This window comes from Rhinichthys klamathensis, unplaced genomic scaffold, assembly GCF_029890125.1.
Source record: "Rhinichthys klamathensis goyatoka isolate OS25496 unplaced genomic scaffold, OSU_Roscu_1.1 h1tg000369l_1, whole genome shotgun sequence".
NCBI classification, from domain to species: Eukaryota; Metazoa; Chordata; class Actinopteri; order Cypriniformes; family Leuciscidae; genus Rhinichthys; species Rhinichthys klamathensis.
In genome coordinates this window covers 2984200-3113583 of record NW_026606877.1, presented here as the reverse complement: position 1 = coordinate 3113583, position 129384 = coordinate 2984200, and the positions used below count along the sequence as shown (strand labels likewise).

Sequence of the window (129384 nt, the reverse complement as noted above, 5' to 3'; positions counted from 1 at the left end):
AACACTCATTATACCTTTCAGTTTGAGCACACATAAGGGTCCATTTACAGACAATAATGTCTCTTTCAAAAGAACTAGGGAAAGCACCACACACACAAGGTCTTAATCTGGTAAATGATTATTTTGCTGTCCACAGCTATACATTTCACTAATTCTTGTTTTGTAGTCTAAACCACCGCCTTTGTGAATGTCAGTTGATATAAAAAAATTGTTGGTATACACTATTGTTTAAATGTTTTGGTCTGGTAAGATTTTTGTTTTTGAAAAGAAAGTCTCTTATGCTCACAAGGCTTTGATTAAAATACAGTAATAAAGTGATATTGTGAATTATTATTATTATTATTATTAATAATATAGTTTTTAGTTCTGATTTGGTACTTTGGTAACTTGGCCAAATAACGTTAACCTAAACAAATGTGCGCTATTATTAGGTGCATGTCCAAGTGATTGTGTGGAGTGTAGAAGGCAGCTAAAGTATATTGTGCTTACAGGGGGTCTACTTTTGTGTAAGCTCACAATAATAAGAACATGTTGTGCCTTTGCAAAATTAAACAAACAGGAGGATGCACTTTCTGCCATCTCAGTTTCTGTGAACATGAGCGTGCCAAAAAAAGTGTATACTTGTCAGTGTATACTTGCCTCACAGATATAATAAATATATCTATAGAAAGCTTGAAATGTCAAGCGATTGTCAACCAATTGAAGTGGAAAACAAATATTCTCAGATTATGTCCGAAACGTGCACATCAACTACTGCACAGATGACGAGTCGGCATTGTCGACTTAATCTCTGCTGCCGAATACACAGAAAACATTATCAATAAGTTATTCAAATGTTCACGCAGTCTCCTTGCAGATTTTCATAATCATTACTTTTGCCGGTGCGCTATGGCAAGCTTTATGCGTGCTCTTGAGCGCTGATTAGGCAATGTATTTTGTATATAGGCAATTAAAGGCTCATTATTTTGATTTATATGGCTTATTAATATACACACGTCAACTAATTGTTTAAATAAACGTCTAAAAATATTTAGTTGATGGCAGCCCTAATTGTAAATGTTTAAAAATTGTAAATGTAAAAAAAAACTAGACTAGTCGTGCTTAAAGGAGAACTCCAGCACAAAATGAACCTTTGGTCTAATTACACATTGTTACCTAGTCAACCGTTCTCTGAGATTTGTTTTCATGATTATCGAATGTAAAGAGTTTTATCTCTAAAAACTGTTTAGCCTATAACGCTAGTATATAGGGCATAGAGTCATGGCAAATAAAAATCGCTAGTTCAAAATAGCCCCACACTAACACTGTAGCGTAATGAGGGTCCCTACCTGCAAACCGAAGCATTGAGAACTTTGTCAGAGTCCAGACAGTTTAATAAGAAGATACTTTATAAAGACAGTCCACTTCGCGTATACAGGCAGGAGCCATCTTTGAAAAACATTCTCGACCAGTAGAACTACGAACGCCGATCCAAGTGAGCTGAACTGTGTCTTGGAATCTCATATGGTCCGTTGTTTCCGGAAGAAAGCACTGAGCGCATAAGAGAAACACTGAACGCAACACAGAAAATAAATAAATAAAAATTATTTTAAAAAGAGAGACTTAGATCGGCACTTGGATCGGCGTTCGTAGTTTGACTTGTCGAGACTGTTTTTCAAAGATGTCTCCTGCCTGTATACGCGAAGTGGACTGTCTTTATAAAGTATCTTCTTATTGTCTGGACTCTTAAACTGTCTGGACTCTGACAAAGTTCTCAATGCTTCGGTTTGCAGGTAGGGACCCTCATTATGCTACCGTGCTAGTGTGGGGCTATTTTGAGCCTTGTTAGTGGTATTAAATAGCGATTTTTATTTGCCATGACTCTATGCCCTATATAGCGTTATACTAGCGTTATAGGCTAAACAGTTTTTAGAGATAAAACTCTTTACCATTCGATTATCATGAAAACAAATCTCCAGAGAACGGTTTGACTAGGTAACAATGTGTAATTAGACCAAAGGTTCATTTTGCGCCGGAGTTCTCCTTTAATATTTTTGTGGAAACTGAAAACTTTTTTCAGGTTTCTTTGAATACAAAGTTTAAAAGAACAGCTTTTTTTTTTTTTAAATAGATATCTTTTGTAAAATAATAAATGTCTTTACTGTCGAATTAATACGACCTTGCTGAATAAAAGTAAAACATCTTAGTTACTGTTGATTGACTAAGCAAGCCCATACAGTATTCTTGCACCCCTTCTTACCATTGTTCAGCCTATTCCTGCCTCAGTTGTTATACAGGAAGCTATTAAAATATTTACTGCCAGATTGTGTCTAGTGCATTCGTTCTAGTCATGAGAGGTTTTACAGAGCACGCTTTAGTGTTCTGACAGTCCGACAGATCCCATGGGGAGAATGGGACGGGTAGAAAAGTGTGTGTGTGTGTGTTGGATGGCAGTTACAGAGTGTAAATGTGGGGGTTTCCTCAAACTGGCTTCGTCTAGCAGTGGCTAACTCAGATGGGATCCTCACAGTTTCTCTTCCTCGACTGTGTGGTGAGACAAATCACTTCACTGTGACAACACCATTATCTACATCTCTCCCACACTTGCTGCCAGTAAACAACCGAAATCTGTTAACCTATTTCAGACAGCAAATATCTATGAATTGGGTATCTCTTTTGTTTTCTTATTTTTTTAACCTAAGACTTTTCATAAACTGCATTTGATGTGTCAGAATCGTTAAGGTTTCTACTTGATTTCTTTTCCCACCAAGCTCCTTCATCTGGTCTTTCATTTTCAGATAACATTATACAGCTTATCAATTAGCCATGGGAATACTCCGCATGTCATTCGACCTTAAAGAGCATCTCTCGGTTCCTGCTGATAAGCTCTCTGCATATTGGTTCGCTCAATATCAGCATGAATGGCTGAAGGAAGCCATTTAATGGCCATCTTTGGCCACATGACATCACCTCAGAAGTCCCTCTGGACCATATCTACAACTGGAGACAAAAGACTACTAGAGTAGTGACTGGCTAGTGGAGATTCTATCTGACTCGGAGACTCAAACAGCTGGTCCAGTCAGCGCTCAACAGATGGCTGTGCATAAACAGTGGATGAGGGTTAGAAAATTAATTCAGAGGGAATGCATCAGGCCACTAACAAGATCCTTTGACACATTAATGTTAATTTGTTACTGCGTCTCTTTCAATCTGAAAGCTGATTTGGTAGCAGAGGTTAAGCCAATTGTTGCTTTCCTTCACCTGCGTCTGTTGTTGGCATCTATTAGGGTGAGTTTTACAAAGCGTATCGGAGAACCTCCCTGAAACATATTGTTGCCTCTTTTACGGTTGCTCTCTCGATTGAAATCATAGCGGATGAATGATTTCCCAAACTTCCACAGGGGATGCTCTTGGTCTTTGTTGTGCTGATTTCGGGCAGGGGAACACAGCTGTGGAGGCTTCAGGATCATAGGGACTCGTAGCGAGGGAGCAGAGGGAAAATTGATTTTTAACGCATTTCAGACAAAACCTGGTGGAATGCTTGTACTAAAGCCAACGGTTCTGAAGCGGTTAAATGAAATGTGTTTCTTATACCAATCCCTTCTGCTGGTAATTGTTTTTTTTAGAGGGTTAATGTCCAATGTATGCCAAGCAGTAAGGTTTGCCCATTCCATGCATTTCCCAGCCAAATCCAGCCCCTCTCTTCCCAGCCCCCTGGAATGGGCCCTTTCTCATTAGCACCATTATAGCCCAGCCAGCTCAAGTGGTTAAGCCAAACAAAACCCTTTAGCCTTTAAACGCAGCTCTAATTAAGGCTGGCAAGGTGTGTTTAGCGTTGGAATTCTTCCTGCTTTGTAACTGCTGTCTAAAACATTCCTGTCTGTCAACAAGGAACGCTCTTTGGGTTTCCAATTTTTTTTTTTTGTCTTGAAAACGTAAATCTTAATTTGGAATTAGCATGTAGGAACAAAGCATTCTGTGAATTAATAAATTGAATTCATTTTTTTATTTTGTCTAGCAGTAACTATATTTAATATACATGATATTAGATTGTAAGATTGTAAAGATATAAAAAATAGTGGTCTGGTTGTATTTTGAAGTGTTTCTCTTTAACTATTAAAAAAAAAAACTATTTAAATGTTGTATGGATTTATATGGAAAATATATTGTATTAAATGTGTATGCCCATATAATTCAATTTATTATTTATTTATTTTCTGTAAATACATTTTATAAATGTTTTAATTTTATGTAGCATCAACTGTTTATATATTGTAATATACACTTAAAGACAAGTTAATATATAAATATATGTGCGTGTGTGTAATACAGATTGTTACATATAAATTGTTACATATAATTATTACATATAAATATAATAAATCACATGAGAGGTTAGAAACTAAATATTTAAATATTAAATATAAAAACTTTAAATATTAAAATATATATATATATATATATATATACTAAAGAGAATACAATGTTTAACTTGTCTAATTGATCCATATTATTCATATGAAAGCTGAGGATTCATATTTGATTCCCATAAATGGTCCTCTGAGGTAATCTTGTGTCAGTTTGATTACAAAACTAAAAATGTTTATCTTTTCCTTCTTCACAAGGTTGACTAGAATTTTTTTGAAGGTCAAAGCTTAGACACAATTATCTAACACAAAGAACCAAACAATTTAATCTTAATTCTGCGCTATAATTTGATATGTATTTTGATGAATAAAGTGTGGTAGTGCAGCTTTCTGTGACCGTAACTCCGTAACTCTGGGAGTTGGCCTCCAGCTCTCTCAAGGCTCTTTATCATGAGAAGAACGGCCGCTGGGCCTCTCAGTCTTCCTGGCTCCACTGGAGAGCTAAACAAATAACTGGCTCCAGCCTGTCCTTGGTCAAATGCACACTTGGACTGAGGTGAGGAGATAGGTTTGGAAGTAAAAAAAAAAAAAAGACACATTGTTTTATTTAGTTCCAAAAGTGGTAGAATAAGAGTAGAAAAAGACATCCCTCTGTCAGACAAAAGAGGGTAATGATAGTGAAAGAGGGCTGATAGGGACTACCCACTATCCTCACACACCCTGTGGAGTGGAAGGGCTGGGTCTTTGTTAAATGAAGCAGTGAGTTTTGCTCTCCAGCATTACGTGGAGTGAACGGTTTCCCTTCGGGTGCTTTCATGCATGTTTTACATGACTCAATATTGTATTTTTTTTTCCCCTCTGATGGGAGCAGTGAGACAAATAAACTGTTGGGTTATTTTGGTATGTATGAATTTCTTTCCTTTTTTTTCTTAAATTGCTTATTTAATGGAGTTTGGTGATTTCATGGATAATGGATGAAGTTTCTTGTATTTGTGCTTGGGGGGGATTTTTAGGATATGTATTTGCTTTTGCACACATTTACTGCAAATGTATGTTTGAAAAATGCTATAGCCTGTAGATGGCAGTGTTGTCAGAAAATTGCATTTGGACTTGCATTGTAACCCCAATTTAGTCTGTGTAGAGAAGTTTATACATCCACAGCAAGCAGACAAAAGTGTAAGTGTTTCACTGCTGTACATTTCTGCTATTAAAGAGAAGAGAAGTTGAATAGAAAGTTATGTGTTGGATCCTCCTGGAACTATGAGGTTAAATTAGTCATAACAGACACTTTTGCTGGGTTTACAGTTATCATCTGTGATTTATGGGTTCATATTCTTATCTCAGTCACTCTGAAAATCAGCCTGTCACTAACGTCAGACTGGATTCATTTTGGGGAAAGAATAATATTGGAAAGACAAAACAAGAAACTGTCAGACTATCTCTGTTAGCTGGATCTGAAATTTTTAAACTCTTTAAATGCAAAGAGTTTTGCATTTAAACCCCCCCCCCCCCCCCGCTTTTGTTCAGTGTGTTTGTGTGTGTGCCCCTACCTAACCATTATTTTGATCAAATATATTGTAAAAAAAAATATTATTTTACTTAATTTGGTCAGCCCTTTACCTTTGACAGAACTTTGCTGTCCTTGTAAAAATCTTCTGTTTATATTAGCGCATGCAACCCTTTCTGTTATCAGTAAATAGTTTTAGATTATAAAGGAAAGCTCTCAGCTCTTCTTCAAAAGCAGCTCTTTGAAAACTCTCATTACTGCAAGTCAGTGTCTCGCTCTAGCAGATCTCTTGACATTAGACTCTTCAGTAGCACAGATGTTTTCGGATTATTCATGAAAATGAATATGCATGACTATTATCTCAACAATTTCAATGTAAGAATGAGTCTTGCTATATATATGTGTGTATATATATATATATATATATATATATACACTCACCGGCCACTTTATTAGGTACCCCATGCTAGTAACGGGTTGGACCCCCTTTTGCCTTCAGAACTGCCTCAATTCTTCGTGGCATAGATTCAACAAGGTGCTGGAAGCATTCCTCAGGGAGTTTGGTCCATATTGACATGATGGCATCACACAGTTGCCGCAGATTTGTCGGCTGCACATCCATGATGCGAATCTCCCGTTCCACCACATCCCAAAGATGCTCTATTGGGTTGAGATCTGGTGACTGTGGAGGCCATTTTAGTACAGTGAACTCATTGTCATGTTCAAGAAACCAATTTGAAATGATTAGAGCTTTGTGACATGGTGGAAGTAGCCATCAGAGGATGGGTACATGGTGGCCATAAAGGGATGGACATGGTCAGAAACAATGCTCAGGTAGGCCGTGGCATTTAAACGATGCCCAATTGGCACTAAGGGGCCTAAAGTGTGCCAGGAAAACATCCCCCACACCATTACACCACCACCACCAGCCTGCACAGTGGTAACAAGGCATGATGGTTCCATGTTCTCATTCTGTTTACGCCAAATTCTGACTCTAACATCTGAATGTCTCAACAGAAATCGAGACTCATCAGACCAGGCAACATTTTTCCAGTCTTCAACTGTTCAATTTTGGTGAGCTCTTGCAAATTGTAGCCTCTTTTTCCTATTTGTAGTGGAGATGAGTGGTACCCGGTGGAGTCTTCTGCTGTTGTAGCCCATCCGCCTCAAGGTTGTGCGTGTTGTGGCTTCACAAATGCTTTGCTGCATACCTCGGTTGTAACGAGTGGTTATTTCAGTCACTGTTGCCCTTCTATCAGCTCGAACCAGTCTGGCCATTCTCCTCTGACCTCTGGCATCAACAAGGCATTTCCGCCCACAGAACTGCCGCTCACTGGATGTTTTTTCTTTTTCGGACCATTCTCTGTAAACCCTAGAGATGGTTGTGCGTGAAAATCCCAGTAGATTAGCAGTTTCTGAAATACTCAGACCAGCCCTTCTGGCACCAACAATCATGCCACGTTCAAAGTCACTCAAATCACCTTTCTTCCCCATACTGATGCTCGGTTTGAACTGCAGGAGATTGTCTTGACCATGTCTACATGCCTAAATGCACTGAGTTGCCGCCATGTGATTGGCTGCTTAGAAATTAAGTGTTAACGAGCAGTTGGACAGGTGTACCTAATAAAGTGGCCGGTGAGTGTATATATATATAATATATATATACTGTTCAAAAGTATGAAGTAATTTTTTTTTTAAATCGAATTGGCCAAAAGTGACAGCAAAGACATTTATAATGTCCAAAAGTCTCTTATTTCAAATAAATGTTGTTCTTTTAAACTTTCCATTCAAATGTTTTCAAGATTAATAATCATAAGAAATGTTTCTTGAACACCAAATCAGCATATTAGAATGATTTCTAAAGGATCACGTGACACTGAAGACTGGATTAATGGCTACCAAAAATTCAGCTTTCCCATCCCATCAGAAATAAATTAAAAATTGCAATTTTGCAATAAATGCAATTACAGTTATTTGCGTAATTATCAACTTTATGTGGTTATCATATCACGTCAAAACGTGCAAATTATACTTTGTTCTCAAATTGTTAATGTTCACCATCAGCATTGCGTGACTACATTTAATGCCATTCAGATATTATCCTTGTTTTCGCATGGGCCGGTTGCAGTCTCTTTTTTTCTGTAGCCGCTCCGAAGTCCGAACGAAGTCTTTTGCATTTTACAGCGGGTGAATCTGTTGTCACTGGTGATTGTCGTTTGAACCTTTCTGGATCCGCCATCAAATTAATAAGTTTAATTATATCAAGTTCTGTGAGAAAAGGCTATAAATCTCCACCTCCAACATCCTCACACGCAATATAGCCTACTAGCTGAGACTCCTTTATGTGTACAGACTCAAAGACATGCTTGAATTTCATGCATCCCCCCCCCAACCCCAACCCCCGGACTGAATCTTTAAATAAAAATTATGCTGTATATTTAATGAAATAGATGCAGCCTTGGTGAGCATAAGAGACTTCTTTCAAAACATGAAAAAATCTTACAGACCACAAACTTTTGAATAGTAGTTTATCTATAATCTTTCATTAAGGCATTCCACAACAATCTATTAACCCCAATTTCTCTGTCAGCATGACGTACGAAGGTCAAAAACCTCTTTAACCTTTGACAACACTAGATAAGCTGGTTTGGAATGGCACAAATGGACTTTTCATATGGTCTTACAATGGAATCAGACTAATTTGTTCTAAAAAGTGTTCATACAAAATATACTTTAAGCTTTAAAGTTGTTTATTGATTCCAAAAGTGTCAATGTATTTGCTTATTCCACATATTCCATATATATTGCACATACAGTTTTTATGTTTCAGGGAGTATGAAAACAAGAAGAGGCTATAGCTTTGAGTGATGTTACTGATAAGCAAACACTTTGTCTTCACTTACTAGTGAATCTACAGCTGTATCACAGGACGCTGTTTAAGGCGAACAGACCGACAAGAGGGTGATAATGATAAAAATAGGGTATACAGCCCATGCGAACGGGTCTGTGGTTATGATCAAGTCCCTTTCTCTTCAGGTTTCTTTATATTTAGCTGACCTAGATCAGGTTTGGGACCGTTCAGTCTGATCTTCAGTTTAGAACTGGCTGTCTAGAGCATCGGCTGCTCGCAGGAGTTTGCACTCACTGTTTGAGGTTGGACTTTGACTTTTCCAGCAAGTTGATGTCGAGTTCTTGGAATATCCTGGATACTTTTGATTCAGATGAACCGGGTAATGGAAATGTGGCTGGATTATTGTAATTATTTATTTAATAAACCAATATGGCACTCTTTAATTCAGTGCAGCCAGGGTTTCAGTGTTTGTCTAATTTGCATGTAAAGATGATTTCTTTAGGTTTCACATTGCTTAGGCTGAAAAACCAGACAGAATAAAAGTGATATGCAGTTTCAGAGCCCCCCATCCCCCCCCCCCCCCCCCGTGCCTGTCAAGATAATTATAAGCTTTGAAGCTGGATTTGGAAGAAGGGGGATCAGCATGGTTGTAAGTAATGGTTGGGGGCATTTGAGCCCGGGTCAGACCTTTGGCCCCCCTGCCAGAAGCTAACACGAATGCACAGGTGTGTTCAGCCTCTCTCTTTTCTGAAGTTCTTTAGTTCTGGCTTATTCAAAGCTCAACGCTATAATGAAATTCAGCTGCCTGCTTTCATGGTCAAGTTGCTGCTGGAAAACCCCCCTTTTCCCCCCAACTCTTGTCTTCATAATGACTGTGGCTGATGGGAAGGGGAAATGGTGTTTATGAGTGTACATTAGGCTGTTTTTTTTCCCCCCACTCTCTTAAACACTGGTGTGAAAGATAAAAAAGGGAGTTTGTACATGTGAGTGTGTTTCTGGCAAGTAGTTTTGAAAGGGAAGTAGCATTATGAAGTTTAACTTGTCTTTTGCCCGCTTGTTTGGTCATAAAATGTATCGTTTCACTTGAGCATGTGATCTTGCCCTCTCGATTTTCTGACTTCAGGTCGTCACATTATTAATGCCAGGAGACCCTTGCTGAAAATTATCAATGGACACACCTGCAGCTCCACCTCAAACTACAACAGCAATATCCGAAACGACTGTGCTCCTCTTCCCCTGAGGATGTAAAGATCATGTTACTTTAACCCATTATCTGAATTTTTGGGATAACCGCATGAGGCTCCATAGGTGGTCTCGGGTTTAGAGCGGTTGGTTTGAAAAGCTTTTTGGATGGCTTTAAAGGAAATTAAAAATCTCATATCGCCCCATATCACTTGCGTTTTGTGGAAAAAATAAAAAGGACCCCCAGCGTTTCATACTCCAAAATGGACAAAGCATGCAAGTAGCCTATGACTGCTGTGCTGTATTTCAAGACTTTTGAAGTCATATGATAGATTTGTATGAGAAACTGATACTTTTCCCCATATTTAGAGCTGCACAAATAATCGTTAAAAGATTGTGATCTGGATTCAAACACCCACGCGATCTTAATTCTAAATGTCAACGATTCGGCTGTGTCTATTAAATCTTTGACAAGTATAGCCTATGATCACAGCGGAACATTCAGATCTGCGTTGCCGCTGATCCAGAGAGAGCAGTTGTCATGTTTAGATATGAAACCGCTTCACAAACAGTATTTTCAACCACGCAGTTTCATTATTTCTCTTACAATAATTCAGATTAATTCTGGGATGAAATGTTTTAGTTTGGATATAAACACTGTCTAGTGATCAAAATGGAGTAAATCACCTTTTGAAACTCGATGCTTCAAAATAAAGATTGTATCAATTACGTTGTTATGCCAGTAAGTGGCAACAAGTGACTGTTAAAAATGTATTTGTCATTAAATAATTCAGTCATGGACAAACGCTAATTCATCCAGTAATGAAACAAGTGAAGTCTTTATGAGTGAGTCATTGAATCATTCATTCATCGTGCAGCTCTACTATCACACAATTTGCATTTATTTATTTTATTTCTTTTTAAAGAAGTCTATTTTTCTCACCAAAGATGCATTTATTCGATCAAAATACAGTAAAAACATACAATATTATAAATATCATTTGCAATTTAAAATATCTTTTTCAGTCTCCATTCCTGCAGTTTTGTGTCACATGATTCTTCAGTAAGCATGCTAATATTCCGATTTGGTGCTCAATAAATATTTCTTAATGAAAACTGTTGTGGTGCGTAATATTTTGTACATTTTATTAAAAAAAAATTATACTTTTTTAAAAAAAATTATCAGGATTGAGGGAAATGTTCAATGAATAACTTGAATTGTGGCCAGTTTACCATTCTAAATGAATGTATGCCTTAACTACACTTCCAATTCTGTGGAAGGTGTGGTGAAAAGAGCATTTTAATTAATGAGAAGCGACAAGGAAAGTAGGTGTGTTTGCATTTTTCTAAAGCAATACACCTTACCACTCCCATTTTAGATCTGTCTCTAGCAGTGGAGCGTGTGTGTGTGTTTGAATTCAGAGCCTTGTACGGACCTGCACTCCATGTTTAAATGCTGCTTCTGGCTATAGTGTTGTGTCAGATGACTGCTTCGTCATGCTACCCTGCCCTCACCTCTGGAGATGTGCTATACCTCCCACTAGCATGCCACATTCTCTTGTGTAATTCCTGTATTTCCTGTGTCACTTTCCCTATCATCTCTTCATGAAACTCTTAAGAAACTTTATAGCACAAAATACAGACTGCAACAAGACTGTGTAGTATGGAAGCTTGTTTCTCCCACAGAATAAAACATTTTACAAGATAATTGCGACGTTTTATCTCACAAGTGCGAGTTAATATTTTAACTTTATATCTCGCAATTCTGAGAAATAAAGTCAGAATTGCGAGATATCAACCTTCAATTGTGTTATACAGTCAGAATTACGATATATAAACTCGAAATTCTGACTTTTCTCGCAATTGCGAGTATATATCGCAATTCTGACTTTATTTCTCAGAATTGCGAGATATAAAGTTAAAATATTAACTCGCAATCGTGCGATAAAAAGTCGCAATTATCTTGTAAAATGTTTTATTCTGTGGCGGAATCAAGCTTCCATTCTACAGTCTTGTTGCAGAATTGCGAGATGTAAACTCGCAATTGTGAGAGAAAAAAGCTTTTAGCTTAGCTTTTTTATTCTGTTGGTGGAAACAAGCTTCCATAGAGTAGCCCCCTTCCTAGGGACAAATTTATAAAAGGAATTTAAAGGTGGCCATTATATTGTGGTTAATTTTTTCCCTCATCAGTATCTACCTTTTAGAAAGGCTTTAAGTGATTACAGATGTCTTACTTTATCAATGATGTGTTTTTTATTTTGAGCTTGTATTTTCTTTATCTTTTACAGAGTTAATGGCAAGATTCCACTGACATACCTGGAACAAGTTTATGAGAACATCTTTCCTTGCCATTAACAGTAGACTGTTATAATTTCAATGGCATCGGATTCAGACAGGCCATATCACATGTCCAGATGTGTTGTCTGTGCATTTCTCCTCGTTTTTCACAAAGATTCACTCATATGCTAATATTCAAGTACAGACTTTGCTAACAGGGTGTTGAGAACAGGGAGTGACACTGAATGAGTACAAAATGATGAAACACGCCTTTCCGTTTCTTTTCGCTATCAGTAAGAAGGATCTACCTGCAGTTACACGTCAATCTGTAATGGGCTGACCCTGTTGGCTAAAACAGCAACCTTGTTGATGCCATTGTGCCAATAGAGGACTTAACATTGTAAGAGTTTGTTTGATGGGACATATTTTCCTTTACACAGAGGGTCTCTTGTTAGTGGTCTGGTCACTGATCTGTTCAAAACGGACGGATACATCCTTTCCTCTTATAGGACCTGTGACATCTGAGAAAGTTAGCTAATCTTAGCTGTAATATACACTCCACGTTGCATAGATGCTTTGGCTTATAGGTGACTGCAAGGCCGTAGTAACTTCATTCCCTGTGACTAGATGTTGAAGAAGTTTAAGAATGACTGAAAAAGGTAGGTGTGCTTTTTAGTCTGTCACATCTGCATGCATGCACCTTCGTAGCATGGACAGGAATAGATCTAATGTGTGTATATACACATTTTGGACTGAATCTGAACTGATCCTTGAAGTGTATTTGTCTGTAGAGTAAGTGATCCAAACTAATCTGTATGAATTTTTTTAAATAATCAAACGTTCTGCGTTTAAATATATATTTTAATGTTAGCCATTCATTCATTTTAATGGCAGCATTTTAGCATGTTTTGACAGTCTCAGAGTTGACTTTCAGCCACATATGCATATTTTCATACAATTAACTTGGTACATTTTTGCGTCTTTGTTGAGACAGTTGTTTAGCTTTAAGAAAGATAATCACTCAGTCTACACAGTGTTGAATATGTCTCATTGTTTACAGACTGAAGTGATTTATTGATTAACTCTTTTGCTGTGTTAATGGGGAAAAGGAAAAGCTGTCCTTTGTCTTCTATTCATATAAAAAAGAAATATCGATGCACTTTTTGTCGTGGTGACTGTTGAAAAAGACATTGCACAACATTTCTAAGTGGATTCCTCAGTTTGGCTGTGAGCTTTGGCTGTGCTGTATGTTTCTGAGACATGTTGTTGTTGTAATATGTGTGTTTGTGTTTTTTTGTGCGAGATGGAGGAAATTCCTTAACACGTCCTGTGTTTCGTAATACTCAGGACTGGTCCAATCATTGTTTTTACTAGCTTCCCAAGTCGGTGTTCTTCAGAGAACATGGCAGACCTCCCACTGGTTCCTCTTCCTGCCGTTCTTCCACCAGGGGTTTATGAGACCCACCACTGTATCTGCTGCACACATGCATATTTGCTGCTCTGCTTAAACAATCCCGATCTGCTGCTGTCATACTGAATGCTGAATCCAGCAATACGGAATCTTAGTTTTTGATATTTCTGATGCTCCAATATGTAAATATAAACAGCTTCTCCTTTACACAAAAACAAGTTTTTGTTCTGGCACCAGAACAGTTTGAGACTGGTTGAATAGTGAGCTGGTTGCCCAACATTTCTGATTGGTCGAGTTGCTCCGTCTTTGCATTCTGCATTCTAAATTAGCACTGGAACTGGAATGAACTAGTTTCATTTCAAATCTCTTACAAGGTGAAGAAGTACGCGACTGTGTTATGCTGTCAGTCTGTTTCTATACGATAGCTTTGATGACAAAATTTGAACTTTCTCAAAATGATGACATTTTTAGGTGATGTATAAAAAAATTTACTCTCAGAAAAAAAATGGTACAAAAGCTGTCAGAGGTCTCTTTCAAGGGTACCAATATGTACAAAATAGGTATTAATAAATACACTTTAGGTAATATGTGCCTTTTGAGTACTAATATGGACCCTTTAGGAATAAATAAGGTACAAAATGTCTACGAAATGGGCACCTTTCTATATGCCCAACATTTTGAAGGTTAGAGTTCTATTTGTTGTTAAATATTAAATGACCTCAATAAAAGCTCATGTTTTGGTTAAACTGCCCACAAGGTCTTGCAGACAAGCACACAATTGCAACACTGAGGTGCGTCACTTAGGCCTCACCTATATCAGATCTGAGTCCATGATTTGTTTTGTGAACACCACATTGACTTTGGATTGTTTATAGTATATGTAAAGGGTTTGAAATTAACTTTTTCAATCTCTCTCTCTCACACACACACACACACACACACACTTACAAATGGCTTCACAAATGCTTTGCTGCATACCTCGGTTGTAACAAGTGGTTATTTCAGTCAAAGTTGCTCTTCTATCAGCTTGAATCAGTCGGCCCATTCTCCTCTGACCTCTAGCATCAACAGGGCATTTTCGCCCACAGGACTGCCGCATACTGGATGTTTTCCCGTTTTCACACCATTATTTGTAAACCCTAGAAATGGTTGTGCGTGAAAATCCCAGTTACTGAGCAGATTGTGAAATACTAAGATGCCGTCTGGCACCAACAACCATGCCACGCTCAAAATTGCTTAAATCACCTTTATTTCCCATTCTGACATTCAGTTTGGAGTTCAGGAGATTGTCTTGACCAGGACCACACCCCTAAATACATTGAAGCAACTGCCATGTGATTGGTTGATTAGATAATTGCATTAATGAGAAATTGAACAGTGTTCCTAATAATCCTTTAGGTGAGTGTATATCAAGTTTTGGATTTCATACATTAATTTCTTATTAAAACAAAATCCTGTCATCCAGCCATCTCCAGCTTCCTCTTTCTTCCTCGTCCTTTTCACCAAAAATGTGATAGATGGACAGACAGTACAAAGAACATCAAAAAAATGTAGGATGTTGGAAAATAACAATGTATTTTCTGTTAACCAAACATTTTTTAATCTCCGCTAGCGTGATGTCGTTATTTGTTGCGTAGTAACGTGTGTGTGTGTGCATTCAGGTAAGTCAGATATGCACAGATTCTGCACAATACACTGTATTTATATCATGATGACTCAAGAGTTGAGTATTTGCGCTAAATCTGCACATATTTGGCTTACACAGACTTCCCCAGCAAAGTCAGTAAACATAATAAGTAGCCTAACACGCCAAATTGGCTAGTGATTTGACTGCGTTACCCGCCACAGTTGATTTTTACCCGCATTTGGCGGGTTGGCGGGTGTTAATTTCAAACCCTGTATATGTATATGTGTATTTGTATCATGCTGTGAATTATGCTGTGCTATTGTGTCTGACATTTTGTTGTTTTGTCCAGTTTGCAGATTGCATGGCAAGCTGATTTGATGCATGGCATTTGCATGAGTGCATTCAGGCTCTCTGTGGGATTTCAAACGAGTGTCTGCAGCCATGGCCCAAACCATGCACGTTAACGGCAATGCCTCAGGTAACACCCCTCCCTTTTAATTAGCATGATTGTCTGTTCTGTTCGCTAATGAATCATCAGTGTTTATGCCTACAATTATTCTCAGTTAAAACTAAAGTGTGTAATTTCTGCACCAGTAGAGTCACCAAATGGAATTGCAAAAATAATACTTGCTGTCAAACAGGTTTCCCCAAACACTCCCCCTTAACTCACGCTATTGGTTGAGCCAGTGGTTCTTTGTAGGGCTGGTTGTTTGCGATAGAAAAGGAGAAAGTATTTTAATATCTAAAAATGTAGACACTTCAGCTTTAACTTTGCCAAGTGAAGACCCAGGTGAGCATTTGAACAGATATATGAACATGACTGAACATATGCTTGTGAGTTTTGAGACATATTTTGTCTGATTTTTGTGCTCTGTTTGAAGATTCATGCCCGCTATGTTTGCACAGTCCTGCGTTTCTTAAACAGGACAGGAGTGTGATTTTTCACAGCATTCTGTGAAATATTGCGTGTCAGCTTTGCCAGGCTCCGAACACTCAACCACAACATCAACGCATTCCTCTGCACATTCCTTCTGACAATAAAGTGAAAGAGACACAACTTGAGTAATAAGAAGAACTATTTTGTCAGTCCCTTTATATTGAGTGATGCAATGGAAATAAATTGATTTAACGGGTTTTGCTCCTTTTTGCCATGTAGCCAGCGTGTTTTGACAAAAGGTCATTTTAATGGTACTTTAAATGTCAAGTAGGAATGTTTTTGTTGTAGATTAGGGAAATCAGCTTAACTAAACTAACACAGTCAATAGATAGCTTCTTTCTTTATGATATTGTATCTCCTTTTGGAATTTTGGTTGGCTGTGTCAGTAAACCCTCACCTTTGATATTTATACAATGAAATTCAGGTCAGTAATAGCCTAAAGGAGATTTTGTGTTGTCTTGGACTCTTTCCATATGGCTCCTCCACAGCAAACTAAGGCCAGAGCACTTGGTGTTAAACAAGGCTGCCAAGCTGTGCCATTATAAAGTCTAGAGTTCTAGCTGATTAGCATGTCAAGATTGAAGGGCTAATGGACATGCTAAACTGTTGGACACTAGTATTACGGGTACTTGAATACTGCTGAGTTACAATGGTCTTCTTTATTTAAGTGATCTGGTACCTCATTAACCTTTAAACATATTTTCAGTTTATTTGTGTATTATGTGTCTGCAAAGTCAAGGTTTCATCCTGATTTAGAGTAGAAACTTCCAAAGCAGATTGATGTATTGAACATTTAGAAGCGTTTTTATAGCCTGGGATCGGACGTGACTGCTTAAATATTTTGTATCAGCGCATAATTTGAGTACATGAATTCGACATTAGGTACAATGTCGAAAACATGAGCTCAAATGGAAGTTTTGTGGCTTTTAGTCAATGTCTGTTAGCTTTGTGGCCATCTGTGTTGGAAGTTGACGAAATTATCAGATATTTACATTTAAAATTACATTCTTTTTTTGCGCAGCAAAGGAAATTGTACTCCTCGAGCCATTTCATGTGGTATTAAAGGTTGTATATCAGCTGAATCACAGCACGTCTGAAAACTTAGTCCAGTTACACTCATCATTACATAATATACTGCATAAGATAACAGCCCTTGTATTTGTAGTAATTTGAAGCCTATTGTCTGCAACAATCCCCTGCATGTAATTTACAGCCATTCCTTCAGATGTTCTTGGTTCATTGACTGCTAATATTGGTTGGATTAGCAATAGTCTGGGATGTTCTGCAGGTTTAGTTAATATAAATGATTTAATACTGGATCTGTTCATCGTTTCTCTTGGTTGCTCTGTTCTTTTATGGCAGGAGTATTCTTAGAGAAGTTTCTGTATCTGTTCCAGCATTGTTTCTTGTTACTTGTTTAATGGCTCTGTGTGTTTGTTAGTGTAGTCTTGAAGATGACGTGGATTTCTGGGATAATTAAACTGGAAGGCTGACGTGGTTTCCATGGGCCGGGTCAGGAAATACCAGGCCAGAGTGAGAAAAAGGGCCTCTGTTTTCTCTTCTCTGTGTGTGTGTGTGTGTGTGTGTGTGTGTGTGTTTGAGAAGACTCTGATATGCTCAGACCAGTAATGCTAGCCTGCTACATTCAAACTCCTGTCCCAGTAAGTGACAAAACAGTATTATATTCAGTGCTCTAGGCATTTAAAGGTAGACTTGAATGAATGGCCATTAAGTGTTAAGAATAAAGTGTTGTAACTTGGATTACTGATGTCAATTGTGTTTTGGTGCTTTGGTTTAAAAAGAAATGTTCAGGAAGGTTGCATTTGTATTTGTTCAGGTTTCAAGTTGCTCTTTTGTAGTTTGTTAATGTAGTTAACTAATAATTTTTGAAAGGGACTCCATTGGATGGTCTTGAACAAGAGGTTTTTGTGGAAAACATGTTGTCCACCAGGCAATATATCACACCCCCTGTCCTATACTATAGCATCCGTACAGTAGGTAATGCTGTAACTTGCATTGTTATTGCACTGGACAGTTTGAAACAAACTGGTTTTGGAAAGATCTGGAGGCCATTGATGTGGGTTTTTAGTTTTTGCAATGCATAAATCTGAAATGCCTGTATAAATGTCCCAGATGCGTGTTTCAAAGCTGACCGGGTTAATGACATACATGTGCATATTTTTGTGTCCAAGTGCATTATTTCCTTTTAAAATAATTTGATAAATTCATGACATGTATCACTTTATTCTATAAAACCTATTTAGTTTGAATTCATTTTCAGTACTTTCAAATAATAAATTGTTCAAATAATAAATCATCTTAAATCCCCAAAATGTCAGGTGGAGCAACCGCCCATTCAAATGAACAGACTAAGAAAACAATTTAAAAGGATGTTTTGATAATAAGAAATTCAAAATAAAATGTTATGGCATAATTTTAAGTTTGAAACCTCATATATCAATTTTATAAATATCAGAAGACTAAAAACAGAAAACTTTTGCCTGGGAATATTCTCAAATGTCAGGATGGCATAACCGCAAACATGGCTCTTTTATTATGAATTGATCAGGGCCGGCTCTAACCCTTTGGTTGCCCTAGGCGAAATTGAGTTTTGCACTCCTAACCCGGCCCAAAAAGCACGTCGGCCCCGCGGGAATCTCCCGGTAGTCCCGATGGCCAGAACATTTGACACCTTAATGGCTGAGATGAGAACACTTACCTCTATACTGGGCTTTCTTTTTATCTTATTGCTTTCTCCGTTTTCGTCCCTGTGCACCAGAGGGTTTTTAGACCGCTTCATTTTCGATCAGCGCGCGCAGCAGCCGAGCACTTGCCTAACGTAACCATAGAACGTAACGTAACGCAACTAACCCCCGCCCCTTTAGGAAATGATCGACGATAATCATCCATTCAATCTAAAAATCAGGTTGACAAGTAAATAAATGTATGGCTGAGGGGCGCCTTTTAGGATGATCATGTTTAATAAACATGTTTTTGTTTCGCTTGTCATTCTAATTCTGTGATTAAGGGGAAGTAGGCCAAGGGCGACACTAGAGGGCGCCCACGCCCCCAACACATTTGTCGCCCTAGGCAACCGCCTAGTTCGCCTATAGCAATCGCCGGCCCTGGAATTGATAAGGTAATAACAGTATGAAATCATGACATCATGAAAATGCAGCATTCAGAGGACCCCAATTGATCCTTGTGGCAGAGAGAAAATGTTTGTAGATGTCTCTCAAATACTGATCAAACTTTCAAGTATGTGTAGGTTGGTACACTTTCCATGTCAGGTGGTACAACCAATATAAAAGTTGGAAAATACTATTTTATCTCAAAATTCTTTATTGTATTTAAAAATTCTATGTATGAACTTGCTAGCATAGCCAATAGCTAAAACAGGCATCCAAGTAAAAGCCAATGTAAAATTAGTGACTGAAAATATATGAAAAATATATGAATTTTTTTTTTTTAAAAATATTTAAGCTAAATAATCAATTTAAGCTAAGATTATTCTAAAATGTAGTTTTAAGTTAAAGATGTTTCAATTATTTTCATAATATTTAAGTAAATGTAGATGCCATTATCGTATCAAGTAAAGGAAAATTGGTCACACTTTATATTAAGTGTCTTTAACTACTATTTACTCACATAAAAATGGTCTGGTATGATGTAGCCTACTTGTCTTGCAAAGCACTTGTACTGCTATTTGAGATGGGATACGTTTAAAGTTAGGACACGTTTGGTGGTATGGGTAGGTTTAAGGGTGGGTTAAGGTATTAAGGGGTAAGCGAAGGGTCAACAATCACAACAAAAGTGATAAAATCACAATCAATTACAATGTATCTGAATGTGATGTCATGTGATTTTATTTTGTTTTTGATCAATTTACTTCAATAGAGTGTTGACTAAAACACTATTCTGTATTCAGCATAGTCCCTGTCATTATTAATGTTATCTGGTGGCTAAACTGATATTCATCAGATGGTGGAACCATGTAAATACTTAATAACAAAGCCAGCAAACAATAGGTCAAAAAATGGCTGAAATCTATATTATGAATAGTTATTGTATTGATTGCATTTTCTGGTATTGCATGATTATTTTTCTGTCTTTAAAAGTAAAATCGGATGCTAAAGATACTAGAGACCTGGCCACTAGAATTCAACAATTATAAATCAATATAGATAAAATGCACAACCACAAAATAATAATGTGTTAGGCACTGCAGACTCTATAAGGGTTACTTTAAGATTTCACTTATACATAAAATTAGGAATATATATATATATATATATATATATACACAAACACACACACACATATTTACAAATATTTGGTCGTACCACCTGACAAAAGAAAAGTCCAAAAATTAATTTAAACACTTTGAAACGTTTCATCCTTTCGGTATGTCTACCACCTGTATTTTCCTGTTGCACATATACAGTACTGTGAAAGATAACTTGGGTGCATTCCTGACATCCTGATCTCTCAAATTTCCATATAGGTTTTGTGGTTAGCAAAACAAGCTGATTGATGAAGTTAGTTTGTTTTTCATGCCACATCATAGATGTGGGCATCTGAGGTTAGACTTTCAAATAGGCATCTACATTGCTAACATTCAGCAGATCTCTTACCCAAGGTGATTGTGAATTCTGTGATAGATCCACCGAGATTTCATTGTGTTATATGAGAACTGAAAACATTGTCCTCGGGGGTTTGTAATTGGTAATGAATACTCTCAGGAGTGTTGTACTAGAATAGACCTTAAGTGTAATAGGCAGAACATAAAAGAGGCCAAAAACAAATCAGAACTTCCGATTTTAGATAAGAGTCTAGTCAAAATGTTTCTACTTTTGCTAGGCGGCACGGTTTCTGGTGACAACGTAATGCTGATCGCTCAAATATTTAGCAGCTGTTTGATATGTCATTGTCTTTGGACATTTAGTCAGACAGCATTTGTTAGACACAGACAGTAGATAAGCCATGCCCTTTTAAACTCAAAGATTGTGAGGCACACTTGTACTAATTCTTCTCTGTCCATCTCTTTTTTGTTGTTGTTGTGAAAGCAGTGCACAGATCAAGCAGGAATGGAATAGCAGAAATAGCAGGGCTGTCTGTGGACATCTATTTTAAGTTGTTTGTATGACACTGTTACATTTGGTCAAAAGTGGATGTCTTGTGAGAATTTAGAGAACTATCTTGTCCATCTGCAATTCCAAGTGAACACACAAAACAATGACATATTTGAGAAATATTCCCATGGGATTCTGCAAACCATTTCCTCTCTACCTTTTTAAACGGTTGAGACAGATTGGACTAATCAATCCTAATGTGGATTTAACACCTTTTTTCCCCTTTATTTTGACAAAATCCATTCCTTTTACAAACCCCATTTACATGGGGCTGTTTCTGCTCATTTTGTCCAGAAATAACTTTGCTACAACAGACATGCCAAATGATCACATGTCACGTTTGTTTGTCCACCTGTCAGAAACTGTCACTGCCATATCCTTGCTTTTTGGTTTTAGCCAATCACATTTAAGGGTGTGTTTACACTTGTAGTTTGTTTTGCTTGCTTTGTTTGGTCTTGAACAAAAAAAACCAAAACATTTAGTCCTGGTCCCCTTCACGTTCACATTGGCATTTTAACACCGAACCTAAAGGCATAGGGATACTGTATGTTCACAATCCGATTGGTTGGCTTTTATTACGTATATTTCGAGACAGAACTTATTGGACATCCAAACCAATGCTGTGTGCTTGGCTAAATGCCCTCGTTGTATGTTCGTAACCTAAATATGATTGTATTTTGACCAGCTGAGAACTCGTGAAGAGCTTATAAAATGTGTAAAGGAGTCAAAACAGCGGCAGGAATCCCTCCGTCTCACACACAAACGAAGATCTGCTGCAAAGAGACACTGTTCTGGTGCTTGAACGAACTGTGGTGGGCAACATTGTGACTATGACGAGAAAAAAACAGGTATGCTTGAGCATTCTGTCCTTTTTAGGGCCGCATCTTCTGACATCATGTCCCGTTTTTGGTTTGTTTACATGTCTTTGGTCCTTGTTGCGTTCATATTTCATTCGAACCGCACCAGATTTCGTTTGGAAGCGGACCAAGATCCATCTTTTCAGCGATCTCGGTCCATTTGTTTAGTGTGCACCAAGGTTCGGATGACAGCGTTCACACTTATTCAAATGAACCGCACTAACAGAGCAAACGCACCAGGGCTCGTTTTAATCGAACCATGGATGCCAAGTGTGAACACATCCCCCCAAAAAACTTGCATCACCCGGCAATTTTATTAAATCAATTTTATAAGGACTATAAATTGTAACCCTAGCCAGCACTAGATACAGGAGAGGACTAACATTTAGTTTTGAATTTTACACAGATGGAGTGTGAATGTCTTTGTTTCAATCAAAAATTATTTATTCTGTAAATACTGTCTCAGTTTGTTCTTTAAAAAAAAAAAAAAAAAACTTTCTGCCAGCTGGTTGCTGAACTTTAAACCAGTCTTGCTTACACTGTTAAAAGTTCTTTTCAACATAGAGTAAGTTTGCTTCAGTACGTTGCCCGTAGCATAAACTATTTTGATCTGAACATCCTCTAGGCTGTTTTTGTCTGATGGTGGGTAGTGTAATTCTAGACTGCTAAAATAGAGTGTGGGTGGATTATTCTTGGAGCCGTTTCTCACACTGCTTTCATGCGTTTCCCTTGCTTCTCGCTTGTCCATTTAGTGTCACAGGTTTTCAACCCCCCTCCCGGTGAGGTCAGCGCTCAGCTGCCTAAGTGTCTGTTCCTCGTACCAGACGAGCCTGTCTCTCTCTCCATGACATTGCTGTTGTGCTCTTGCTATAGTCAGCAAAGCTAGCTGGTGTGCTTAACAAGCTAGCTATTGTTGCTGTGCAAGTACAGTAAAAGAGGTTTTGTCAGTGCTGTTGAAGGATTGTTGCTTGACTAAATAAAGAATAAAGCTTTTTATTTTGGTTGGAGTATTTAAAAATGTCTCTTTTGGTCTACTAACTTTTGTAAACCTTTATTGTCATTGAAAAAGTCACTATATCTTGGTGTTTTTATCTGTAATCCTAAACATAGTTCACATTAAGGAGCAGCAAAAGCTTAACTGAACTTTGTATTATGTGTCTGGTGAGTTTATGCTCCTTAATATGACAAAGACATCCCTGGAAAGAGTGTTTAAAAATGGACCACTGTTTTAAGGGGTTACAAAGTGTTTAAAGAACACTTTCAGAGAGGCAAGACAGAAGAAACAGTGTGAGTACTGCATGATTGGTAGAGGCAACTAGCCTATCACAGGCGGCGCAGAGCTGGGCTAAGTTTACACCAATAGTGGAATTTTTCCCCTTATGGAGTGAAGGTTGAGAAAGTGCTCAGTGAGTGAGGGGAGGCAGCCTGCAGCTTGTTCTAGTTATAAAACTATGACGGCTTGTAAGGGAACAGGCGCTGCTGCATGAGGACTGCTGTTTGACTTGGGGTAAGTGACGCTTGTACAATGAGGGATTAGGTTGCCTTAACCTCCCCAAAACCTCTTTCAGTTAAACCTATATAGGCAGTGTTTGAATGAGTGTTACATGGTCAAGTAAACTTTCATGCATGTTACATGTGTCCTTAAAACGTACCAAGAAAATGTTCAGTGGTTTGTTGTTTGTACTTAATGCACTGTGTCTGGCTCTCTAAATCATCTGAAAGTGTCTTGGCTTTCAGATAGTTAATCTGTCTAACTGACGACAGGAATTCTCTGTCCGATGTGGAATTTGGACCGTGATATAAGCTCTGTTGATGGATATTCCTTGGCTTCTTGCTGAAAAGAAACTATTAACATTTTTACCTCTCTGTCAAGGTATTTCTAGTCTGCAATGTAGTGAGTGAGTGAAATGTTTAAAATATTGTCAATTGCATCAGACCAAATTGATCTTTGGGTAGAAAGAAATATTTGCTCTCCTTGTTTTCCCTTAACCCCACCCCCACTTGCCCCCACCTTGCAAATGCTCAGCAAACACATGGAGTTTGTTTTGCCATGAAATTCTGTGTAATAACTCTTTACATTTAGTGTTGGAAACCAATAGATGGAAATTTCAACTTGTTTTTTAGTTAATGGTTTGACTGTTCTTTGTCTATTGTATAAGTGTAAAGTGCTGTTGAAATGACTGACTCGCACTGTTATGATTACAGGGCATGACAGTAGTGATCACACCGTTATCACACCTTTGTGCCTGCAACCTTAAGAGTTGGTTTCAAACTTTATAAATATACTTAATGTACCAAGGACTCAGACTGAAGAACCATTCTGTCAAAATGTATTTCTGTTTTTAGAGTTGTTGGCTGTTTAAATCCTTTTGGGGAACGAGGTTGTTGTTGTTCTTAAGCTTAAAAAAGTAGCAATTCAAAATTAAGTAATTTTAAGGACCGATCATACGTTTTTTTTATAAATTGTACAATGAGTAGATAACTAATTTCACTCTGTGTTTGTTTTTTCTTTTTTGCAGAAAAAGATGATGACGAGAAGGACCCTTACTGCTTGGAAACACCATATGGTTATCAGCTAGACCTGGACTTCCTTAAGTATGTTGATGACATTGAGCGGGGCAACACCATCAAGAAGCTAAACATCCAGAGGAAGCCAAAAGTGGTCAGGTCCGTGCCGCCTCCTCGGAGCAGTTGCAGTGGCCAGACTGAGTGGACTTCAACAGACTCCTTGTCCTCTTCCAACAGCGATGAGAGCAAACAGTCATCTGTCTACTTCACGCCTCAGAACCAGGTAGCCCCCCCTGGCCATACTGCCCAAGTTCATGAAGCTCCCCAAGCCTTTGTGAACGTCCCTGAGACCAAGCATTTGCTGCCACCACCTTCTCCCCGCCTTCTTCGCCATAACCCCCAGGTGGAGAAAACACTGATGGAGACTCGAAGGCGACTGGAGCAAGAGCGGCTCCTTATGCAGCCACCAGTCAGCGAGCCGCCTCGCAGGCGACTGGCCAGTTTTGGCGGAATGGGCTCTTCCAGTTCCCTGTCCTCTTACAGTGGCTCCTATGGGGCAAGCCAGATTTCACCTAGCTTGCATTCTTTCCAACATAATGGACATCTGGGCAATGGCGAGTACAACCCCTACTTCACATCCTCTATGGGTAGTTCGATCCGCCACAGTCCCCTCAGCTCAGGCATGACCACACCAGTGACCAATGTTAGCCCTCTGCACCTCCAGCACATTCGAGAACAGATGGTAGTGGCTTTAAAGAGATTAAAAGAACTGGAAGAGCAGGTAAAGACCATCCCAATTCTTCAAGTCAAGATATCAGTCTTGCAAGAAGAGAAAAGGCAACTAGTGTCCAAGATGAATAACTCCAAGGTAGCGGGGCAGGGTCCTTGTGGAGGTTTTAGGAAGCGCTCCTATAGTGTTGGCAGTGCTGATCAGTATGAGCCCCTGACCCAGCTCAGGACAGGCTCTGAACTTCACATTGAGGAGATGGAGAACACTGAGCAGAGCACCCAAAGGCTACAAGAGTTTAGGCAATTGACAGCTGAGGTGGAGGCTCTGGAGAGGAACATACAGGACAATGGTGAGGAAATAAAGCACAGCTTACACCAAACAGAGCAAAAAACAAACCAAAACATCCAGCGGTGGAGTCGTGAGAGCAAGTCCATTGGTGTCGGAGCCGATGAGAACATGAACGACGTGGTTGTTTACCGAAAGTCTCCTGGGAAATGCAGAGATGTGGCTGTTGGAACGGAGCAGGAGGTGAGGAGCACAGGTGTTGGTGTGACTGAAGCCATGCTAGGAATGAGCAGTGAGGTAGAAGCTGAAATCGAGATGCAACACCAGACCATCGAAGCTCTCAAAGAGAAGATCTATAGACTGGAGGTCCAACTTAAGGAGACCACCCACGAAATGGAGATGGGAAAGCTAAAGCTTCAGCTTCAAGTGGCTGGATCGAGAAAAAAAACAGACAAGGGTATGATGGCTAGGCCAGAGATGTACAGCACTTCAGTGGAGGCCAGAGTGTCCACAGAGAGCCAAGGTGTGGGCAACCATTTTGAGTTTAATGACGCAAGCACAAATCATGTCCAAAAAATGAATTCAGTAGGCATTACTTGCAGACCAGATGCAAGGCATGTTTTGGTGGGTCCAGAGTTGCCAATGGAGCGATGGGTTGTACAAGAACGTGCTGAGGTTCATGATCAGTGTGTCGGCAGACAGGTTGTGATGTGCAACCGGAGTGTGGGAGTGGACTTAAGTGTATGTGAAATGGGGATCAACACTGAGTTAACGGCCGAAGATTTAGGACTTTGCAAAAGAGAGGCTGAACAAGCCAGAGAGTTCAGGTCTATTGGATGTGGAGATTGTTCAGTGGATGTAATGGTCGGGCCCATCAAGGAGATGGTAACCCAGAGCTCAGCAACAGATGATGTTCACAGAACTGATTTTGGAGTCATGGTCTTACCCATGTGTGCTTCACAGTACACAAACACAGAAATCGAGACAATAGCCAAGTTAACCAATACAGACAATGTCATTCTTACTGATTCCTGCACTAATACACAACCATACTCAAAAGACAAACAAGTAAGCACTGTACCAGTGGAGACTCGTACAATAGCCATTGGGGATGGTCTTGTAAAAGATGTGCCGGCCACATTGAAAACACGCTCAGTTTCAGTAGGTACTACAGCATCTGAGGAGGTTATGCTTGATATGTCAGCATCTTGCAAAACAAAAGAGGCTGGGGTTGGCCACATGAGCATACATGAAAACTTCTTAGTCGGTCAGAAGACAAGGAACATTGCCTGTGGCCCCTGTCAGTCTCCTGCCCCGACCCAAGTTAAGAGTATGCCTGTGGGATCAATGCCATCAGCAGGACCCGTCCAGTCACAGGCTGGGGCAGGTGTTGGACTTGATCACTACATAGAGAGAGTGCAGAAGCTCTTGCAGGAACAGCAGATGTTGCTTGCTCAGAACTACAGTGAGCTGGCAGATGCATTCGACCCACCTCAACAATCCCAGTTTAGCTCCATCAACAGTGAGCTAGTTACTACACTATCATCCATCAATTCAGTTATGAAGTATGGAAGTGTTGAGGAACTCTGCAATGTGGACCTCCTAAGGCAGCAGGAGAAATCAGACCACACCGTGAAAGGTTAGTTGCAGTTTGCTTAAACCCTATATGCTCAATGTTTAAGCATCTATGCTGATTTTTAAAAGCTCTTTTTTTGCATATTGCAATGACCTCATTAATCTGGTCTGGTTTTACTGGGGAACTGTTGTGAATTTTTTATTTTAATGATCATAATGATAAATATTTCACTGTCCCATTTGAAGCATATCCAAAGTATATTTAAGTATGTGCACAAGTACTGTTTTTATTTCCAGGAATGAAGGCTTTAAAATGGTAGGAATCTAAAAGTTCTTAGTCCAGCGGTCTTGTATTTCTCTCTAATCTTTTATTTAGAAATACCAGCATTTTAGCATGTATTTTTATGGAATGCTCTGAAGTTATAAATAACAATTCCTTCTACTCTGTAGAGAAGGGGAAAGCGAGAATGAAGGAGAGAATTTTTACATGCGCATCAGAGTATTATGGCCAATGGATCAGTCAAAATTGCTGCCAAGATTTAGTGTTTCCATGTCTGCTGTGATAAGATTTGGCTCTAGATTAAGCAGGAGATGCACTCAGGTATTCTCCATATTATACATTCTTTTGCTGAAATGTTTTTATTACATTACTACATTTGGTGCATGCCAACAAAAGACCATCTGATATCTAAACCTGAAGATTATCTTGAGTCTTGAATTCAGATTCATATCATAACCATTGCACATTGCTCTGTGAGATAATCCGTAAGAACAGCATTCTGACACACTTCTATGTGATCTTGAGATGTCCTTTTCATGCAATTCTGTTTTGGCAGGAGCTATATTATAATGTCTTCTTGGACATATAATTTGAGAGCGAGCAATTTATGTACAGAAATATATTGCTGTTCCTCATGTCTGCCTTTTTTCTGTCTCTTCTTGTTCCATTTATCCAGAAACGCAGATGGTCAATGCAGTCGATTCCCACTCTAGTAGTGTGAGAACAGAGGTCTCACGGATAGAAAATGTCTATACTGACGACTCGCATGAACAGAGTACAGCTACACAGAAAAGCCGCATGGACCAGCAAATGTCCACAGCATTGCATGGTACTGTATGCCTAGTTCTATCACCAAACAAGAGACATATTTGTAAATATTTTTGCAGTTATAGTCAGTTGTAGTTGATAATCAGTGTGTTGTTTTTTAAGGCAGGCAAAAACATTGGGGGTTTTTTCACTGGTCAATTTTGAGATTTTGGCATATTTGTCTTCAATAACATCTCTTCTTTCAGACTTGTGGTGAAAAAAAGTCCGAAAAACACATTTAGGTCTTTATTTTACTACACTTTGTCTGTTTGCGTCTCTAGATTTCTCATAAATTCATCAAAAGTTGGCGCTCTTCTAAATCATCCCGCTGCTCCGCGATCGCTGTCTGCACCCTGTCATCACATACACCGTTAGAAAGCTCTCTCTCCCCTGTACAATGCTGTCGGATCCAAATATGGTCATTTTATTTTTATCAGCAACCAATCGTGAAAGTAAAAGGGGGGATTTAACTCTAAATGCTCAATCTCATTGGCTGATGCTAAATTTTTAAAGCCCGTTTTCTCAAAATGACTTTTCTCTCATACTCCGAAGTCCGAAATCTCCACTTCAGTAGCACCTATATACGCCAAACTTTCCATTCTTGTACCTAGTTATATTATGAAGACATTTACAGAGAGACTTGTAAATATATTATTCCTAGCCTGATTTGTATAACATTTTATTCCAAAAAACATGGCGAAAATAGTTTTTTTTAAGGCTATTGACAGTATATTCTGATTTATAGGATAACAAAAGTATATCCATAAATCCCTCTGTAATTTTTCCCCCCATCTAATATGTGAACACAATGAAAAAAGAATTTTGAACCTGGCTTTATCCAATACTCAGATTTATGCAAATTAGGCATTATCTAATTAAATATGCACTATTTAAACATTAAATTACAGAAAACTTGTAATACATTTTTTTCTCATCTTAATGTAGGTAATCAACTGGGAAAGATTCATGGTGATATCTGCTAGTTAAAAAAATTACCCTATTCACCTGTAGGGTCCCGCCTTAAAATACTATAAGACTGTGAGTAACCATTATAAAAGAAGCCACTTCTTCATGTTGAACTCCCCCTTGATGGATGTTTTTTTTCATGAAGACACCCTTGTGTGACTGTCTTAGGAGAGCATGTAACAGATTAACAGCTTCAAGGCATGTAGTTACAGGGTAACTACTCTCATAATCTCTCAGTTAACTAACTTAGTTAACTGCTCTCACCCGTCAAAATAAGGGAAACGTGGATAATGAGTGTCTTCATCGTCTACAATGTTCGAGATACAGACAGTCAGAGGGAGTGTGTCCATCTTTAGGGCATGTTCTGGCAGTTCTCAGAACTGTTCTTTTTTCAGTCTCCGTGGAGAGGGGCGGTGATCCTCTTCGGTATTTGGCAGAGCAAAGCCTGTACTTAACATGTTTGCCATAGCTTTAGACTGCGGGATGTTTCTTTTGCTTCACATAGTTTTTTTCTAAACGCATGTTTGATATGCAAAAACTTTTTTTTTCTGAACTAGCGGCGCTTGATGATATTTTCTTCTGTTGAAAATGACAACAAGTTTGGACATTCTACATGTCAGTCAGATTTGGAAAAGTAATGTAGCCAACTCCAGCTTATGGTCCTGATTAGCTGTTGCTGGCTAAAGTAGATTCTTCTTGTTCATTTCCCATAACAGCAATAACACTGTATTTCATAAATCATGATGTCAGCTTTATGTGTTTCTTTCAATTTTGATAGGGTGTGTAGATTTCTGTCAGCATTTGTGGTGGAGGCAAAATATTACTTATCTATAAAAAACAAAATATTTTACAGATCTATATTAAAATCGTTGCACTAAAAATATGCATGTAGACTTGAATACCTGACTACTACTGTTTGTACCTGGAAAAATATGATTTAAAATGTAAATAATTAAGCTATACTTTAACAGTATAAAATAATAATTGTTGATTGCCTGTATTTTTCTTCCCTACTAGGCAGTCACAGCACCCTGAAGTCCATCATGAAGAAAGACGGTCATCAGGGACCTAATGGCACAAAAAAGAACTTGCAGTTTGTTGGTGTGAATGGAGGGTAGGTTCTCGTTCCAAGTAAGAGGAGAAAATATATTTCTCACGGAAGAAGTGTATGATAAAAAAATATTTCTGAGTTGATGTTGGTTATATGTAAGGCATACAACCAAAAAAAAACAAAAAACTTGAGGGTGATCATGCAAAGCTTATTACATGGCTACTTACAAAATAGTATGACACATTACTTGTAGTTTAGCTTAAGCTGCAACAACATTACAGTATAAATTTATATATTCTTAGTAACCTGCACATGAATAAATAAGTGATAAGTGGTTATTTTACCAAATCAGTGCTGCAGTTGAACAGTCAGAATAAGGTATTCTGGAGTATCATGTAATTGTGCATAGATTCAACTCCATGCTGTTTTCCATCTCTAGGTATGAGACGACATCGAGCGATGACTCCAGCTCAGAAGAGAGCAGCTCCTCTGGGTCAGAGGATGAAGGGGAGGAGAAAGACAAGATGGCGAATGTGAGAGAAAGGAGGAAAGAAGAATTCCGAAACAATGAAGCAGTGGATGAAGATAGAGACACTGAAGATTTAGGCCAGGACAAAAGGCAGAGGCAAGTACTGCCAGTAACTCTTAGATCCACATGCAACAAGTGATTCGTAGTTAGTGTTGCGTCATTTATGACTGTAGACCAATTCAAGCATCTCTTGCATTAGAAAGAAAATGTAAGGTAGTTTGGATGTGATGTCTGCAATGTAATATTTGAATATTTTTTAAAAAGTGGAATGTAGTCACTGGAGGCAGGAATGGGAGCTCTGTATAATCATATCAGTTAAGAATCCTGCATACCAAGCCTGACATGAGTCATGAGAAAGAGTCCTAAAGTAATGCTTTTCATAATCTCCAAGTAGTCCACTTTCCACCTGGAATAAACATTATTTCATATCTGGATAGTTTCTGGATATTTTTTAGCTAGAATTCATTTACACTTTGCATTTCAATGCGTCTCCAATGTGATCAGTTAGAGAGCTGATCACACTTACCCATGCTAAATGGAAAACGCCATTTATACATTTTCAACCATTTACTAATTTTAAAAAATACTTTGCCAGATAGTTCTATATACATTCAGACGTGGTCTATTATGTTTCCCTAATTTACAAGCATTCCAACAGTAAAAGATGCTAATAGAGATTAGAAGTGAAGGGGAGAAACAAATTAAGTTTTAAATCGCTACTTTGAAATTAGAATAATAGAGAGACGTGAGTGAGGACTTGGGGAGAGAAATAAGAGATTCCTAGTTTAGTCCAGTAGGATCATTCACGGGATATTGTTCATTAAATCAGATAACCAGATCACAAGACCGCAGTCTCTGTTGTCTTTTTCTACATTGTGAGAGCCAATAAGCCACAAAACAGCGCAGAAGACACAGACGTTCTTGTGAAATTATTTCACGTTAAGAAAATACAGCATGACAGAAAACATGTCCTTGGGTTATGGATAATTATTTTTGGCACAACCTCTGTTTTACAGATTATGTACTTGTATGCAGATAATGGAAATACATTAGCATTTACATCTTTGTCAAGTGTTCAGAATCCTGAATCCCCTGACCACCTCAAAATGTGGTTTTCGTTTGTTCTCCAAAAATTCATTTTTGTTCTTTACCTGATACTGGTTAGCAGTCAGAAGTGTCATGCATTTAGTAACACTGCTTTTTTTGTTCTTCCCAGGTATGATTTGAATGAGAAGATGCTTTCTGCATGCAATATGCTGAAATCCCACCTCAGCGACCCCAAGACTCTTTCCAGTAAAGATGTGGTAAGATAATATAACCCTGTGTAAACCCTTAGTGCACAAAAATAATATCTGTGATTTTAGATTAGTATAATTATTTGGTGAGATCCTCTCTTTTCTTAAGTTTTGCCGTTTAAAAAAAAAGTATTATTATTTTTGCTAAGTCAGCAATCTTGCCAAACAACCAACTGATTCAAAGCAAATTGCAGTTTTAGATGTTTCTTCATGCTCTGCTTCACTGCGCCTGAACGGGAAGGAAATTGGCTTCTTTGTGGGTAACGTGGTGTAAAAGAATGTTGGATCAACACTTATTTCTGCTGACCCCCGAGCAGAGGGTCTGAGGGTCAGCTGCACCCAGCTGTGCACTGACAGGCATACTCTTATGTCCTGCCTCAAGTCAAAGCTGTATTATCCCTGAATTTCAGAAAGGATGTGTCTAATAAGTGGATGTAATTTAGACTAATTAGGATAATTATGTAACAAGATGCTGGATGTTTTGCTTCTGTTTACCAATATTACGTTTTTACATTGATTTTGGGATTCCTTCCATGTTGAAGTGTTACTACAATAGAGCACAATTCATATAAATCCCCTATAATACATTCTGATCTCAATCCTATTTCTCATTTTGTGTCATTCCAGAGGCCATATGTGAACACAGTGCAGCACGAGTGGTTCCGTGTGTCCAGTCAGAAGACGGCCGTGGCAGAGATGGTGGAGGATTACCTGAATGCTTTCAGGGGCATCTGCCCTGCCCTGCTACAACACATTGTAAATATGGCTGATGGCAACGGAAACACCGCCCTCCATTACAGTGTATCCCATTCCAACTTCCACATTGTAAAAAAGCTGCTGGATGCTGGTAAGTATGTGACTCACATTCCACATATCCACATTGTCTTTTAAAGCCACTTACTGTACAGCCAGCTTTTTAGAGCAGTGGATGATTGACGAGTGTGAAGGTGGAGTGTGTTGAGGTTGTTTGGGACGCATCGGCATGAATAAAGTCACGTGATCACAAAACACTTTGGGTCCGTTTACACCTGTAGTTAGCTCTGTGCATTTGTCTCTGTGCATTTGTGATCGGATCACCAGATACGAATGTTAATTCTAGGGATGCACCAATACCACTTTTTCCAGAACGAGTCCGATACGATACTAGTACTTGCTGATACGGAGTACCGATACCTGTATTTTCATTGCATTTAAAAAAAAATTATATTGGGAAGAGAAACCAAAAGAATACACTATGAATCAAATTAGTTGGCTTAGCAAATAGACATTTCCTTCAGTTATTTTCATGCCAAATTATGCCTGTTAAAATGTATTGTAGGAACTACTGTTATCATCATCATCATCATCAAAGCTTTATTAAGAACAAACCACAAACAGTTATAAAACATAAACAGTAACAGACAACTAAAAAACAAGACAACTTGTCTTTCATTTAATAGCACAATTAATATTTAGAGCTGCTTCAGCAGGGCTCAACCAGTCAAGAGTGAGTGATTTTCTCTGTCTTTTGTTGTTAGATTAACATTGAGGACGAAGACAGCAGTAGTTTTATTAGGCTGCTGTCACTTTAAGAGCTGCATGTATCCAACATACTTACATGTACCATTTTTTTTCAACTGTTTAAATTCACTTAAGACATAACCGACTATGTTTCACAAGAATACTTGCCAATACGGGCATTTTTTTTACATAATTTTGTGTGAATTTGTCCGTTAAAGCACAAGAAGACATGAAAGAGAAGGCAGCTTTTCTGGGCGCGCGCTTCTGATGTTTTCACACAGAAAACTTATTGAAAACGTCATGCTATTACTGTACCGCCTTCCTGAAATAATGTAGGGAACCACTCGTTATACATAAATCATGTAACAGTTGATTTTTGTACTTGCACATACGATTTAGATTTAATGCAAATGACGCATGTGAGCTGAGTGAACAATCAGCAATCAAAAGTAAGCAACCGAAGTGTGCGCTCTCTCTCTTTACCGTCAGTTAACGTTGGTAATATGCTCCTCATTTTACTTTCTTTGCTATCATTTCCAACCAAACTACAAAATTTCCAGCAATGTCAATGAAAAAGGGTTGTGCGCTCGACAAGCTTTCGTGTCTGTGCCGCTGTGCGCTCAATACACTCCGTGTGTTTTGCCTCTCAGCTCGCGCTCAGCAGCTATAGGCGTAGAAGTTGTTTTTGTTTAACGTTCTATTATTTCGATACATTTACTTCATACATATCCTTCTCTGATATATCCATTCTGCTCTCCTTTCCTCTGTTCTGTTTCTCTGTCACAAGCACTGAACTGCACACGCTGCGTGGTATTGGTTGTTGGTATCGGAGCATTTTATTGAGTTTGAGCACACTTCTTTCGAAAATCTTACCAAGCCCAAACTTTTGAATGGTGAATGTAAGCTAATGGCAAATTCTCCAGCCACATCCAGAATCAGGCCGTTTCCCAGTGTTCCCCCTCCAAAAAGCACCAAAGACCTCTCTGAATACCACATGATGAGGTGCCTCGACTCCTGAAAATAAAAGCCCATTATCCCAACTTCTTTGTGCTCCTCTACTATCTGACTCTACTCAGGCAGCCCCCATTGTCTCGATTGTCTGCTTCCATTCTCAGACCCTCTGGCCATCTTTGCCCCATTGCCAGTCAGCGAAGCCCCGCTTTGGTCCTTCTCTTATTCCACAGCCCATGACTCTGAGTCTGAATAGCCTGCATCTCTTAAATTCACACAAAAGATGGCTTCCTTCCAAATGCATTTACTTCAAGGGTGGGCTCAGCGTTCTCTCTGATTCCCCTGTTCCCTCTGTTTCATCACAGACGTCTGCAATGTCAATCAGCAGAACAAGGCGGGCTATACTCCCATCATGCTAGCAGCACTAGCTGCCGTGGAGGCCCCGAAGGACATGAGGGTGGTTGAAGAGCTGTTCAGCAAAGGAGATGTCAATGCAAAAGCCAGCCAGGTCAGTGTGATCCGACAGTTACACTGAAAGAGCATTAATAACAAACAAGAATAAGCGAAATAGTATGTTTATAAATGTGCATTAACCTAGATTAATAGCTTTCCACACAGTTACTTTAGAAGTGTCTAAGCTGATCTAATTGACCCTGTGAATCCAGGCTGGTCAGACAGGGCTGATGCTGGCTGTCAGTCATGGCAGAATGGACATGGTGAGGGCTCTGCTCGCCTGCGGCGCAGACGTCAACATCCAGGACGATGAGGGCTCGACCGCGCTCATGTGCGCTAGTGAACATGGCCACGTCGAGATAGTCAAGCTGCTGCTGGCTCAGCCGGGCTGCGACGCCACACTCAGCGATAATGTAAGTGAGCAGAGTCCCCTTTTAAACTAGATAATCCACCAAATATGTTTAAAGAACATGAAGTATATTTCTATAACGTGTCTAACTCGTTTCTCTTAGTGGATACATACAGCAGTATTGTTAGGAGACAGCAAGTAAGGCTAATGAAGCGTTTGACCATTTAGATGTTTTTTTTTTTTATCCCTAGGATGAGAGTAACGCCCTGTCAATTGCTCTGGAAGCGGGTCATAAGGACATAGCAGTGTTGCTGTATGCCCATATGAACTTCTCCAAAGCACAATCACCAGTGAGTGACCACACTTTCACATTCAGATGATATGCAATGCATTCATTTTATCTGTGTATTTGTACATTATGATCATAATTCAAAATGTCTTTCTTTTGAAAGAGCTTGAAAAATTGGGATATTTTTGCACAGAACTAATATAAAGAATCTTGACCTGTTTCAGTGTTACAGCTGAGAATGACAGTTTATTTTATAATGCTAGAGTTTAGGGTCTTTTCTAATGGTTATATATTTTGCAGCTGACTCATGTTTGGCTCTTAATCATTCCTTTTATGTCTGTCATCTGTTCACAGGGTACGCCTCGTCTTGGGAGGAAGACTTCACCCAGTCCTACAAGGAAGGGACATGTTTGATTGGAGAGCTTTTAGCCCACCCTGCCCGAGCTGCTATTTTTTCAGGTTCTGCCATGCCTACCATTTTCATCAGCTAGAAACCAAATCTAAAGCTAAAAGACTGAAAACGTACTTCAAACCTCAACTAGTGGATAGTAGGCAATTATACTGAGCACTTTTGCAAATGTCTTCTTAGTGATGTCTTTCTCCTTGGCTTCAGATTATATAATACAAATGGACTTGCTAGTTAAGAGTCGGTCCTTTCAAGACCTCAAATCTGTACTCACCCTGAATGTATTCGAAACGAAGTATTTCTTCTGCCTGAAATCACCAGCATAATATCAGAGCTAGAGGTCAACTGGAACGTGGCTATGGAGTTGCCTTCAGAATTTTTTTATTCTCATATAAATGTCATTTTATAATATATGAAAATGTCTTGGGATTTTTCCTCTAAGTGGCCTAAAGCTTATCTATAGTCCTGTTCAAAGCTGCCCCCCCCCCCTTTCTTTTTTTTAAAGAATCAATAATTTATAATTCCAAGATGTGGCCAATGTTGCCTGACAATGAGTTTTATATTTGAACCATGTATATGCTGCCCAATATTTTCAGAGTTTAAATCTTTTCTCCTCTATCAAAACCTCAGCAGAGATGTCCAGTGCGTATCACAAGTTGAAATACAGATTTTCAACTTGTTTTATTCATGTTTCTAGATTGGAAATGGTTCTTACTTTTATACTTGCCATTTCATCTATTTAAAAATCACAGTATTTAGGAAATTTCTGATATATTTACCAATTAAAAGTTTTTATCGGAAATAATTGTACTTTCATTGTATATAATGTATGTTTGCGATGTGTAGATATAATAGCTTTGGCTGGCCTTTATGTAATAAACTTATGTCTTGCATCTAATGTGTGGCTTTTCGTGTAGTCACAAATATAATAACAGAAAACTGCCGATAGTAGCCTATAACTCAATAATAAAGTACTAAAATAAAATGACATGGCTTGTTGCTGGTTTTTTAGTCTATCCTATGAAACTTTTCTTTCACTGGTTTCGTACAGGTCAACAGTACAATGTCTCCCTCTACTGGAAAGGACAGCTAATCTACACTCTTAATGAATTTAGGCATGACTTGCTGTCTTGAGCTCCCTTCTTATTAGGCATGCACTATTATTCAAGCAGGAAATATTCAGTTGAAAATAATTTAATTGCATACATTAAACCAATGTATTTTTAAACATAATTTAATATTAAACATTGAATTATATTATATTTTATACTTACTATATTTTAATAAAGTAGGCCTAATTAAAACTGCCCCCTAATTAGCTTGACTTGCAGTTATTTGCAGGGGTGGGATTTGCAGGCATGAAAATATGATGAGCAGCTTTTCAATTCTATTAAAGAGGAGTGCCTTTTAGTTATGGACACTGCGAAGAGAGTTATTATTATCATCATCATCCTCAATTTCCTGACTGGTTTTGCCTAGTTAGTCCCTGCTGGCTGATACCGTAACTACACCATTATGCTGCTAAAAATATTTTTTTTTCTCAACTGACCATGATTCAGAATTAGGTATGTATTGTGACAATTTTTTTTCAAGCGTAGGCTATATAATATTTTATTATATTTTATATAAAGTCAATTAAAACTAGTCAATTATTTTATTTAAATTGTCAATTATCACAGAAATTGTACTATTGAAGTTAATTTGATACCCTGTCTGGACAGTGATGTCATCTAGCTCATGGGTTTTCAAACTTTTTGCTCGGACAGTCCAGTTAAAGGAAAAAAAAAGTGTAAAAAAAACCCTATAGAATATTTCGTTTTTATTACGTTGCAGCTGCTACCCTTAGCTTCAAAGTACTTTTAGGTGTCTTTTTTTATATTATTATTATTGTTGAATGTAAACATTTAATTATTTTTATTTTATCTGAACTTTCCTGATATCCCCGGACCCTGTTTGAAACCCCCCGGTCAGTTCCAACTTTCAAGAAGGTTATTGGACCTTAAATTATCACATTTGATGAATCATGAAACTTTCAATTTCTTTGAGACCCATATACAACAAAATTTAAACACGCTTTATAACGAAATCCTCGCATTTTGTTTTGTGTCTTATGATCTATGATTTCACGAGACGCTTGGGAGTCACTTTGGTCTCAGTGGGAAGAAACTGAACATAAGCTCCCACGCGCACTGGAATGCACAGGTTTGCTCGCGCCAAACATTCGCCTATTGTATCAAACCTCAGACCAACCAACCCCCCCTTGCTCCCCCTCCATATAAACGTCTTATAATCCGCTGGCGTGACATATTCGCGGCAGAAGAGGCTGACTGTCATTACCACCTGTCAGGATGAGTGAGGAAGAGCAGAGTAACGGCCCGCTGGCTGTCAGGAAACCGTCCCGTATGCCCAAATGCTCACGCTGCAGGAACCACGGCTTCGTGTCTCCGCTAAAGGGCCACAAACGCTTCTGCAACTGGAGGGACTGTCAGTGTCAAAAATGCAGACTAATTGCTGAAAGACAGCGGGTCATGGCAGCCCAGGTAACTTAACGTTACACACGAGCCATTCTCGATACTAGGACCATGCAAGTTCAACCAGAGTCTGATTTGGGTTTTATTTTTTCCTGTTTCGTTGTATCCTCCGCTCTCTTGTGATCTAAATGCATTGTTTGTGTTTGTGTATGTGTTGTTTATAAACTTTTAACTTCTCCATATGTCATGCCTTGCCTCCCCCTATCGGTTTTTTTATTCATCGTTAACTTACTGCATCAACCGAATCGCATAGTTTTTAGTCGGGTTTTCCAGTTTACAGTCGAGTTTACAAATAATTAGACTGTTTGCTACAATAATCATGATAAATTGTTTACAAGTATAGTAACGGTTGCTAGCTACATTGTTGAACAGTGCCGTTTTTGCGACTGTTTCAGCTAGCTGCAGTTTGGCGCCGATATTTTTTTTTTCTCCGAATAAAACAGCCTGTGGAATAACTATCATTTAATACGTATTAAGTCATTTAATTGTTACGAAATTCTATTTTAAATGTCTCGTGATACTTTTAATGCATTAGAGAGTGAACGTGTTGTCCCGGCTGGGCCTTGAGTTCAATGTTTGTCGTGTTAGGTGGCCTTACGGAGGCAGCAGGCCCAAGAGGAAGAGATGGGCATCTGCAGTCCGGTTAACCTGTCCGGTTCAGACACTATGGTGAAGAACGAGGTCGTGGGTGATGTGAACGTGTTTACTATCAGCTCAGGACCGCCATCACCCACCAACAGCAGTGACACCGCATCTCCCACCAACCTAGGTGAGAGAACCTGATTAACGAAAACAATACCACAAAGGATAGCCTATCTCAATTTATCAAGTCCAGTTAAGAAATGGATGTGGTTATTAACAGTAGGCTATGCTGAGTTTAAATACCAAGTTTAAAAATTATTTTGTAAATGAATCTAAGCAAAAATTAAAACGTCATTATATACATTATAACCTTTGTAATCGCTGTTTTTGGGCATCACGTGAACAAAATAAAATCACACTGGGATACAAGAGTCAAATATATTCAAGGCAGATTTTAACTGTAAGGGCGTCTTTAAAAAATGTCTGGTTGGGGCAAGTTGTCATGCTACAGTTGTGGTAAAAAGTTTGCAAACACCTTGCAGAATCTGCAAAATGTTATTAATTTGAACAAAACGAGGGAAGTTGCAGCGCATGTAAACTTCTGAACTGGGTAATTTTATGTGAAATTGCTTACTGAGGGGAGTAGCTACTAAATACAAATAACATGCCATTTTTATTTTAATATTTTATTTTGTTAAAACTTTTAACATTTTGCAGAAGGTAGAAAAATGAAAAAGGTCGTAGTAATGAAACTTCTGATGCTATGATTAAAAAAAAAACCTTTATAAGGCTCTCATCATAATATAATTTGATAAAATGCCTTTCAAAGCATAAAATGTTTAATGGTTTCACTGAAAACAAAGCACCAAGTAGTGGACATACAAGCTAAGTGAATAGAACCTTAAAATTGGTGGTTAACATGATATTTAATGAGAGAAATTTTTTTGAGACAAAAAGGATGTTTTTTTTATTTATATTTTATTGAACTTTTTTTTTTTTTTTTTTTTTTTTACTTTTGGCCACAACTTACTGTATTTGTTGTAATTTTATGGAACTGCATTCCTGTTATTGCTAATTTATTATACATTTAAACAATGTTTTTGTTATTTTTTAATATTACATTTTATGTACTTTCGGTTTCATTACAGTTTCAACATGTTAAACGATATCATCTTTTTTCTCTCTCGGGTAAATAATGGCATAAATGTTCTGTAGAATTTTTGTAGTCAAATAGTACCAAAGTTAGGTAAAGGTAAATTAAATTGACTAAAAAAAAATTACCTTCAGAAATTTTAACTCCAGCAAAAATGGGACAACTACCCCAGTCTTCCCTAATCTCATATGATCACTACATTTTTGAGTAATTTATATATTTATACTATGGGGCTGTTGAATGCTTGTCCTACACACGAGAGTTTTAAGGACTAAAACCTAACAAATATCTTGAAGCACAACATCTGAACAATGTCTTGAAGTTTTGGAAACCGTAGTATAAGTGGAATAATTGACGACGGGCCGTTTAATTATTAGAAAATAACACACCCGAGGCTTCGTGGCTTGGCCACAGACATTACGCCGGGTGTTTATTATTTTCTAATAATTCAAAGGTCCGTCGTCAATTATTCCCTATATATATATATATAATTTCAGGATTCTTAAAGCCAGACAAAAATCTAGTTCAGTAAAATATAAAGAAAAAAAATCCTTTTTGTCTCAGAAAATATTTTTCCATGCAATATCATGTTAACAAAAACAAAAAATATTTTGAAGAATGTCGGTAACCAAACAGTTGATGGACCCTATTGACTTCCATAGTATTTATTTTCCTACTATGGAAGTCAATGGGGTCCATCAACTTTCTGGTTACCGACATTCTTCAAAATATCATCTTTTGTGTTCAGCAGCAGAAATAAATTCATACAGGTTTGAAACAACTTGATGTGGTGACTAAATAATGACAGAATTTAAATTTTTAAGTGAACTTCCTTTAAGGTTCATGTCAATTTTAAAGTTCTATTCACTTAGCTTGTATGTCCACTTCTTGGAGCTTTGTATTTAGTAAAAGCTCTTAATGCAACAAAACCATTTAACATTTGTGTTTTGAAAGGCATGTTATCAAATTATATTATCATGAATGCCTAAGAAGCGTAGCATCAGAAGTTTCATTACTACGAACTTATGAATTTTTTTCATTCTCATCATTTGTCCATCAATTTACACCCTCTTATTAAAATAAGACCTAAGCTCAACTCTCTGTAGGAGGTTTCTGTGAATCAGCCCTTTGTCACTTTACCATGGGAAAACAAAAAGATTAGTACATCTTGACCCCCTGAACTATCCACTGTGTGAGTGGCAGAGGAAAAACTAAAGGAACCATGACCATGAACATCTTGTAACCATCCCATAATTCTCAATTCTGCCAACTTCCTCAGAACACGGTACAGTCAGTGAGGTGCACATCCATTCTCATAAGGGGGGCGGGAAGCTATCAGCATAGATGGCGATTGTGCCGTGCCAGACCATGTCTGTGTCTGTTGTGTTCGATGAATGAGAGAAACATCCTGTTCCTGGTTCTCCGATAGGACTAAGCAAGGAGTTGGATACCAGACAGGTCAAGGTTGTCTATGGTCTGTGATTTAGCCAGCTGCCGCTTGAGTTGCTGAAAGATGAAGCAGGAGTTACTGGCGGTTTTCAGAATTTGTCGTCAGAGATAAAGTGACGCATGACATAACACACATGCAGACAAGATTACTTCTCATGAACTGGCATTTTATATTACTGTGAATCCGTGCCATTACCGTCACTAAAGAATATTTAAATCATTTCTAAATTTAGTGTTTGTTGATCATATGCATATGTTTTTCACTACACACTACGCCTTATGTGTGATACCCATCGCAGAATAGGCCATTCCAGGATGACACACTAATTTTGTCATAACTCTTTGTCATTGAAGCATGTTTTATTAGATTCTGCTGGTTTTACCCCTCTGAGAAACCTTTTTTTTTATTCAGTTAACTCTTTTGAAGACATAAGTTAAACCAAATATTTTTTTGGAGTTTTTAGCAAAAATAAATTGTAAACATATAGTTTTAGCATACAATTTTCTCGCCATGAAAATAGCCACAGAAGCTGGCATGGCGTTAAAAAAATGTGTGTGTACTAACTTGGATGGGTTAAAGTCTGAGTGTGGGTTACTACTTGGCCTTCTTCACATGTCACTTTCACTTTCTCTTTCTTTCTTATGCCTTGCAGACTTTTGTGTGAAATGTGAGAATATCTCTTGGGCACTACATTTTACGATTGTCACGATTCGATATATATCACGAAACTGAACTCACGATACGATATTATTGTGATACTCCTAGTCATATGATAAAAGGTTAACAAAAATTGTACTGTTGATTAAAATGCAAAATTTGGTCTTACATTGGGGTGGAAATGAATAGACTTGGACTTGGTGCTGGTAACCCAATGCACAGGACAATGGTGACACCAGAATAAAAATAGTCTAAGCTAAGCTAAAACTACAGAATTATTTTAGACTAATATGCTTGCACTAACTAATATTTTAAATAATGTAGACCACTTTTTATCAGGACCCACAAATATATAGTTTAATGTAGTACTGACACTGAAACTCTGTAAACGTGAATTTTTTCTCACATAGTAATTTTAATTTTGGGTGAACTATGCACAATACATATTGTCACTATCCACGATACATATTGTTGCATTTTTGTATTGCGATATATTGTGACACGATATATTGTTACACTCCTAATAATTACAACATTTTTCATTTGTTGATCATTTGCATGGTTTTATGCCTTACAAACTTTTTGCAAGCATGTTTTTTTTTTTTAAATGTGAGAATAGCTTGGAAGGAATACGTTTCAGTTGGTTGTTTAAAAAAAAAATAGAAACTGTATAATTTCCAATTTTGTATTATGTGTAAAATTTGAATCTGATGGATTTGTCCGAGAATTTTGACCTATTGTCTGATGTTTCAGAGAGCCGTTCCATGCTGGCTCTGAGCTCTGCAGTGACCAGCAGAGGGCACAATGAGGGCCCTTCTGAGCTGATGGTGGATGCCTCCTATTACAACCTCTACCAGCCCACACCGTACACGTCCTACTATAGCAACCTGTACAACTACCAGCAATACCAGGTGAATAAATGTGCTCCTCACATGTCAAGTGCAACTGAACTGCTCTTTCAGGTTTTAAATTACTGTTATACATTATTAATTCTACACTAATATATGCTACTATTATATAATAATAGTACATATTATTAATATTATTAGTAGTAGTATCAGTAGCTTAATACATATAAATTATGTATGTATATAAAAGTATGGACTTATTTAATATATATAAGCTACCGAGTCCCATTTGCACGTCATTTCAGGAACCTTTACTGTAAATTTGTAAACAGTAAGTTGTTGCATTATTTTAATTAATTATTTACATTGACCTTCTCCTGCTAAATATTACATTTATTTTGATTATTCTGGCTTCACATTAGGTAAAACGTTTGCTTCATAATATTTTATAGTATTTAATTTAAGTAGGTTTTTTTTACACACTAGCTATGGTATTTCTTTACCATAAAGTGTCAGTTTTTTACCGTAGGGTTGCATCACTGTAAAAGTAACTGGAAGTGTTCATGACAGATTTTAAGTTTGTCAAAAACGACTCAAATTTATTTTGAATTAATCTACTGACCCCAAACTCAACCCCCCCCCTACTATATAGTATCTTCAAACCAACCCTTTAGACATACAGTACCTCACACGAGCACACTAGCAAACATCCGTGTGAACGCCTGCATGTTGCACACACCTCCACACTCACCCAGTCTGCGTCCCATGTAGCCCAGGCCACGGTAATAAGGTGATTAAGTGTGTTGCAGCCGTGTTGATAGGGGCTGCTGTCATTGGACCCGGCTGCCTTGTTGAAGTTGGCAGGCCGTAGTGAGCTGCTGTCCTCGGTGCACAGTGATAATCCTTGTGCCATCGTTCCAAACCACTGGCCAAACACAGCAGGAAGGTGTGGAGCTTTCATGCCACTCTACACCTCTTACAGGCTGTTTACATTTCCCCGCTCCCCCTAGCCGGAACCGCAACTAATTCTGTCATTGGAGGTTTTTAACCCTTATCCTCACTGTACAACTATCACAAGACAACTGATATATCAAACAGTCTAAATAAGAACTGCTTTCAATTAGTGTCACTGTTTTTGTTTTATAATATCAGCTAAATGTGTTTTTGTTAGTTTAATATTGTATTTAAAAAAAATCCTAATCTGCAAAATCACATATTTCCAGTTTTCTAATCATGCTGCTCAGATACTGACGCTCTCACTATTCTACCAGTAAAATATCTTTTTAAAAGTATGACTTCTGTTTATAGTAGTTGCATTACAATTTTTTTTTAATGTAGGATAACATATTGCTGGTGTAACTACACTGTAAAAAGTTATTGTTGGTTTAACGTAAAAAGGTAAGTTACCTGGTTGCCTTATTTTACTTTCATTGAAATTAAGAGTTAGTACAAGGAAGGAGATTGGTTTAATACATAGACACTCAAAATATTATGTTCTCTGAACCACATTAATTATCTAAGTTGATTTGACAAAAGATAAAAAGTTGTGATAACAAATCATGAAACATTTTGTTTGGGGTCAGTAAGATAATACATAAAAAAAAAAAAACTTATTTTAAATTGTAATAATATTTCAGTTTTTACTCTATATGTTATATATTTGAGCAAATAGATGCAGCCTTGGTGAGCATAAGAGACTTCTTTCAAAAACATAAAAAATATCACTGACTGTAAACTGTATAGGCTAGTACTTACAAAGTGGGGTCAAAAAGTCAGACAACACTGGAGAAAATGCTTTCAAATTGTTTAATGATTTTATAATGTTAAAAAAAATCATTACACATGATATTTATAATTATCACAACTATTTTGAGCTTGATTGCAAGGTCAATATGAATTTCAGAATTTCTTAGTATTTGGTATGTTCTTTTTTTGCTTCAAAAATAATCTTGTTCTTCAATGAAATCTGATCTTTTGTACAAAAGATTTACATGGTCGGGATCACAAATGAGCTTATTTGATTAGTGACCAGGAAATAGTGCAGACTAGCAGGGGCTAGGCGTTTCCATTTGTAATGATAGAGACATTAACATATTAACTGTATGGTTAAAGATTTAATACCAAATTATATTCAGATGTACTGTAATGCAAACCATTAGCCAGATGCAAACCATGCAGTTCTGAGGCCAAGCACATTAATCTGTCCTGGCAGCAGCTCTCCAGTGTGGACATTGTCTGTGTCAGACTATACTGCACAAGTTTGAAGATGTCTGTTTGAAGATATCCAATTGGACAGCATGAAATTGAGGGCATCCTCAAAGTCATGGCCCGTTCAACTTTGATATATCATCATTGTATTGCAACAGTTTTACAAGCCCTTATTAATCAGCCAAGACTCACTGCCATAAGAAAGTGTCTTCATACTATGAAATAAAATGGCTTTCATATGGAGATCAGCCTGTGTATATGGTCTCGATTTATATTGCAAAGTATCCCTGTTGTATCAAATCTGATCTACTCAAGTGTGAAGTAAATTCAATCTATATTTCTCCAGGGAGTGTTATATACACACGTCAGTGATGGGGCCATATTTCAGCATATTTGTGCAGTTGGGTCCCTGATGGCGACATATTGCTCAAGGGTCACCGCCTCCATCTCCTTAGTGTGTCCCAGGGTTTGAATTGCAAAGGTTAATGACATTGCTCATATGAAGATACAGCTTTGCTGTTTAAGCACTGCTCTGTAGAGGGGGAATGTGACTTTAATTCTGATCTCACATTGCCTGATTTAACTATTTGGAAGATGCGTGAAGGAAATATAATGTTTTTATAGTAAACTATCGCTGCGTCCGAAATCGCAAACTGTCTGAGTAGTACTAAATTTGAGTTTACTTTGCGACGTTCTATATAGTATGAATGAAATTCGGATGTACTACATCCGCCATGTTGTTACTGTCACGTTACCTACCAGCATCAGTTGCGTCGCTAGTCTTCCATTCATAAATCCCCTCTCGTGGCCTCGTGGGATAATAAATCGAATGCGCACTTCAGAATCTCTGCGAAAGTAGTACGTGTACGTCACCCAGGCAGTGGCGGAGCCAGGATTTTTTCATAGGGGTGGCCAGGCAAGGGCCAGCAAACAGTCTGGGGTGGCACATAAATCTTAATTATTTTAACATAAAAATTTGTTTAAATAATGTATTGGACTGTTTTAGTGCCTTCCTACACAACTGAATACAGTTAATTTGTACTGAATTGTAATTGAGATAGTAGTGAATTAGGAATCATGGAATACTGAGTGAATTTGATCTTTTTTATTATTATTATTACTTACCACCTCCAGGCATATTAATAAAGGGGACACGCACTATAGCTAAAGTTCAACTTGCTCAGTTAGCTTGGTTCTGGTTCTCAAAACCCCTAACATTGTTGCACCTTCATGGATGAGACATGCAGATAGCCTACTGTAGTTCAAAGATTATTTAACCTTCATTGAATTTTATATAATCAATGAACTTCAACTTTCTATAGGCTATTAGTTGTCAAAATAAATAATATACCTAAATTAAAAAGGGGGGTAAACATCTCTTTTGAATCCCTATGTGCAAGAATGTGAACAAGGCGGAAGTCAACAGCACATAAATGCCAGAATGTAAAATTTGTTATTTTATGAATTTAAAAATTATCCATTTTTGTTTGTCCTTTACAAATTAATGTAAAATTACCGCCTATATCTTCTAGTACAAATGCACAGTGCTCACATTTATTTAAAAAATTACATAGCCTATCAGTTTGTGCCTTTAATTGTGATCTCACATGGCAGAATATTTTAGTCGAGACATATGTGATGCATATATAACAAATACATGCATGCATGCAGTTTTGACACAGATTTTATCGCCTTTTTGATTATTTCATGAGTTAATTGACGACAGAAAACTACAGCACGCCACATTTGCGCGTGATGTGCAAGTACAGTACAACGGCTGACAGGACCGGAAAGTTAGTTTTACTGACATTTGTTGACCTTACAACATCTCATCTTGCCGCAGTCCTACTGATTCAGGACAACGCGTTTTTCTCCGCATCTGACAGAAGTGTCACACGCTTTCACACAGATCGTTCAAAATAAAAGTAGCATCAGAAAAAAAAGAGAATTACGTTGTTGTTTCTTTGACTGCACATATGCGACTCACTCAAAACGGTTATGCAACCCACCAGTTGAGGAACATCGAATGTTCGAATCTGTATTTACTATGCTCCGATCACTGCTGAAGCTTATTCGGCACCTGTACATTTCCGCACTCGTTTGACTTGCGCCTGGCGCTGAGGTGAAGTTGGGGTGCGCGTCTGAAAAGTCTCACGTTTTTTGTGGTCTTAAAGAGACGGTTCTGTGTTTTAAAAACGCAATTCTTGTAAGAAAGAAAAAAAGAAAAAGAAAAAATAGAGCGAGATAGAAACAGAAGTTGTGAGAGGGGTGGCCAAAGGGGTGGCCAAGCTTAAGCCAAGGGTGGCCATGGCCACCCCTGGCCACCCCCTGGCTCCGCCACTGCACCCAGGGGCTTTTGACTGCTGTTTTTCAAATACTATGTATTCAGACTACTCTTTTGGCGTACTCTTTTTCGCATAGAGTAGGGAAGCATTCGTTTTCGGACGCAGCGCAAGACTATTAGTTTAGTCTTCGTTTTTGTTTTATTGTTTTAGTTTTCATTAGCTATCGGTTTGGTTTTAGCTTTTAATAAAACATTAATTTATTTAAAGGGTTAGTTCACCCACAAATGAAAATTCTGTCATTGTTTACTCACCCTCATGTCATTCCAAAACCCTAACACTTTCGTTCATCTTCTAAACATAAATGAAGATATTTGAATGAAATCTGAGCGATATCTGTCTCTCCATTGACAGTCTACGCAACTACCACTTTTTCGTTTCAAAATTTCATAAAGAGATTGTAAAACAAATCCATATGAATTGAACAGATTTAATTTAGGCTTTTATTCACATAAACGTTCATCAACTCGCACATCAGTTGGTAAACGGAAGCTCAAGCATGTTTGCTTGACGTGCAAGAACCAATGAGGTTCGTGTGTTACGCAGCACGTTTGAGCTTCTGCAAGAACCAATGAGGTTTGTTCTCGCGCATTAAGCAAGTTCTGTTGAGATTCTGTTTATGTTTGGTGATCAATATTTATATGTGAATAAAAGACTAAATTAAATCAGTTTATCATATAAAGCGATCAAGTCTTTTCAGAAAATTTGGACTAAACCACTTAATTCATATGGATTAGTTTTACGATCTCTTTACATCAAAGTGGTAGTTGTGTGGACTGTCAAAGGAGGGACAGAAATCTCTCAGATTTCATAAAAAAAATTGTGTTCCAAAGATTCAAATTTGTGTTCATTTGTGTTCTGAAGATGAACGAAAGTCTTAAAGGGTTAGTTCACCCAAAAATGAAAATTAAGTCATTAATTACTCACCCTCATGTTGTTCCAACCCCGTAAGACCTTCGTTCATCTTCGGAACACAAATGAAGATATTTTTGATTAAATTTGAGAGGTGGATCACTGCTACATAGGCTTCCTAAGGGAGTGAAACTTGACGGCGAGAGGTCAAGAGATTTCCACGACGCATGCGCGAGAACTGAACAAGAAGTAGTAGAAGAAGAACGTCCTCTTCTCAGTTCTCGCGCATGCGTCGTGGAAATCTCTTGAACTCTCGTCTCAGGCCCACAAGGAAGAAAAGGAATAGTCGAATAAAGTCGTTATTTTTGTTTGTTTTTCCGCACAACTCCGCAAGAGTAGTTTTTTATTTATATACAGTATGTTAAAAAATGCATTAAAATTGTACAGTAGTGGCTAGGGGTGTAACAATACCCTACCCTCATGTCACGAATCTCACGATTCGATACATATCACGATACTCACAATACGATATTATTGTGATACTTCAAGACATATGGGAAAAGACTGACAAAAAATTTACTGTTGATCAAATTGCTAAATTTGGTCTTACATTGGGGTGGAAATGAGGCTTGGATTTGGTGCTGGTAACGCAATGCACAGGACAATGGTGACACCAGAATAAAAATGTTCATGATTCTGAAGCTGAAAATACAGAACTATTTTAGACGAACATACTTGCACTCTGTCACTAACTACATATGTTTAAAATAATGTAGGCCACTTCTTACTGGTAACAAAAGACTTTTGGCATTATCAGGACCCACACATATTCCCCCATTGCATTATTTTACATTATATTCAACTTTATATATAGTAGTTTAATGTAGTACTGACACTAAAACTCTGTAAACTTTTACTCTAAAATAATTTCTTACACAGAAATGTTAATTTTGGGTGAACTATGCACAATACATAGTCACTATCCACAATTCATATTGATGCATTTTTCTATTGCGATATATTGTGACACAATAAAAAGTGATGTCCGGAGGGTATATTTGTTTTTAATGACCCTACAAGTTCAATTAAACCATCAAAATATGAGAGAAATATTTTATATACTGTATATATATATTTAAAAAAAATATATATATATATATATATATATATATATATATATATATATATATATATATATATATATATATATATATATATATATATATTTAAAAAAAAAAATATATATATTTTTTTTTAATAGTTAAAATATGAGAGAACAACAAAACACTAAACTTGGTTAAGGTATATATCTGACAAAATAATTTGTCAAAATTATATACACAAAAAGCTCGCAGGAAAAAGAATACACTGACTAGAATATAATCAGTTATTAATATTTCATTGGTTCTCTCTTGTTTTTGCATACGTTTATCATTTCTTTGAATGACAGCCTGGCTAATAATTTATTAAAATTAGTTTTTTTGCATTATCACAAATAAAACAATTGACTCCAAGCACAACTACACAACAAAATCTTTAACACATTTTGAATAATATTTCAATAAAGGGTGAAGATGTCAACTTTCCTAGGCCGGACATCACTTTTGGGAACTACTGTAGTTCATACAGATAGTGTCTTGAACACTGCTTTTTTTCTAATATCTAAATGTTTTCCATTTCTAAATTATTGTCACTGTCCAGAGAGTGTAACAGAAGATTCCCATTTAACGGCTCAAATTCTGTGTAGTTTAAGTAGTTTGACCTGTTTTTAGTTAGTAGTTTGGTGTAATATTTTAATATTTCATAAAAAAATAAAATAAAGAATCAGTTTAAAAATATATATTTCAACAACATTCGTCTGTCAAATCAAAGTCAATTTAATACAAACAATTTTGAGGGAATATTATAAAACTTTAAAACATGAAATCACAGATAGGACTCCTTTATGGCACTTTTCCACTGCTGGTACGGCTCAGCACGGTTCGGCTCGCTTCGCTTTTCCACTGCGTGGTACGACTCGGCTCAGCACGGCACGACTCGGTTCGCTTTATCTCGGTTTGGTTTTCCACTGCAGTTAGTACCGCTTCAAAGTAGGTGTGATTGTAGTCTGATCGTTATAGTTTATCCGCTCCTCGGCAACCAACGAGAGGAACGTCTGCACTTCGTCCACTGACCACGATTCAGCCATTTCTTTTTTGGAAGTTTTATTTCTTTCTTTTTTCTTCAAGCAAGTCAAGCAAGTAGTTTTAAGACAGGTGCTACAGCGGTGGCTGTTACTGGCTAAAGTGGCTATTTAAATCTAGGGGGTTTGATGTCTCGCAAATACAATGACGCTGGTAGTGACGATTCTGTCTGACCAATCAGTGATCTGCAGTGTTCACGTCACATTTTAGTATTGGTACGGTACACTTGGAACCTCAACAGAGGTGGTACCATTTAAAGCGAGCCGAAGCGAGCTGTACCGTACCGTACCATGCAGTGGAAAAGCGCTACAAGTGAGCCGTACCGAGCCAAGCCGTACCGTAGCATGCAGTGGAAAAGCGCCATTAGACTCATAAGACTGTGTGTCAAGGTCATTAAGATAAAAATATCAGGTTATTAGACCTTTAGACATGAAGGTTAGTTTAGGTTGTCATGTCAAATGGAATGAGTTTTTTAACTTGAAAAATATTGTGGAAAATCAAAGTATGAAACCGAAGTGTGAGATCTGTGTTCGTGTTTTGTAATTCTGAAACTTCACAGTTGTTGGTATGGAGTTGTTTGGACATTCTTGTATTCTCTCTTACATTTACAAAATCATAACTTACCATGAAACTTTCCTTCATAGCTTCTTCTCTTTATTAGGGTCAATTTGATAAGGAAGTAATAAGGGCAAGGAGCTATTCCTCCTCATCTGACTTTTATCTTAGTGTGTCCATCTCCCGCCCTCTCCCACCTCCAGTGAGTGGGGCTCCGCTGCACTGCAGGTGGAGAATGAAAATATGAGGGTTGCGTAGAGGATCCAGACAGCTGATGGTGCCAGATAAGAGCTCACTCAGGGAGGTAAAGGACTCCAGCCAGCCCTCATTAATGATGCTGCTCTGAATCGAACAACGCTAGCAGGCCTGTTCATCATTTCTGTGAGCACTTCTTCTTGTATTACATGAATTGGGGAATCACAATGCACTTTCAAACTGCTGAAGCTGTCCTAAGCAGGCACTATGCAATGTTACCAGATTTTTGTCTAGATATGTTCATACCTGAGATAGAGATCAGAATCACAGCGAAGGACGTTGAATGATGCATGGATTTTACTCCACTTGCACTTATTTGGATGTAAGTGTTATGGTGGGTTGAGAGTGGCATAGAAAAGCAAGGAAATAGCTGAGTAGCATTGCAAATATTTTGGCACAAACACACAGTGTTTGTCTCTTGCTTGTTGTGGCACATGCTTTTTTTCCACCTCGTTTTATTTCATGTATGTATTGGTGGGGTACTCTTGAAAAAATACAGTTCAATTTGTATTATATTTGTCATAGGCAATATAAGAGGCTGACATTGTTTAAATAACAGTTTATAAACCTGTCAAGAGTTGATGGGGTGAACAGTAAATGGTGACATATTACTGGCTGACAGAAATCAAATTCCATAAAAGTGGAATTGAAAACACCCTAAAGCCTCTGTGCTGCCAAGTAGACAGCTTATTTTAAAGTTCTCAAAAGATGGAAGAAAACTTGTTTGTTGCAGTTTATTTTGAAAAAAGAGAGAGGGAGAAATAAAGCAATCTAGGCAGAAGGTCAACCATAACTTATACTGGCCATTTGTTTTCTCCCTCTAGGACTAGAGGTTCATTTTGTCACATCCACAGAGTGTACAGACTGTTTTATTAAGTGTTTTCAGTGCTCTGAGATTAATGTCATGCAGTGTGCAGTAGAACTCAAGACCCGGTTTAGGACCATCACTGTTGGTGTACCATATACTGTACCTGGTTTCTATATCGTTTCATCTATATTGTTGTTCAAACAGATACAGATGGACCATATATGTATAAAAGAATGCGAGAAATTACAACGCCCAATATGGTGTCTGCAGTAAAGGACCAGCCTTTAAATTAAGAACGATAGGTTGCCTTATTAGTCAAGGCACTGCCTAGTCTATTTGCTTTACAGTGTGCATGCACATTAACTGGGCCAACATGCAAATACACTACTGTTCAAAAGTTTGGGGTCAGTGCTCTCTTATGCTCACCAAGGTTGCATATATTTATTCAAAAATACTGTAAAAACAGTAATATTGTGAAATATTATTACAAATTATTAGTACAATATTTTAATATATTTGAAAAAATGATTTATTCCTGTGATGGCAAAGCTGAATTTTCAGCAGCCATTACTCCAGTCTTCAGTAGGGTTTGGTATCGTTTGAATTTTAGTGATTCAGATTCTTATCGATTCCCAGTTTCGATTCCAAAATGGCAAAAAAAAAGTCAAACATTTTGATATCAAACATTATTTATTCTGTCTTTTTGCAAAACATTCTGTTGTAGCTGAATACCATGAACAAAAATCAGCAGCCTAATGAACAACTAGACTAATATAATTTCAAACATTATTAAAGACAAGTATACAGTCAAGTAACACAATAAGAACTAATAAGCAAGTTGGCAATAGCACAAATACAACTGAACAAAGTTCAGAGATTTAAATCAAATGTAAAATCACACAGCATAGTTTTCTTTTTGTCAATAAAATATAGATTAATCTTTTTTTAAAGTTGCAAATAGGGCTGGGCGATATGGAGCAAAAAATATATCTCGATATATTTAGCTATATCTCGATATACGATATATATCTCGATATCTTTACAGGAAAAATAACCCAACAAAAATTACTGCAAAAACAAATATGCCAAATACCACAGCCTTTTTTTTATTGGAGTGCAAAGAGGTAGGCAGTTCATGTAGTCCAAAGTGCTTCTGCGACATTTAAAAAAAAAAAAAAAAATCCCTGTATACAAAAATAATAATTCAACGACGGCAATAGCCAGGGTTGCCACCGTTTTACCGGGATTTTCATTCTTTTTAATAACCTGTCCCGGGAAATTGATCCACTCTCCCGGGACACAGAATGTCCCGGTTTTCGAAAGGCTGTGTGAATATGTATGTTCAAACCGCATAGCGTGCGCACGGCAGAGAGGGAGAGAGCACCGTGTAGCACGCGCACGGCAGAGAGGGACAGAGAGCGAGAGACCTTGCGTGTGTTTGCTAGAGTGCATGTGTGCCTCAAGAAGTGCATGTAAGACAGCATTTAAGACGATTTTTTTAGACGAGTTCTGTACAAGGGGGTAATCCATCAGCCGGAAGTTGAAGCCTCGCGGGAGCCGCCATTGTAGCAGAACTTCACCTGCTGTTAGCATTCCATTGACTCCCATTCATTTTGCCGTCACTTTGACAGCGAATAACTTTACATCTGAGGCGTCCAAAGACTCCATTTATCCCTTATTTATTTCTAAAGAAACACGACAATGTATAAAAGGCTCCATTACCTTGTATCTTACGTTATGGCCCCGTAGAAGCAGTTTTTGTAAAAATAGGCTAACGATTGCGTCATAACGAATCGACTCTCCGTCGCACAGTAGAGAAATTACCGTATAGACAGGAGGAGAAGCTCGCTGGCAATCGGGGGGACGTGGAGGCATAAAGTCAAGGGAGAAGCCCATAGAGAGTCATAAAGTTGATCCTGCTGCAAGCTCATGGACAGCTAATACTCACTCTCTCTGTCTCTGTGAGATTCGGAAGGGAATTATTCAGATTTCACTCGGCACAGCTACTAGAAGACATACAGGTTGCTCACGTGACAGGCTCAGTTTGAGCCTGCGCAGTACGCCTGGCAGTCAGCTTTTAACGGGCTTCAATTTTCTCCGTTGAAATCAATGGGGTCGCTGTGTCCATTTCTTTTACGGTCTATGGTTCTATAGCCTCCGGGCTAGTTGCGGGCGCCGCCATGTTGAATGAGACAACACGCGAGGGGAGGGGAAACAAAAGCAAGGAGGCGGGGGCGAGCACAGCGCAGAGAAGGCAAAGTGGCGAAATCAGAATTAAATATAAACAATATATATATATATATATACACTCACCGGCCACTTTATTAGGTACACCTGTCCAACTGCTCGTTAACACTTAATTTCTAAGCAGCCAATCACATGGCGGCAACTCAGTGCATTTAGGCATGTAGACATGGTCAAGACAATCTCCTGCAGTTCAAACCGAGCATCAGTATGGGGAAGAAAGGTGATTTGAGTGACTTTGAACGTGGCATGATTGTTGGTGCCAGAAGGGCTGGTCTGAGTATTTCAGAAACTGCTAATCTACTGGGATTTTCACGCACAACCATCTCTAGGGTTTACAGAGAATGGTCCGAAAAAGAAAAAACATCCAGTGAGCGGCAGTTCTGTGGGCGGAAATGCCTTGTTGATGCCAGAGGTCAGAGGAGAATGGCCAGACTGGTTCGAGCTGATAGAAGGGCAACAGTGACTGAAATAACCACTCGTTACAACCGAGGTATGCAGCAAAGCATTTGTGAAGCCACAACACGCACAACCTTGAGGCGGATGGGCTACAACAGCAGAAGACTCCACCGGGTACCACTCATCTCCACTACAAATAGGAAAAAGAGGCTACAATTTGCAAGAGCTCACCAAAATTGAACAGTTGAAGACTGGAAAAATGTTGCCTGGTCTGATGAGTCTCGATTTCTGTTGAGACATTCAGATGTTAGAGTCAGAATTTGGCGTAAACAGAATGAGAACATGGAACCATCATGCCTTGTTACCACTGTGCAGGCTGGTGGTGGTGGTGTAATGGTGTGGGGGATGTTTTCCTGGCACACTTTAGGCCCCTTAGTGCCAATTGGGCATCGTTTAAATGCCAGGGCCTACCTGAGCATTGTTTCTGACCATGTCCATCCCTTCATGGCCACCATGTACCCATCCTCTGATGGCTACTTCCAGCAGGATAATGAACCATGTCACAAAGCTCTAATCATTTCAAATTGGTTTCTTGAAAAAGACAATGAGTTCACTGTACTAAAATGGCCTCCACAGTCACCAGATCTCAACCCAATAGAGCATCTTTGGGATGTGGTGGAACGGGAGATTCGCATCATGGATGTGCAGCCGACAAATCTGCGGCAACTGTGTGATGCCATCATGTCAATATGGACCAAACTCCCTGAGGAATGCTTCCAGCACCTTGTTGAATCTATGCCACGAAGAATTGAGGCAGTTCTGAAGGCAAAAGGGGGTCCAACCCGTTACTAGCATGGGGTACCTAATAAAGTGGCCGGTGAGTGTATATACGATATGTCAAAATCCATATCGTGTTTAAAAAATATCTCGATATATTTTAAATATCGAGATATCGCCCACCCCTAGTTGCAAAAGTTATCCAGTCAAGATCAGTGATTGATTTTTTTTTCCTTTGATTAAAAAGGATTAACTGACATGTTTAATAGGCTGCTGTCACTTTAATACAGGATGCACGGATCCAGTATACGGTTACAAATGCGCTTTCTTTCTCAACTGTTCATGTTCACTTAAACCCACTGTGTTTACAAGGATATTTTTACATAATTTTGTGTGTATTTGCCCGTGCAAGAAGTGCAAGAAGACATGAAGACATGAAAGAGAACTCAATTCGGTATTCGTGCACTATATGAGAAGCGGCTTTTTGTGTGTGTGCTCTGGATGTGCCCAGGATAGAAAACAACGTGTGAGTACCAAACTGAGTTCTCTTTCTCGTTGTCTTGTGCTTGAATGGTTTAAAACCACATTAAATTGGCACACAGGAATCGATAAGACTAATCGAAGTTTTTATTTTTATATCAAGTATCCGATTCCCAACCCTAGTCTTCAGTGTCACATGATCCTTCAGAAATCATTCTAATATGCTGATTTGCTACTCAAGAAACAATTATTATTAATTTTAGGGCTTTGCGATAAACAGTATCATATCCAGATCACGATCAAATTTACGTTGATAACGATAATAAGCTCTGGACATTTTTACTCGATATGAATTCATCTAACAGCCTATCACACAGTAGAAATAAATGTGACAACAGCCAGTAAGTGCATGTTTCTAATAAGTGATTTCTGTGTGTCTCTGTGTGAATGTACGGCGTCTGATATGGTCTGAGCTGTCGACATGGGCTTCATCTCCAGAGCTGCTTTGAGTCACTTCACAAGCTTTTTACCATTTAATTTGAGAAAAACTACCTTCAAATACAAACTGGAACTGAAACTAAAACTGGAAGATCTTCACAACAAACCTTCAAAATAAAAGTTTGGTTTAACCAAGAAATTATTACAGAAATATATCACTACTGTATGCTAAAAAGTACTTAATAATGATAATATTATTATTTCTAAGGAATATCATACAACCAAGATGATATGTTTTCATCCATGTTTTAACTGTTTACTTTCTTAGTTGACAAAAAAAATTGTTGTTGTTTGTTATATTTTTATTTAATTACTTTTTAAATGCTTGATTAAATTGTCAAAGTTTATATAAATTTGTGATAATCATAAAACACAGACACACCCCAATAAGAAATTTCAGAAACTGCATCCTTGCGGAATAAAAATATTAATTTATTTTTTAAATCTTATTGACACCAAACAGTAGTGTAATGTTTTTATGTTTAGCCTGATTAGAATAAAAAAAGCAATTTGTATGATGCCATTTTGTTGCCAAGTGAACTGACGCGCAAAATCTTTGTTGCTATCCTATTGTAGCAACTGTTGCTATCCTATTGTTTAACATTGCTCTGTGTCGCTCCATGCGAGCTTACTTTGACATGTTTTACAAATTATGATGTAAAACATTGATGAGCAATTATACAATGTGAATGTCTGCACCTGCAACTTTTAAAAAGTGATCTTGTGTATTTTTATTCTTGACTATTCATACCATCTGACTCTTTATGTGCTGACTTAACTCTTCTTCTTTATTTTCCACCTGCCCCAAAATCAAATCCCTTCTGCAACAGATGCCCAATGGAAATGGCCGCCTGTCCAGCCATAATGTGCCCCCCCAGTACCGCACACACTCCTACTATTCATCTTACCTGAGTCAGGGGATTGACACGGCTGCATGTGTCCCACCCAGCACCTGCCCTGAGCCCAAAGCAGCAGGTCAGTCACATGCGCACACACACACACACACACACACACACGCTTCTTAGGGCCATAAACTTTTATCCAGAGATTATCAACAGTGTGAGCAAGTACATCTGAGGGAGGTTCATACTCTGAGTCAAGGGCGCTGTAAAATTTATAAAAATAAATAAATTCAAAGGTAAAACTTTTATGAGCATCATTTGTTCTGGTGACTTCAGATTTAAAGAGACAAGGACCATGTGCTAAGCGCTTCAGTCTTAGAACATAGAAATCATAAATTATATTTTATATTAAAAGTTCCTCTGCCTTTTACTCTGTAAAGCTATGTACTAAATTAAACTGTCTACAATAATTTTTTATTTTTTTAGAAACAATGCATGGCTTACTGTGCACCATTCTCCACTAATTTAGAGTGTTAAAGGACATTTTAGCTCTCACCATCAGTGTGAGTATGATTATGGCGTTTCTGTGATCCACCATTCCCGTATACCTCCAAGCTTGCCACCTGCTCTGGATGTCAATGATTTTTACATGCTGATTTCCAGTGGTTTCAACATGAGGGTGCCTGTCACCCCCACTATCACTGCAGGGGTTCCATTACAACACAAAACACCAGGGTTCCCGCGGATCCTTAAAAAGTCTTAAAAAGTCTTAAATTAGATTTTTAAAATTTAAGACCATAAAAAGTCTTATAAAGTCTTATTTTTACTTATGAAAGGTCTTAAATTTTAGATGACACTTTGACTTAGACATATCTAAAAGCTTTCCAAATTAAAACTATCTAATTAGCGTACGTATTTTTATTTATTTATTATTCTATCTTTGTGGATTTGCTAATTCACGTGACATTTCGCGTCACTCTTGAGTCGCGGCAGCATAACTGTCTCCTGCACGCGAGAGGAGAGAAGGAGAAGAAAGGTCGTAAATGTCAGTTCAGTTGTAAGTTCATTCTTTATGTGCGTATGGTGTGCGATGTGTATTGTCTATTATGATATTGTAATCATTGTTTTAACAATGTACGAGGCACTGCGAGCTGACAGCGCATTTGTCTCGTGCTTTCACTGCGTGATGTGTGCAGTGTAACTGTTATGTCCCCAAATTAGTTTTTGTCTTATATTTATATCATATTATGTTCTTATATTAGAATATCACATCAGAAAGAGTGCCGTTTTCCCGTGCACAATTCCAAGTGTGATATTTATGTTATACAAAAGTTAAATTAACAATAAGTTAACATTGAGTTACTTTTTAGACACAATATTGTCAATATTGTTTGTTTTCCCTTTATTTCGCCGACTATAATTTCAAAATGAAACAGTAGCAGAGTCTCAATGCAACCGACAGCGATGATTTCTTGACTGAAATCCGCGTTTTGAACGAATCACTTGCTTCTTTCCCGAATGAATCAGCCGTTTGAACGAATCGGTTGAATGAATGACTCCCTCAACTCACTTACTCACAACAGTGATTTGCCGCTGCGGTTTCATATTTAAAGTACCCTTTAAATAAAATGTTAAAATTAGAAATCATTTCATATTTAAATATTGAATATTGATTTAAAAATAGGCTATATATCTCATAGCTTTATTTATGCAGTTGTAAATGGAGTGTAAATATATTAATGCCACTTCTGATGCCGCTTCTGTCACCTCTGCACTGCAAAGATGGATTTTGATTGAATGATTTAATTTGACTGGTAACAGTGGTACTGTATGATTATTATATAATTAAGTATTATTGTATAATTACTGTATAATTTAATTTGAATGATAGTATTTGACATTAAAGGTGATGCATAACTCTAAATAAGTTTAGAAAAAATGTCCATATATAGGTGAAAATGCCCCTGAAAAAATCAATTTAAGGTGGCAAATATTGCCCCTTAATTAAAATATTAATTTCTGTCACTGCTGTGAACTGACCACTGCATAGAATATGAAAAATATGAATATCTTCGTGAGTCAGCTGTCAACAACAGACCTAAACCAGCCATGGCACCAGCACAAAAACACAATCAGGAAAATATCATCTAATTATTATCAACAAAACGTTGAAAATATCAAGATATATTTTTGTCAATACTGCACAGCCCTAATGTACGGTATTAATTTTGATTTCTTAAGGTCTTAAAAAGGTCTTAAAAAGCCTTAAATTTGACTTTCAAAAGTGTGCAGGAACCCTGAACACTCCAAGTTGGGTGGTCCAATCTCCAAAACACCCTTACTCAGAGCCCAGCATTGAAGGGTCTGTGATCTATTACACGTGTTCCATAACTACTATTTATATGATTCCCTAATGCAGGGTTTTTTAATAATTTTAATATTAATTAAATGTGTTTAAAGGCGTGAGGGCGATCAACAGAATGTAATAACTGCAAGTTATCTCATTATTAATTTGTTTCAGTACAATAAAAACATAAAAGCCAATAAATTAATTGTGAGCAACATGTATTCATAACACATTTATTATTCTTACACAGTATACTGTAAATGAGTATACTGTACATGCAAATATATAGCTAGCTGTCTTTTTTCTTGAAGTGGGTCTCTCAGAAGGGGATCATCATATGTATTTGGGGGTCTTTGGCATCCAAAAGTTTGAAAACCTCTGCCGTAATGAACTTTAGTCAGCATAGATGGCATTTTGTGTGTGTGTGTGTGTGTGTGTGTGAGTGTGTGTGAGTGAAACTAGGCTAATCAACTACTACAGTTACAACAAAATGTTTTATTCAAGACTCAACCTGTTCGAACCCTTTGGTTATGGTTAGGGAAGAAACTAGATGACATGAGTGACCATCTAGGCTAGTGTGGCCCGAGTTTGATGGGGTCTGCACTCCCTCTTCATTCAGATCCCTTAACATCTCATAGTGTTTTATTGTGTCATATTCACAATCACAACTTCTACAATCAGACCTGATTAGCTGTTCCCAGCATTGTTGTTTTCTGGTAACTATAGAGGACTTTTAGGTATTACTACTTGTACTGTCAAGAGAGATTAAAAAAGAGGCAACTCCGTAAATGACAAGCATTCAAGTTTAATTATTTTCAAAGTAGCTTTACAGTAAGATACAAAGGCGCCTGGTTTTCAGATGGTTTTGTCTCTTGAGTCCTCTGTACTCTTTCTGTGGCTCCAGTGCTTGTGTGGCATGTATTTATTTTCCCTAGCGCTGGGGTAATCAGTTGGCCAAATATGAGGCCAAATAACCTTCAGGAGTGCGACGCTGTCCTTTCCGAGCGGCCCCCACAGCTGTCTTTGGAAAATTGCCTCTGGGGTTAGTGAGCGGGAACAAGTTAAGATTTACAAACAATGATGAAGCTTGTCATGCGTCTTTCTCCATCCGTCACGAGCGGCGGCCTGCCGGGGCGTCGAAGTGTTCTTCATAAAGCTCAGCTCGCTGTGAAATACGCCCCTGTGCGCTCTTTACTGCTGGGAGCTCGTCAGCAGCGCTCCGCCATAAATTGCCTGGGCCGGAGGTGACACTGCACTCCATCACCCGGCAGGGCAGCCTTACCTCCGCCCGCATCCGCCCCCACCCGCGGCAGCCGTCCCAGCCCGTGAGATGATGTGCCCGCTGTGAGTTATGTTGGAATTTCAGTGTTATACGAGACAGTCTATGGGTTTTACCATTTTTTCTCATGCTTTGTTTTTTCTTTTTGTCACCGTTTATTATTGGAAGATTCAAAGTTAGTTTTGTTTGCGGTCTGGGCCTAGTTTACAGTTTTGGAGAAAGTGGACAGCAACCATATTTGAAGAGAATATGGGTGGGCAATTATGGCCCAAAAAATTATGTCTCTGTATTTTTTGGCTAAATGGCGATATATGCTATATATTTCTGTATTTTGTATTAAAAACAAATCTGTGTTTATTTAAAAAAAGGTTCTTTCATATCCTGCCTAATGTTGTCCTACAAACAATGTTCATATTGAAGGTTATGAAAACAAATATAGCGAATATAACCACGTAGGCTATGCTATGTGCAAAAAAAAGAGGGTTAAACCCACATTACATTCTAACATTGTAACGACAACATTACAATCTAAAAACAAAAATAATGCTTTTTAAAGCATTAAAGTTAAATTTACTAAATTAAAAATGAAAATAAGTAAAAAACGAAAGCACAGACTAAATATTAACTGTAAGAGGAACATACATTCACTCATCTGAGCTTAGTAATTTAGCCCACATTTGATTACCCCATTACACTTTATCATAACAATACACTTAATTGTAAGTTTAAAGTTCTACATATATGGCACATTTAATGTCCAACAACAAATATTTCAGCAAAATGTAATTTTTTTGTCAAAATTATGGCTCTCATTCTATTGTGCTCTATCTGTCTGGTGCGCATGTGTGCAGTGGGGCTCGAGCACTGAAGTCTGTGAAGTTTAGCGGAGACTCGTTTAAGCATAACACCGTGTCCTAACCAGACGCGATGCGATAAGATTCCAGCGACAAATAATTTGTCTGTTCACACTAGACGTGACGCGACTGCGAGATAAGTCAAAATCAATCAAAAACCCACAGCCAATCAGAACAGCGTGTGGGCGGAGTCTCGCGGCAAGTGCACAGCACCAGAGAGTAATCTTGACGGCACTCGCAAGAAAATGGATAAGTAGGCTACATAATCAAATTCACAAATATTACACCATTTAAACATTATTAAAAATGCATAGGCTACTGAGTTATAAAAACAATCTTTGTCAAATAATACACTTGTTTGTTCACAGTTTGAACGTTTTTGTTTCCAGTTGTTTAATTTCAAGATCTGAGGAGAATTATCCATTGTTGCTTTAACAGCTAAAGCTGGGAGAACTAAATGATATTCAAAGTCACATTGGATGCTTTTAACATTAAATAAAGCACATAAACAGTACCTGAGATTATCATTGCCAAACTTTGTGTTTGTTGTTTCAGCCGCGACGTCGTAGAAAAATAGAAACCGTTTCTAAAATAAAATCTGGTTAGGACACGGTGTAAGGCTCGTCCACTCATGACAGCAAAATGTATATATTTACCTGTGCCCTCTGCTATTTTTCAGATGCACTCTTAATATCAAACTACTGTATGTCGATATAAACAGTAACATCCTATATCGTTTATAAAAAATATTGGCCTATCGATAAATTGTACATACCGCCCAGCTCTAGAAGAGAATATGTGGCTTTCAGAATACAATATTGTAAAGATATTGTTTTGTAGTGCACAAGCCTTTTCTAAAAGTAACACTATACACATTATTATTTTTTCTTTTTTGGATATGGTTCTATGGTAATACCATGTTTTATTTAGCTTTGACCAAGCTAATGTTATGCTATTCGTTGAGATACTATACTATATAGTATCGTAAATATAGTATGGTATTCATTCAGGTCCATTACATATTTTTTAAATAGTTCAATGGTATTTTAATCTCGTACATCACTGTACCATGTTTCTGCCACAGTACTTTTTTCTAATATGTAAAAAAAATGTGTTGCTGTCCATCAACAATGCTTTTATTTGAATACAAATATGGTGAGGGGCTTTACAGGTAATTAATTACACATTCCAGTCACATCGAATCATATGTACTGTGCTTTTGACATATATCGATCGGTCTGATGCAGTTTACAAACCACAAATTTAATGGATGCACTTCTTCTCGGTCAGGATGTTATATCACTTTCAGAGGCGTCAGACCCCCTGTAAAAAGTTCCAGGAAAACACAAAATCTCATAGGAGCAACCAAAGAGCCCATTCATTCTCTTTCAATGCAGAATAACAAAGGGGAATAATGATTCCCTCCCAGCTTCAAGCATAATTGAGAGGTAGCGCTTGAGCAGGAAGAGGTGTAACTTCTCATCTGACAGAGAGGCTGTGGAGCTTTTTTTAAACATTTAATCCATCCTGTTTGCATAATTCCTCTTTGGAACATGCATAGAACTCTGGCACAGCCTGTGCCCTCGAGGTTAAGTGCTGTTACATGTGTCCCTTTATTTGGTTGTTACACAGTTTCGCTAGCCTGGCTAGGGTTACATATAGGTCATGAGTTCACAAGAAGCTGCATACACTAAATTTAGGGTCGATTTTGAAGGAATTATGGTTGAATGTTGTATGGTGCCAGTTGCATGACAGCTTATGCTGTCGTGCTCTCTATATTTACCTGCTTACAATTGGCAGTTCTTATCTATTTCCCCTTCTGATCTCAGATCAGTAGCAGTAAGGTTTTCTCTTTTTCACCTTTTACACGCAAAACAAAACAAACACTTGATAGCTTTTGCAATCTGGGTCATATGTGAGTAGTACAGATGATAAGGATGGCAAATGTGCATTTCAAAAACTTTCAAAGGAATTGTTAAAGCCGGATGTGTCTCTGTCAAGTAAATCAGATGGTAAATCAGTGGCCTGCAGGCAAAATATCTGGCTGGAGTGTTATTTAACCACACAGTCAGTAACTCCACCGTGTCATGCTGTCTTCCCTTCTCCACTGCTGATGCTAAATGCTCTGTCTTTTCTCTCTATGGATCGGTTAAATACCAGTGTAATTGGCTGCTCCAGGCTCAAGCGCTGTCGTAATGTGTTGTACAACATTTCCATTAACACTTGCCTGAGGCACTGAAGAGATAAAATGGATAATGACTGCAGCCAAAGGTTCTGCTCTCTTTAGCACACTGTCCTCCTCAGGAGACGGTCTGTGTTAAGGAAAGTCTAGAATCTCAGTTGATACTCTACCATTCAAAATATATATATTTTTAAAGGAATCGATACCTTTATTCAGCAAGGATTCATTAAATTGATCAAGAGTGACCGTGAAGACATTTATAATGTTACAACAGATTTATATTCTAAATAAATGCTGCTCTTTTGAACTTTCTATTCATCAAAGGAATCCTGAAACAAATGTATCACGGTTTCTTCAATATTATTACCCAGCAAAACTGTATTTAACATTTGAAATGTTTCCTGAGCACCATATTAGAATGATTCCTGAAGAAACTGTGACATTGAAGACTGGAGTAATGATGCTGAAAATTAAGCTTTACCACATAAATAAAAATTTAAAATATATTTAAATAGTAGTTATTTGATTACTTTATTTTATTGTCAAATAAAAATGTTTTTTTTAAATTACACAGCTTAAAGCTGCAGTCCGTAGCTTTTTTGGGTTAAAAATGATCCAAAATACATATGAGAAAATACATAACCAGCCAGTGTTCAACACTATCTGCTTGCCGTAGCTCAATTCAAAACGGTAAGCTTGTAATAATGTTTCTAATTCCAGTGGTACTGGTGGATTTCCGCGGGAGATTCGAGCATGTCTTTGCGTCATTACGTCACATCTGTACACATAAAGAAGGAGTCTCGGCTAGTAGGCTATATTGTGTGTGAGGATGCTGGAGGTGGAGATTTATAGCCTTTTCTCACAGCACTTGATATAATTAAACTTATCAATTTGATGGCGGATCCAGAAAGGTTCAAACGACAATCACCAGTGACAACAGATTCACCCGTTGTAAAATGCAAAAGACTTCGTTCGGACTTCGGAGTGGCTAACAACCGGACCCATGCGAAAACAAGGATACATATCGGAAGGACATTACATGTAGTCACCCTGACGTTGTTAACAATTAACAATTTGAGAACAAAGTATAATTTGCACAGTTTTGTGTTATATGATAACTTATAAGCGATTATTAGATTTAATCAGCGCAATTTACTGCAATATCAACCAGAACAAAGGTGGATGTTTCTTACTTGTTCAGATGACATTTCCCGGTGAAAATTCTTATGTTGGTCATACTTCCAAAAAGAATAATCTGTGATTCTGAATGCCAGTATCCACACCGGTGCGGTGACTGACAGCCTCACATTCTCCTCAAAACATCGGATTCATCCGCGCTGTGCCGTGCCGAGGCACAACTCACGTAAAGTTGATAATTCCGGGAATGACTGCAATTGCAGATTTCGAACAGAGATGGCGACAAAGAGGAAAAACGCCGGACTGCAGCTTTAAAGAAAATGTGTTCATAGTTGCTGCAGAGCGCTTTATTTTATGGGAATCGGTAGCTATTTAAAAAAAGCAAATCTATATTTTAGGCATATTTTGAGTCTTTACCTCAGTTACGGGTTCCTTTTCTACACATATTTCAATGAATTAGTTATTTGTAGTAGCATTTAATTATTTCTGCTTACTAATGGAAGGTGGACATTCATTCTTGAGCAGAATGTTTTCTAAATGTGGTCTTATTCAACTTCTAACCCCTGCCGTAACATCATGAATTCAACTGAATCTATTAGGTTGTTTATTTCACCCAGGGGGGCTTCAGTCTCCCTCAGAGCCTTGCTAACTGATGCCTGCACCGCTTATTTCTCACTTGTGATTATTTTCTCTCCTTTAAGGATAATAACACAAAATCCCTCAAATCATCGATCCCGTGTCTCAAGTCATTATAGTATATCCATAATGTTTCGACGGATCGGCACGCGGGCCGGGAGAGACGGACAGGTCATTTGCAGGGCCGGCGGAGAGCTGTATCAGTGCCAGTGATTTAACAGGGAGGAGGGCCTGTCAATTCTCTCAGAGACACTTTGAGACTGGGGACAGATTGGGGAACAATACAGGTCTGGAGGTGCTTATGTGTTTAATTAGCCTCTGACCCTGGCATGATGCCTCCTGTCAGACGTTACAGGCCACTCATGCAGATCTCTAATAGTCCAATAATGGGGACTGAAGTGTCCGATGTGCTCACATGTGAGCTGAATATTAGCAGCCATTACTTTTAGTCTTCAGTGTCACATGATCCTAATGATTCTAATGCCGAATTGTTGCTCAAACATTTCTTATTATCAATATTGAAAACCACTTAATATTTTTGTGGAAACCGAGGTACTTTTTTTTCAGGATTCTTTGATAAATAGACAGTACACATAAAGAATAATTTACATAAATAATTTTGTCCCACTTTATATTAAAGGTCTGTAACTTCTATGTACTAATATTTAAATTTATCATGGTTACACTTTATTTTAAGGTGTCCTACACTGCAAGTAGGGATGTCCCGATCCGATCACGCGATCGGAAATCGGGCCCTATCACGTGGTTTCAGACTCAATCGGAATCGGACGTTACCTCCCGATCAGGACTCGGATATATGTAAATTAGGGGTGTAACGGTACATGTATTCGTAATTAAGTGAACCGTTTCGGTACGCATACAAACCGAACGATTCCTTGGACCGTTTTTCCTGCAGACAAAATCCGCGCTGGTGCGATCACCACAACGTTGCGCAACATCAAATGGCAAACGAAAGCGGAACGAAACTGCGCTACTCATTATATTGTGCTTAACGGACCCTTTATCAGTTCTGGCCAGCAACATCTGTGCAGCGCGAGATCAAGCAAAGAGATCCAGTGAAGAAAACATTTGAATTTGCCACTGAAGTAATAACATTGCTGCGAGATCTAGTAAGAAGCATTCACATTTCTCCGTTATTAACCGTAGATCTCTATTAGATCAATCAGCCCTGACGTGGGAACCAGGAGAAACATTGTGCCGTGAATGAACATGGATTTAATGTTGCACTTCAAAACTCAAATATTATATAATATATATATTTAAATGTTATTTTTAATGTGATTACCAAAACATTATTTGTTCATCCTTCAAAGATTACCCCCATTTATAAACCTGAAAGTTTCAAGATGTAGGAAAACTCAAACTTATTTAAAAATAGTTTTTCTTTTAATAAATAGGAACTTTCTCTGGCATTTCTTTCTTTTTGCTGTATCGTATCGAACCGAACCGAACCGCAAATTTTGTGAACTGTTACACCCCTAATGTGTATATATTATTCTCATTATTTTTTTATACACTTTTAAAACATTTTTTTTTTTTTTTTGTATGCCTGCCGGGTATTTTAAGTTGAGGTGCTATTTGTTTTTATATTAGACTTTTTCTATATTTACTGTTGCACTAAAGTCCAAAAGTGAAGATTTTATGTTATTTATTACTTGATTGTTCAAGCTACCTCACAGAAGTGCTCTGTTTGTTAACAGAGTTGTTGAATGTTAAAATAAGGTGAATTAAATAAAAAATAAGGAACATCCTGGATATGTTTTTTCTCTCTTCTTTATTCTTTTTTTATGTATTATATAAGTATCGGATCGGGACTCGGTATCGGTAGATACTCAAAATCAAATGACTCGGACTCGAGGGCAAAAAAGCCTGATCGGGACATCCCTAACTGCAAGTATACATTTAAGTGCGGAGTAATATTTTAAGTGTGGAGTAATATTAAGTAACTGCATGACATGTAGTTAGGGTTAGGATTAGGGTTAGTAGTTAGCATGTAATTATGCATAATTTATAGTTTCATGTAACATATAGTTACATGAGACAATGAAACTGTAAAATAGTGTTACCTTAATCATTTTATACACTTACTGTATACATGTCATTACATTGTACAACATACCTGCTTGTAATTACAGCTGTACTTAATTTCTGTAATTACTTCTATAATTACACTATTGACCCTTTCCTTACACTTTAACTCACCCTTAAACCCATACCACCAAACCTGTCCCTAACCTTGCCCGTATCCCACGTCAATAACAGCAAGTGTTTTGCAATACAACACAAAAACACAGTACATTGAACCTAGTAATTACTCTTTATGTAAGTACATAGTAGTTAAAGACACCTAATATAATAGTGTAACCAGATTTTTTTTTAATAGAAAAAATATCTTAGTATTTAGTCTTGTTTGCTGAAGTTCGTTTTTCATACTTCAGGTTTGGATTTATTTTACACATTGGCGCGTAACTTGTCCCTCATGACTTGTACTACACGCTTGAATCATACCGCCCACGACACCTTATCATTGTACGGGTGAGTTTTGCACAGGCTACATCACATACATTTTTTTCATACTAGTTGCATGTGGTTTTTTTTTTTTTACTTTTTTTTTTTTTAATGAGTTACAATATCTAATATGCAGTATTCAGTTCATCAGTAAAAAATCTAAAGGTGCTCTGAAATATTATACCCTTAAAATATTCAAATGTTTTTGAATTTTACTTGTGCAAGCTCATGTTTTTCATTAAGTGTTAAACACATCAGCATCCACCTCCCTTGAGTGCTTCAAACTCCAATGCCAATGTGATTGTGAGTGAGCACTTGCCTCCGAGAACAGCATCCGTCTCTCTGCAGCAGCCACGGCTGTTCACTCTTTGAGGAGTCAGCAGCTGTTTAAAGTGCCGCCTCTTTGCTGTAGGCCTGTGTTTTCTGCGCCATTAAGTCCTGCCACAGCTCTAATGATTGAGAGAGACGTGCATGTCATTCCTTGAGGGAACTCCATCTTCCCCCAGCACATCTTCAGTCAAGTCATGTCGTATGGACGTGTGTTTGTCTCTAAGGGTGCTTTCACAGCTTTTGGTTCTGAACAGAGTTTGTTTGATGTCAGAGTTTGGTCCTTTTGGTTAGTGTGAAAGTGGATTTTTTAATTTGAGGGGTGAATGAATGAACTACAGCAAGTGAACGGCAATATGGTTCACCTTTGGGGTAGATGTGATCCAAACCAGTACTTATTCAAAGAACCAGTTCTTATTTTACCCTTGCACTGCAAACAAGCTGAGATGGTCTCCAAAATGTGTGCAGCACTTCATTCACGATTGAGGCGAGTGGAGCTCCTGAATGAGGTTTTGCCGACAGTTACGAGGTTTGGTCACAAACTCTAGTATAAAGCTATTTAGTATAATGTTCTATTTAAGTTCTGGTAGAAAGTATAGGCAAAAAAAAAAAAAAAAAACATTACGGTAACTTGTATTTTTTCTAACCAAACCGTTTTCGGAACTGTAATGTTACAGAAGGAACACAGAACTGAAACTTTACAAAATACTGATTCTGCTCTGAGTGAACCCACCAATACTACAACTGAAAACTATAATTTTATTGCTAATAACCAATAATTTGCCATTCTGATGCAGCGATGACATCAAAACCAAGTCTAATTTGCTGTTGGTTCCTTTGTCATTTTATAATGGGGTTTTTCAATTTATGAGTTAAATAATGCCTGTGCTTGGTAAACATAACTTGACGATATTTAAAAAAAAAAGTTGTACAATGTAAATTACAGACACTGAAAAAATGAATTTTAAAACAGTTCTGTTTATTTTTTGAAAATGTATGTTTCTAATAGTAGCTAGATAAGACCGTTTGGGGTATGAGAGTGTGCAGCGTACGTTGTAGAACAAAACGTTAAAGTATTGTCAAGTTTACCACAGTTGTTTACCACAGGCTTTATTTTACTCATAAATTGAAAAACCCCATTATAAAACCCTATAGAAAAATCTTGAAGAAACCAGCGGCGAATATAGTCTTCCGGGTTCTGACTACATTCCTGCACCACTCTGTTGCGATTCTGTACTATTAAGTCGAAATAAAAATCTAAAATCAATTGTTTAATATTTACTATTATGTATAGAATGGAAAATGAACATTCATTTTGAGATTGGCATATGATTTGTTTTCAAATATGCACATCCAATATCCACTAATATTGATAAATGAAATTAATATCAGCCTCCTTGTCTCTTAAACATGTCTTGTTGGGCTACTCTGCTCTTGATGCAAGATAGCAATTTTACATAGTATGCTCTCTTAAGGACCTGTTTAATAAGATCTTACCAGAAAACTTTTGACAATTGGTTTCATATGTACATTTATGTCATTTTAATCTGTTGTATTTATTATTTTATTTTTATTTTTTCTATTTAATAAAAAGCCTCGGCTGCTGACATAGCATTGCAATCTCAACTACCTACCGACCTCTAATATCAGCCTATAACCTATGTTGAGCAAATGTGTACATCTTAACACTGAGTTTTAGACTGATACAGTGACATTTATTCTTAATAAGCATGTGTGTATGAGAGCATCTGTATACACGTTCGAGCATGTAAATGTGTGTGTGTGTGCCCGCCTGTGTGCGTTATCTTTATGCAACTCTGTGTGTTTATCTAAGTGAAGGCATTATGGACCCTCATGGCCCAGTGCTGGCAGTATATGAGTTGCAGAGGAAAAAGCTTATCCACAATAGATCAACCCTGAATTACCATCTTCTCTCACATCTGGGCTTTTGTTCACCTTTTCCAAACTGCCAGAAATGATTGAGCTTCTTTCACTGTTTCCCCTCCCCTTTTCATGCTCTTTTTCTAAAAAAAAAAAAAAAAAAAAGCTTCCTTTTGTTAAACCACACAAAGACTGTTTAATAGTTTGGAAATCTAAGATAGTCAGCCGAACAAGGGTGAATAGGGCAAAAGTTCAGATGGGAGAATAAGCACTTTTTGAACAGCGTACAGAAATTAAATCCTCTCTTGTTTCAATACTGTTTTACACTTGACAGACGCGTGTGGGTTTTTTTTTTTCCCCCTTGTGTCACCGCCAGAGTGTAGGAAACTTCTTGTTTGGCAACTTTGTGAAAGTTTCATAAATGTCATTCTTATCCAATGTGTGCCCTTCTTTAAGAACCCACTTCAGTTTAAGCTGGTTTTCGCTGTCTTCCAGCATGACCAGCTGTAAATCCCTCTAAAACCAGCAAACCAGGATAGGCTATAGGTCAAATTTTGTGTTAAAAATTAAACCTATTTTGATAGATAATTCTTCAACGTCATAAAACCGTAGTGAAGATGCACTGTATATTAAAAGTACACAAACTCCATTTACTTATTTCATTATTTAGTTTTTATCTGCGTATTTAAAGGCCTGATTGTCTGTATTACAGAGTGTTTACTGCTGGTCTAACATTAGTCTATATTAAGCGCTAATACAATGATAATCAAAGGCAACGAAGCTGTGACACAGAACATGTCCGCTCGCCGAACAGCCCCACTGCTGATTTACCGTCCCCACAAACGACCTGTCCACTCACCCGCGAGATCTTCCCTTTAATTACACCATAGATTTCCCCTGATGAACTCCCTCAGAATTAACACAGCCACGGCTAATTCCAGCCCCTCCTCTTTCACCCTCACTCGTGTATTATTGTTGTACAGAGAGCGCCGGTGCAGTTTAGCTACACAAACATTAGTATTAACGATTGGCCAGTTTGGAATTGGTGACAAACTGCAGGCGGAGCGCAAAGTTTTGTAGCCTGAAACCAATCAGGAAGTTAATGAGGAGAAAAATTACTCCTTTTCGCCAGCGCCCCTTAATTACCTCCACGCCAGAGCAGCGCAGATGAAAAAGAGGGAGGGCAGGAAGGGATGAGAGCCACAGTAAGAGCCTTTATGCTGCTTTTCTCGGGTTATGAAGGTCAGGAAAGCAGCTGAACAGGATTTGTGTGCGTTGCCCCTCCCGACACTCATAACTTTGATAGAATCTGTAGAGACTGTCATGTATTCGCTTCATATGCACATTGAGATGAGAGATGACCTGGCTCAATGCACAAACTACCATCCCGTTTTATTGGGAACTATAACATTTGTGCTGCTAGTGTTTCGGTTTTACATTTACATAGTCATTTATTTAAGCAGATGATTTGGTCTTTGGGTTAAAAATATAATAACTGTCAGGGTTTGTGATTCTAAAGGTAATTTTTAGAGAGTCTTCTTAATTCATATTTATATTAATATCATGATGCTATTTTAGTTATCGGTCTACGCACAGATGCTGCAGAAGGTCAGCACAGTACAGACTCGTCCTGCACTCATAGCTGTGTGCTCACTCAGCAGTCTGACTGGCTCAATACGCGTATCTTCAGCTTGAGTGAGTTTGCCAAAGTAGCCAGAACTTGCTGCAGTGTGAGATTTATAGAAGGCACCACTGTCTTTACTTTGTTGTAATGTTGAGAGCTGACAGCACTGCTCACACAGTTAATTGATGCTGTTTGGTTTGACTGGAGAAGCTGCTAAACTCAAGATCAGAAATACTTTGACTGTGCAAAGATTCAGCTTGTTCGCAATTCTTTTGTAAGTAAGTAAGTTGATGAGATTTTAAATGCAATTGCCCCCGAAAATACTTTTAATTACAATTACTTGAATTGCTTTCAAAGTTAGTCTATGCACACATCCAGTCAAATGTTTGGGGTTTGTAAAAAAGTTTTTTTTATTTTTTATGAATACTTTTATCCATTAGGGATGCATTAAGGATGCAAAAGTGACAGTAAAGATTTACATTATTACAAAATAATTCTGAATTTTCTATTCATCAAAGAATCCTGAAAAAATGTGTCAGTTTTTTACAAACATATCAAGCAGCACAACTGCTTTCAACATGGATAATAATTGCTACAGAAAATTCAATTTTGTCGTCACATGAATAAATTATATTTTAAATAGAGAACATTTTAAATTGTAATAATATTTCACAATATTACTGTTTTAATGTATTTTTGATCAAATAAATGCAACCTTGGTGATACTTTTAAAAACATTTAAAAATCGGACTGATCCCAAACGTTTCAATCATTTGCCCTCAAGTTTACACTTACTTACAAGTTACTTACACTCACACTTACACTTACAAGTTCACGGTTACTCTGATGGTAACCTATCCGAGTAACTACAGGTATGTACTTTTTGTCATGTTCTTGAACAATATATCTTATGTTTATGGTTGTTCACATTTCTGACAAATGCTACTTGGCTTTATATTTTGTTTCTAATGCAAAGACATTCAAACATCTTTAAGTGTGGCTTAAGTGTCCAAATACTTTTTTGGCACTATTGTACTGGGTCAGGAACCAAAAAGCTCATGTTACATGAATGCTTTGGGTGTCGTTTATCACAAATCCCATAACCAGATTATGCTCTGGCACAAAATGTCTTCAATAATAAACAAAAAACCGTTATCTGATGCCATGATGCATCCTATTTCAGCTTACTCCAGTGAAGTTCAAGACAGCTCGATGATCAACACCGAGAACAAGCTGGAGTGTGAGAGCAGCTCAGAGTCTGGAACCTTCTCCGTCGACTCCGTCATCGATGGGGCAACCAAGTAAAACACCCTCACCTGCACCAATCTCCCTTTTACAACAACTTGATTTTTTTTCTTCTAAAAGTTTAATGATTCTGTTACCTTATTGTTCAACATTTTAATGTTAATACTGATCAGGTTGATCAATGTGGTGTTATTAAACTTTGTTGGGTGATTCTTTCAGATTTTTATAGACAGAAATCAGTTTCTCAGTGATGATCAGAAATGCCGTTTACCATGTTTCACACAGTTTGATAGCTTCAGTTTGTTCACTTTGATGCTGCAGATTTTTAAGACCAAAATGAGTTACTTTCGCTTTCTAGCAGAACGCCATTGAAAGAAATGGCAGAGCAGAGCGATTTATTGTCACATGTGGGTTCAAGCTCAGTATTGCTGTCATTGGCCTAATGGATAATCTAACTTCCTTTCCATGACCTTCATGCTGCAAACTATATGAGGGCTTCTCAAGCATCTCCATAGTGTTGTGCGGGACAGTTGGGTTAGAAGAGATACTATTCAATTATGCTTCAATCTCACAGCGAACGGGTTGTTTATTTATGGCCATCACTAAAGGGCATCATTTAACTTGCTGTGCATGATCCAGCTAATGTGCAGTGCTCTTCTGAGCTTTCTTTGTATAATATGAAGCTGTGCCCTTGATTTTAATGGTGTTGGCACAGATAGTGTCCTCAGTCAAGTCACAAATAGAGGAGAAGAGGGACACACAACTTTGTCTTTCCTTTGTTACAGATGTACATTTAACTACAAATGATGTAATTTTTCAGTATCTTGAGCTGATTGAAATGAGCCATATGTTAAGTGTAATCTGGTTTTTACATTTCTTTTTTATAATGGATGGCCCTTTAATATGCTTCGACAATCAGTATATCTTTTGCACTTATTTACTTGCATACAACTTAATAGTAATGGGTATCTAGCAGAGACAAAAAAATAATTTTCTTTCTAAAAATGAATGTAAAATGTAATTATTTTTATGCATTTCCATTTTGTGATTTTGTAAGATTTTGTTAAACTAACAAAAGTTCACAGTTTGATTCATGTGTTAATTTGTTTTCCAGACGTGTAAATTGACCCGCTGTATTTTGGTGTTGGTGTAGATGTGCTCTTGTCTTCTGACACCATGATGTTACAAATATTTTTATTATCGTTATGATTATAAAACGATGCAAAAGCTCATTTGCAATCGTTGTGTGTTTATACACTCTCAAGTTCAGTGGAAATAAAATCATTATTGATGAGATATAAAACCTGAAATGAAAATTACTTGTATTTTCTTTGCTCTGCACCCTCAAAACATTCATTCGATTCTGCCCCATCTGCTGTAATCAATAACCCGACCATCTTGTTTTTTTTATTAAATGCACTTACTCTTAATTTCATCCCCCAGTGGTTTTAGTGAGAAGAATGTGGAGTTACCTATATGGCTTTGATATTATAAATCACTTCTGGAGAGCAGATTGTACAGCAGTATCGATTGATCCTGATATATCACAGAAATTTACTGTCACTTCTGTTTTCAATTAAAGATACAATCAGTCAGATAATGACTTAATTGGATTTTACAGAAGATTGAGTTTTATTGTCCCGTGCTTTACGAGTTTAGTTAAGGAAGGCCGCTTTATCATAGGCTGTCAGCGCTGGGCTCCGGCGCGCCGCCGTGTCCTTCTGTTGCTGCTCCGGGTTTGAGTTCCAGCGACAGCCTGAAAAGTGTCCGTGGATTTGTTTTCCTTGAGCTGCTATTGTGCCATCAATCACGGCGGGCGCATGATAGATAAAGCCGCCCCTGTCCCAAAGTCTCAGTGCATACTGGAGGTGCTAGACCTGCATTTTCTTAAGTCAGGGCTTTTGGATTTAAGAGAGGAAGAGGTCATCGTAAAAGTGTTTGATGACTGTACGGTCTGAAACAAGGCCCAGTTTAATCTGTAATAATACATTTATTTGAATTGAATGCGTTTTATTTCGAGGGCCCCGTAAAGAGATAAAAGAAGATTACTGGAAAGGGAATGGAAAGAAAACATTGAGAGTCAAATTTATGGAGAACATGCTGATTGTTGTTAAAATATTCCATTTAGTTATTAAAATTGCAGATTACAAAATCAAATATTTACATTCTTGCTTTGCACTTGACATACAAAAACCTGTTTAGGTGAATAGAAATAATACAAAAATATTTTGGTTACACACAGTTTTGCTCATAAGTTTACATACCCCTTGCCGAATATGCAAAATGTAAATAATTAACTAAATAAGATTATAAAAAATCTCGTTGTTTTTTTTTTTTTGGTCCTGAATAAGCTATTTCAAATAACAGATGTTTACATATATACACTCACTGGCCACTTTATTCCTGATCAACTGCTCGTTACCGCAAATATCTAATCAGCCAGTCGCAGTGCATTTAGGCATGCAGCAGAGATGGTCTTATTACTGGGACATGCGAGGGTCTGTGGCTCTAACTTGGATCACGTGAGGCACGTCATCCTATCATATAATGGCAGTGACGTCAGTATTTAGAGTTTTATTGACAGTCCGTTACAGTTTACGTTACACACAGTTTGTGGATTAGCGTGTTCGTCTTGTGAATAATTTGGTGTTATAGCCTAAACGTACTGTTCGACTGAGAAAAAAGACTGAATTGCTCTATTAGCTGCAGATTACTGGTCACTACAGTGTGCATAAAACCACATTTAAGATTAGAATGTTAATTAAAAAAAAATTATTGGGCTTACATAGCAGTAATACTAGTGACTAAAAATGTAATTGTAATTTAATAGTTTAAATCTGGAAGGATAGAAAGAATACATTTATGTATTACCATTTTTATATATATTTTTTTACCTTCATTCATTATAAAGCATTATATCATTATAAGGCATAGCAGTCAAATCATTACAATTCAAGTCTAATGTATTCGTTGAAACCTGGAAGCCATTAGAGAACCCATAATTTTTTTTTTTTTTTTTGCCACACTTTCGGCCCCTTAGTACCGAACATCCTTTAAACGCCACAGCCTGTCTGAGTATTGTTGCTGACCATCATGTCCATCCCTTTATGACCACAGTGTACCATCTTCTGATGGCTAATCCCAGCAGGATAACGCAACATCTCAAATCATCTCAAACTGGTTTCTTGAACATGACAAGGAGTTTACTATTCTCAAATGGTCTCCACAGTCACCAGATCCAATAGAGCACCTTTGGGATGTGGTCGAACCAGGCCCGGCGCCAGAGGGGGGCCTGGCCCCCACATGGACATCCCTTTGCCAATATAATAATTCATATTATATAATTTGAATAAAACTTTTGTTTTCCATGCATGACAAGCGGCCATGTAAACGCTTTAAGGCATAGGCACATCCGCATATAAATGCAGGATTCACTCTTGAAATTGCGATGACTGACAGTGATAACCATAGCAAAGGATGAGGCACAAATACCCACACTAATTTCAGAAGCACCCTCTGTGATATGATTCTGGAACTTGGCCTGGTCCAAACGCAGGGTTTTACTGCATTATAGGTAAAGCAATTGTTATTTATTATTTGTACTGGCTGCCAATGCCAAGCCAAATCACGCATTTGCTTTTCTGTTAAATTAACAGTGCTTTGTGAACGTAGATCCTTTAATAACAAATAATTTGGTAATTAGGTTGTTGCAACACATAACATGTCTTGAAACTATTTAATGGAAATATATAACCCCCCACTGGCGCCCCCGCCTGAGAAATTTAAATGTAAATATAAATCCCACCCCATGAGATTCACATCAACTGCTTGATGCTATCATGTCAATGAGACAAAAGGGGGTCTGACCCAGTTCTAGCAAGGTGTACCTAATAAAGTGGCCAGTGAGTGTATACTGTATAGTCCACAAGACAAAATAATAACTGAAGTTACACAAATGAAGCAGCTCAAAAGTTTACATATAGAATCGTAATAAGCCCACTGTTTATAGGAAAATCCTGCTGGCACATTCTTTGGTTTTCGGGAATTTTCTGTATATTTAAGCCCCTTTCCAACAGTGACTGTATGACTTTGAGATCTCAACACGATGCATTAAAGTCACCATGAAATCGAAATTGACTATTCTTTTTTTTTTTATGGAACATAAAATAACTTCCCCTTACTCTTGCAGCAACATCTCTTCTCTGATGATGTGTTTACTGGCGCGAGGGCGGGACAACCTGTCACTCACATGACATCACAGCAATATCATACCACAACCATCCAACCAATTCCCAATGGACAAAATCAAGTCCCACCCTACATTTTTTTTTTTTTTTTCGGAAACCGTTTTACTCGGATATACGTAACAATAAGGAAGAAAAGACTATTGTAACTTCCGTTTCATGCTGACTTTAAGAGCCAGGGGTGTAAACTTGATGATGTGTACATTTTTTCATATTTTGTTTATATATATTTTTTTTCATTTACTACTGCTGTTCAGAAGCTACACAAGATATTTACGTTTCCCAAAAGACTAAATAAGTACAATTTTACAATTTATACAATTCACAATTTTTTTTTTTTTTTTTTTTAATTATTAACATCTTACATATTCTGCAAGGGCTATGCAAACTTATGAGCAGAAACATTTTATTTGCCAACATGTCAATGTGACGACAACTTTTTTTTTTTTTAATGCAACTATTTTGTTTTAAATCACTTAAAAATGAAAGCCACACACCATAACTTTAAGTCTTATGACAATTTAGTACATGCCCAATTATGCCACCTGACCAGTGAATGTAATGGCCTGAACATGAAACCCTTTTTCCCAGGCACAAAAAAGTTCATAAATACAGTAACTATGCAAGAAATCCATAATGAGTCTGTTTGATTGGATTTGAAGATGTCAGCGAGTTTTACAATTACTTATTTCTTGTACTAACTTAGTTTCAATTGCACTCAATTGTATAGTTTAAGTCCCATTAGAGTGGGTTATAGAGGCAGACAACTATTTTGTTGTCTGCCTTTGTTCACATTGAGATGGAGAGGGTGTGGCGGGGAGGTGTGGGTCCTGTCAGAGTCTCAGTGATTTGAGTGCCCTTGGAGGCTCTGTCCATACAGAGGGAATAACCAGGCATTTCACTGGACAGATGTCCCATCATTACTCACAACATTGAAACTATTGGGTGCCTGTCAGTGAGTCGCAATGAAAGAGAAGCCGATTGGGGTCTCGATGGACATTCACGGACTCAGCGTCGAGTCTATACATAATTACCACTATAAACCTCAATCAAACCTGACAGGAAGTACAAAAAGAGACTAAATGAAATGTAATTAAATACAAGAGCATGAAATTGTATAAAATGTATTTTCCTTTTCTTTTGTGCCATTTTCTTTGTATACTGTAGGTGTTAAAGGGCATTCATTCAAAACTGCAGTTATCTGCACTACAATAAATTACAAATATTTAGATTAAACAAAATAATGAATGACAGTATTGCTTCTGAAACATTAGACCTGCTTACAAGCAGAAATAACAAGTAACTGTGTGTGTAACCTATAGTAGCCTACTTGTTTTCTCTCTGAGATGAATCTATTAGATATTATTGATCATATTAATATTATTACTTATTCTCATTTGTAAGTTGCTGGGGATAACTGTGTTTGCTAAATTAATAATGTTTAAATGTAAATTATTAGGGAGTGAAAGTCCCTGTCACACTGAGGGTTTGACTGTAGAGATTTACTTGGTGTCATATACTCAGTTTATGGTTTCTTGGATCTTAGACCTGGGACATTTACTGGCTTTATTCTGTCCTTCAGCTCAGTATAAAACAACTTTTGGGCTCCACATAGATAAACCACAGTCTAGTGCTGCTAGTATGGTTCACTTAACCCAGAGAAAATGTCCATAGTAATCTTTCACCTTTGGAAATTAAACAACACTTTTTAAAACTAAACTCCACTTTGAATTAGTGGTATTTTAGCCATATGCATTTATGAATGCAAAATTTATGAACACCCAAAATAATGTTTACCTATTTATTGTATCTCTTTTAATCAGTAAAACTGTCATGCAGTTCTGAACAGACAAAAAAAAAAACATATGTGTATACACATTTATATAATTTCACAATGATTAAACAATCTGATTTTTATATAGGCTTTGGTTTCATTCATTTTCTTTAATTGCATTCAAAAGAGCCCAATATTTGTTTCTTTGGTATCTAACATGCTTATATCTTAAAGGCAAACAAATGTATCAAACTAAAAAATAAATAAAGCATTATAGTTGTTTTCATAATAAATGAATTGTACTTTTCATTTTACATTGAATGGATTTGTGTGGATGGTAGGCTATATTATATAGTGCATGTTCACCTTATTCTCTTTTTATTTTTCATATCCATTTACTTTGATGTCAATCAGTGACAGAAAACATAAATAATTGTATTAGCATTTCTGTTGTCCTCCCACTCCCCTTGGTGTGAATTCCCCTCGCCATGCACAGACTGCACGCTGCATTATCGTCACCTTGAAATTTCATCTGCTATTTTCCAATTAAAAGCTTAATAGCCCTGGAAACGGAGTTCATGTGGTGAAGTTTACCGTGGCCCCCTGTTCTCAAAGTTGTGCTGCCGGGATCCCATTACGTGCTTGAATAAACCCATTTAGGAACAGAAACGGGACTCGAGGGTGCCCGGTGTTGAGTTTCACTGGACTTTAAAAAGCGATGGGCATCATTTAAAAAAAGGTGTGCTGCAATTTACACCCTATAGCCTGTGCATCGCGCGCCAAATAGCATTTCAAGTCTGTGTATGTTTACTGTGTGCACAAGACAAAATAGGCCTGTTTAATGTAGATGACATCGCCCAGTTCAATTGATTCAATTCATTTTTTTCACCTGATCCTTCCAGGACTCATTTGGTACCAGTCCAAATTATATTGCCCAATTAACTCGCATGCATGTCGGACTATTCAACATTTTTCATGGGAATAAGTTAAGAGCTCATTCAAATGCAAACCACCATATTATTGTCGCCTGTGTTTAATTCGAATTCACAGCGTGTGGTTAAACTAAATACCAAAGCGGTTGCAGGGTTTTCATGAAAAGCGCACAGCAGTTATATGAATTCTTTTCTACATTCCCACTTAATTTTTGGAATTACTGCACTCCAAGAGCCTCATGTTGAAAAATCGCTGTGGGTCCGATTTCAAACAACCAGTGAAAATGATGGTGGATTATTATTATTATTATTTAAATTATCTTTATTTTTACGCAGTTTTAGCCAAGGCTACTATAGCCTATACAGCGGGACAAATAGACTGTCAATTCAATTAGAGGGTTGATTTAAAATAATGCGCATTAATCAAGTTTTATGGGAGTTGACGTTTTAGAATTATTTACTGTCAATACTTTTCGATATTTCGCTAAATGTGTTAAAGTTTGATAAAGTTCTAATGCAGCCGATTTGATTCTTTTTAAGCAAAACATTGTTTGTGATGTAGCCTATGCTATGTAGGCTAAATGGAGCCTACGATAAAATAGCATAATGATTTACAACAAGTGCTTTGTTGATGCATCATATCCAATGCAAGTTGGTTACAAACTTTTGAGACACCTATTTGGACTTCCTTATGAGGGCTCCAAGTTTTAACAGATAATTCCCATAGTCTACTTAAAAACACAAAAATAGTAAAATTGTAGGCTGTTTGTATTAAAAGGTTACATATGGCCAAGATATTGCTCAAAACTCTAATTGTAATTAGAAAAAAAGCGAGACTTCCTCCTTCCATCCAGTGTCAGGGGAATGTAAATTGCTCGTGACAGTGATGTGAGAAATAGAAGTTACTCGTTATGCGTGTCAGATCGCCTGATGCACTTCTTTATTGCGGGGCGAAAGGTGGATCCTCGTCTTAAAGAGTCAACACCTCTCATCGCGAGTGTAGCGAGCAGCAGAGGGGCTTGATCTCTTGACTATACTTGACAGCACTCTTCCTCTACTGCTTATCTGATGCACTTGCGCCTCTGGCACCTCTGGAAACGACTTGAGAAATGAATGGCTACGGATCGCCCTACCTCTACATGGGGGGCCCGGTGTCCCAGCCGAGAGCGCCCCTCCAGAGGACCCCCAAATGTGCCCGCTGCAGGAACCACGGGGTGCTGTCCTGGCTGAAAGGGCACAAGCGTTACTGCCGTTTTAAGGACTGCACTTGCGAGAAATGTATTCTAATAATCGAGCGCCAGCGGGTCATGGCGGCTCAGGTGGCACTCAGGCGGCAGCAGGCGAACGAGAGTTTGGAGAGTTTGATCCCGGAGTCACTGAGAGCGCTGCCTGGCATCACTGTGGGGAGCGGGGAGCAGAACCCAAATAACCCACGGTCCAGCGACATAGACCTGCGCTGGAGCACAGAGACAGTGACCCCTAAACCACCGCAAGGTAATCGCTTAGCCTACATAAGGAACTCAATGTTTTAGACATTTAGACAACTTTTAGCAACACCGAAGACCAAACGCATACGGCTATATCGTTTTTTGTATGTTTAAAGGTTTTTGTTTTATTTGTGAAATTAGCCTAATTGTTATTAATCGTTTTATTTTAATAATTATAATTTGCCTATTATTTTTTTATAGTTGTTACAAAATTATAAAAGCTTACAAATAGGATAAGTCTATTATTTAATCTAAAACTGGAGTTTTGAACCTACTTTTTAAAGAACATTGCCACGTTAATGTTCATAAGAATAAAAATATAATTATTTTAAATAGCAAACAAAAATAATATTTGCACTAAGCAACAATCTTACTGATCGATTCGAGACAACATAAATCATAATGCGGGCATTTTTGTTTCCTGAAATCATAGCCTGTTATAAACTCATATGTAGGCTATTATTAATTTTGTTCTTAAAAATATTATTGTAGCCTATATTATCAATTATATTATGGTTTTGTTCCTGACATTTTAACCATTGCAAATACGTTTATTGGACGTACTTTTTTTCCATGTGAGATTTAAATAGCTATAGGCTACATCAACCTGGTTCTGCTAAATTATTTATTTAGCCTAGTCAGGAATAATTAGAACAGAAATATTTAAGACAATCAGACATGAAGTCGAACGAAACTACCATCGGCTTAACATTCGTCTTATTTCGGTGAGGTGAAAGATCGACACTGTGTGTTCACCTCACAGGTAATAGAACAGGCCCTGCCGATCATTTCGGATGAGGTCAATGAAATGCAAAGGAAGTCCAAATGAAAGTAAAATGTTTCTAAAGTAATCAGTTTTCAAAACTGTAGTGAAGCGGAATCGACATTGGATTTCTCAGTGAGACCGCGTCAGCGGGTAATAAAGTCACCCATTATAAATCACAGGAGTGCTGACAGGTCAATAACCTGAATGTTGCACTTCTAGTCTGCAGAATCGGACAATGTTTGAGTACGTATAGTGAGTCAGAATTTGAACTGGCCTTTAGGCTGGCTTCCACTTCAGGCATTCTGTATGAAATGCCAATTGTCAGACTTGTAAAAGATTTGAATTAAAATGTACATTTAGCTAAGACTGGTGGTTTCATAATCATTTCGATTTAAAAAAAAAAAATCATATTGCAGCTCAATGATTTTAAGCAGCAGCATCACTGTATTATCATCTTTTAATATACATATGCTCATGAAGTCCATGCATGTGTGTGTGTGTGTGTGTTCCAGACCTAAATGAGGATCTGTCTGGTGAGCAGTCTGGTGGAGAGAACGGAGGTAGTGCCAGCGACCGAGAACCAGAACCAGCCAGCTCCCCTGAGGAGTCCAAACCTAACTTGTGCTGCACCCCTGACACCTCAGACCCAACTCCCCAGCTTGAGGAGTCCCGCTTCACCCTGTCTAAAACCTGCACCGAGCCAGAGCCCAAAGCTGACAGCCCCAAATTCTCTCCTGAGCCCAACCTCCTCATCGAAGGCCTCTCAGGCTCTGTATCTCTGCCTTTCAGTCTGAGGGCCAACCGACCTCCACTGGAGGTCCTGAAGAAGATCTTCCCAGTCCACAAACCAGCAGTCCTGGAGCTCATCCTGAAAGGCTGCGGTGGGGACCTGGTTGGAGCCATCGAGATCCTGCTGTCCAGCCGTTCCACAATGAAACCGGAAAAGATCCGGTCTGAGAACTCCGAAGCCTTGGTTCTCCCATCAAACGGCCACCTTTTTGAGCACCCGCTGAGCTCTTACCCCGTCTCATCTTCCAAGTGGTCGGTCGGTTCGGCCTTCCGCGTTCCCGATTCCCTGCGCTTCTCCTCAGAGTCTTCTGGTGGAGTTCTACCGGGCCCTCTTAGCATGCCGTTACAGCACGGCTTCCCCCAGCCGCCTCGATATCCCCTCATGCTGAGGAATTCCTTGAGCCGCGGCCAAGCCGGGCCCTTCGTGCACAACGACTTGACTCTGTGGAATACCATGACTTTACAGCAACAGTATCAGCTGCGCTCACAGTACATCCCGCCATTCTCAGGCCCGTCGGCCGGCGTGATCCGCAGCTCACCGCTCCTCACCAGCAGCAGACCCTCCGAGGAGCATCGAATCAGCATCCAGGAGGAGAGCTGCCCTGTCATTGCCAAACAGAGCATGTACGCTGCGGATGAGGAGTATGATGAAAGATCTGACTCCTCAGACTCCAGGATCCTGAACACTTCCTCCTAACTTCTGCTCACTCCCGCGCTTTCAATAGAAACGAGCACTGAAATGCCTTTCAAATGGCTTCTTGAAATGATATAAGAGACACTGCTCGTCTAGGAGCGCAATGAAACGATATATACATTGCATTACTTGAGGTATTGTATTTCTACCAGATCTGAGGTTGTTGTGCCAACTTAATCATGTGTGGAATAACATTAGCTTTAATTTTTACCTCATTAAGGTATTATTATTTGACCAAAAAGTCTGAATAACTTAATATATTTGAGCACAGTCATCTCTATTTCCACTTTGCATGAAATGTACCATTGATAACAATTTATTGTAAGAAAAAAAAAAGAATATTCCAGCAATCATGCATGTAAAAGTATGGCAAATAAACCTTCTCTGAACTGTTATTGTCATTGTGTTTACCTGAAGCAAACGTGTATTAGCTATCTGCAAAATAAACAGTATTAGGTAATACATAAATTAGGCATGAATTTGTTTTTTAGAATGCAGAATATATCTTCAAGACAGAAGAAAAAAAAAACTCTTTACAATTAAAAATTAAAATGCATGATTTTTTTTATATAGAATATCTCTTTAAAGAAAGAAAAAAAGACAAAGTAGCAACTCATTAGCATAAAAAAAACTTCAAGGAATACATTAGGCTACCTTCTCGTTTCGCAATTAATCATTCAGCCCCCAGCCTATTGGCTATAATAATTAAATACCACTAATAATAACAAATGATCCAGTCGTCATCGTTCTATTTATTTAGTTTTAAACCAGTCATTCATAATTAAATAACATTTGTCGTTTATTATGTAATGGTTTACGGTATTAATGTCAATGTGATGAGAGTGATTATAAAATGACAACATGGTATTTTTTATAGCCTATCAAACTGTATTTTCAATGGATCAAGTTATGTGCGTTTATCAAAGACGAAATCAGCAGAAAAATGAGCTAACTGTGCCATCTAGTGGACCTTTTTAACAATAGCAATTTCGTCACTACTCATCTAAAAAAAAATATATATGCCTGATTCCTGTTTAGTATATTATTATTCGTAAATACGTAACCTACACACCTAGCAAACATTAAAGGCTAATATGTTTAAGATATTAAACACATTAAATAAGATTCCAAAAAGTGTTTTTCGCAGCGACGCCATAGAAGAACGTTTTTTTGTGCCATTGAAGATCCTTTCAGTGAGCAGATCTTAAAATAACCAATTGTTTTCTTAGTGTGAAGAAACATGTATTAATCTAAAGAAACTTTTTCCACTATAAAGGTGGTTTAAAAAGGGTTCTTCGTGGAACCATTGATGCCAATAATTTTATTTTTAAGAGAGTTCAATTAGAATTAGAATTCACAGTTAGAATTCACTGTGAATGTCATTCTCCATGTAAAAAAAGAAGAAGCAATAATTATTCCATCATCTGTCAAATTATATAATTCATAATTTAGCCTATATTATTAGGCCTATTATAATCGAAATCTTTTGAATGCATTTACCGCCTCCTGTAAAAGTGCTCTGAGTGCAGGAATTCCCCATGCAAACACCGAGAATGACTCAATACTGTCACCCTGTGATTGTGTAAAAAAGAAGTCATTGTGTCATTCAATTTATGTTATAATTCGCTATCTAGGCCTATAGAGATATTATGTCACATTATTCAGCGTCTGAGAGCTACTAAAGACGTAGCCCACTATAATAGGCTATGCAACTAATAGCCTACATTTATATATAGCCTATATAGATTTAGAACTGAATAACCTGCAGTGGCGGTTTACTGTGACGTGTTGCTTGTTTAAGACGCCCTGTTTAGGTTGCATGGTGTTTATGTGATGCTAAACCAGCGGTCGCTCGAGTGTGCAGGTGTTGCAGTTCTATTTAACACATCTGTTGACTTAACCGAGCGACAGCTTTTAATTTTGAAATTTGAATCTGTGCCTCTAAGTCAACATGGCTGTGCTCTCGTGTAGCTAAGTCAACCGGACAGACAAATTATGAGTGGTTAAGCATTCAGCAGGTTGCACGTGTTACCAATCCATCAAGCCAAGAGTCCTCAAATGCTAATTAACATAACAGGGATTCAGTGAACGCACAAATCTCTTGTCTCCACACTCAGATCAGGTTACATTGCAGTGTGTAACATATGTGACACACCCTGAACCAAACCAGAAGCTCGGACGTGATTCGCTCAATTGTCACACATTGATTGTAAATAAATAGGCGTATACCCTCAAAGGTGCCTGAAGGCATGATGGACCTGCATACTGTAATAGAAAGTAGCTATTGTAGGTACATGACTCCTTAACAATGCAGGCTACTAAAATAAAGCCCTCATTTCCCAACACAAGCTTGCAAACAAGCATAATAGCCTACATATAAGACGTATGACAAAGAACTGAAACTACGGAATAAAACAACCACTTGCGTAGCTATTAGGCCTAACTATTCACGCATAAATGTCACTAAACAATAAACACACTCCGATTTTTCTCCATTTGGCATTGTCATATGCGTTTAGAATGCAACAGAAAGGATCAAAGCATTCCACATTGGGGAAATTGCACCCTGGGTAGCAGTTGGGTCTGCTGGCCGTAACCTTGCTAATAAATTAAGAGGGAAGAAGGGCGAGTGGCAAAGCTGCACCTGCACGGCAAACATCTTCACCACATGTGAGTAACAGAGATGACGGGGCAAGACCAGACAGACAATTAGGCCCAACCAAAATCACCATATAGGCCTATAAATACCATCCTGCTTATAAATAAAAATGTGTTACCAAATCCAATGAGATGATTTTCTTAGGATCTCATTTAAATGGCATGGACATTTTCTAAACCCTTAATTGTCACCCTAATGGCTAATTATAGCCTATTCATTTTTTTTTTTTTTTTATCAATTTGCATATTTAAGTCATTTCAACTTAAATTAGTTGAATCTTGTAAAACTTATTTAAAAAAAAGTTGAAAATTGCTTAACCTATTTTAATGAGTTAAAGCAATGTAAAACATGTTGTCATAACCTATTTATCTTTTCTTTTCTTTTTTTACAGTGTGGATAGGCCTATTGAACGAAAACGAGGCTGCGGGAAATGTACAGGCTGTTCAATCGATTGTATTGATAGTTATAGGCCTATATATATATATAGCCTATATATTTAGGCCTATAAAAATAATTTATTTAATTAAAAAATATAATACAATAATTAAAAAAATAATTATATGTATATATATGAAACGTCATAGCCTACATACAAACTTAAAAAATGTATAACCCGTTGAACGGAATATAGGCCTATATCTTTTCCAGTGTTTCCCAGCTCTGGTCCTGGAGGCACACCAACCGTGCACATTTTGGATGTCTCCTTTAATAACTGATGTCTAGCCCTGGGGTCTCTGCTAACAAGATGATGAGTTGAAACTGATCTATTCCTCATATCCTCGTTTTCATTTGTGATGAAATGAACATGGCCCATTATATAATTATTTTACAAGTAATTTACATTTTTTAATTCCATTGTTACATGCAAGATCATGATAAGGCCAGATATTAAAATATAACCACAGACATTTATTTATAGGCTACAACAAATTGTGTGCAAATCCCAAATGAGTTGTTCAACCCTGTCAACAAACTTTACTATCCCTTGCTCGTCCCGCATTTGCTGCTGCCTGTATAAAGCCACCATGAACAGTAGCTGTGACATTCTTTAGTGTCAGTTGATTTTACTTTGTTTTGAGAAACATCACACATGGTAGGTCGATCGGGACAAAGAGAATTGTGTTTTGTGTATCAGTCCCGCATGCTTAGTCAATGTTTTTTTAAGTATCGCTTGTTGTGTCAACTGTCATATCACGCTCAATCTTGAAAAGTGGAAAACAGTGTCTAAATGCATCCCCGAAGGTTTGTGCATTGTCAACAGCAACTCAGAAAGATATAAATTTGTGTAACAAGAGATCTAGTGTCTTGTTAACAGACAAACTAATTTGTCAGACAACCGCTTAATCATTCAAATTATAAATTGGTCCCTCGGAATTGCGACCTTTATAATTGGGCCTATACATAAAGACAAATGTCTTAAACAATTGAGCGATTTTAAACAAACGTCTATTCAAAGTTTTAATTAAAAATGTATTGAAAAATGCAATTAATCATGCTAAAAAGAATAATTCATATTTAAGGGAACCTATAAATATAGGTGAAACAAACAAAAACAAAAAACACCTGTATAGCAACGCTGTTAGGTGCATTTGAATAAAAATGAAAATCCATCGCCAGTTTTTGCATTCACCAACTGTAATTTGAATATTGTCAATTAGTGGTTACTTTAGCCACTGCAAGCACATTAACGAAATATTACAACGTAACTTGCAAATGCGCGTTTGCTATAGCCTATAATAACATAAACAACATAATTCAGTTATCCAAGCTAAGGCAATTTAAATAAATGTAACCTTCACGAAATATGTAAAGTGTTTATTCTTTTCTTTAAGCATCTTCTAGCCAACGTGTTAAGTTTTTAATTTATTTTATTTTATCAAATAGTAGGCTATGCCTTTTTTTATTAATGTTCTGTCGTTTCTTAGCGGGAAATAATTTAATGTAGGCTAACAGGCTATATATGTAGCCTTAAGTCTTAGCAATAAATAATTCATTAATAAGCCGAGGCATGGGGGTTGAAACTAGACGTGTTAAACAGCTGAACCCCTATTGTTCTCCGTGATTAATTGATAGTTTCCTAGAAATGTTTTATTTGTAACTTTACTCCATTAAGAACTTCGTTCAGAGAGCGATTCGATTCCAGCCAATGGGGAAGCTCCATTTCACATCGAGCCAATCGGGATGTGCTGTCACATGCCGTCTCCTGGTTGGCTCTCTGCGAGCGGAGCTTCCCTATTGGCTGTGCCAGATTTGCTGCGCGGATCTTAGAGTTGAAAGGCTGAGAGAATCTCACCGCACATTTCAGTGACAGATCAGGTAGTCCAAATGTTGCCCACTGAAAAATATTTGAAGGTGGCCTAATTTACTTTGCAAAAAGCGCATTTTATCGCTCCAACATCCGTGGAGAGGAGAAAACTCAAGTCCTGGTGCTATAAAGACTGTTGGATATACACTTATCTTTTATTGGTCTGCTTTGGCAAGGTAAGTGTCTATGAAAAAGGAAGTCGGAATGATACATAAATAAAAAATAAATGTAGGCTACTGTAATAATAATAATAATCACATAGCCTACGTTTAATTGTTGCTTTAAAAAAATGTAAATTCAAGCTATGATAGCCTACGTTTTATTTCAACCACTTTGGATCTACTGAGGATAATCTAATTTGACTCTTTGAAACTCAAGTAGAAACTAGCCTACAATAATTAATTGACACGCTAATGAATGAGAAATATTTATAATACTTACTTCAAATAATTTACTATTTAGTCCTCATTTCTTCTAGACAGCATATTTTATTTACACGCGTCCTGAAAATGACGGATCTTTCGGAGTTTGAGATCGACGTGGAGGGCCTGGAAACGGAGAGCGATGATCAGGCGGTGTTCACCGGCACTGGCGAGGACGACGCGGCGACCAAAGAAGATGACAAGCCCAGCCGCTTAAACCTCGGCTCTGGAGACCAGCGCAAACTGAGCCGCACTCCGAAATGCGCCCGCTGCAGGAACCACGGCGTAGTGTCTTGTCTTAAGGGGCACAAGAGATTCTGCCGATGGAGAGACTGCCAGTGCGCAAACTGCCTTCTGGTGGTGGAGAGACAGCGCGTAATGGCTGCTCAAGTGGCCCTGCGGAGACAGCAAGCGACAGAGGTGAGTGCGCGCTAACTAATGCATCACTCCTCCATTTATTGTCATCAATATCAAATTGAGGAAACACAAAGTGAAACAAAACAGTTAACAGGCAGACTTTCTATATTGCTACAGAAAAAAATAAGTTACTTTTTAGAGCAAAATCTCATACAACCATGTATCATATAATTGTAGGACAAAAAGGGAATATCTGGGAAGCAAATACCAGTGGAAAGACGAAGTATCTACCAGAGACACATCCGTCCATCGACCTTGCTGGCAAAAAGTATTTTAGAAGGTGGGTAAAAAATAAAAAACAAACTGCATGCACAAATTGTGAACTCTTCCTCGCTGCTTATTTAAAGCTCAAAATTGATCTATCTGACTTTTCATCCTTTTCCCCTTCTTTTTAAAACTAATGTTCTCCTCTTTCTCTCAGCCTTTCTTGGACTTCTGTCCATTTCAAATTAATTCACTTGGTTCCTCTCTGGATATTTTCATGGCGTAAGCTCCTTTTAAATACAGCATGTTTAACTTACAATATTATTATTATATAATATAAAACAATTAAAAACAAAAACTGTGCATGATATTATTGATGACAAAATATATAATAAAAAAATCAGATTGAACAGAAATCACATGTTTTTGTTTAAAACAAATTTAGAAATTCTTCACAGTAAAATAAATCAACAGGAAACAAAGTGGCATAAATCTGCTCTGTTGTTCTATATAAATTGAACTGAATGTATTCATTCACAGGATATCGTCCAGTGCAAAACGACCCATATCTAGGAGCCGGTCCCGCTTTGCCCCCTCCTCTGAGCGACCGCATGAGGAAGAGACGAGCTTTTGCCGACAAGGAGCTGGAGACGATCATGCTGGAACGAGAGTACAAAGAACGGGAGCTTCTCGAGTCCAGCCAGCCCAGCTCTGCCTCACTCTTCCTTCCCGGCAATATGGTCCATGCTGCCGAGTACAACTCCTACAAGACGGCCTTCTCATCCTCCTCGGCCCCATCCACGGTTGAACCTTCTCCCAAAGATCTCTGTGGCTTTCTGCCTGGCTGTCTGGATCTCTCCCTGCAGTACGCAGCCACAGGGGGGACGACGGCTAACGTGGAGCTCATCTCCTCCAACGTTAGCGTAGCGACCACCTATCGCCAATACCCGCTCTCCCCTCGCTTCGTCATGTGGCCGCGGGGCAGCAGCAGTATTGGCGATGCCCTGTTATACCAGCAGTGTCTCTTGAACGCCACCGCAGTTCAGAACTTGAAACCCGGAGCTGTTTGGGATCCAAAGATGATGTGCTCCTCCGAGAGCCACCCGCCAGAGCACGAGGCAGCAGCGGCGTCCAGGCTCGAGGGATCTCGAGTGGCTCCAGAGCCCTGTGACCTCCAGCCGGGGCCCAGAGAGGCTCAGACAGGACTCGGCCAGAACGGAAGTGGCCGTTCAGCCTTCTCGCCTCCTAAGAGGGCGTATGGACAAGCTTTCCCAAATGTAGGGAGCCACGAGCATGTGATCAACAACATGAGCAAAGACGCTGCCAAGCACACGCTGTCCATGAAGCTCAACTCCTTCCATTCCCTCATACAGCAGACACTCAACGACAAGAATCCCGAGATGAACGGACCGTACTGTAAGGAACTGCTGGAGGAAGCGGCGAAAAAGTTCAGGGAGGGTACAGCCAAAGACGCAGTGGGACTCAAAAGCTCAGAAAGAACGGGAAAGGACTTTGTAGCAAAGCCGTGGAGCACCAAGGTCACCGCAGGAGAGTCTCTGTCGTTCTCAGTGGAGGCCATATTAAAAAGACCTGCGCTTTCTTTAAATCGGACATCCCAGTAAGGCTTCCTGCTAAAATAGTGATAATCATTTCAAAAGTACATGCTTGCTTTCTACTGATTGTATATTTATTCACACGGACACATTTGGACATTTAGAAAAAGAAATGTCAGAAAAATGACACTAGCATTAATCTAAGCAGTAATGCTGTTTTTTTCCCACACATCTGTATACATAAAACTGTACATACCATTTCAAACATGCATGTTGTACACTATAATACGTCATAATGTGTAGATTATTTAAATGTAAATGTTCATTTTTCTACTTTAAAAGTGTCAATAAAATGAAAGTTTTTAATATTTTTAAAATGTATCATGTTCCAACCATACTTTGGCATAGTGATATTATTTCAACAGAAAAGTAATTGTTATATTAATCTATTAAATCAAGGCAATAAAACAAGATGAAAAATATGAATACGACGTAAAAAAAAAAAATATATATATAGAATGACTGATACTTTTTAGCAAACAATTGCTGCTTGGGACGTTCACTTGTTATTAATAAGTTCATGGATTGTGGCTTAGAGCAAAAGCAGAGTCAATTTAAATATGTGCAAATACTGCAACTATACATGTGATTCTAACTCAGTTTAATTCTAGACAGATGACAAAGAGCTTTTTGTGTACATTGTTAGAGGCAACAATTTACATTGGCCATCAAGTTTATAGAGTAACTGTGTATGTTTATCTAAAATGATAAACGATTTTATCAACTTATTCCACTTTATGTGCAAATACGGAGCACCTGCTCAAGACATTAATTGTCTACATGTATCACAGATGTCGTTGAAGGAAACACGAGAAGTCCATAAATTGTGAAATACCTTTTACAATTCACTCTTTTTTTTTAACATTTAGCTTTAGCTGACATCAGATTATGCTGGGCCGTGTGTAAATGCAGCAATTGTATTCTGAAGATGATAGAGAATAAAATAAATAAATTGACAGCTAAAGCTAAAATGATACTTTACTACATTAAGGCTTGAATCTGCTTCCGTTCTATCATGTGAAATAAACCCTGAGCTTTATTTTTAGTCTGCCTATTAAATAGAAATTTCCATATGAAATAATTGTAAATGGACCTAATAAATGTTAACAATATAAGACTGAGACATAGTTTAAATGCTCATTGCACAGTTCATTGGTTCAGATGGAATCATTTCAGGCTTCAAATGGAGCAGGGAATAGTCTCTCAGGAAAGCCCTCTGCACGATATCTCCTAAATCACTGAGAATAGCATGAAATTATAGATTGACAACAGCTGTTCTGTTAGTCAAATTATGCTTTCTTAGGATGAACAGATCCTGGTAAGGAAATAAAGAAACTAATTTCAAGAAACGATCACATTGTCGGTATCACTATAGGTTGTTCTGTGTTCATTTTACCTGTTATCTCTTCACTTATTTACTGTAAATACCCTTGCAATGTGGAAAAGGGGTCAGTAACTATGCAACAGTAGGATAAGCTTTTGAGTTCAAATAAACTGAAGCCAATGAGGGTCGATTGTAACAGTAGGACAGTGGATCTGCTGATGAGCCCTGTTCCCATAGTGTCAGATTTAGCACATTAGCAAAGTGCCATCACTAGCATTGCCAGCATGTTTGTTCAGTTCCTTTTACTATACCCTTATGTCAGTCTGTTATCCTGTCTGTTTAAAAACTGTTGCGGAAGCAGATCAGGACCCTGTTGTTCCACATTTATATTTCCTTAAGCAGAGTTTGGGAGCAAGTATGATAATGCACTGCAGTTTATGTGAAACAAGCAGTTTTGTCTTTCAGTACTAAAGAGATCATATCAGTGAGAATGAGATAATAAAATCAGATTTTGATAACAGTCAAGACAAAGTATTATCTAAACGCAGAAAAACATCACTCACTGAAGAAAAAAAAAGATCACATTTTTAATCAGTATTTACGTTTTAAAGATAAACAAAACTTTTACTTCTATCTTTTAAGCATAAACCTCTCTAGTTAGATTTATGCTCAAAACTAAACCAAAAACTATTTGTTAATGTAATGTACTCTTCAATTCAAGATACAGCATTTTGCTTCTCAAGTTAATCTTGTTTTAAGAATCTCTAGATATTTTTTAATGGAAAACAAGAAAAAAAAGAAAAAAAACGGATTACAAAATGTTTCGTGCAGCGTCAGTAAAGCCATGAAAATACACTTCTGTTCATTTGCATTGCTGCACAGTTTACACCCAAAACATTTGTCTGGCCAGAGTAGGTGAGGACAACTCAAACTGGCCTGGCCACGTCATTGTCTCAACTCACACCTTCTTTTTCACTCGTTCCTCCCCAGGTGCAGAACAAACCCATCTCTCAATCTGTTGACTTTGTCGCCTCGGTTGCTCTGGCCGAGGCCTCGCTGCAAGACGCTGTGCATTTAACACACATTAAGCCAAAGAGCATGCAAACCTTTGCGCGGGCCGGGGAAGTCACAAGGCCACAGGATTATTTTGACATGCCAAAGAAATGGCGCGCTGTCAATTTTGCATTGGCTTTCACCAATGCATGAACGAAAGGGGCAGGATCCCAATTTGTCACCCTCATCTCACTACCAGCAGCTTTTGTGTGCGGAATTCCTGCAAGGCAACATGTAATATAATAAGAAATGTGTAGCGCTGAAGCTTTTTTGTCAAATTTGCGGCTCTTAATTACCATGTTTGCTAAGCTGACAGCTGATGAAGTCAGTGCGGGTAGTTGAAGTTGTGTCTGCTCACACACTCACACACAAACTACCATCATCCACTGTGTTTCCATGGCGGAACCTTGTCAGGCAGGTTTATATCATTAACACCTGTGGGATGTTTTTCTTTTCTCCTTCCTTTCACTTAGCTCTCACTGTCAGCGTTTCAACACATGCACAAACAGTCTTTCTTTTACAACATCGACTGTATTCTCCAATAAATAACAGCTGAGTATATCAAGAGGTTTCCCCTAAACAAGCAATGCTGGAAATGTCACCTCCTCCCTTTCATGGCAGTAATCAGCCAAAGTGACAAGTCAGGGGAGCGTGTGAATTGAGAAACGACGTAAAAATGAATATCACTTTTTCAGATCAGTTCATATCGAAGCCAAGCCTTGTTGTGCTTGTGGTATTTATTCAAAGTGGATCCTACAGTCCTGACCTCCCTCACTGTGCGCCTGCGTTTAAGCTCTCGTTTTTTTTTCGTTGTAGTTTGTTCGCAACATTTCCAAGACATTCAAGTAGATAAGCAAATCGCCTCAAGTTCAATGCAAATGCTTTGTAAATACAAATGTTTGTAAAGCGCTGCCTGTAACAACATTTCGTCTCGATTCGTCCTGGTTGGCCTTGGCACGTTTGCCCATCACGTATTTTTCTATCGCTTGTTCGACTGGCATTTTTGTGTGATTTTAACCTGAGTGTTTTGTGTGTACAAGAGCAGCAAACTATCTTCTGTGTCCAGCAATGCATGGTCATAATTTGCGATTCTGAAAAGAACATGGAAATTGTATGGAAATCCTTGGAGACAGACGTCAGATTTTACTGCAAAAGTCATTTTCGAAGATCTTTGCTTAGGCTCATTTACAGTGTCCTAGCAAGAGAGCCAATGAATGATGCCATGCTAAATCCAGAGAGGACAACATTGCGAATCGAAAATAAGTGGTTTTTTGGTTAATAAATGCTGGTTTTGCTGATTTGTTGCATCTAATTGGTTGGCTGTAACCACCATAGACATTGAGCAGTGTTCAAAGGTTTGGGGTCAGTAACATTGTTTTGAAAGAAATGAATACTTTTATTCAGCAAGGATGCATTGAATTGATCAAAAGTGACAGATAGGACTTTTACATTGTTACAAAATGTCTACCGCAAATAAATGCTGCTCTTTTGAACTTTCTATTCAACAAAGAACCCTGAAAAAATGAAATGTCTCTTTCAAAAAAATATTAAGCAGCACAACTGTTCTCAATATAACAATAATATAATGTTACATACTAATGTTATAACATGTTTCTTGAGCAGCAAATCAGCATACTAGAATGATTTCTGAAGGATCATGTGACACTGAAGACTGGAGTAATGATGCTGAAAATTCAGCTTTGATATCACAGGAATAAATTACAAATCATATAAAACATACTATATTACATAAAATATATTAAAACAGAAACCAGTTCTTTTATATTGTAACAATATTTCAATATAATTTTTAATTGATTCATTTTGAACGTCATTTATTTTTAATTCCACCTTTTCTCAAACACACTGTCAACCATGAAGAAACATTAAAAAGTCATTAACAAGCTAGTAGGGGGCTCAGCTCCCAGGGGGCCGCAGTAGCTTCGCTAAAGAAGTTGTCACCCATTATTGGAGTCCAATGACAAAACACAGCTCTGTTTTCCCAGAGAGCGCTGTTGGCTTCCCATCGCTGTCCACGAACCCTCAGCTTGGGGTTAAGAGTCCGGCCCCTGAGGCTACTTGACATCTGGCCTGGCCGTGGCTCTCTGAGCATTCTTGGGGTAATGCCTGCTGGGAGAGAGGGCTCACTTCCCTCGTGCAAGCAGGCCGAACAAAGTCTTGCTGAAAGATCAGGCGAAGGGGAAGAGATTACATGTCAGGTTAAGAGTGGGTGAGAAGCAAACACGGGAGCCCCTGATGAGAGCGTGAAGAGGCTCTGAGGGAGGAATGTACACAAGGGATTGTGTTTGGGTTTATTTTGGGGTGGTTATTGTTCAGTAGCAACAGGCGGTGAAACATAAAAATGGTTATACGGAAAGACAGCTAATTTAGCCTGCAGACATGATTGTTTTGTCTTTATTAGAATCTTATTTCATTATTTTCTTTTGATTTTTTAAATAAAGCACCATACACATCATACATTTTGTAAAGCTGATCTGCGTGAAAAACAATAGAAAACATATAATTAATAATATATTTGTAAAACTTTAATCAAATTAAATTAGAACAATGTAATAACCTAAGAAATGCAACAAATCATGCACATCCACATCATAATCATATTTTTAAGCTCTGTGTGAAACAAACGATAGAAAACTTTATTTTATTTTGTATTTCTTCTTAGGTCATATCATCTTAAATAAAACACATCATAGCCTACATATCATACATTTTGTAAATCTGATCTGTGAAAAACAATAGAAAACATAATTAATACATTTGAAGACTGAAATTTGCCATCTGAAATTTTCTTCTAGAATGATCATTTTTATCAAGCTCATATATTTAAGTTCAGTAATCTCACTTAAATAACATTGAGCATTACCTATTAATTGTCATTTAAGTGAAATTACTGAACTTAAATATACTAGCTTGATAAAAATAATCATTCTAGAAGAAAATTTCAGATGGAACTCTCATTTATTCTATTTGACTAATTTAATTTAAAAACTTTTTCTTTCTTTTTTTACAATAGAATAGCCTAAGAATCGCAACAAATCATGCATATCCACATCATAATCATACTTTTAAGGCTCATCTGTGTGAAACAAACATTATCTTTAACAAACAATCATTATTTAATTTCATTATTTAATTTAATTTAATTTCATCATTTCATTTTATTTTGGATTGCAAGGTTCACGTAGTCTCTTTTCGGCAATCTTCTAACATCACTCTCACTTTCTCTTCAAACAATAGGAGGCTGTTAAACTTGATAGGCATTGGCCCCGCTAGCACATTTACACAGCAGCGTCAGTGTGGGATGCATGGCAAGATGGTACTGTAGTTCTTGCCATAGTGGCAGGACATCCGTGGAGGACTGACCGAAGAACTTTTTACAAGAAACTCAGTGAATGACTCCTTTTGTGTGACGCACTATTCAAAGGAGCCATGATTAAATTTCGAAAGTCATTAAAGTAGGTTCCTCATGCAAAGCTTGACAGAGAAACTTGTTTGAACACACACACACCACAAACTTAACCTTGCTGGAGGGTAAAGACTGAGTCGTTGCTACTCTGACACTTAGACTCTATTTAGCCAACAATATGTGTGCTAATCTCTGTGTTGCCATGTAAACACAGATTGTTTCCTGCACAATGTTGTGCAATAAAACTGGTTCATACCTTTGATCCGCTCTGAACATTAGGGACATGATGTCCAAATACCAGCCAGCAGGGGATCTTGTGACGATCCAAACATCTGCAGGCTATTTGATTTGACACACCAGGCGCAGACTGACCACTAGACCACTTTTTCAGTTTTTGGCCACAATCAGCATGGGCTGACCACTACAATAGCTGATTTGACTGGATTTGAATAACTCATTATCGCTAATGTGGTTTGGCCTTGTATTCTATATGAACGCGAAACAGGGAATATCTGCACTGTTCAAGAGAGTTTAAGTCATTTTTAAATGATTAGATTCATTGCCTTATTAAATTATGTTCTATGAACTAAAATAATCAGCTTGAACTACACTACTATTCAAAAGTTTGGGGTGGGTTTAAGATTTTTAATGTTTTTGAAAGAATCTCTACATTTATTAAAATACAAACAGCAATAGTGTCAAATATTATAACAATTTAAAATAACTATTTTAATTTATTCCTGTGGTGGCAAAGCTGAATTTTCAGCATCATTACTCCAGTCTTCAGTGTCACATGATCCTTCAGAAATCATTCTAATATGATGCTCAAGAAACATTAATTATTATTACTAGTTATTATTACAGTTGTGCTGCTTAATATTTTGTGGAAATGGTGATACTTTTTTTTCAGGATTATTTGATTAATTTAGAAAGTTCAAAGGAACTGCATTTATTCAATATGTATTTTTTTATGTCATTTTTTTTATTTTTTTTTTATTTTTAATGCATCCTTGCTGAATAAAAGTATTAATTTATTAAAATATACTGACCCCAAACTTTTAAATAGTATTGTATATACAGTATGTTATGTATATTAAACGTACACTTATAAATTATAAAATAAAACCGTATATATTATACAAACCCAGTATAATATATCATAATAATATTTTGAGCATCAACTGCATAACAACATAAAACAAAACAGGTACATAAAGGTACAGTTCAAATAAATTAAATCAAAGGATAATAATGATAATAGTGATAATAATAAATCATGATAAAAGTAGTCAAACAAAGCAATTGTATGAGATATGTGGCTCTCAAAGACTTGGGATATAGTGCGTGATTAAAATAGATTTCATACTATTATACTCTTGCAACTCCTCTAAGGCTAGTACAAGATGAGTAGAGCAAATACTGTTATATAGCATCCTGCATCGTCTCAAAAAATGCTCTAAGACCATCAAATGAAATTCTTTTGGGTCCACCTGTTTCTTTTAAGTAGCAACAGTAAATATCCTGATTTGTGTGCTGTGTCTAATTCTCTTACTGAAGGCCTCTGGATGACAGAGAACTTAGGTGTGATGTCCTGTCACATCACAGATACACAGATTTAGATTTAGGACTCAGACCTGCCCTACAGTGGAAAGACTATACAGAGGAGCCTGTTACTAAACCGATCCATACCATATCTGACATTGAGGAAGAGCTGTGAACATCTCATGTTTCCCCCTCTGTCCAGGTGGCATTTCCTCCAGGGTGATCCTCTGCCAGCCTCCATCATCTGCCAATGGACAAGACTGGACGTTACTGAGGTTACTGGGCTTCTTCTCAATACCTTTAATAATACATTTAAACATTTCAGTGCCAATGGACAAGATCTCCAAAGTTGTAGGTATTCATTTCTGGAGTACCCAACAATAAAAACACACACTTGACTCCACCTTTAAATTTCACGAGATGTGTTGTCTTTTACACAGACACATGAAAGACTTGAGTGGGAACCTGAGAGAGTGAGGGGTGATGCCCCTCATGGTAACACTTTATAATAACTACACGCTAATAATCATTAGTTAAGCATGAGTAAACAGTTAATTCATCATTCATAAAGAATTAATAGACATAAATAAGCAGTTTATAAATACAGCTATAAATGCTTTCTTCTTGATTTACAAGCATATCTATCATTTATTTAATAATTGTATTTTCATCCTTTATTAATGATCAATTTCTTATTTCTAAATGAATAATTGCATTTTTTATAAACCAGTTATTTGAGAGTTTTCAGTGGTTCATAAGATTACTTGTAAATGATTAATAAACTATTTAAATGTACATTCATACATCTTATTATTCAGACATATAGTGATGGTTACTTAGTGTGTTAATAAATGCTTTATTAACATGTATTTATGCTGTAATTCAGGGTTAATTCGGGTAGTTATAAAGCATTTAGTAGTGGTCAGTTAACTATGTTTGTGAGCTCATCTAAAGTGAGGACTATTCATGCCTTGTAAAGCATTTATAAAGGAGATTTAAAGGCTGTTAAATATTTCTATGTACTGTATCACTGTGTTGTGTTTGTTACATTTTACTGTTTAGAAGATTGATGCGCCTTTAAATCTCCTTTATAAATGCTTTACAAGGCATGAATAGTCCTCACTTTAGATTAGCTCACAAAATAGTTAACTGACCACTACTAAATGCTTTATAACTACCTGTATTTACTACATTTACTTACACTTTCTAAGTGATCTTGACTGACAACTCTTGTTTGTAAATAATGCTATACTTCATTTAGAAATTATTAATTGATCATTAATAAAGTCTGAAAATACAATTATTAAACGCATTATAGATATGCTTATAAATCAAGAAAAAAAGCGTTTATAGCTGTATTTATAAACTGCTTATTAATGTCTATTAATGCTTTATAAATCATGAATTGACTGTTTACTCATGCTTAACAAATGATTAATAGCATGCAGTTATTATAAAGTGTTACCACATGGGGTAGTAAATGTATATGTGTGTGTATATATGCTTTTTTTTTCCAGACAAGGAAATTAAGGGTCAAAGGGTTACCAGAGCCTGATTCAAAATATGATCAATCACATAGGGACTTCTACATTTCTTGGTGCTGTCACTTTAAGCTTGGTTTGAATGTGTGGTAGCAAATGATTTATGACTTAGAGCTCATTATAGAAAATCGACTAGTCTTAAAATACGCTCACCTGCAAAACAGCTCTTGGAGCAGGGCTATCATTTGATCAAAGGCCTTCTGCTGAAATCTATGAGAAAAACCCTCATGTTTTCTTAGAGGGAAAAAATTATATCACCCCTGTAAAAATGATCTGCGTGCAGTGCTCCTTACTGAACAACTGAAAGATCATACTTAGACATTACCATTACAGACTGTACAAATTTAGTTTAGTCTTTAGTTCAAAGACGATAATAATATGATAATTATGTATTTAAGTATATTGTAAAGTATTTTTCTCCTCCGAAATCCATTTAGAGGCCCTTTGAAAGGCAGGGGGGCGACATGTGCAGCTCAGCTGCTAGCGGCAGCCAAATGCAAGACTTCCTGCACATATTACAGTAACAGAGTGAAAGATTTATATCCGCTGCACCAAATATGACCCTATGAGGCAACGGCCAAAACCATCATTATTAGTCCCACACCCACAGGTTATATGCTTAAACAGCACATACATGTTTGTCATTATAATTACTGTACTTTACAATTACTTAATCTTAGGAAATTGTATGTATCAACCCACATACAATACAGCCCTACTGTTTGCTCTGTTGCAATTTGCCGTCACTTGAGTCATGGCAGTGATTAGGAAAATAAAGGGTGTGTTCAAGCTTCAAATCCACACAAACTAATTGGATTCAAATGAGTTTCTCTTTGCCAATGGCAGTAAAACAATCTGTCATATCTAGTAGCCTACTGCTTATAATAGAAACATCCAGCAAAATAATTCACAGCTTTAAGTGCAGTTGATTCTTGAAGGAAATGGGGTGGATCACTGTTTGACGAGAGCATGGAGGTGAATAAAAGACAGCATTGGCCAAGTGCCAGCTTCACGCGGTTACTCATTGTGTGGAAAAAGGTACTGCACTACATGCATGTTTCTTTCAATAATGCTCTTCATAAATAAACACCAACTTTTTCTGTAAAACCATGGAAGACGTATTGTCTTAAATTTATTGTCTTAAAGGGACAGTTCAGGAAAAAAAAATCATTTATGTAGCACTAAACTTTTGTAAAATGTGAAACACAAACGGAGATATTTAGAGATATGTGTTTTTATCATTTTTCTCTAGTTCCCCCCCGACCCCCCCCCCCCCCATCCACTTTCATAGTTTAGACATTCTGCTAAATATTTCCTTTTTTCACACTATAAAGTCGTACAGGTTTGGAACGATATGCAGGTGTGTAAATGATGACAGCTAACCTCTGCTGGCTTTACTTGAAGAATAACATAAAATAACAGTCATCATGCACATCCATAATCATATTTTTGTCAAGCTATAGATCTCTGTGAAAGAATATAGTATAAAAAACGGTTTTACAACGTGCTAAATATAACTTTTTTGAATACAATAAAATAATAAAATGAACACTGGATCTGTCAGGGTTGTGGTGCGGGTTGAAGAAGAGTCTGAGGCAAGAAGGCTCCAATTTAAACATTTACTGATAACTAACTCAAAACAGGTACAGGCAGGCAAACAAAACTCACACTAATACAACCATACATAGACGACGACCGACAAAGACTGAATGAACAGAAGCAAACTAAATACAGAGACAAATGAACACTAACGAGGTGAAGACAGGTGACACAGATGAAGATAACGAGGGACAGGCTGGTAAGTGAGGGAGTGAATACAGGTGTGGAGACGAGGAGGATTCTGGGAAGTGTAGTGAAGATGACTAAGACAGACAGGTGCAGACGAAGACTGTGACAGAACGCCCCCCTTCAACAAGGCGCGACCTCGCGCCGTAGAACATCAATGGGGTGGGGGGGCGGGCGCCCTGAAGGCTGGCCAGGGCGTGGCCAAACTGGGACGGGAAGCCTCCAGGGCGGATCAGGAAGTGCAGGCGGCCAGGGCGGGGCAGGACGTGCAGGCGGCCAGGGCGGGGCAGGACGTGCAGGCGGCCAGGGCGGAGCAGGACGTGAAGGCGGCCAGGGCGGAGCAGGACGTGGCCAGGGCGGAGGGACATGGGCGTGGCCAGGGCGGTGGAGACCCTTCGGGCGGCCATGGCGGTGCGGACCCTTCGGGCGGCCATGGCGGTGCGGATCCTTCGGGCGGCCATGGCGGTGCGGACCCTTCGGGCGGCCATGGCGGTGCGGATCCTTCGGGCGGCCATGGCGGTGCGGACCCTTCGGGCGGCCATGGCGGTGCGGACCCTTCGGGCGGCCATGGCGGTGCGGACCCTTCGGGCGGCCATGGCGATGGAGGCCCTTCGGGCGGCCATGGCGGAGCCCTATGGCCCCCCCCAAAAAATTTAATGGGGAGAGTGACAGAGTCATTACTAGTCTCTGGGCTGGACGGAACCAGCGGTGAAGGGGTCTCTGGGCTGGACGGAACCAGCGGTGAAGGGGTCTCTGGGCTGGACGGAACCAGCGGTGAAGGGGTCTCTGGGCTGGACGGAACCAGCGGTGAAGGGGTCTCTGGGCTGGACGGAACCAGCGGTGAAGGGGTCTCTGGGCTGGACGGAACCAGCGGCGAAGGGGTCTCTGGGCTGGACGGAACCAGCGGCGAAGGGGTCTCTGGGCTGGACGGAACCAGCGGCGAAGGGGTCTCTGGGCTGGACGGAACCAGCGGCGAAGGGGTCTCTGGGCTGGACGGAACCAGCGGCGAAGGGGTCTCTGGGCTGGACGGAACCAGCGGCGAAGGGGTCTCTGGGCTGGACGGAACCAGCGGCGAAGGAAGCTCAGGGCTGGACGGGACCAGCGGCGAAAGAAGCTCAGGGCTGGCGATGGAGGCCCTTCGGGCGGCCATGGCGGAGCCCTATGGCCCCCCCCCAAAAATTTAATGGGGAGAGTGACAGAGTCATTACTAGTCTCTGGGCTGGACGGAACCAGCGGTGAAGGGGTCTCTGGGCTGGACGGAACCAGCGGTGAAGGGGTCTCTGGGCTGGACGGAACCAGCGGTGAAGGGGTCTCTGGCGCAGGATCAGCGGGCTCTGGCGCAGGATCAGCGGGCTCTGGCGCAGGATCAGCGGGCTCTGGCGCAGGATCAGCGGGCTCTGCTGGATCCGGGGTGAAAATGGACGGCGTGGCGAAGATGGTTGGAGGCATCACTGGGGTGATGGTGATGCGGAGACCTCTCTCAAACAGGATCCTGATGAGGTAGTCTGTTAGGGTATGGCCCGCCGAGTCCATCTTTTGTTTGGTCGGTCGTTCTGTCAGGGTTGTGGTGCGGGTTGAAGAAGAGTCTGAGGCAAGAAGGCTCCAATTTAAACATTTACTGATAACTAACTCAAAACAGGTACAGGCAGGCAAACAAAACTCACACTAATACAACCATACATAGACGACGACCGACAAAGACTGAATGAACAGAAGCAAACTAAATACAGAGACAAATGAACACTAACGAGGTGAAGACAGGTGACACAGATGAAGATAACGAGGGACAGGCTGGTAAGTGAGGGAGTGAATACAGGTGTGGAGACGAGGAGGATTCTGGGAAGTGTAGTGAAGATGACTAAGACAGACAGGTGCAGACGAAGACTGTGACAGGATCACTGTCAGACTATTGTTGAAGAAAATAGTCTGACAATGATCATTTAAAGAAAACCTATTATGCCCCTTTTTACAAGATGTATTATAAGTATCTGATGTCCCCAGAGTGTGCAGTTTTAGCTTAAAATATAATTTTTTTTATAGCATGTTAAAATTGCCACTTTTTGGGGGTGAGCAAAAACACTTGCAAATAAGCTGGTGCTCACAGCCCCCTTTCAAGAAGTGGGCGGAGCTTCAAGACCTCATGCTCCGGCATACCGGCAACAACAGAACAGGACAATCTCACGCACTGAAAATGTCAGAAACTGTCAGTAGCGGTGTTCAACCTTATATCTTCGAACCGGAGTCGGACAATGATGGAAAGACTGTCATTGTCCGGAAAGACTGTCATTGACTGTCATTGTCCGACTCAAGAAGAAGTGACCACATAGAATGCAACAGGACGTTTCTGAATGGCTAATTGATGAATTTATGTGATTGGCGCAAACGTAGACACTTTTTTCCCTCTAAGAAAAGATGAGGGGTTTTCTCATACATTTCAGCAGAAGGCCTTTGATCAAATGATAGCCCTGCTCCAAGAGCTGATTTGCAGGTGAACATATTTTAAGACTCGTCGATTTTCTATAAGTGCATTGGTACATCCCAAAACACAACACTTGTAATGCCTCTTTGGTGCAGACATTGTACAGCTCCAGCTGCTACAGTGAGGATACAGAAATGGTGGACTCTGTGCTTCTCACTCAGGGCTGTGTCTATGCTAATAGGGGAGATCGGCACCGGCTGTGGGCGGGGCTTCTCCCTACAGTGACATCATTGTAGGGGGGGTGGGGATGGGGGGGGGGTATCTGAATCAGCTCGTTTGAAGAGACTGCTTTTGATTTATGGCAATAAAAAAACAACAACGAGTGAGTAGATTTTTACCATTGTAGGCTGATTGTTCTCACACACTGTTGAAACATTGGTGTTTAAATTATATGTATTCAATTATGAATTTTGCACAATAGGTCCCCTTTAAATTTGATTTTTTTTCATATTGCTTGGAGAGCACATCAATATCTTTGCCAAAGAGAGTTTTTTTCAGCATTATCTGCCATTTATAATTGTAGCTGTTCTTGAATCCAGTCCAACACTGCCATGTTCATACTAAATGCAGTAGCTTGGCAGGGTCTCAGCAGAACTGGAGGATGGATGGCTGTGGTAGTAATGAATGACAACAGAGATGATTGTATTTAAGAGACAGCCTGCATGCAGTGGACTCCCTGTCAGCCATGCTTGAGGTGATGGGACCATTTTCAGAGGTGATGGAAAAGCCAGACCACTAGTGCAGTCTTTTACTGTTTCTTCCTCGGTGGAAAATCCTCATTTCCACCGATCACGTTGGTGTCTCAGGCGTTGAGTGACCAGGGAAAGTGTATATAGGGCTATACCATGACATGTGTAAGAGGATATTGGTGCATTTGAAGTTTTAAAACCTTCTGCCTGAAAGATTTAGTAGGAAGAGAGAAAGGGGGAATTGTATATGACACCTTTGCGAGAGCACTCTTATAAATTGGAATCAATTTTTTCAAAGGAAATAATAAAATCTGTTAACCCCTCCCACCCAGTGCAATGCTGATAGGCTCCTTTCAGGCTTGACAATCTACATTTTTTACAATTACTGCAAAGTATTCCCTTCCAGGCTCGTACCTTGGTGCTCTTACAGACCAAGCTAACTGTTTAATGGTCCAATTCAACCATTTTTATAACTCTGCAGAAAATATGGGCTATTATTTTGGAGGAAACTCAGAATCTATATAGGACCGCAGAGGAAGACAAAGCATCGATTTGGTTTTAAATTGACGAACTGATGGGAAAAGCAAAGTGTATATAATAGCCTGTGTGACTTCAAAAAGGCACCACATGTTGAAAAAGGAAGAAAGAATACTGTTCTGGTGTGTCATGCTTGACTGCGCTGGCTTGTAACAAACCTGACCCAGTTGAGCTATTGGTGACGCAAGACCGACGCAGTGACTTGTTCACAACGGCTCATCTGAAAGTTCCCTGCTTTCATCAGGACTCAAACAGGCTTGCCAAAGCTATTGGATTTACTTATATCACTTTCAGTAAAAGAAGTCTATTTCAGCTCATCAACTTTAGTGACTTCAACTAAAGGTTTAAGGTCAGGGTGAGTATTCTGGATGTGCTGCCTGACAATACTGATCAGATCAGATACTCTTCTGATTTGCATTTCCATTTGGAAAAGTTTATCAGCACCTGGAGAAGATTTGAAGAAGAAAAAGAACAGTAATAAAAATAATAAATGGTATACCATTCAGAGGTTTGCGGTCTGAATGTTTATGAAAGTCTCTTATGCTCACCCAGGCTGCATTTATTTGATACAAAATACAGAATAAACAGTAATATTATTAAATATTATTAATGTTTTATGGCAAAGCTGAATTTTCAGCATCATTACTCCAGTCTTCGTTCACATGATCCTTCAGAAATAATTATAATATGATGATATGCTGCTCAAGAAACATTTATATTCTTATAAATGTTGAAAACAGTTGTGCTGCTTAATATTTTTTGAGGAAATTTAGATCGCATGTAACATTTCTTATTATAATAAATATGAATGAATTAATTAATTATGAATGCATCCTTCCTGCTAATATATATTTATATATATATATATATTATTTTTTTTTTATAATGATCTTAGCCTTTACTGACCCTAAACTTTAAAATGGTAGTGTATATATATATATATTGTTTTTAAGGGCTTATTTGGAAGTGGACACTTAGTAAAAACAGAAGCTCAAGCAGCTTAACTGAATATAAATGCATATCATTACCAGATATGATATGATAAGATATGTTGTCTTGTCTTTCTTCTGCGCCTCTGTCTATTCACTCCATTTGACAATATTCTGTACAACAGTAAATTTCTCACAAATTACAGATACTTTTATTTTCTTATTCTTACTCTCTTACACATAACTAGCCTTATTATATTTATATAATTCAATTCCGAATCAATACTCTTTAAGTTCTCTTAAATCTAACCAATTGGGAGGCTGCTTGTAACCCAGCAGCCAATGAAAGTCCATCTTCAGAGACTGTAGTATTATCGCCACACTACGGATCTGTCAAGTTTCAGTGCCTCTCACATCTGTTACCTCAATGCGAGAGACCCCAACCTGTTGGCCCTGAGGACCAAACATGCATAACCTTCGATTTCCAAGCTTGACCGTTACAAATCCCATCCAGAGGCTCTGTTGTAACACAGCAGAAAGAGTTATTCCTTCATGCAGATGAGACCTGCAGTTCAGATGCTAAGCTGATCCCTGTTCTCCACAGCCGCTGAACTCCATTACCCTGGATGTGTACAAACACGGCTAATAAATACATCAGATGGACAGCACAAGGATCCTTTCCCCCTGTGATCGGAGAGGTTGTTAAACCCAGTTCTGCTTTATCAAATGAAATTTTATGCATCTGTAATAAGTATCAAAACTCAGCCGCTCTTCCTCAGCTGCTTCCCAATGGAGAGACGTTATTTACGAGTGGCTTGGCCTCCTCGTTCTTCTGAGGGAACTTGAACACAAACAGTTGACAAGTTCTAGAGCAGCATGGCAGTCGAGAGGTGCCTAGAAGAGATGGCATGCTGCTCCTCAGCTCCAACCTACACCTCCAGCCTCCATTCTGGTGGACATGTCTTTCAGAAGGTGTCAGTAGGGGCTCTGACAGTCAAAATTGCATCATCTTTGGAAGGACATAATTGCAAACAGACATTTCAGTCTATCTATATATCTTTCAATCTCTGTCAGCTGTATTTGTCTTCCTCAAGACTTGAATGATGAGCTATTGTTGGGATGAGGCCCTGATTTTCACTTATTCATATTGTTTAAACAGATATTTTGCTGTAAAGTCTCTTGGTCCATTATAGAGCTCCATAAAAGCCATTTCTTATGCAACCAAAAGGCTTGACATGGCTCTCACTGGATATCATTTGGCCCTCGAAGCCTTAGTTCACTCAAAGCCTGACATCTTAAAGCCTTCCAAACACTTTGTTGGATAGTCTTACCGCTTCTTAAGAACACTTAATCCATATAGGCCCTGGAAGGTAATCCATGGGAGACTGGCAGGAGAGGTCCTGGAACATGGGTCCTTTTTTGGTACAAAGGGCAAACAGGTCTCCACAAGTCCTCTTCTTTAATCTCACTGCGCTTTGCTCTTGTGCTCTCCATGACTGCACTGTTGTCCTTTTCAGAGTTCAGATCTCACACCCTCATGTTAACCATGCCACAGCTCCAAAAGCACCTGATTACAACACTTCATGTGAGAGGAAGCATTGTGCTTTTCTTTAGGAAGAGGCATCAAATAAGAAGTAGGGGTGGGAATATGGTTTAGGTCTGTTTGTAAGCAGGTATGTGGCTGCAGCTCTGCATTACGACTTGCTTATGTTGTTTGTTCAGAATTACAGAAAAGAGAATGGAACAATGGCTTAACCCTGCTTAAATAAATGTTTAGAGAAAAACGAAGAAAACCCCTAGAAAAGAATTAAAAGAAATGTATAAAAAATACAAATAAAACAAAATAATAAAATAAAATGATAAATAATAAAAAAAGATCAATATTTCTGTCTTGTTTTCCCAAACAATCAACAATCTTAGGTAAATATACTCCAAAATTGCATAATATAATATTAACTGTGCTCATACATTATTTTGCTCTTACTGGCAAAATATTTTGATTTTTAAGCATAAATGTCACTTATGCTTAAAAGAATAAAAAACTATATATTTACCAATGGGGTAAAAAAAAATTGGTTACACTTTATTTTAAGAGGATATAGTTGCATTGTATTTACTCTATCAATGAACTACATGTACCTACTATAGAGTTACAGTTAGGGTTAGTTACTTGTAATGATGCATAATTTACTGTTATTACTATAGTAAGTACATGCAGTAACGTGTAACTACATCACCTTAAAATAAAGTGTTACCAAAAATGTGGTCACTCTTTAGATTATAGGGTCCAATTCTCACTATTAATAACTATTAAGTATGAATTTTGCCTCAGTAAACTCCTAATTACTGCTTATTAATAGTTAGTAAGGTATTTTTAAGTTTGTGTATTGGGCAGGGTTAAGGGATGTAGAATATCATGCGGAATAAAGCCTTAATGTGTGCTTTAAAAGAACGAATAAAAGGCCAATATCCTATGCATGCTAATAAGCAACTAGTTAATACTGAGAATTGGACCCTAAACTAAAGTGTTACCAAAATTTCTTATGCAATTTTCACTCTTAAATAAATTGATCTTGTTGAAGTTTACTGGAAAAAAAGTTGTAAATGTAGGATGGAAAAAGTTCTGGAAAAGAATGCAAAGGAAATGTTCTGACACGTCCCTAAATATGTCAAACAGTTTCTCATAATGGTGCCCTATCAAAAAGAATAAATATGATCGTCCTGTTTCTAGCGTCCATCTGAAAGTATGATTTCATGCAGCACTCATCCATCATGGGATCAGTTACTGAGTCCATACTTTTCTGGGCACCTGGAAGAGTACACAAACTACAGCACAAGAGACACACGCACTTACTTATCCTTGCAATGGAAACCATCTAACATGTTTGAACTTCTAAACTTTTTTGTTGACGAAAGTTGTCTATTTATCTTTCCACTTAGGATGTCAAGTGCATTTGTACCATGTTTCCCCTGGATTTATTTGTCCTTTTGGTGTGCTTTCCCCTGGTGGGAGGCTGGTCGTTTAACTGCAGAGGACTCAGCAGGACACAGCAAATGTCCACTTCCTCTCACACTGTCAGTGCTTTACCTGGGAATGTGATATATTGTGGTTTTGATGGTACGGCTCTTTAACTTGGTCTCTGAGATATTTAGTGATGACTAAACAGGCTCTGTACATAATTCACATTGAATAAGGAGTCCGTTTGGTTGTAGAAAGTATATACGTGCACGCACACACACACACACACACACACAGTCAGTTGGGTCATAGAAAGGAAAGGAAAGAAAAACCAAACAAAACAAGGCTTAAGCACTCCGAAACAAGACTGACAACCATATTCTGCTACTGTGAACTGTTCTGTGAACACAAAACACTCATCCTCACTGTAAAACCCTGCCCGAGGACAAGAGAAGTGTAAGGCGGTGTAACTGACCCTGCATAAACACTTTCAATAAAAGTTAACACAAAAGATTTGAAGAACCACAGCCCTTGAAGTTTGTGTGAAGATGAACTGGCCAGATCTGTTTTGCAAGAGCGGATCCAAACGGACCGCCTGCAGTTACTGTAACGCCCTGCCGAACAGGGTGATGCAGCTATTTCCGTGAGCGTACAATACCAAAGGAATGCACAGAAAGCCATAAAAGAGAAGCTGGATTCTAGATCGGAATATATAGAGGAGAACATTAATCTCTGCTAGAGGTTTTCCTTTTGTTTCTGGAAGACTCTTTCCAGGCTGGACAATTCTGTCCTTCATGTGTCCACCTGTTTTTGTTTTTTTCTCAGGAGATTTTTTTTTTTCCACCTCTCAGTCTTTTGTACAAAGATTTGGGAGGGAAGCAAATGTGTAACGGATGTGCAGTGATGTGATCTACCGAACTGATCTGTTCTTAGATACACTAACCTTTACGGATTAGAATAAATCAGAGGTGAAGTCTAAGTCTTCAACCCCCAGCCTTCTTCTTTTATTTCCTCTCTTCTCTCTCTCTCTCTTTTTGTGCAATCCCACATGTGCTCAATATATCACTTAAAGTATATCACCTTATCCCTTTGTTTATCATCTCCTAGGATAACCGTGTGGAATCCTCATGCTCAAGCGTTCCATGTCTATAGTATTTCCAAACGTATTTTACAAGAGATCAGTTACTGAGCTTAATGCTTTGCAGCAGCAGCGCTGGTAGCGCACATGATATCTTAAATGTAACAATCAAAGAAGCATGCAAGATTTCGGTATTTCCGCTGGCCTACAGATGTGCCGATGATTCTCTCACCCCATCTTCCAAAAGCTGTAATGTCAGTTTTGGCAAAGAAAAAAAAAAACTTCAAACACACTAACATCTTATCACCATGTGTCAATGTGAAGTTGAGTACAGAGCAGATTTACTGTGGCTCTTCAAGCTATTTCTACTAATTCTGCTGGTGTGTGCACTATTTCGACAGTATGTCACTAATCATACAGCATAAGCAATTTGAAAGACAGGACACTATTTTTGAACTCTTCATCATGTTCCTCAAACCATTCCTGAACAATGTGTGCAGTTTGGGAGGGTGCGTTATCCACTTCCACCAGGAAACATAATTGTCATGAAGGGGTGCACCTGGTCTGCAACAATCTTTAGGTAGGTGGAATGTGTAAATGTACGTCCACATGAATGGCCAGATCCAGGGTTTCCCAGCAGAACATTGCCCAGAGCATCACACTCCCTCCATCGGCTTGTTGTTGTCCCACAGTACATCCTGATGCCATCACTTCCCCAGGTAAACGGTGCACACGTACCCATGTGTTGTAAAAGAAAACGTGACTCATTAGACCAGGCGACCTTCTTTCATTGCTCCAAGGTCTGTTCCGACACTCACATGCCCATTGTAGGTGCTTTCAACGGTGGACAGGGGTCATCATAGGAACTCTGATTGGTCTGCAGATACACAGAGCGTGATGCACTGTGTTGTGACACATTCCTCCCATAACCATCATTACAATTTTGTGTGACTTGTGCCACAGAAGACCTTCTGTTGGCTCGAACCAGACGGGATATCCTTTGTTGCCCTCGTGTCGTCGTTATTTTGGTTTGTCCCTCTTCAGTCCACTGTTGGTAAATTCTCACCACTGCTGACCGGGAGCAACTCACAAGCCTCGCTGTTTCAGATACTCTGACCCAGTCGCCTTACCATAACAACTCGGTCCTCGCAAAGTCGCTCAGATCTTTATTCCTACCCATTTCTCCTGCATCCAAAACGTTGATTACAAGAATTGATTGTTTGCTTACCATATAAAATACCGGTACCCATACCATATTATGTGACTTTGTTAGGAGATGATCAACGATTCACTTCACCTGTGTATATACAGTATATATTAATAAAAACTACTGTTAGCAATTTATCACTTTATCACAATACCATCTGATTAATCTTTTGCAATATCACTTTGATTAACAAAAGCCAGATCCTTAAGGATGCCATTCTTCAGGAAGTTACACTATTTTTGGAGGGAACCCCACTCTTTAAAAAAAATTCATACACTACCGTTCAAAAGTTTGGGGTCAGTGAGAATTCTATTTTTATTTTTTGGAGGAAAGAAATCAATACTTAATTTGATCGAAAGTGACAGTAAAGACATTTATAATGTTACAAAAGATTATATTTCAAACAAATGCTGTTCTTTTGAACTTCCTATTCATCAAAGAATCCTAAAAAAAAAAAAAAAAACTCTACAACTGACAGACCAACAACTGTTTCAACATTGATAATAATAATAAATGTTTATTGAGCATCAAATCCTCATATTATACTGATTTGTGAAGGATCATTGGACACTGAAGACACTGACACTGGTGATGCTGAAAATTCAGCTTTGATCACAGGAATAAATTACACTTTACTATATATTCACACAGAAAACAGCTGATTTACACTGGAATAATATTTAATACTATAACTGATTTTTGTTGTATTTTTAATCAAATAAGCGCAGCCATGGTTAGCAGAAGAGAATTATTTTAAAAGTATTTAAAATCGTACCGACCCCAAACTTTTGAACAGTAGTGTACATAATATCAGAATGGCAAAATAAAAATATATCTTCTTTTTATCTCTTACTGAGCAATGGCAATGACTTTAGCTCTTTATTTCCTGTTAGGTGTCCTGCTAAATTGCTTGCCATTGTTTGAATATTCAAGCTATAATTAATCAAGTTCAAGCGTATGAGTGTGACCAGGGCAAGAGCACATAGGTGTTGCATAACAGAAATGACAGAAAAAACAGAATAGTGTTTAAAAAATGTCACTAGTGATCTTAGTCCTCACACATTTATCACTTTTTTCCCACACTGAGTAGAAAATAATGTGCATGTAATTATTCAGCTGAGCTCATACCATGTGAATCCTCTACGGAAATGATTAATTTCTAAGGATTATTAATTACCTATGACCATCTTCTAAAATAGCATCTTTTGACATTTGAATGAATGAAGGCTTCCAGTGACTCACAGACTGTATGTGCACGAACAGAGCCAAAGAAAACGAAGGTATAAAAAAAAGGAGTGACACTGGAGATAAATGAGCTTCCTTTCTTCAGGCTGAGAAATGAATGTGGAGTCAAAGAGGAGTAGGACGTTCCATCCCACACGTCAGCCAATCAATGCCTTCACAGAGAGATCAGCGCTGTCTGCTTCTGTACGGCTGGCTGATGGGACAAATGAGCTTTTGAATGATGACGAACAAGTGAAAGACACGTCCGCATTCAGTCGGCTCAAGGCCAAACCTTAGCAATAGCTGCCCGGAGACTGTCTAGTGACTATTGGACAGTCATGAAATTGTTAGCAAATGTAAAGCAGTTATATTCACTTGGCCAGTACCTGGATTTTTATTTGGCTGACAAAGAACATTCCAACAGGACAGGCCTTACAAATAGCCAAAGACAGGCTCTTATAATATTATCTAGAATTTTTATTATTAGAAACTATATAAAAAAATAAAAATAAAAATTCCTCGGCCAATGCTGTTAAAATCATATAATTTTTCAGTAACAGTACTTATGTATAAACAGAAGCTCAATAAGTTTCAAATTTCAATATGTTTTTAAGAACAGAATAAGGATTTTGTTTTACAGTGCTTGTCCCAGATTTGTCTTACACTTACACACATCTCAGAGAACATGTCTGTTCATTTCTCTTGTAAAAAAAAGAAAAGAAAAAAGTATTGTATCGAATAGACCACAAGGTCAGGAGGGGCAGCCAGATATGGTGTGTTAATGTGACCAGGAAAAGTGGAATTAGTTTTAATGTTTCACATGCTAATATTTTTACAGTCTCCCACAGTTTTGTATTACATGACACTGTAGAGGAGGAGGAGGAGGGGGTGGTCACCTTTCAGATATTGAAACCTTATGAACACTGCTGTCAGTGTTCCAGCTCCATGTCTGCTTGAATGGAGATGCACATGCAGCTTTCTCTCACTCTTTCTCTTTCAGTGGTTATTTTATGTCCACATGCACCCGGGTGAAAATGTTAATATGTTTTCGAGTGCAGAAGGGATGAGGGTGCAAATCTGTTTTAGGAAACAGAGTCTTGTTTGCAGAAAACAAAGAGGGTGTTTAAGTGCTGATAAGAACATGTGGCAGTATTAACAGAGAATACGTTTTTCATATAGGAAATTTCCATGACCTGAAGAATGGGCTGGTCTGAGATGGAAAATGTTAGCTTTGTGTAGATGATAAACAGCAAGTGTGACACATCAGATGAGCTCTCATTATTGTGATATGGCAAAATATAATTAATATAATATCACAAAAACTCAGTGTCCAAAATTAACTACACCTGCCAAAAGCAGATAAATTGAGATAATTTACAATCCAAAATATTTATATTATATTCGACCAACAAAAACTGAAACACTGGGGTATATATACACACACACAGACTATCAAGAGGTTAACAAGGCAAAGGTGAGACTAATTAATTACTATGGTGATTAACAAGGGTAACTAAGGAAACCAAAGCCACTTGAAGGCAAGCCAGCAACCTAATGCCGAGTTCAGACTGCACGATGTTCAAAATAATCGGGTCACTGTTGTTTTCACACTGCATGACTATCTGGGGTAACATTCAGTTGCTGCTGTGTTCACACTGCACGATGGATCGGCGACAGGAGGTTTCACACTGCATGACTTTACAAAAGAAAGAATCACCGACAACTTCTGCCTGGTCCGTGAAACTATGTTTCACAACCAAACAAACGCGAGAAGTGATAGGAAATAACGGAAGATCACGCTTGCGTGAGACCGGAGTTCTCGCGCGACACTGAATTTTTTTTTTATTAAAAATAATAGCCTACAAATTGTCTGCGCACTGATTTGTAACGAAAAAAAAACAAAAAAAAAAAACAGTTTATGCAGGAAATGGTTGGGAAGACGAGGGGAGCAAGAACTGTGTTTTGCAAAGAGAGTTGGGGGTAAATAAATAATTTAGCAAATGTCCTGCTGTTGCTGCTGTTCATGCAAATGTTTGTGCTTTTTTTCTGTTTGATATAATTGTAAATATATGCCTATCTATTAAAATACTGATATTCTGGTCTATAACTCCTCCTCCTCCCTGTATCTTGCTCATTGGCTGTCGGTCATCGCCGATGTAGTTTTCAGTCAGAACACATTCACACAGCAGGATTGTGAATCGCCGACAGGTCCAGATATTTAGCATGCCAAATATCTCACGGGCGTCGGCGACTCGTCGACGATTCTCTCAGATCGCGTCTTTGCTCATTCACACTGCGTGATTGTCACTCGCGTGAACGAGCACCGATTTGCCTGTAATTTCGGGCATTTGTCGGAGATTTCTCAAAACCTGCCGGCGAGCCAAAATCGGGGCTAAAATCGTGCAATCTGAACTCGGCATTAGGAAAAAGCGTAACACCTGCTAACACTGCGGTACGCGGGTTAGACAAGAAGCCTTTTTTTAATGGATGTCAATGGAGGAGAGGCTTCACTACAGAGAATAAACCCTTTTTTTGAGGAAATAGTTTAGCATTTAATAAATCTACAGCCCATTGGCTAACCTTCAACATGTTTGCTGTTAAACATTCATTTTAGATTGATCTATTTCTAGTTTACACCGAATAAAATGTTGTTTTATAAGAGAAGTCATGGACAGGTAGGATTCAGTTTACGGCACTTCTCATTCATTTATATGGTCTCTGCAAACAGTGATTGACTGTCGCACAACTCTTAACAAATTAAATGAAGTCAAGGCTGTAATGTGATTGGTTGTCAGTGTACATGTGATCCAAGTTAGTCGTTATGCTCTTTCCAATTGTAAAGCTGAGGACCCTCGTATCTCCCAATAATAAGACCATCTCTGAAGGAAACAAAGTCAGACAGGAAACTAAAAACAGGAAGTGAAAACATGTAAACAATAGAAACAGCAAAACGCTTCAAAATAAAGGTCCACATTTTAAAATCAAGGAACACAAAACCAGTGAACATGTAACAACAATGGGACAAAAATAATACTAAGAAAAAAATATTTAATGACTCCAAAATGTAGTAAAAAAAAAAAAAATTAATAGGTTTCTCACATCTGGAGAAATAATAATAATAATAATAATAATAATAATAAATTATATATATATAATAAACAAAACAGCTTGTGAGACAATGAGAAAAGGAAAAAGGGAGAAAAAGAGCCAGCAAGCGAGAGAGAGAGAGAGAGAGAGAGAGAGAGAGAGAGAGAGAGAGAGAGAGAGAGAGAGAGAGAGAGAGAGAGAGAGAGAGAGAGAGAGAGAGAGAGAGAGAGAGAGAGAGAGAGAGAGAGAGAGCAGGAGATAACTCATCTATCCTATCCCTGTTAACGCTCCTGCAGCTCAAGAAAGCAGTCGATCATAAACAGATAGCTCTGCGTCAGTGAGAATTAATCTTCATGCATACCTTTCTCTGAGATAACACAGCAAAGCACAAGAAAAGTCCTGTCTGTTAAGTATGATTTGTTTAGAGAAATACATGCAGTGTTGCCAGAATGGAAATCTCCAAGTATCGTACCAGAAGCTCGAAATTATCGAACGTACAGAATACATCTATTTATCTAGACCAACAACTTTTTGACATGACATGCAAATTACTTTATTGCTAAATTATCGACCTCAGCTTGAAAACAACTGACCAAGCGCCGCGGCAGGAACTTTTTTTTTCTTTCTTTTTTTTCTTGCAATACATAAAGAGATGACATGTTTATGATATACAACTTTGTATACAATATAGAAAAGGAACGTTAACTTATGCTCGTGAGAGAGTCATTCTCTGCGATGATTGGCAGAGAAGACGTAATGTAAGATGAGATGCGTAACATCACGTTCATGTTCTCCTCACAATCATGACGGTAGACGTCGAATCCACAGCTAGATCAATGAGTATAGAAGCCAATGGTCATCATTTGAAGTGTCACAAAATTCAGAGGTTTTCATACATTATGGGATATTTTTCATTATTGAGTGTCTGGCAACACTGAATACATGTAATACACTCTTATTGAGGATATTAATATTTAAGACTCAGGGGCTATACAATCCTTGTATTTACCAGCACAAAAATAATTTAACTTGCTTCATTATCAACCGCCATGACTGCGAATGAAAGCTCGTGTCCGCACTTAATTTTTGTTTTACAGTCAGGGTCCCTAATTCAGAAAAGTTGATCCATGTTTGAAAGCTACAAAGCAGCTCCAGTTCACAAAACGCCAACCATCTGATTAGACACATGTTGAAGTCATTGCTGTTGACTTCCACTCCATTCAAGAGTTGCATCAAAGAGACGCTGACAGTCCTCATATTACATAATCCTTGGCAGGTGGAAATAAAACAACAGATCTGGCTCAACTATGGGTATGTGGTGAAGAGAGAGAAAGCAAGAGAGAAAGAAAGAAAGAAAGAGACACAAAGTGAGAATGAAACTGTTAACTCCCACAATGGAGGCGTTTATGATAGTAGTTCATAAAGCTAAAATGTCATATAAACAGTCTCATTTTTGAAGAATGACCCATATGGGTTGATGACAAACGTTCAACTTCAATTTCCTAAGAGAATATCAAATAAATCATCAAGGCGAAATGTTTAACTGATTGGTGTGAGGACATTGGTGGATAATCAAGTGACGTTACTTTGTGCACATTCGTCCACAACCATCAAATCACAAACACAGATGAAATGCACAGTCACAAATTTGTGAGATGCTCCTTTTTGTCAGTCACATGATAAAGAAGTGGGAAAACTAATCATGACCAAAGGAGTGAAAGGTTATGCTGAAGCAATTAGACCTTGGTGGTGGTCCATGAGTCGGCCCATAAAACAAAAGATCTAAACCAGACACAGAAAGCAGGCCCTGTGTTACAAAAGGAGGAAAGTTGAGTCAAATAATTTGTCACTGTTGAAAAGCATTGAGCTGAAGAGGTCTAAATCAATTTTCCCAGCAGTATTATAGGTATTTTGTAAACATTGGCAATCCTATTTGAGGAATCCTGGCATGCTCCTTACTGAGATTGTATTAGACACAGTGATAAAACAGAATATTATTGGCCTAAAACATGTCATGTGCACATGTGTTAGGTGCTGTTAGGGTTACAGTCTCTATGTTATCGCCAGTACCTTGTAATTGGAAAACCATGTTTCTGAAGGAAGTGAATGATATCAAAGCAAACTGAACAAAACTACAATATCAAGACCAAAATTACATCATGGCACAGGCCTTATAAAATGTCGCCATTTGGCAATAGCAAAAATGTTTTATGACAAAATGCTATAGTGTTTCAACAGGGTTGAAGAGCCATAAAAGGCTTGAATCATTTATGTGTTCTTTCCTCTTTGCTGTTTCTCACAAAGACTTGATTTCACATATGATTTACAGCAAAATCGTGCTCTCAGATATACAGTATGACATTGATCAGATGTCACTGTAAACACTCAAAATAATTAATTGGCAAACAAACAAATTAGTTAACTTTTATGAGTATTTAGAACTTTATATTTCCTTTGAGTTCACAAAACTGACACATTTTAAGTAATCTGAATTGTTTCATTGTTTTGAGTTATATGAATATCTTTTAATTTAGACTTAAATTTAACTGAAACTGAAACTGGACTGGGCTCAAAAGGGTGTTATATAATGTTTTTTTTTGTGTGCAAGATTAATGTTAAGTGGGAGATTTAGTAGTGTTTAATGTTTTGCTATGCTAATTTAGAAGAGTTTGTAATGATGTTTATTTGGAGGGTTACCATCACGGTTCTCACGGTTTGAGAACAGGTATGTTAAATGTTCTGTCATACTCATTCAGCAATTGCTATGCTATACTAATGCTATCAAAGCATTGCGTTATCGATTAGCAAGTTAGAGATTACATGATCATTTAAAATTAAATGTATGAATTAGCTTACTCGAATGTTACAAGTTAAGAGTATTTAAACTGTAAGAGTACAAAATAAAAATCTGCAAATTCTGCTTTTAAACTGTATTTCTTAAAATCTTTAATCTTTTGATGTTACTGATTACCTAAATTCTTTGAGTTTTGCAACTTATTTGGGTTTACAGTGTATGGGGGTTATCTAGCCAATAATATGATTGATTTTTATATTAATCTACTAAAAAAACGTACTGCCACTGCAAAAATATATACTACCGTTGATTTTTTTTTTTTTTTAAAGAAATGTATACTTTTATTCAGCCATATTATGTCAGAAGATTTCATATAAATGCTGTTCTTTTAAACTTTCTATTCATCAAAGAATTCTTGAAAAAAATATACCATGGTTTCTACAAAAATATTAAGCAGCACAATTTTTTTTATAACATTGATAATGATAATAAATGATTATTGAGCAGCAAATCAGCATATTAGAATGATTTCTGAAGGATCATGTGACACTGAAGACTGGAGTAATGATGCTGAAAATTCAGCTTAAAAATTTGAAAACAGATATTTTAAATTGTAATAATATTTCACAGTTTTACTATTTTTGATCGAGTAAATGGAGCCTTGGTGAGCATAAGAAACTTCTTTCAAAAATACCTCACCACCAACACTAAACGTAAATAAAATGATTAAAAACTATAAAATATTTTCACTTTTTTTTTTTTTGATTGGAAACAAATCGGTAGTTTATTCTGGGTGAGTTTTCACACATTCCCTGTCAGTTTTAAGGAACACAGTGAGGGGAAACAAAAGCAAAGACTCGGATGTAGAAGGTCAGTGACATGATCTCAAGGGGAAACATTCCCCACCTCGGTCCATTATAACCTTAATCTGGGTGTAAAACTGACAAAGGCACTTTGGAGATTTATGTGCTTCTTTGTACTGTCAACTCCCATGTGTGCAGCCTGTTAAGATAGTGACTGGACAGGCTAGCTAATACTTTTTAACACAGTCCACAGACACTTTTAATCTGCCTCACACTCACTTGTTTAGATTAGATCTGGCCTCCACACATGGAGAAAGCATAGAGGGCAATTAAAAACACACTCTATCCCTGCCGGTGGCCTTTTGCACTGGCAATGGCTTCCACACTTTTGAGCAGGGGCGCGTCTGCTAAACAGATAAAGCGTCGTTTAGCTTCTGTTACACTTTGCCCGCCATCAAGCAGAAGTTACACATCCGTCCACTTGAAGCGCCCTCTGTTTATTTGCTTATCCAGCTTGGTAGGAGGCCATACGTTTGGTCGTTAAGACTTTGATTGCCACCTGCACCTGTCTCGGACAACGCTGTTTGTTACTAAGTCTGCTACTTCATTCGGAGCTGCAGGGGAACATCTGATGGGCGGGGAAGCGATGACTCTCTCTTACCGGTCTGTTTGAATCAGCCTTTGTACAAAAGATGGAGTGAGTGGCCGTAGGGTAATTCTATACCGCATTTACCTCTAAATGAAGCAGCAGGATGAAGTGAGTCATTTGGTTCAGATAAACAAATTTGTGCAAACCTCAGCTCTGCACGGCTCTGGCCTCAAATGTGTCTTACAATGCAGCGCAAGTACTTCAACATGATATGACCGATAGTAAACTACTGCTAATACTGGTTGTATTTATTTTAAGAGAGTGATTTACACAGTGAAAGCCATTTAATCCATTTTTTAGCGTGTAATCCTTAGTTCTGAGTCTTAATCGTAGTCTCTAATCTTAGTTGGTCCTATTGACATATGATTACCTCATAACCAAGAAATATTACAAAGATCTGGTCATGAAACGCATGGTACCTGTAATTCTAATTGATTTTCCCTTTTTTACATGCCTTCTACATCACTTCATATTTGTGGACTTTATTTCTTGAAATTGCAACTTCATATAACAGTGTAACTTTCTTGACTCAATTACATGTTTTATATTTTACTCTGACAAAATTGGCTTCCATTGTGTCTGACAGCAAAATATGCAGAGAGCCATTTTGTATTAACCAAAATATTTATTGCAGCTGCAAAAAGTGGTTATTTTTCTGGCAACATATTGTGATGTGTAAGTGGAACGCAAGTAAGAACAGGCCTGTTTTGTTTCCTTCATGGTAAGCCACGCCATGCTATGCCTGAGCGCACAAATCATTCTTGTCTTCCACGAGAGCCCAGCTATCTAGTGTAGGAAGATGCTGTAATGACATCTAAATCAGTGATTCTCAATGACTGCTGTTGTTTTAGCATTTGACTTGCTTCTGTTTTACTGCCAGACCGCTTTTGGCTCCGGATTTTCCTCTTCAGAGGCCAACAACATGCACCAAATGTTTCACATTATCGGTGTGAAAATCCCCCAATTCTTTCGCTTTTTTTCCTTACAAGTCCATACATCCGTGGAAACTTGATATTTCATATTTCATTCTGGTTTGTGGATGTCATCACGAGAGATGCTGGTTCACATGCAACTGGCCGCCCGAGTCCTTTGATCAGCCTGACCACGACTAATTACGAATGGAGAACAACTGAAAGAAATATCGAGAGATTTCATGGGAATTGGCGCAATGGCTGAGCTCCCTAATTCCAAACGGTCACTGAATGTCCATTGAAGAGTGTGTCTTTTCAAACAATGTTATGGTGTCAAATATAAAAGAAACAAGAACTCCGATGAACTGCAATAAAGTACTACATTTGTCAATGTCAAATAAACATCGCTTCACACAACAATTAGATTCTGTTCTAAAAAACGTGTTTAAGATCCAAATTGAAAGTGATCGTCTGTCGAATGTGACTATTTGAGCTTATAACTAAAACCATGTCGAAACTTTGACCAGGAAAGGTGAACATATGTGATTCAGAGCATTCGAAATAAAAACCTGCAGCTCTGGAAAACAATATCCCTGAGCTGAGATATCAAGGGAAAGATGTAAAAGGAAATTTAAAGCAGCATAAATGTTCTGAGTGTTTAAGAGTGGTGCAAATGTCCCAGGGGTCTCATCTGGCAAAGGCCTTTGTTCACAGGGCAGGATGTATCCAGCGAGATAGTTTCCTTTCCATAACATTCCTCGTCTCAGATGTGCTCCATTGTATGCTTGAGTTCCTTATCAATTTACTAAAAAACTACAGTCTTTATCTACACTTTAACCCAATTGGGATTCCTTAGAACGTACAAAAACGAAAAACGGAAAAGCTAAACACGAGCAGCTGAAATGGCATGTTATAGTCCACATTGTTTCTGTGAGGCATTTCTAAAAGGCTACAGATTTTTTTCCAGAAGAGATGCCAGGTCAGGCCTGGTCACAGCAGCAGGTGACTCAAGTGAGGTCATTATGTGGTCGTTAGGGTGATTTGAAACCAGCAAGCAACTGCTGGGTTCGGAGGTGAGAGCTGTCACACATCCCACAGGAGTGTTTTTGTTTTCATTCTGCTTTCTTTTTTTCCAGGGATGCGGTCTCACACCAGGTTTTTACATGCACGTTATCTTCAAAAAGAAAGAAATTAGCAAAACTTGGCACTTTAGACATGCGTTTGGCCCCTTATTGACATCAGTGATTCATGCCGTTTCAAAAATCCCAAGTTTGGAAGAAGGATTTTTCATAGACGTCTTAATTGACACAGCTACACTGCTGGTTTTGTCATCATTGTTTCCATAATAAATCAGAAAATTACGAATGTGTGCCGTACTTTTGTTTCAATTGTTCACACGGACAAATGCAAAGCTTTTATGGATCCGTGAAACCCATTCTCCCATGTTTTGGCTGACTTTCCCAGGCCATACTGTGATCAGCCTTGATTCATCTTACATCTCTTTCTCCCCTCTGTTTGCAACAGGTTCACTGCCATAGAAAGTGAACTGTTCCACATTAAATCCTCCCAACTACCTGTCTGATAGTATGCCAGCTGAATCCCTCAAAGTCTGCCAGGTCTTCCCTGCAGGGCTGGAGAGCACAGAGAGCCTTGGCCTTCATTCAGTTTTATAATGACTGAATACACCGCGGGTGGTATTTAGAAAGGCATTTTAGAAAATATGGGGCAGTCTATCTATCTATCTATCTATCTATCTATCTATCTATCTATCTATCTATCTATCTATCTATCTATCTATCTATCTATCTATCTATCTATCTATCTATCTATCTATCTATCTATCTATCTATCTATCTATCTATCTATCTACATGCACAAATGTTAATAAATGTTAAGGGGGATAGTTAACTAAAAAATAAAAATTCAGTCATCATTTATTCATGCTGCTCATGCTGCATTAAACTCACATGCAGATGCGTCATTCCCATTCAAACAGAGATTTTTGAGCCAAATGGATTTGAACGCAGCTTCCAAAAGACAAAAAAAATTTTTTTTTACATTTGATAATTAACCCTTGGAAGCAAATGATCACACCAGAGTGTTTCACGTTATCAACTGCTAAATTCAAATCTGCGCTCACTGAGGCTGGTAATGAGCCAAAGATGGACGCACTCAGAAATTCAGTGTTTTCAACCATATAATGTTTATTTTATGTTTCTGACATTTAAATACAGATAAGTAACTAACATAAAACATTCATAGTTTATAAAATATACACTGATGTCTATGGAAGTGGCAATCCTTTCTACTATAAGTCCAGACTGTGGTCTTTAGCGCCCTCGTCAGCGCACCTGGCTCTCATGCTGGCGACCCGGTTTGAGGCCTGCACAGAACTAGTAGGACCTGAGGGGTTACATTGGTGCCGTGACCTGGATGGGGGTGAGGTTTAGAGGTTTAGATGGTAAGTCTCTAAGGAAACACGACTTGGTCATCAGGTTCATGAGAAGCGCCAGGAGGTTGGATCCTCCTCGGCCACGCCTCATCCCCTCTTTGGACCTATGTCTGGTCTTAACGGCCCTACAGAGAGAACCCTTTGAGCTTTTGCAGTCAGTGTAGATTAGAGGGTTGGGGACCTGTAGGCATTTTCGGTCAGCGAAGCATGCCTGGAATTCGAGCCGGCTGACTGTCACGTCATCCTGGATACGTGCCCAAAGTTCCAACCACTCCTTTGAGGGACCGGGTGGTGAACTTGCCCAACCTGCCCCCGGAGGAGCGCTGGTTGGACGGCACACAGAGCTTCAGAACCTCAGAACAGCTCTTTGTCTGCTATGGAGGCCAACAGAAGGGAAAGGCTGTCTCCAAGCAGAGGTTGGCCCATTGGAAAGTCGACAGCATCGTCTTGGCATACCAATCCCAAGTATGCCAAATAGGCTCATTTGACTCGGAGTTTTGCTTCCTCCTGGGCGTTGGTGTATGGCGCCTCTCTGACAAACATATGTAGAACTGCGGGCTGGGCGACACCTAACACATTCGCGAATCTACGAGTGGAGCCGGTGTATTCCAGTGTGTTGTGTACATTCTGTACAAACAGTTAATATGTGGGAAGGATGTCTCGGTGTCTCGCTTGCTGTTCCATTCTCCTCTGAGGGCGGGATAAGAGTGCTTATTCAGCCCCTCAGGTGAGTTCCCCGGCTGGTGAACCCTGGCGGAGTTCCTCCAGCATCCTTGGCAGTCAGATGCGGCAGAGGCATCTGACACCAGGTCTAGTACTTGTGTAAATGCCTGGTTGGTCAACCCCTGTACTAGACTAGATGCCCATATGTTGCGCTTCCCCTTATTAGGTGATCCCATATGTGTATTTCCCACGGTACAGCTTCCCTGTTGGCAAACCTGCGTCTTTCCCTCAGCAGAGTCCACTCTGCCATCACTGTAAACAATATTGACGCCACCCCTGCACAAGGCGGGATCTACCACAGAGATCTTTCATATGTAGCACTGCCCTAACGTTCAGTCCATGTGTGCAACTCCACATGTCACCTCCATATGGGAAGGATGTGTTCTCTGTAGCATCCCTTTCTGGTTGGAATGGGCACTCTTTCCCAGTGTTATCCAATTGTCTCACTGTACAGGATTAGGGTTAATGGAACATCAGTGATTGACATTCTCCGTGCACAGCCCTGTCCTTTCTTCCGCCCCAACAGGCGCAGGGGGACCAGGCAGCTTGTTTAGGGCGCTGGAAGGGGCAGCAGTTGTGGCGTCTTCCATAGGGACACCAATTTGTCAGTTGTTCTGACGAACGTGACTGACTGATAGGGAATGTCAAGGTTACTAATGTAACTTCCTTGAAGGAGGGAACAGAGACATTACGTCCCGTCGCCACAACTCCCGTACCTCCGCTGGCACGGCCGGGACCCCATCTCGGCTTCTCAGCGGAAAACTACTTACTTGTGAGTATTTGCATGCTGCCTTATATACCTGGAAGCGGGGGAGCGGCTTGCGATGCAAATCTCACTCACCAATGTGCATTGGCTTGTTCTGTTACCACTCGAAGGTGATTGGGCTTTCAGGTGAAATCCCAATTTGTCAGTCGTTTGACGTAATGTCTCCGTTCCCTCCTTCAAGGAACGGGGGTTACATTAGTAACCTAGATGTTATTTTATTTGGGGGTTTGTTTTTTCCATATGAACCCCCCCTCCCGCCAATAACTAATGAAGATAAAAAAAATGTAAAACTAATTGATGGGCTACATGCCTAAGCTTTAAGAGGGTCATTATTGCCATGTGTTTCTAAATTACAGGCAGCAATAAATGATGAGCTGTTTCTAAATATACGTTTTGCTAGATTACAGAGGCGTCACACCATACATTCTCACACATCGAGGGCAGTCAGGCGGAGCTGGTTCAGTTTCCATGCCTTGAGCGATCTGTGCATCAATGTCCCACAATACAACAAAATAGATTCAATAAATTCAAATTTAAAGTATGTATAACCTTTCTGGTTGTCAAATGCTAGTAGAACATGATCGTAGTTTATGTGATGAACTACACCTGTGCTTACTCTGCTTGTAAGCATAAAACTGACTTCATTTATCCTCTAAAAATCACCTTGACACTGGTTAAATGTAACTACAAACATGAAAAATTAAGTTAGTTTTGAGAAAATCTCAAGCATAATTTGCATGCAAAACTACTTACAAAATCTCTGATCGCATTACACAGTACAAACAAACATCTTATTTCGGGCATGACTTGTATGTACATCTTCATTTTATTTCCTAAGCATCAGCTATAGCTTTTTCTGTTTCCTGGACTTCTGAGAAAGCCTCTTCTTCAACAAGTGCAGCCATCACATGTCACACAAGTATCTAACTACTGTAACCAAGTCAGAACACATGGGTCGATGAGAGCACACCAGATCTGACAGTCGCAGAGTTATGAAGTTTGTCATGCTGGAAGATTATCAGTTGGGGAGCGAAAACACATGTGCGCTTTAATAGCAAAGAAGAAACAGAAATGTTGATCGATTTATAACACTGCATGTGATTTATTAAAAGGTAAATAACCCACAATGCCAAAACCATCTCTTTTTATATATCAATTCCTACACCAAGTAAAGTCTGTTACAGCACCCTTTTTTAAATAAAGTTGTTGGGATAAAACTTGCTATATAGGAGCAGAAAACATGCCAAGTTCTTCAGACAGGCGAGTGAAAAATGTGCATCTGTTGACAGTTCGGATTTAAAGTAGCTATGGTTTGAGGTAAGAAATGACCTGTGTTGAAATGGCCTCAAGCATTCCAGTGTAAAGACATGCAAACCGATTTGGTTCTACACAGTGTGGCCATATAATATCGAGCCACCTGGTCTTGGCGCTTTTAATGTGGGAAATTTCAAACTAATTCTACTTCAGAGCATCAGCTGGGGTTCCCAAGACAATGCACCTGATACTTAAAAGAAGTTCACAGGACTCTACGGAAAGACAGATCACTCTCATGAGGATGATCCTCACTCTCAATCTACAATCCACGGGCACCCCTTAGACTCAGACAAGGCACGTTGACACTCACAGGCATGAAAACTGGTCATGGGTAAAAAAGGTGAGAAGGATACAGCAGCTTCAAATCCAATCCAATCAACTTTATTTATATAGCACATTTTAAAAGACAAGGTTACCAAAGTGCTGCACACAGAATAAATAGAAAATATAATAACAAATAAAACATAAAATATGGGGGCCATTTTAATGTGTGGAGGCAAGTATTTAAACAAAACACACAGCATGAGATTATTTTTTCTTTTTCGCCTGAACCAGAATCTCAAGGGCCTGTTTTCTCTGTTTAGCAGCATGTCTCAGCCTTGCCCTCTTCTCCTCTCCAGCTGCATGTTTTTTGAGATCCTGAGCACTACTGGATCCTTTGCAGCCCCAGTCGAGTCTCTTTTCAAGCAGACTCTGCTGTTACTGGTGTTTGTTTTCTCTCCTAAATAACTCATTCTGAAATTTAGCCATAAAACAGTTTTTAAGGTTACACATTATGGGTAACTATACTTTCGTATGGCGTTTACCTAGTACCATAATAGCGCACATACAAATCAGGTGCGTATGTATGTAATACGAGCGCACAGAACCGTATCCGCGGGCGTAAAACCGTCCTCGCAAGGGAGCATTTCTGTTCCAGGCACGCACACAACAGTATCTGGAGGGCATTTCTGCTCGGTGTGCACGCGGCTGCATGTGATGAGTGCCATTTCAGACATATTATGAGGGGAAAAACTGTCTTATATTCGGACCAATACGGTACAATACAATTATTAAATTAAAATCTGCATCTTTCTGGTCATTTCAAACGTATAATGTGCATTATTTATTAGCATCGTATATATGTAAAACGGAGGTCAGGCTCATTTCTATAAAAGCTATCAGATAGGAGCTTGCTCCTGCTTCCTTTAGCTTACATGTTGTATAGATAACGTGCAACAAGAGAAAGATACCGACACGTTTTATCCTGTTGTTGACGTTAGCCTACATTACATCCAGGTTGCTGCACTCGTCTCTATAAATGAACAATTAACTTAGGTAACATTATTGGTTAATAACAGTGGGTTAAATAATGACATTGGCAACATCACTGTCTATATCTGACAGGACAGTTAACATTGTAAGCTAACTTCCCTCAGGCTTGCTTTCCGACGTGCAGTTCTTTGTTCGGTAGTGTCCAGTTGTCAGATTTGCGGTGTAAAAGACTTTGAAAACAATTCTGCCATACTCTGACTCGGATTGGCTGTCAGGTTTCGGCATTAGGAATGATGATTGTTTTCTTAAAGCTGCAAAGTTTATGGTAACTATAGAGATATAGCGGGTAAATGCCTGGTCGGTAAATTCCAATCGGATCTGCACAATTCACATAGGTGACCCATTTTGGTTTTACAACGGCGAATTTTGCCGAAAGGTGAGGAGTTTTCATGCCTGCACTCACTAATTTTTGTCAACCTGAATGAATTTTGACCTCAGTTTTGACAGAGGGAGCGAGTCTACTATGCACACTTCAGGCAGATCCATAGACCTCCATGCAACATGATTGTGATGTCACAGCAGATCATGCTTAACTTAATTTACCCCCACCCACACAGCTCTAGTGTATGATATTGGAGTTATTTTGACATTTAACTGCATAACACTTGTAGCTACCTTAAGCGGACTGTTATAGTTTTTGTAGTGTTATACTTTTCGTTTGTGTAAAATTTTCCAACAGCCCAAG

General features: G+C 38.3%; 4 protein-coding genes across 6 annotated transcripts; all 4 read left to right on the top strand.

The window, feature by feature from the left end:
* The first annotated feature begins 12803 nt into the window (after nucleotides 1-12803).
* kank1a (KN motif and ankyrin repeat domains 1a) lies at nucleotides 12804-37089 on the top strand. 2 transcript variants are annotated; one of them, XM_056233400.1, is made up of 13 exons: nucleotides 12804-12822; nucleotides 15551-15679; nucleotides 24647-27289; nucleotides 28182-28334; nucleotides 30296-30392; nucleotides 30769-30954; nucleotides 32075-32162; nucleotides 32781-33000; nucleotides 34970-35112; nucleotides 35270-35470; nucleotides 35658-35756; nucleotides 36050-36154; nucleotides 36309-37089. In XM_056233400.1, exons 2-12 carry the CDS (start codon nucleotides 15643-15645, stop codon nucleotides 36107-36109), a joined length of 3927 nt encoding a protein of 1308 aa, XP_056089375.1. In that variant the 5' UTR covers nucleotides 12804-12822; nucleotides 15551-15642; the 3' UTR covers nucleotides 36110-36154; nucleotides 36309-37089. The 2 variants fall into 2 exon arrangements, with proteins under 2 accessions (XP_056089375.1, XP_056089374.1); XM_056233399.1 differs by having other exon boundaries at nucleotides 36050-37089.
* A 1286-nt stretch (nucleotides 37090-38375) lies between these two features.
* On the top strand, nucleotides 38376-73910 carry dmrt1 (doublesex and mab-3 related transcription factor 1). The gene is made up of 5 exons (XM_056233402.1): nucleotides 38376-38641; nucleotides 39221-39401; nucleotides 43228-43385; nucleotides 57754-57898; nucleotides 73745-73910. The coding sequence occupies exons 1-5, from the start codon at nucleotides 38450-38452 to the stop codon at nucleotides 73864-73866; spliced, it is 798 nt and encodes a 265-aa protein (XP_056089377.1). The 5' UTR covers nucleotides 38376-38449; the 3' UTR covers nucleotides 73867-73910.
* A 7717-nt stretch (nucleotides 73911-81627) lies between these two features.
* On the top strand, nucleotides 81628-84696 carry dmrt3a (doublesex and mab-3 related transcription factor 3a). Its single transcript, XM_056233401.1, has 2 exons — nucleotides 81628-82250; nucleotides 83522-84696. Exons 1-2 carry the CDS (start codon nucleotides 81866-81868, stop codon nucleotides 84493-84495), a joined length of 1359 nt encoding a protein of 452 aa, XP_056089376.1. The 5' UTR covers nucleotides 81628-81865; the 3' UTR covers nucleotides 84496-84696.
* A 4637-nt stretch (nucleotides 84697-89333) lies between these two features.
* dmrt2a (doublesex and mab-3 related transcription factor 2a) lies at nucleotides 89334-92211 on the top strand. 2 transcript variants are annotated; one of them, XM_056233395.1, is made up of 4 exons: nucleotides 89334-89632; nucleotides 89939-90298; nucleotides 90473-90575; nucleotides 91040-92211. In XM_056233395.1, the coding sequence occupies exons 2-4, from the start codon at nucleotides 89966-89968 to the stop codon at nucleotides 92119-92121; spliced, it is 1518 nt and encodes a 505-aa protein (XP_056089370.1). In that variant the 5' UTR covers nucleotides 89334-89632; nucleotides 89939-89965; the 3' UTR covers nucleotides 92122-92211. The 2 variants fall into 2 exon arrangements, with proteins under 2 accessions (XP_056089370.1, XP_056089369.1); XM_056233394.1 differs by having other exon boundaries at nucleotides 89337-89632; nucleotides 89935-90298.
* Nucleotides 92212-129384: the final 37173 nt, after the last annotated feature.

Bases quoted from the DNA above. Each gene is read 5' to 3' on its own strand.
- kank1a (XM_056233400.1), top strand. From the start codon at position 15,643: ATGGCCCAAACCATGCACGTTAACGGCAATGCCTCAG. The intron at 15,680-24,646 runs GTAACACCCCTC...TCTTTTTTGCAG, and splicing joins CGTTAACGGCAATGCCTCAG to AAAAAGATGATGACGAGAAG. The intron at 35,471-35,657 runs GTAAGTGAGCAG...TTTTATCCCTAG, and splicing joins ACGCCACACTCAGCGATAAT to GATGAGAGTAACGCCCTGTC.
- dmrt2a (XM_056233395.1), top strand. From the start codon at position 89,966: ATGACGGATCTTTCGGAGTTTGAGATCGACGTGGAGGGCCTGGAAACG. The intron at 90,299-90,472 runs GTGAGTGCGCGC...ATATAATTGTAG, and splicing joins GGAGACAGCAAGCGACAGAG to GACAAAAAGGGAATATCTGG. The intron at 90,576-91,039 runs GTGGGTAAAAAA...ATTCATTCACAG, and splicing joins GGCAAAAAGTATTTTAGAAG to GATATCGTCCAGTGCAAAAC.
- dmrt3a (XM_056233401.1), top strand. From the start codon at position 81,866: ATGAATGGCTACGGATCGCCCTACCTCTACATGGGGGGCCCGGTGTCC. The intron at 82,251-83,521 runs GTAATCGCTTAG...TGTGTGTTCCAG, and splicing joins GACCCCTAAACCACCGCAAG to ACCTAAATGAGGATCTGTCT.
- dmrt1 (XM_056233402.1), top strand. From the start codon at position 38,450: ATGAGTGAGGAAGAGCAGAGTAACGGCCCGCTGGCTGTCAGGAAACCG. The intron at 38,642-39,220 runs GTAACTTAACGT...TTGTCGTGTTAG, and splicing joins AGCGGGTCATGGCAGCCCAG to GTGGCCTTACGGAGGCAGCA. The intron at 43,386-57,753 runs GTGAATAAATGT...CTTCTGCAACAG, and splicing joins ACAACTACCAGCAATACCAG to ATGCCCAATGGAAATGGCCG.